General features: G+C 36.6%; 1 protein-coding gene and 2 non-coding genes across 5 annotated transcripts; 2 read left to right on the top strand and 1 right to left on the bottom strand.

Annotated features, from left to right (window-relative positions):
- Positions 1-11,763: 11,763 nt before the first annotated feature.
- On the bottom strand, positions 11,764-109,271 carry TTC21B (tetratricopeptide repeat domain 21B). 3 transcript variants are annotated; one of them, XM_071216333.1, is made up of 30 exons: positions 109,116-109,257; positions 88,948-89,077; positions 88,747-88,857; positions 87,142-87,331; positions 85,695-85,861; positions 83,608-83,730; positions 80,292-80,449; positions 65,948-66,032; positions 64,777-64,875; positions 63,432-63,624; positions 62,804-62,901; positions 62,285-62,485; positions 60,273-60,402; positions 58,950-59,107; positions 57,722-57,946; positions 56,177-56,415; positions 53,886-53,958; positions 53,120-53,230; positions 52,238-52,376; positions 45,853-45,959; positions 38,179-38,367; positions 36,725-36,835; positions 35,636-35,717; positions 29,527-29,677; positions 29,090-29,251; positions 26,648-26,843; positions 22,044-22,268; positions 20,448-20,568; positions 13,468-13,535; positions 11,764-12,289 (listed from the first exon to the last, which is right to left on the bottom strand). In XM_071216333.1, exons 4-30 carry the CDS (start codon positions 87,203-87,205, stop codon positions 12,212-12,214), a joined length of 3,753 nt encoding a protein of 1,250 aa, XP_071072434.1. In that variant the 5' UTR covers positions 87,206-87,331; positions 88,747-88,857; positions 88,948-89,077; positions 109,116-109,257; the 3' UTR covers positions 11,764-12,211. The 3 variants fall into 3 exon arrangements, with proteins under 3 accessions (XP_071072434.1, XP_058156691.1, XP_071072435.1); XM_058300708.2 differs by lacking the exon at positions 87,142-87,331 and having other exon boundaries at positions 109,116-109,268; XM_071216334.1 differs by lacking the exons at positions 87,142-87,331; positions 88,747-88,857 and having other exon boundaries at positions 89,004-89,077; positions 109,116-109,271.
- On the top strand, positions 15,396-15,502 carry LOC111765582 (U6 spliceosomal RNA). Its single transcript, XR_002797882.1, has one exon. It is a non-coding gene; the product is annotated as a U6 spliceosomal RNA (small nuclear RNA).
- Positions 109,272-116,918: 7,647 nt separating the features above from the next.
- On the top strand, positions 116,919-117,083 carry LOC111765576 (U1 spliceosomal RNA). Its single transcript, XR_002797877.2, has one exon. It is a non-coding gene; the product is annotated as a U1 spliceosomal RNA (small nuclear RNA).
- Positions 117,084-129,795: the final 12,712 nt, after the last annotated feature.

The raw sequence follows: 129,795 nt of genomic DNA, 5'->3' as shown, positions 1-129,795 counted from the left end.
TCAGATTCCCTTCACTGGAAATTGGGAGGCAGGACTAAGTGGCTCAGGCCACAACTGAGACTAAGCCATATCTCTGCATGGGGCTGAACCTGTAACATAGGAGAGGTGAAATGTCTGATGGACGAAGAAGAGCAGATCTGCCCATCTGAGGTCACTCCTCTGCCTTGCACAGTGTCAGGCATAGAACAGGAGTGTGGTGAATACTTGTCGACTGACTTGAATTGGTAAAAGGATGGATAGATGAATGAGGACAGATAGCAAGAAGCAGCGGGTGAAAGTTGTGGAGTCCTGCCCACATTCCAGTCCCTCGTCCCAGTCCCTCCCATTGCTTTGTGTCATTGCTCATCTTAGTCTTTATGAGATCCTTGAAATCTTATCTGTAACCTAGAAATGATACTTGTAGAAAAAAATTTTTAAAAAAAAGAAATGATATTTGCAAATGATAGAGGAATCATTAATAAAAATGACTGCTTTGAGGGAGTTTGGAATTTACTTTGAGACAAGCATGAAAAAATTTATGTATCTGCAGATCTTATTCTCTTGCCCTCTCTGTTTATCCATGTGTGAAAATATATAAGTATCTATTATCACGTATATTTAATGTCTGTGTGTATACATGTATAAATGTGTATAATATATATACACAAATGTGGGGGGGGGGGGTTGGGAAAATTAATCAGTGCCCCTGAACTCCATTTCCTCATCTCTAAGAGGAAAGGGTTAGATAAAATGATCTGAAATTTTAAGAGATATATTATTTTTTCCTGGAATTATGTCAATGATTTATTGGTAAATCACTAGAATGAATGTTGTCCCAAGAAAAGAGAGCCATCCCCTTAAAAAGAGGGACTTTGAGATTCCTACACTTACCATGATTTAGAATTGGTTGCTGAAAACATTTCAGCCGCTCCCGTGGGAAGTGCGTTCAGAGTTGGTTGCACATTATGTGAGCTCCCTCATGGAAGCAGGCCTCCAGTCTGATGAGTGTGGTGACTGATCAAGCTGGTAACACACCACTCACTTGACTGAATCAAGGTGCAGCTTTAAAATTAACTTGAGCCTTTTTCTGGGCACAGCCCTGGAGACAGACCCACAGACTTGGGGATGAATGGAATCTTGGCAAGGATGACATACCAAATCGAAGTGTCAGAAAGACAGGTCACCTGCAGTAGCAGACCCCAAACTTGGCCGGGCTCTTTGTGAGTATGACCAGGTCCTCCACATCAATATCCCTCCTCACATGAAGCACACATGGCAGCTGTTTATTAAGCCCTGGATAATCAGGCAAAATTCATCATAGCAGCTATCAGTGTTTGAACTTTTACTAGAACCAGGTGATTTTCATGTACTTTCTTATTTCTCAGGGTCAACAATCCTCTTTCCAACCCAATTTTAAAGGTTAGGCAACAGACTCAAAGTGGTTAGGAAACTTATCCCAAATCACCCTGCTAATAAGTGGCAGAAGATGTAAACCCAGATTGTCCGACTCTAAAACCCACTCTGTTATACCTCTGTCTTCTCAGGCATCAGTAGAGGCAAGAAGAAGGGTACAGAGCATTTTACCATATGCCTGTTTCACTAGCAATTTTATAAAGACCTTCCATAAAACAATATCAAACTGAACCATAATGTTCTGAAGAGCGTCATTTGCCTAGAAAGTAAGAATGGCTCAAAAACTGTATATATGTCACTTTATATTTTCAAAGATATCTGAAAGGGCACTCTTTTCTACATTTCTTCCTCTCTCCACTGTTCATGTGAGTTTTACTGGCAAGGGTTATCATGTCCCTTCCCCTCTAGGCCTAAATGGGGGATACTTCTGCCTCCCACTGAAGTTCAGTTCTAAAAAAGTAGTAGCTTTGGAGGGGATAGTAGATGATTTAGTTACTTACTTCAAGTTCGGGTAGGACAAAGGAACAGAAGAGGTTCTCCTCGGATGCCTGGTTTCTAGGCAGCATGCTGCTGGAGTCCCTACTGAACACATTTTGGCCATCCTGTGCCTAAGGAGAAAAATACCACTCCTGCCTCATGTTGCTATGGTAACTGATGCTCGGCAGGCAGTTGCAGTTTCATTTAACATAACTGGCTTTTAGAACTTGAGGGGAAAGTATGCTTTCATGTAAGAGAAAAGGAAAGAGGAGCGGTTTAATTAACGTGTCTCAATTTAATATCGGGAAACAGGTCACTTCCTCTCTTTGACCATATTTTGTTTAGCTCCATTTTATACCTGTGTTAGAACTAAGACATCAAAGGGTGGAATGTTTCTCTCATCATGTGTGAAGTGCAGAAAGTGGGCAGAAGAGGAGAAATAGGGACACAGGGATTGTGTTTGACCCTTTGTGAAAGGTTTTTCACATTATAAAACCATCCCTGCTTGAGTGTACAGAAGAATCGCTTTCTCTTCTCTCACCCACAAAGGAGGCCTGAGCGATGGGTTGCTAGGCAACCTCACACCGAGGACTGGGGTGCTTGGAAATTAACATAGCTGACCTCCCCATCATCTCTGCAGCTCTGCTATTCAAAACCATTTTTTTTTTGAGGCAGTAGGACTCAAGAAAATAGATACAAAATGTAAATAAAATAAGGATAGAGGAAATAAATCTAACTTTTTTCAAGCAAAGTCCAGGATTCTCTTCATAAAATGAGGCAGCGGTTTGAGAGAGCAAGATTATGGGAAAAAATGGTGCTAGTCTCTATTGTACCAGAACTTTATATTTTTAATAATAGAGGAATAAAATTTCCCTCACTATGCTTGTAAGGATGGTTTATAACTGCCTTGTAAACTATCACAGCAAAACGTCTGGAAATCCTTACGGTCAAATGAAAAATAAATCAATTTATAATAGATATAGTTCTACATACATATTTTTTATAAAAAGAACTCCCAGTCTTCAGCACATGATGTTTTCTTAAGCTCCAAACCCTCCTACTCCCCTTCCTGCCATCGATTCATTAATATGACACTGTTTGGTGTGGGAAGGGACGGCACTTATTTTGCAAGTAGATGAATATTTGGAAGGAAACTGCAAAGCTGGTCTATGGAGCAGAGCATAAACTCTTGTCAGCAATCAATTATTTTGTTTATATTTAAAAATATCTCATGCCACTGGAAAATAGTTATGGATAACAATTTTAAGAGAGAATGTTGAGTATATCAACATTAAAAATCTATCAAAATTGGTGGTGTTGAGGGAGGAACTGCAAACAAATTCTGATCTCTATTTTTGTAGGGTTGTTTTTCTTAGCTTGGGTGAAGCAATTCTGAAACTATTTTAGATGGATTGTAGGACTGAGGAAAGCAACAATTATGTTGAGGTCACTGGGATGCAGAGTTCTCACTGTGGATGAAGACATCCAAATAAATACTGGGGAAAAGCCAAGAAAGAATCCGGGGATGGATTGGAATTAGAGGTACAAGTGTGATTTTGTGATTTCCAAACTGTATACATATATATGTGTGAACATGAGTGCATACATAACTATATGTATACATATATGTATGCATGAATTGCATGCATATGTATATACACACATATATTTTCTATCTGCTGAAAGGTCCTAGAAGCAGTGATACCCAGTAGCAATAGGATACTTAGGGCCCATATCTTGATCTCTAATATCATTCCCCATTAAAAGGAATCAGGGCTCCTTGGGAAAATGGCTGATTCCAGGGCTGGGTCAGGGTAGTTAAGAGTCAAGATGTGGGAGTGGACATTGCTCAAGTAATTGAGCACCTTCTTCCCATGTATTAGGTCTCAGGTGTGATCCCTGGTACCTCCTAAAAACAAAACAAACAAATGAAAAAAAAATAAAGTCAAGCTGGGAACTTCTGGTTATGCTAAAAAGCAAGGAAATGTTCAAAAAATGAATGATGGGCCATGCCACAAGAGCAAGCCTGAAGGGACTCCTGCTGGCTAAACGGAGACAATTTGAGCACCAAAATAATTAAGAGCAGAAATGAATTATGAACCATTGAAAAAATAGGAAGTCATGAGCTCATATGATAATAGCTTTTAAAAACTAAAAAGTTGGAGGGGAAAAAAAGCCTGAAAAGAAATAGTAAGGGAGGGCTTTTGCTTACAGTGGTGGGCATGCTGGAGTTAGAATCCCATCCCTTTACAACAACACAGTGAAGATTGCATCAGGCAAGAATCATCACTAGATGCTAGTTCCAGGGGAATCTTTTGAAGAGGATGCTTGCACAATCTTAAAGTGTCTCTTCACAGATTGCTTATTAGTTGCAAGGGAAAAAATCAGATGATATAGTAGAGAAATTGGACAACATCTTGACTGAGTAATCAAAATTAATGTCACCAGTGAGGGACAGATGGAAACTGTGTGCTTCCAGATGTGATACCCTGAGAAGGACACAACTTCACCTATGTAGTTGTATGCCCAGGAATGCATAGCTCAAATGGAATTATTAGGAAACATTAGTCAAAATGAGGAGCACCCTATTACAAAAGTGGGGGGGGGGGCGGAGAGGAAGAACTGTATTCTTCAAAAATTTTCAATGTGATAAAAGACAAAGCAAGGCTGTGGAAATGCTCCAGATTAAACAAAACTGAAGTTATGGCAACCAATGCAATACCTGATCCCGACTGGACAGAAAAAAATGCTGTAAAGGACATTATCAGATTCAAATAAGGATGATAGATTAAAGCATTGAATCTACATTAAATTTACTGAATTAGATAACTGTACTGTGATTATGTAGGAGAATGTCCCTATTCTCAGGAAATGCCCACTGAAGTATTTAGGGGTGAAGGGCTATATATGATGTATGCAAATTACTCTCAAATGTTTCAGAAAATAAAACATTTTGTGTTTTTATTGTGTATAATGTATATATAAAATTGTGTGTGTGTATATATAGAGAGAGAGATGGAGAGGGAGAGGGTGAAGAGAGAGAGCACAAATGGCAAAGCAAGTGGGTCAAATAATAGTATTTTAATATGTATCTGGGTAAAGAGTATATGGGTATTCTTTGTACTCTTCTTATTCTTGCAACTTTCCTGCTTAAGTTTGATATTATTTCACAGTGAAAAGTTAAAGAATCAATCCAAAAAATGGAACTTCTCTTTTGTTGGAAACAAAACAGTTTTCATTGGAACTAGAGTAGTGAATAAATGATGTAAAAACAAAATAAAAACACCAGCAAAAACCCAACACACACAAAAAGATACAGCACTTTATAAGAGGAGGTTTATGTATTTAACACAGAGAAGTAACATCAGGATCCAGACACACCTCATTTGTCCCATGTCTTCCCCTTGCTCCTTCGCGTCATAGGTGTTCAATCATTTTCACTTTGCTCTTGGGTTTTCTCAATATCTTGGACTTTCCCATCAAACCATTCCTCTGATATTTGTGACAAAAGGCGAAGTGAAAATTAGCCAAAGATTTTTCAAGGAATTTTATGTCAGGGAGAGGTTTTCATTCATTGACTAGAGAAATTTCAGGTATTACTTAAACTGTATGAAAAGAGTACTTATGTAACTGTTTAGCATTTTAGTTTTTTTTTTCCCTTCAAAGATCTTAAGCTCAGTTTGGTTTTCAGAGAATGTTTAACATCTAATTGTGGAACAGGATCTATTACCCTAACCCTGGCACTACTGGACGCTTCACGGATCTGTTCTTCATGTTTCACGTGTTATTTTTCTTTTCTTTTTTTTTTTTAAGTTTCTTACATCATTCAGTCATTAAACATAAAACTAGCCTGCCTTTGGCAGAAACTGAAATAGTAATTACCTTCTTAAAATACCCTTATGTCGTTTTTTTTTTAAGTCTTTTTTACATTGCCAAAAGAATTTGTTTGAAGAAAGATAAAAATAACATATATACTATTTGAAAACAGTTAAGAATTGCCATAGATTCTAAGGTTATCCCACTTGGAAGGAAGACATTTAGACCTGCTCATTACTCAGCTTTCCTCATTTATAAGATCAAATTGCTTTCATGGGCATTGTGCCATATTCATTTGTGTGTACTGTAAGGCAGATTGTAGCGTGAAGCATTTTTCTAGAAAACATTTGGTTCTTAAGAAGAGTATTAGAAGGTAGGCAGCACTTTTTTGCTCATAATTATTATTTATTATGTTACAATAACCCTCCTCTAATCTGGCAGGCGGAGTTCCAGCAACCATAACCAGGAACCTGGAAATGAGTGAAAAATACTTCAGAACCCAAGGAAAACAGGACAAAATTTCCATGCATAGGAAGGAGTGGTACTGCCCTGAAGTCAAAGTCTATTTATTTATCATAAAACTAGTGGAGCCATTCAGCATAAGGGCTCCTGAGGCCACCTTTATATATAGTACCTCTTTCTGCTGTTTCCCGCCCCCCTCCCTTTATAAAAACCACACATCCCTCCTCCTAGCTCTAAGCCCCCCAAACGTGCCCTGTACTCCACCCGTTTCTGCTCAGGACTTCTTTCATCACTACCTTATCTCCCTCTTATACCTTCAATATCAACTGGCTTTTCCCCATAAGGATTTCAAGATGCTCAGGTAGCTCCTACTTTTAAAAACAGAGAAACTCTGCCCCCAATGAAACAGCTTCCCATATCTCCATTTAATCATTGCTCTATCACTTCCTTACCCTCAGCCTTACTGAAAATGCGTACTATTTCCAGTTCCTTACCTCTCATTCAGTAGATTTCCACTAGTCTACAAGTTCTCAAATTAGGAAAAGGGGCTGTCTTCCTCCAGGGGGATCAGTTCCAGGGTGCAAGACACCGAGAGCTGGGTTTCAGGCTCCATCAGCTCCCCTTAACCTGGCTCTTTGTGCAGCAAACTGCACCCACATGCCTTGTAGACTTTATGATTTCAGCTATTACCACTGGCTTATTAAAATTGCCAGGGTCATTATAAAAATGCGGTCACTAGGACAATGGGCTACAAGGGTAAAGAATTCGCTTTACTTTCAATTCTTTAGTTGCAGAACTGTGCCCTTTACTCATTTGGCAAGAGCCTATGTTCTCCTGCTACGATGCCAGCCATTTTCTAGAGGAGTTTTTCACTCTATCTTCAGCTTTTGAAACTTTTCTTCTGGAAACTCACATAAACCAGATTACATTTTATGAACAATTAGCAAGGAAGTATGGGCATTAAGAGTTGAAAGAATGTCAGATTTTGTCTAGTTTTTCTACTCATCTTTGCGCAACAAAACAGATTTAAGGGGAGTGGATGTGGCTCAAGCAGTTGAAGGCCCAACTCCCACATGGGAGGTTCCAGTGCCTTCTAAAGAAGACAAACAATGAGCAGCCATTGAGCAAAAACAACAAGCAGACAATGTGCAAAACAAATGAGCAGGGAGCAGATGTGGCTCAAGCAGTTGAGCACCTGCCTCCCATATGGGAGGTCCCAGGTTTGGTTCCCAGTGCCTTTTTTTTTTTTAAGATTTATTTAAATCTGTTGTCTGCTTTGCATGTCCATTTGCTGTGTGTTCTGCATCTGCTTGCATTGTCAGGCAGCACTGGGAAACTGCGTCTTTTTTTTTTTGCATCTTCTTGCTGCGTCAGCTCTCCATGTGTGCGGTACCACTCCTGGGCAGGCTGCACTTTTTTCATGTGGGGCAGTTCTCCTTGTGGGGTGCACTCCTTGCTCGTGGGGAACCCCTATGTGGGGGCACACCTGCGTGGCATGGCACTCCTTGTGTGCTGCAGCATTGCTCGTGGGCCAGCTCCACAAAGGTCAGGAGGCCCTGAGTATTAAACCCTGGACCCTCCATATGGCAGGCGGACACTCTATCAGTTGAGCCACGTCTGCTTCCTCCCAGTGCCTCTTAAACTAAAAAATAGACAAGCAGATAACAAACAAACAAAAAATGAGCAAAGAGCACAAACAAGGAGTTAAAAAAAAAAAACTAAGCAAAAACAACAAGCAAAGAAGGAGCCATCTTGGGGGGGAGCAGATTTAAATAGTCAGCAAAAAGCATTATTTTCCTCTAGTTTTGTATATCTACATCTATGTACTCATTTTAGACAATTGAGGCATGATGTATACACTATATTTCCTACTTTTTCATGTATTATTTTGTGAGAAATTAGTAATTAAACATCTTTGAAAAAAGTGAAGGGAAAAAACACAAATGAAAATGAAAAAGTCTTTAGAGTATCTGGCGATACTGGTGTATGCAATGCAGTAAACTGTTTTATATAAACCTTGTATATTTGATCACTCCCTCTTATGTTAGATGTTTAGGGTTATTTCCATTTTTTGGCTGTCACAATTTTTTAAAACTGCAAAATGCTGAGAGCATTTTTGAATATTTCCTATGAAACATTTCCTTCATTGGGATTACTGGGTCAAAGGGCATGTCCGTTTTTGAAGCTCTTAAGTCTTACTGACGATTGCCATTCAGGAAAGCTGCACTAGCTTTCTGCCAGCAATGCATGAATGTGGTGGTTTCCTTGCACCTTTGTTGACCCTGACTTTAAAGAAAAATTGCTAATTTATTGGCACTAGGATTGTCAAATGATCCTGTTTTAAAGCCATTCAGTGATCATCTCGAGTCCCAAAATAAAATAGCTCCTGTCAGATTCCCAACTGTTTTTTTTCTTTTCCACAGTGAGTCCATTATCTACTTGCACTCTAGGGCAAGGATCAACCTAGCTTCCTCAGCTGTCCCCTGCATAGAATGCTCCCAGGAATTGCTCTGAGTTGTTGACTCCTAAGGGAAGGTGGCTATGTCCCCTTGGGATCCAGATCACATATTTGCTAGTTTAAAGTCAGAAGTATATTAAACTTATAACACCTCCTTACTATGAGGGGGTTATCAGATTCCTAGGGCTATAGACAATTCTTCTATAAAATTCCTGTTTGTCTCTATCCTCTTCATCCTGAGGGTAGGCCGCAAACTCTCATTTAACATATCCTGGACATCAATTCCTTCTGAGCTGTATGGAATTAGACTACCTAGTTTGAATTCCAGCTTCCCCACCTGACCTTAGACACATCACTTAAACCAAGCTTTATTGTCTACATCTGTAAAGTGGGGATACTAACAGTAGATATAGCAGAAGGCTGTTATGAGTATTCATTAATTCAATATAAACTTATTGAGCATCTATTCTCAGTACCAGGCATTCTTCTAGGTATGGAGAATATAGTAGTTCTTGCCTTTACTGAGTTTACATTCTAGAGTGAGGCAAGCAATAAACAAGTAAGGGTCCACAAAAGACACGAAAGTCATAAATGCTGAGAGAATTTAAAAAATGGTGATATGACACAGAATGTGTACTTTAAATTATCAACTTATGAGGATGTGGTACTAGACTGATGTCTGAAGGAAAAGGAAGAGCAAGCTTAGAGGAGGAAGCGTAGAGACAGGGCAAGTGGGGAAAGGGGAGGAGGGAGAGAATTCCAGGCAGAGGGTGGGTATTCGAGGTGGATGAAATGATACGTATGGAGTATAACATAGCATTTAAGAGTACGAGCAAGTGAGTGTGAGCAAGAGAATGAGGAATGTGAATCTCCTAGGGGGCCTGCCTTTTCTCTTCATGTGTGAAGATTCTTCTCAGTTGTAATACTACTTGGCCTAGCTCACCTTGTTAAAATAAGTAGAGCTAGTATTTATTAAGGGCCAAATGAATCAAGTTCAGTATAGGTTTTATAGGTGTTTATCATTCAATCGTCACAAAAACCTGAGCAAGTATTGTCTAAGTCCTTCCCTATGGATGAGAAAACAGAGGACCAGAGAGCCTATGTAATTTGGCAATGCTGAAATATCAAGACCGTGGTAGAGTCAACCAGGCTAGTCTGGCTTCAGATCAGTTTTTAATTGCTAAACTCCACTGCTACTCACTTAGTCTTTCCTTTGATCGTTTCTACTTCTAAGAACTGTTCAGTCCATTCAGCTCATCTTGTTCTTCACTATTTAGCTATCTCTGTCATAGAATTTCAGGTAAGAGCAGGTATTACTTTCATGTGCTAGCCAGATGTAGACAGGGAAAATCTTTTTCAGACCTATTATCTCAATTATGGAGCACATCCAAATATAGGAAATGGGGCATAGCTTTGGAGTTGGCTGGGCCAGTGTGGAATCCAGTTTCTCACACTCTGTGATCTCGGGCCAATCATTTAGCCTGAGGCTCATTTTCCCCATCTGAAAACTGGGAATGGGTGAGAATTAAAAGATATAATATAAGGAAGGTCCCCATAACAGCATCTAACAAACAGCAAGTATAAAATCAATGGTTGCTCAACCAACAGAACCAAATCTCATTTTACAGATGGGAAAAATGATTTGGAAAGGTTGGCTCATTTTCCCCAAAGTCAGTCTTGCTGGGAGAACAGATGCTATATTTTCTCTATCCAATTTCGATGATTCTAGCATCCCAAGATGAAGGCTCATTGGACCTACCAAAGGCATTCTGCAACATGCTTGTCCTTAAAATATTCATTCAGGTTATAAGATTTTTTCCCCTGAACTAAGGAGAGAGATATGTCACAGTTCCAGATGTGTAAACAGGGATAATATTAATAATATCTATATTATAGGGTTGTACGGAATAAGTGTAATAAGGCATGTGAAAGTGTTTTAAAAGCTATAAAATGTTCCATAAATGCTCTTATTACCTAACATTTTTGTGAAATGCTATATAAAATGTGGGTGAAAAGAAGAATGATGGGAATTCTATATCATGAGTTGGATTTTGGAAAATCAGACAAGTGACCAGTGCAAGAGAATGCAGCTCAGCAGAAATAAAATACAGGTTGCTTTTAAAAAGAAGCAGTGACTTAAAAAATATATGTTTATTGCAAATGAAATTGAAGACTGTTTACATATTTTAAAGAAAAATGAAAAAACAAGCAGAAAAAACCTTAAAATTAAAAATAGGGAAGCGGACTTGGCTCAATGGATAGGGAGTCCACCTACCACATGGGAGGTCCACAGTTCAAATCCCAGGCCTCCTTGACCCATGTGGAGCTGGCCCATGCGCTGTGCTGATGTGCACAAGGAGTGCCGTGCCAAGCAGGGATGTCGCCCGCGTAGGGGAGCCCCACGTGCAAGGAGTGCGCCCTGTAAGGAGAGCCACCCAGCAAGAAAGAAAGTGTAGCCTGCCCAAGAATGGCGCTGCACACATGGAAATCTGATACAACAAGATGAAGCAACAAGAAGAAACAAAGATTACCTGTGCCACTGATAAGGATAGAAGCAGTCACAGAAGAACACATAGCGAATGGACACAGAGAGCAGACAATGGCCGGCGGGCGCGGTGGGGGGAGGAAGGGGAGAGAAATAAATAAATAATAAATCTTAAAAAAAAATAAAAATAATATTAAGTAACTTTAATAAGAATAGGCTAAATTAAGTGTGAAAGGGTGAGAGCTGCTATGGTCAGAGAGAATTATGCTGGGTTAGGTAAGCAGGTTGCTTTCTCATGGTGTGCTTTGTGAGTTCCTGCTGAACAAAAGTATTCTGTCACAGTTCTTTCCATCTAGCAGATGTAGATGTTACAGTGTCTTCTGGGCTAAGGATAAATACTGCTGAAAGGGTTTACCTATTTAAACTGATTTCAGATGCTGATTATTTTCTAAGATGAGTCTTCCAGCATAGAAGCATCAAGGCAGTCTGGTGGTAATGAGCTAAAAAAGGGCAGGAAAACTTACCATCTTTATAATTTTCTAAAAAAATTTTCCTAAGAAAGTTGCATTTTCTGCAGTACTACCTACTAACATTGCAGTTCTTGCACCGGCAGCTTTATGCTGATTTTGTAAAACTTACCATGTTTTTTGGGTTCCAAGAAGAATACAAACGATAAAGTTACAAAATCTTTATTAAAATATACTTTTTCTTTTTCATGTATTATTTACAAGATTTACCCCAACCTTTGAAACAGTAATACAAAAATTTTAACAGAGAACAATAACATTTTAAATATATTTCCTGAAATAGACAACTAATAAAAAGATTCGGGATTACATTTAACTAGATTTTAACAAAATATTCTTTATAGAAATGGGTTATAATCTTTGCAACTGTGGAGCGAGATCAAATCTGTACCTAATCAAAAGTCAAACAGACCAACCATTGTTCAACTTCTCCTCTACCAGAAAATGGGATTTGACAGTTCTTTATATACAACAGCAGCCTCTGCTGGAGAAAGGAAATTATGCTTTTGCTGCAAAGTATTAACTCAAACTTATTTTGAACTGGAAGATCTCAAAAGTCAGATTCCTTCCATGTCCTGATAAACCCACCAATATTCAAGGTCTTAAAGATGTGCGAGCCTTATCAAGTATATCCTTTCTGATTTTTGGATAAGTTGGATGTGCTTCAAGAACCTACAAAATAAAAAATAAAACAAGAACTTGTAACTAATTCTTGAGAACTAGGGAGCAACAAACCTTTTGAGAAATGAGCATTACAGTTGAGATTTCATTGTACTAATATGACAACTGCCATAACACATTTTAAAGGTGACAGCTGAATTATGGTATGATGACTTATTTATATTAATAGTAATTGGATGGGGACACAACAAATATATATATTTAATAGATCAGTTGCAGAAAACAATTAGGTATTAATGACTTAAAATATTTATATAATTTAGCTATTTATGAATAATATTTAGTAAATCCAAAGGAAGTGATTTTTAACCAGTAGTACATCAGATTTACCTGTAGCCATTTTGAAATATACAGATTTCCTGGCCTACTGAATCCAAGGGTGGGGAAAAAAATCACTTAAAAAAAATCCACAAATGACTCTCTAGTGCATAACCTTACATTAATGTAAACATTACCCTTAATGAGAAACTTCTTACAGAGAGACCATTGAATCGCTAGCAATCACTAAGGCATTTACTATAATGACACTGACCACAGCTCTCTAGGATAAGGGACACATTATTCTTTTCTACATTCCTGGAGATCCTCACAGTGTTTAGTATAATGCCTTACGTGGAGTATCAATAAGACAATGTGTATATGAAGATCATCTATAGATTACAAAATTGCAATTTAAATAGCTGTCATTTTAGTAGGGGTATTGAGAAATATAATGGAATGACTTCTAACTTACAGAACAACCTTTAATCTCTAATTTAGTATTCTGGATTCACTAAAAGTCCAGACATAGACACATTTATAAGAGTTTCTATTCAGAACAATGACCTGAAGAATCTATACAATCCTCAAATATTTTTTGACTTAAAGATTAAGTTTTATTTAACATGCTTCTCTCTGATCTTCTTTCTTTAAACCTAAGAATTTTATTATTTAAACCTAAAGTAAAAACACATTTGGTTTAAGTAAACTTTGTTGTTTTCTAAATTTTCAAAACTGATAATCTCTTTGAATGTATTTGATAAATCACTTAACCAAAATACTACATCCTCTATGAATAAATGTTGATGTATTTATGATGTCTAACATAGGCACGATTCATTTTGAGATTAACTGAAAGTAGTATGATGTGCATCTGAAAAATTTTAAGAAATTTAAATTTAAGTATTTACCTGGTGACATACGTCAATTGCATCCACATATCTTTTCCCTTTTAAGTAATTAAATGCCAGTTTGTATCCTGTTAAGACAAAAAAACCGTAATGATACAGTACTATATATAGAGCAAACTGCTTAATAGTACTTTTTTTTTGCTTCCTCCTTAGTTTGAGAATTTATTAGAGGACTCTTAGGAAGCTGGTGACTAAACTACAATAGAGAGACAGTTATGCCAATAAAAGGTGGAGTGGCATGAAAGAAGAACAGGTAGAAAAGAAAACGGAGTTGAGAGTGAATAAACCATTGCGTTAGAAGATTGCCATCCCACAAGTGTGGTTTCTGTAACTTAACAGAAAAACATCATTTTTTTTAGATTATAGTAACATTTTTCATCATAGGGCAATAAATGATAACATGCCTATCCATTTGGATAGTGAAGATTTATTCACTTTTGTCAGGCAAAATGGTTTCTACAGTCATGAGAGTTACATTCTATTAGGAGAGAAACACGTAATTTAAGTGATTACATATATAATTAAATGTACAATTTCAAAACTGAGGTAAACTATGAAAGAAAGATAAAAGCCAAGGGAGCTTAAGAAGGAACCTGAATGGGAGGGGAGGGAGGGATGGATGTCAGGGTATATTTGAGATCTGAAGAATGAGCATAAATTAGGCCAAGGGAGTGAAAAGCAAGAACACTTTTAGGCAGAGGGGAATGCAGGTGAAGCAGGTGGTAGAAGGAAACATAAAGGAACCACAAGAAGTTAGAATAAGGTAAGAGGCAGAGCAGATATGAAAATGGCACAGGAGAGAGTGCATTAGTCATCAGGAATTAAAGAGCTTTTCTTCTGTAAGAATGCTAAGAGAAAGCAAACTGAGGAGACAAGAAAAGGAATAGCAGCCGTGTGCTCCACAAATACCATCTGATATAACACAGCACAAAATAATACACAAGTAATAAAGTAGTTCATATTTCTATGCTTGGAACTTTGAATACTATTCTTGAGCTCTAACCAAAGTACTCAAATGGATTTCAAATAAATATTTGGAAAGAATTACCATCTTTGCAATCAAATGGCTAAGAGTCATAATAAAAAGAAATAGGAATTATCTAAAATTCATATTTGCTTTAAAATATATACATATGCATGTATACATAATATATACGGATGGATGTATCTGCATTAAGAACTGCCAAAGAGCAGAGTTGGCTGGGACAGGCAGAGTAGGAAGAAAATCACCCAGTGTGCCTCCCTGGACAGCCCAACATCTCTTTTGTGAGTGTTGCTTGACTGCAGCAATTCTGGCCTCAGCAGCCTCAGAGCATTGATATGGTAGTGCTGAGTGGTTCAGGGAAGTAGCAGGGATAGTGGTTGTTATTACTGAGACAGGGGTACTCTGGATGAGGCATTTGTGGTGCTAATTACATTAAAAAAAAAAAAAGATTGGGGCAGTGGACTTGGCCCAGTGGTTAAGGCATCTGTCTACCACATGGGAGTCCGCGGTTCAAACCCTGGGCCTCCTTGACCCGTGTGGGGCTGGCCCATGCGCAGTGCTGATGCGTACAAGGAGTGCCCTGCCACGCAGGGGTGTCCCCTGCGTAGGGGAGCCCCACGCACAAGGAGCGCGCCCCGTAAGGAGAGCTGCCCAGGGCGAAAGAAAGTGCAGCCTGCCCAGGAATGGCGCCGCACACACGGAGAACTGACACAACCAGATGACTCAACAAAAAGAGACACAGATTCCCGTGCCACTGACAACAACAGAAGTGGACAAAGATGACACAGCAAATAGACACAGAGAACAGACAACTGGGGTGGGGGTGGGGGGAATGGGAGAGAAATAAATAAATAAATAAATCTCTTAAAAAAAAAAAAAAGATAGGGGCCCAGGAGTTTCACTTTTTTTCACTTGGCTACCTGGACAATGAAAACTTCTTGGAGTGCTCCCTTCAGCAGCACATATACTAAAATTGGAACGATACAGAGAAGATTAGCATGGCTCCTGCACAAGGATGACATGCAATTTCGTGAAGCATTCCATATTTTTAAGAAAAATGATAATACAACATTTATTTCACCTTTTTACCTCCCTTCCTTTTTCTCTGCCCAATAAAGATTTTGAAGTATATTTGGAATAAAGAAAGATGACTTTAAAATGAAAAAAAAGGGAAACGGACTTTGGCCCAGTGGTTAGGGCGTCCGTCTACCATATGGGAGGTCCGCGGTTCAAACCCCGGGCCTCCTTGACCCGTGTGGAACTGGCCATGCGCAGTGCTGATGCGCGCAAGGAGTGCCGTGCCACGCGGGGCCCCGCGTGGGGGAGCCCCCACGCGCAAGGAGTGCGCCCGTGAGGAAAGCCGCCCAGCGTGAAAAGAAAGTGCAGCCTGCCCAGGAATGGCGCCACCCACACTTCCTGTGCCACTGACGACAACAGAAGCGGACAAAGAAACAAAAGCAGACAAAGAAACAAGACGCAACAAATAGACACCAAGAACAGACAACCAGGGGAGGGGGGGAAATTAAATAAATAAAATAAATCTTAAAAAAAAAAAAAAAAAAAAAAAAAAAATGAAAAAAAAAAAAAGAACTGCCAAAGATGAAAACAAGTTTCAGAGAGGTAAACTCCATGTAATCACTAAGCAATTCTAAAATGGACTAATAAGTACAGTGTGCATCATTTAGAAAGGAACACAATTGAGGAAGTCATGCCATATATACTTGACATAGAATTAGAGTTTTAAAAAAAAAGGAAAAAAACACCAGGATTTAAGTTTTGATTTCTGGATTTCTGTCTAGCTTGGGAACCTTAAGCATATCATTAGATCTGTCACTTTGTTTCGTCATCCACAAAATGGGGACAACAACTCCTCCCTCTAACTTGGTATAATTTTTTTTTTTTAGATTTTATTTATTTCTCCCCACCCCTCTTCCTACTTGCTGCACTTGTTTGTTTCTTTTTTTCAGGAGGCACTGGGAGCCACACCAGGAGTGGAGGTACCTAATTGCTTGAGCCACCTCTGCCCCCTGCTTTTGCTGTATCTCTCATTGTTTGTCCTCCCTGCATCTCTCGTTGCTTTATCTTGCATGCCTGCCCATTGTTTCAGCTTGCTATCTTCTTTAAGAGGCACTGGGAACCTCTGCTTCCCGCTTTGTTACATTTCTTGTGTCAGCTTGCCACGCCTGCCGGTCGGGCCAGCTCGCTGTCTTCTTTAGGAGGCACTGGGATCTGAACCAGTAACTCCCACGTGATAGGTGGGAGCTCAGTCACCTGTACCCCATCGATTCCCTACCTTGGTATAATTTTAAAGATCAAATGAAATACCTGTCAAATGATAAACTTGAAAGTACCAAACAAATATTAGCAATTATTTTTCTTCTGTATAAACAAACTCGAAATTAGAATCACAGAATTTTAATGCTGCAAGAAACGTGACAGGTTATCTAGTTAAAGAAATTTTAGAGAAGAAATAAATGGCTAGAAAGGGCAAGAAACTATGTGTAGCACAGCTATATCATACCTGTTCAACTTTACAAATTCAGCTATATGTGTTGTAGATTGAGTTATGCACCCCAATTGAGACATGTTCTCAATCTTAATCCACATTCCTGTGGGTGTGGCTCCAATGAATTAGGGTGGGTTTTAATCCAGATTACGGGAGGATTTATAAAGAGACAGAAGCTGAAAATTGGTGGAAAAGCCAAGGACACCAAGGATTGTTGGAGCCAGCACCAGAATGCTAAGTCTTCAAGAAGAAAGTAAACCTTGCCAATCTAATATCTTGATGTTGGACTTCAGACCTCCAAAATTGGGAGCCAAACAATGCTTGTTGTTTAAGCCAACACACTGCGGTATTTGTGATAGCAGCTCATGGAAACTAAGACTATATGTAATCAGAAAAAAAAAAATGAGTGTATAGGGTGGAGGAGAGGGAGAGACAGAGCAAAACCGTGCTAGAGCAAAATGAGGAAAAAGAGAGAGAGAAAGAAAAATATAAATAGTCTAGCACTTTCTTGAACTGAGAAGGGTTGTGAAGGGAGAAAGAGGAATGTGCTCTCTCATTGGATCTCAGTTCCTGGTACGTTTCACAGTGAAAATAATCAAGGAAGAAACCATTAAGCCTGAATTCTAGGAAAGAACATAGGCATGGTTTTAAGGGTTTTCTGACAATTGAAAATGTCAAATGCATTGTTAATTTGGCCAGGCAGATGGGGGAAGTGGATGTGCTGACAACCTTCAGAAAGAAATTAAACAAGTAACTGAGGGCTTCACAGAAATACCTACGAATGAAACCATGGAGAAACTTTAAAAAATCATCTATAAAAAACATAGATAACACAATGGAAGAGCTAGTGAGTTGGACTCTCTAAATTTGCTTAAGTGTTTCAAAGCTTTAAATAATTTAACTTCTAAATGTAATCCTTCTGTGGAATAAAGTGTCAACATTACATATATTTGAAAAATATTTAGGGAATTTTCAGTTCACAGACTGATTGTAGGACTCAAATTCTATTTAAGATGTATGATATCTGGAAATGAAAAACAGTATCAACAAATATAAGTTCCTGTATTTTATACAAGTCTAGTAAAATAATAGACTCTGAAAAATACAAGATGAGGGAGGACCTGAACTGACAGCAGTTAAATGGGAAGTGGATCTATCTGACAATAAATTACATCTGAGTCCATGCTATGATATGGTTGCTTCAAAGGCTGATACCTTTTAGGCTGAATTAGCAAGGAGAAAATGCCTAATCAAAATAATAAACAATTTAATCACTATTCAACATTTCTAAAACTAGTTGAGTCATATGTGAAAACTGATCATTCCTGATTACAAAAAGTCAGGAATGACATGAACAAATAGACTAACATTTTCCAAACTTATTTGGCTATGGAATCCAATTGCCATACTCAGCTTTTTATTTTTTAAAAAGAAATAACAATGGGAGGAAGAGATGAGATGTGGGGGCGTTTTCGGGACTTGGAGTTGTCCTGGGTGGTGCTGCAGGGAGTTACCAGACATTGTATGTCCTCCCATGGCACACTGGGTGGACTGTGGGAGAGTGTGGGCTATGATGTGGATCATTGACCATGAGGTGCAGTAGTGCTCAGAGATGTATTCACCAAATGCAATGAATGTCTAATGATGATGGAGGGGATGTTATGGGGGGAGGAGTAGGGTAAGGAGCGTGGGAGGTATATGGGGACCTCATATTTTTTGAATGTAATATTAAAAATAAAGACAAAAAAAAGAGAAATAACTATGAATACATCATTAAATATTTCAAAGCACAGCTTGAGAAATAGTGTATTTGTATTTTAGACCTGCCAGGAGATAGCGATTAGCAGAGTGAGAGACTTGGAACCAAGTCTTAGGAAGAAGAGACAAGTAATTGAGCATAGTTTGAAGAAGAGAAGGTTTAGGAGAGACATGACAGAAATTTGCAATTAAAAGATTATTACTGGAGGGAAGCAGATGTGGCTCAAGCAGTTGGGTGCCTGCCTACGACATGGGAGGTCCTGGGTTCAGTTCCTGGTGTCTCTTAAAGAAGACAAGCAAGACAGCAAGCTGGTGTGACAGGCTGGTATGATGAACAGGCACAGCAAGGTGATGAACAAGATGATGCAACAAGAAGACACATAAGGAAACAAAATGAGAGACTCAACAAGCAGGGAGCAGAGGTGGCTCAAGCAATAGGGCGGACAGGGCTCCTCCCTTGCACATGGGAGGTCCTGGGTTCGGTTTCCAGTGCCTCCTTAAAAATAGATGAGCAGACACAGAGATCAGAGAGTGAGCACACACAATGAGGGTCAGGAGAGAAATAAATAAATAAATCTTAAAAAAAAAAAAGATTATTGGAGCAGATGTGGCTCAAGTGGTTGAGCGTCTGCTTCCTACACGGGAGGTCCCAAGTTTAGTTCCTGGTGCCTCCTAAAAACAAAAACAAACAAAAAGCAAACAAACAGGGGGAATGCTGGCTTCCCACTTATGAGGTCCCAGGTTCAATCCTCGGCCCTGGCACCTCACACACACACACACACACACACACACACACACACACACACACACACAGAAGATTATTATCAGTAATAGGGAAAGGAGGAAAGGATATTGTAGTTTGCTCCTACATGGTTTCAATAAAGCCTATCCTGGCTCACTATTAAAGAATAAGCAGAATTTGGGAATATCTTTCTTACAAAGCAGGGTGAGGCTAGTCACTAAGTATATTCTGGATTCCCCATCTGTTAGGGACTATGTAGACTAACATTACACAGTGTACAAAACGTTGGAACTAGAAGATGTTTCTAGATGGTCAGAAGGAAAAAAGTTCCTTCAAAACATTGTGAGAAACATGCCCCCTCTTTGATATCCATTACAATTTATCTTAACATTTAAAGGCTTCCAGAAGTCCTGCAGCAAAGAAACCAGTATAACTTGATTTAACATGATGTTTTCCTAACTTAATTGACAGTGGAACATTTTTTTCCACAGCACATCCAGCTTGGAAATAGTATAAGGCAAAAGGAAAGAAAGGGGCAGAATTAGTCTGGATGTCATCTAAGATGACTGAGTAAAAGTTTGAATTTCAGGAAATTACACTTAGTAACTACTAGCAGTCAAGAATCTATTATGAATATAAAATGCATTCTCGGGGAGCAGATGTGGCTCAGGCAGTTGGGAACCCATCTCCCACACAGGAGGCCCCAGGTTCGGTTTCTGGTACCTCCTAAGAAGAAACAAACAGACAACGAGCAGACAATGAGCAAAAACAATGAGCAAGAATGAACAGATGAGCAAAAACAGTGAGCAAACAGATGAGGGAACCATCTTGGGGGAGGGAAGGGGAATGTATTCTCTTTCTAGAAAAGTTCACAAAGGAAGTTGTCTCTTACTGTATATTTTGTTCTGAATAAAATCAAATACATTTAAATGAGGGTTTACAAATAAACACAAGTTTCCTGTGAAAACCTCAATAGGTGCTAAACTCACCTATTGCTGGATTTGTCTGATTGCCATATTTCCATGCCATCTCATAGTTTAAGGCAGCATCTGTATATGCTTGCTCTTTCTCCATAATGTATCCCATATATTCATAAGCCTTGCAGCAAGACTGAAAAAAAAGTGGAAGATCTATCAATAGATTAAACTCAATACCACTAAGATTTTATGGGATGTTGATGACTACAGAGGTCAATCATATTAACCTATTTAAATGGCATATAAAATAATGTTTTCGACCTTGGCTATGCATTCAAGTCATCTATGGAACTTTAAAAAAGATTGTGATGCCAATCCCCCTCCCCAAATTGACAGAATAAGGATTTTGGGGGGAGAGGCCAGAGCATGTATATTCCACACACAAAGTGTGTATAAGCACATACAAATAAAGATAAAGCAGTGTAATGTACCTCATGAATCTGGAACATAGCTTTAACAATTATTAACTCATGACTAATCCTGTTTCATCTACATACCTCTCACTTTTGTCATTTTGTATGTCAGAAAAAAAATCCTCGGATATTGTATGATTTAATCTATAAATATTTCAGTAAGTATCTCTAAAAGATAAAGATTCTTTAGACATAAGCACTATTTATCACACCTGAAATTCTGTCTGCCTCAAAACATGAATTGTCCATGCAAACTTGCTTAAGTCAAGGCTAGGCATAGTCAAGTCAGTTATTTTTCTGGCAGTTTGGATTTTTCAAAGCCTATTAATGAGTATACTTTGCTTTTCAAGGTCAATTTAACTCAAAATTAGATGTAATTGATCATTTAGAAGTCTATATTGATGAATGGCTTGATGTTTTAGGTTTTAAAAATTCCTACAAAAGTAACTTGATAGTATTACATGATCATAATTCCTCTTTAGAAAAGCAAAAGACCATTTTATAATCTAATTTGCTCAAAGGTAATAAAACATAGATGTACTATGTATGAAGATTTTGAAATAATTAATATGAAATTGTAAAGATGAATATCTTCTAGCGTCCAAGTCAAGTAGAATTATTTTTCAACAAATTACATTCCTAACTTAAAAACTGTTAGAAGACATCCTTTTTGTGATTAAACACCCTTACATTCTAAGATTTTCAATTTTATACCTAAAGGTAAGGAATTTTTATTAATCAAATCATATTAAAAGTTGAAAAGACTTTTCCTCCCTCAAAATATATTATGCATAGTATCTAAGAACATGAAAATGGCATGCAGCTGCAATGAATTCATCAAGAATATTTCTTAATAAGAAGGACAAATGTCCGCAATCAATGTTCTGCGATTTTCATTAGTTCTGGGATGCGATGGATAATCACAGGCAAATACTTGACATTCCAAAAACACCTTCTGTTAAGCAGGGCATCACCACAGCTGAAAACGTGTAACCTGCATCTCTTTTTTCCCCCCTGTACTTTCAAGGGCAAATGTCTTCTTTATTAAACTTTAGTTCTCAGTCATTCTAAGACTAAACATTTTATTTCAAAAAATATATAGGAATCCTTGGAAATGGACCAAAGCTCTATTATAACCTATTATAAAAAGCGTATACAACAAAGATTACAACTGTTTTACTCTTCCATCACCTACTCTATTGTGACGCAGGCATCGTTTTAATAGCTCTTCTGCCATGTCATATTTTGCAGACTGAATATAAATATCAGCAAGTAGCAGCCAACTCTTCTCAAACTCCTCAGCATCAATAGGATTCCAACTCATTTTTGTAATCCGCTTCAGCTGGTTTCTGGCTCTTGGAGTTTGTTTCAAGATCATATAAGCTGTTGCCATTCCCAAAAGTGCTGGAATGTGGTCTTTCTGTAAGAAAACAAAACTTTAGACCCCCAGATACACAAACATAAATGTTCTATATTGAAAAGGAAAACACATGGAAGATATCAAGTGCTAAAGAAGCTAAGAACTGGCCTGGGAATTCCATCTGTGGCTCCATCACATATTACTGTGACCATGGCTGTTATCTCTCACATCAAGTCACCTCAAGCTACCATGAAGAGACTTGGTCAGGCAATGCGTGGTCAAGGCTATTGAACAACTATGCAAATGCTGTAACTGCACAATTCCAGACAATAGTTTGACCCAGTCTGTAATGAGACTGACTGGCTGTAACGGTTTATGTAGAAACAGAAAAAAATAAATAAAATTCTATTTCAGTAGGATTTTAATTGAGCAGATTGTATTTCAGAGTTATTTAACATTTTAGCACCTTAGTTCTCTCACTTGTAAAATAGGAATAATAATAAACCAAATTATTTACCTACAAATGATATTCCTTATCCATATTATCTTTTCTTTTTTTTAAGGTACCAGGGCTCTGGGACTTGCATATGGGGAGCTGGCAATCAACCACTGAGTCACATTAGCTCCCCTGAGTTGGCTCCTTTGCTTGTTTGTTTTTTTGAACCCAGCACCTCCTATGTGAGAAGCAGGCGCTCACCTGCACTCAACAGCATTGAGCCACTTCTACTCCCACATATTGACTTTTATTGTTCTTTTCCCATTAATTAAAAAAAGCCTCTTCTCCCAATAAAGTATTACCAATGAAATGCTGTAAATAAGACATGCAATTAATTAATCATTTGGAAATTACATGAAATAAACTCTTGCTGTAAAAGATGCTTTTGGATTTGAAATCAACAAGCTAATGAGAATTGGTATAAAATGGAGGCCATTAGCTCTCTATACAGAAAACTAACTTAGCAAAGCAGTAAGGTTGATATCCCTGATAGCACCGGAGTGCTTCTTAAATTTCAGCAGAGGGATTATGGTGCTTTTTGAAAGGGGAAGGCCCTAGTTTAAAATATGACTAACGGATGGCAAATTGTGATTTAGAAATTATAATATCACGACTATTATAATAAAAATGTACCGTAAAATGGCAAGTTGGGTTACTAATAAAGAATACTGTGGGAAATGGATGTGGCTCTAGGAGTTGAGTGCCTGCTTCCCACATGGGAGGGCCTGAGTTCAGTTCCTGGTACCTCCTGAAAACAACAATAAAAAAAGCAAACAACAAGCAAACAAATGAAGAAACTAACTCAGTGGAGCCAATGTGGCTCAGTGGTTGAGCGCCGGGTTTCCACATTCGAGCTCCTGGGTTCAGTCTTCGGCCCTCAGTACCTTAAAAAAATTGCAAAAGGAAAGTGGAATGGTCAAATATTCAATGTCCAATATTGACCACGGTTGGAAGTCAGAAATAACACTAGAATACAGAACAACTCATTAAAGCTTGATGAAAACAGCTCTTAGGAATATAAAACTTCCTTGGCTCCAATTCCATGCTTATCAATAATCTTCTAATAGGTAATCTTCTCCCCTAAATAAGGTATGACAAAAAGGTTTTACGTGAATATCAAATCCAGCAATTGCTAATTGTTATCAGGAGCCCTGTGCTGGGGATTTTGGACACATGTGGAATGTTAATTATTGATAAGAGGAAAGAAAATAGAAGCCCACTAAGTATTTGTCAGTCAGGACCTAGCATGGCCTAAGAAGACAAGGGTCCTATAAAAATGTCCCACACCTAATCACACACAACATCCCACATTAAACATTTAAAAATAAGCTAATTTAAAAATCACATACCTTAGGTTTGATTAGAATGAACCAATTCTTCACAGCTAGATCACCCTTGAGTGAACTAAAGAAGAGTTGCTAAAATTGCTAACCAGAGTTCTAACCCCAGCATTAGATCCCTGAGGTTTATTGGAATCTGAAGACCCTCAGTCAGTTGTTCTCTCACTTTCAGGGACCCTAACTGTAACAATTTTAGACCTCAAAGGACAAGCTTAGGTATAGACAATATACCTGTATCATAAACAGTGTGTTTTTATGGTTCAAGGTGATACAATGAAAGCAAGTAGAAACACTTTAGCTTGGGTTTCCTCCCATGACTTCCTGTCACACACCTTTTTTTTTTAAAGATTTACTTTGTCTCCCCTTCCCCCCTCCCCGCCTCAGTTGTCAGTTCTCTGTGTCCATTCGCTGCGTGTTCTTCTTTGTCCACTTCTGTTCTTGTCAGCGGCACGGGAATCTGTGTCTCTTTTTGTTGCGTCATCTTGTGTCAGCTCTCCATGAGTGCGGCGCCATTCCTGGGCAGGCTGCACTTTCTTTCCCGCTGGGCGGCTCTCCTTACGGGGTGCACTCCTTGCACGTGGGGCTCCCCTATGTGGGGACAGCAGTCCTTGCACGCATCAGCACTCACATGGACCACTCCACATGAGTCAAGGAGCCTCGGGGCTTAAACTGAGGACCTCCCATGTGGTAGACGGACGTCCTATCCACTGGGCCAAGTCTACTTCCCTCACACACCTTTTTTAACCAATATGAATGCCTCATAAAGCTTTTCTGCTTTTGCTTATATTTTTCCCTTAGAATGTGCTTTCTCCATCTCTGCTTGTGAAAATGCTATTTATCTTGATTCTTCTTAAATCAAAAGGATTTCCCAACTCTCCTTACAATGTCTCCTACAGGACTGTTCCTTGCAGCTCTAGGACAGCACATAAAGCATTTTGCTTTGCATTACAGTGATTGTCATCAGTATGCTTTTCTGATCATCCCTAGACTATGAGAAACTTGAAGAAAGGGACTAAACATTGTTTATCCTAGTGATTTCCACTATGCTTAGGCCATATTTGCTGCTCAATGAATATTCATTATATTGAATATACTAGCCTATGAGTTTAAAAAAATCAAGATAAAACTCTGAGCATGTGAAACTTCAGTTCATACGCTGGTCTTCAGATGGTGGTTAATATGGTCATTAGAAGACAGATGAGGAGAGTAAATTACTAATCCTGGGTGTAAGAATGATAAAAAATAATGCTGTCTCATGAACACAGAAAAGTAATGTGGTCTTTCGAGGAAATGGCTATAACTTCACTCACTGATTTGCTTTTTCTCTTCTTAAAGTTCACAGTAGAAATACAAATTTGCTCCAAAAAATCCTCTCATTGTTATGTGATAGAATGCCACTTCACAACACTGAGCAGCTAAGACACCTTGCTTGAAACTGTGCTTCATCATTTTCTCACAGACTTTCTTGGACTTGTGTGGTTGTCCTACGCCTGCGCTGTTCCCTTGTCCATCTGCCACACTTCCAGTTCAGCAGAGCGCAGTGCTGAGAACACGACTGCAGCTTCTGCAGAAGGGCTCACTCTAGAGTGTTACTGCTGCTGATGCCACCGGGCTGCTGTGCACCAACGTGGCTCACAGTGACAGTGACAAGGCCTGGACCAAACAGCAACAGGAGGTGGAGGCTGCCAACACCCTCAACATCTGACTCTCCCCCAGGGCCCTGGAGCGGGAGGAAAAGGGGCCACAAGGGGATTTGTGGTAGCTTATTACCATCACTATGACTTCTGGACCACAAGAAAGAAGAGCAAAATTCTGTATATTCTCTGCGAGATACAGAATTATGAGTTTTTAGAGGCATACGATATTGTAGAATGAAAGAAGAAACATGAAATCAATGAGTATGCTTAGATCTAATTATGGCCAACTGCTGATGGAGTGGGTGTCTAGAATTCCTTCCTTAATATCAGGCAATGGAAGAATACAGAACTGGCTGGGGGATGGAAAATGAAGCACCCAGGGAGTCAGAAGGGAGGTGGATCTGAGTAGGGTGGAGAGAGGAGCAAAAATAATAAAAAATAAAATAAAATGATAATAAGGACTAATTTTTATTTTAGAATGCAAGGAGTTACTTTAGTGTTGCTAAATAACAACATCATTATTTGCATGACTGAATAAAAAATTGTCAGGATTGATCTCATTTAGTTCTAGAGTTGGAAACATTCCAAGTTATTTAAGTGAAAATGGACATCAAGACTTAGGTTTCAATTTTCACTTAGTAAATTAACCTAGACTATATTTGTAAGACAGAAATTCCCCTGAAGATAAAGCAGTTCCTCTGAGAATTAACTTATGCCCTTCTGAAGAATTCCCTTTCTCTAGAATCCCACATTCCAAAAGAGGTAACTACATAAAAAGTGTATCAAAACAGTAATATTGTCTCTTATGGAAACAAAGGTACACTGTGTATACTTCCACCAAATGTTACATCTAATTTTTAATAAGTAATGAGGCATGTTTCAGAAAATACACAACAAATCAAAATACATATTTCTCTACCACCAAGAAATGATAACATACTGGGTTGAAAGAAAAAATCTACTAACCTCAGATGTTGCTATTTCAGTGAAGGTACTTAATGCCTGCTCAACACTGGATTTTTGTTTGGTAGCCATTAGGCAATAGTTTTCCATTATGCGAAGCTGGACATGACCCTGAACAGTCTGAGGTTTTAGTTCTTTGAGGAGTTTTTCCGCTGTCCTCACTGCTAATTGCACAGACTCTTGCTTCTCAGTTGAATTACTGCATACAATTGAAAAATAAATACATGTCTATTACCAAGGAAGTAAAATTCACTAAGATTAGAAACAGAGCCTACGGTACATTGCTTTCTTACTTTTTTTTTTAGGAGGTACTGGGGATTGAATTCAGGACCTCGTACATGGGAAGGAGGTGCTCAATCACTGAGCTACATCCACTCCCCAATGAGAGTTGGTTTTTTCATTTGTTTGTTCATTTGTTTTTAGGAGGTACTGGGGATCAAACCCAGGACCTCATACACAGAAAGCAGGTGCTCAGCCACTTGAGCTACATCCTTTCCCCATTCTTTTCTACTTTTATCATTTTAAGTATTCCTTTTAGAAGAATGTCACTCATTATTTGCTAATGCAAAAAGAAGCAAAGTCACAATATTTATGAAAAAAATTACTAGAGCCTCAATAAAACACCAAAAAATTAATTTGTTCTGGAATGAAGACAAAAATAGAACAATATTCTATATGTGGTGAACGTATTTATTCCACTTAATTTAAAAAACTAAAATTGGGATAAGTGGAATTCATAAAATTACCAGATGGTGCATCTATTCAGAAGAGGAAAGGAAGAAAAAGAAGGAGAGACAAAGGAACTAACCTTGCTGGAGCACCTACTGTGTGGCAAGCATGGTTTCCTTTCATTTAATCCCTGCTGAACCTGTTTTACATATGAGTACACTGAGGCTCAAAAAGGTGCAGTAATTTGCCAAAGGTCATGTAGCTAATGGAAAGTAAACCTAAGGAGTGAACCTAAGTTTGTCAGACACATGAAGCCTAGTCTCTTTTCCTTGTTATTGCTTCTTGGAAAAGAAATCACTTATCTGTCAAAAGGTTGTAAATTTAACATATAATAGTTTTTTTTTCAAGTATTTAAGAGCAATTTCCTTATTTATTAGATATGTGTGTATATCTCTACCTTTTTTTTTTTTTTCCTTACTAAATTAAATGAAGAACTCTTAAAGCCCGATCACTAACGCTGCTGGTCTTTTTCTCAGCCCTCAGGCTTTTTACCCTCTTTAAAGCATTTCACACTGCAGGCTACCTACCTCAAAGTTCCCCTCCTTTGGCTTCTGCAACATTGTACAGTTTTGGTTCTTTTTCCATCACACTGATTGTGCCTTTCTGACCCCCTTCCTTTTCCTGCCCCCTTAAATGTTATCATGCCCCAAATTTAGCTGGGGCTCCCAATTCTCCACTCTGTGCCAATGTCTTCCAAATCTGTAACTCTAGCTGTGACTTCCTTTTTGAGTTCTAGTTTGTATTTAACTGCTTGCTAATCATCTGGAGAGGCTATCGTTCCATGACAGTATGTTCAGCTTAACCTTCATAAAACAAACATAGAGTAAACATGCTACTCACCTGCTTTAGAACTTTCAATGGTGCCTAGAATCCAAGCCTTAACATGTCACTGAAACCAACCAGCAATCTAGTTCTAATTTTCTCCCACTCCTCCATGCATCTTTCCCCAACTACCATACTCTGTTAAGATTTCTATGAACTCTTGCAACATTTAATAGCTACTTAACCCATTTCTGTTTTGTTGCAGCCTGAATAGTTTCAGGTATGAGTCTTGCCTCTTAGGCAAATTACATGTTCCTCAAAGGCAGAAATTGCCTCATACTTCCTCTCCATGCCTTACACAGTTTTAGGGTGATAAGGCTCAACAAATACAGGCTAACACAAATGTAATCATTTATGAGCAGTGTACCACAGTGGCTATGAGAAGAAGCTCCAAGGCCAGGCAGAACTCAGTTCAAATCTTGGCTCCACCATTCACTAATTATTCCTTTAGACAAATAAACTCTCTCAGCACTGTAACAAGGGATTAATGTCTTAATATATATTTCATAGTACTGCTGTAGATAATAAATGAGATGATGCTTATACAATATATGGGCATAGGGCTTGGCATATAACTATCGTTTGTTAAGGAGTTACTATTTTTATGTGTACACTTTTTGACAAAGTAATCAAATTCTACAGTTTACCATCTTTCCTACAGATTAGGGAGATGTTTTCATAAAACGTCTATTCTGATTTTAAAAACCTTCTAAAAGCATGATTTATGTCTCTGCTTCAGTTATTTCAGTTATAATTAATTTGAAATTTCATTAGTGCTTTCCTAGAAGTTAGTTCTCTTTTGTGAAGTACCCCACCTTGTTATCTCCAACAATTTAAAACAACAACAACAAAAAACACAAAACACAGCATGAAAATGCATTGAACAGTACTCACCCTAGGTCTCCATCAAGATTTTCAAATACTTCACCTCCAATAGTTTCATTATCTGGATTCAAACAGATCTCTATCATGTTATAAAGAGCATTTTGGCCCCAGTCACTATCTTTCCGAGCTTTGTTAAAATGTCGAAGGGCATCGTTTGGATCTCCAGTATACCTTGTTAGATGTTTAAAAAAAAAAAGGAGCACTTATTTCAATCATTGACTATAATTTTGAGTAGCTTATTATCTGTATAGTAATAAAACTATTAAAATATTAAAAGTGCAGATATTTTTTATTTTATTTTTTTCTTATCTTTTTTTAATTTTAATTTTAATTTTATTTTTCAGATATTTCTTAAAACAAAGAAAAGTTTACTCTGCTATATCCACAATGAGGAAAAAAAAACAAGTACAAAATATGATGTAGGATTTTTTTGTCAATAGATTTACCAAAGATAGAGTCCTTTACAGTAGAGAAACCCTGGCTCAAATTTTGCTCTGGAGTTACGTTTTTCAGCCATTAAGAAAAATCTTGGAACATCTTCAAGTTTTCCGCCTCTTCTTAAGAGATCAATTAAACGGGATAATGTCATATAATTATCTAGAAAAAAAGAAAATTTCAGCTATGGACAACATTTTTGATATCTTTTGATGGTTATAATCCTACATTATTAAACTATAATTTATTTCAAGTGATGTACAATTTAAGTATAAGCAAAGGAGTCATAGGGGCTACAAGCTCCTAAAGAGACTGTATGGCCAACTGGATGATCTGTCAAATGATGTGTTTGGCTGGGCTAATCAGCAGGAAGAAGGTCTCAATAGGCAAATCTATAAAAACATATGTTTGTTGTAACTTATTTTTCAATCACTCCTGGGACAAAAATCTAGAAGTAATCTCTGCTTCAGTAAGCCTGACTCCCTAACTTCAAAATTCAGGAAGGATTGATTGGGTTGCACATGACAAATCACTGTCTACCTCTGAGATCCCGCTCCCATTTACTGTTGATTAGGAGGAGGAGAGAACAGCACAGTCTGACAATAATGTTTAGGGAGGGCAATTAGAAATTTTACTCCAACTTTTCTTCCATATGCATATTATGCAACAAGCCACAAACTAGCTTATCATAGTATAATCCTAAATATCAGTCCTAGTATTTTAATCCTATTTTACCATCTTCTAAGAAAAACAGATTAATTCAGTTCTTTGGTCTCAGGTATAAAATCCCTGGCAGGTTCCTTGAAAGCTGTTTCTTCCCAACTCTATCCAGGTCTTCCTCATCACTGATATACTGACTGATGTTTGAGATTAATTTAATAAAACACCTTCAGGATCGTAAAGGTAATGCCTGTATATTGCAGAAAATTTGGAAAAATGCAAGAAAAAGAGTAAAAAAGAGAACAAAACAAAAATCACTCATACTCTCATCAGCTAGAGAGTAACTCAATTGATGCACTATCCTTATTGATTTTTTTTTAAAGGAAGTACCAGGGATTGAACCCAGGGCCTTGTATATGGGGCGGAGGTACGCAACCCCTGGTCTATATCCGCTCCGCAATGAGAGCTGGTTTTTTCGTTTGTTTTAGGAGATATCGTGGATTGAACCCAGGACTTCGTACATGGGAAGCAGGTACTCAACCACTTGAACTAAATCTGCTGTCCTCTTTATTGATTTTTAGAATTAATATGATAGTTCTATGATGGCTGAGAGCAGCAAGAACCTAGAGGCCAGTAGATTAGCCAAGAAACTGTACTACTCCAGGTAAGATTAAGAGTCTTACTTAAAGCATTAGGCTAGGAGAAGACGGAATGGATGTAACAATAAGTTATTCAGCAGATAAAGTTGACAGGACTTGTGAACCAGTTCATCACTGTCGCAGTTTCATATAGTTCATCAATTCCAATAATAGATACTGGATTAAGTTTGTAAACTGGTCTGTCTGATGTTTCACTTTTACTTAATTAAATTACGATTAGGGCTTTGACTGGGCCATGTCGTAGGGCAATGAGTCCCCACCCCTTGGTGGGTGAGAACCACAGATAAAAGGCATGGGCAAAAGACAGAATTGGGAGTTTTGAGCTGGAGCCCAGGAAGTAGCACACAGAGGAGCAGAGCAGCTAAGCCCAGAGAGAATTGAGTCCCAGGGAGAGAGAGAAAGACCCAGTCGCCTGATAGTCTAGAGCTGTCCTTGTGGAGAAAACAGAGGAGCTGAGCTGGAGAGAAATGAGGCCTGGGAATATAGGAACCCAGAAGCCTGAACCTTTGCAGCTATCTTGCTCCAAAACGTGAAAATAGACTTTGGTGAGGGAAGTAACCTATGCCTTATAGCCTGGTATCTGTGGGCTCTTATCCCAAATAAATACCCTTTATAAAAACCAACTGATTTCTGGTATTTAGCATCAGCACCCCATGGCTGACTAATACTGTTACATAGGAGGTGAAAGGAAATAACTGAAGGTGATTCAGACATTTTGAGAGAGGAAGTGTATAATCTGTCAAGAGAATAGTCATTAAATCTGTAGGGAATTTTGAAATTAGCTGGGTTAAGTTAAATTGGACAGTGCATCTCTGAAATAAAACAGAATCTTAATCTGAAGTCTAATATATGCTACTGAGAATGAATATAGAGTATATGAGTATAGATTCTTATGTTTTGGAATAATTCTGACAAAACAGATCAGTGGATAAGTCTGTAAAGTCCTATTTGGGATAAAGCATAAAACACAAGATTAAATACATAAAATATCACACAGATGATAAAAGTTTACTTGAAATTTTGCATTTTTAAATGAACTTGGTATTATATTTCACAATCACCCATTGATCCGGCAAACCAATAAATACCTATTTTGTGCCATCTATGTGCCTGGAATTGTGTCTGATGCCCAGGACATGAGATGAATAAAATTTGTGAGAAGTTTGCAGTCTACTGGAAAAGGTAAATATGTACAGTATTTTGTCATTTTCAGCAAAATACTTTAAGTGACAAAGAGTTACGCATGAAATGATCCAGAATTAGGTTGATCAACTCATGCCAGTTTGTCTGGGACCTTCTCTCTTAGCCCTGAAACCTTCTCCTAGGAAATCCTTTAGGAAGTCCCATATTACAGGGAATCCTGAATTCTTGGGAAAATCTGGACACTCGGTCATCCTACCAACGATCACATAAGGTAGCTTATAATGTAGGTAGTGGCAGTGGGGTAGCAGGGATTTTTGGAGGGAGGGGTTATTTTGGAAGATGTGTTGGCAAAGACTGGGCGAAAGGAGAAGGATAGGAAAATGCATTATAAGCTAAAGGAAAAGGGAAACATGAAGACTGGAAGGTGCTATAAGTAATTTGGTATTGCTGGAGTAGAGGCTCTTACATAAATGAATTTATTTTATTTTATTTTATAAACAAGCAATCTGAAGTAGTCTACTAAGTCAATTTTATTAATATTTATTTGAAAATAATGCTAGCGCCAAGTCACAGAAATCTGGATGAGACAAAATTGACCAGAGTTTTTTCAAATCTTATTAACGTATAATGTGTGAAGGCAATATCACTGCCAAGAGCTTATTCACAAGGGAAGAGTCTGTTATTTTAAAGAAACAAGGTTGGATTATTTACTCAGAAGGAAAAGCTGTGAAACAGGAGTGGTTTGAGATGGAACGAGGGAAAATATGACATGTATCACCTTTAAATGGGAGCTCAGAGAAAGGGGAAAGAACAAAACAGAGTCTAGAACTCAAGGTAGAAATTGCAGAAAAAAATCAGTTAGGTCTGAAAAATATAAAAGTAAGTTTGGGCAAGGTGGGGTGGGGAGATGGATCCACATTTTGGACTCAAGAGTGAACAGAAGCCATAAGATAATAAAGTAATTAAGAGCATTCTTTTAAATAATGAGTGACTATAAATTGGAAGAGACTAGGTAAAGTAACAATGAAATGGCCTGAGGCAGTCCAAAGGTGGGAGAAAATCTAAAAAGGCAATAAAAATAAAGAGAAATTGAAACGCTGATATTACTACTAAAAACAGATGGATTGCTTCCTTTCAATCTCTACTGGAGTATTTTATAAGTGGAAAGTGCTATTCTCTAAAATTCAAACATACTTTTTATTAATAACATTAGTGAATATCAGAGAGTCCTTTGAGCTGCCCTTCTAGAAGTAAAGCTACCTGTGTCCACACTGCCTTAAAGAGGCAGGTCTGACTGCCTGTGGCATCATTCTGAGATGAAGGCATTAAGATTTAGAAAAACTGAAACATAGCTCTTGTGGTCCCCCTGCAACTTCAAAACCATTTTAGTGACACATAAGTGACAAACATTCATCTGAAGTTTGAATGAAAACCTCCTTCCTTCCCTCCTCTTTCCCCTTTCCTCTCCTTCTCTCCTTTTGTCTCCCATCCTTCTTCCCACCCAGTATTTACTGAGCATCAACTAGTCCAGATACTGCTCCAGGTCCTGGGCACACAGCAATAGATAAATGAAGTCCCTGACCACTTGATGCTTGAGTTCTATTAGAGTTTTGTTTAATAAGGGTTATACTACCTCTCCTCCCAAAGAAAACAAAACAAAACATTAACAACCCTAAAATACAGGGTAAAAGTGTGGAGAACAATGAGGAATTATTTTACATAGGAAGGTCAGGAAAGCAGTGGAGCAGAGACCTGAATAAAAGAAAGTATTCAGCATATGACCAGATGGGAGGAATATAGTCTAGGAAGAGAGAACAAAAAAATTAAAGCTCACAAGGCAGTAACCTGTTTGGGTTGTTGGCCACCTAATATGTTTTCCCTTTCTTCTTTACTATTACAAATTTAATTTTATTCTAGGTGGCATTGTGTTCAGTTAAAAGATATTTCCCATCCACATCTGCAGCCACAGAAGAGCTTCTAGGAAGGTTTTTTTTAATTAGAAAAAAAAAAGAAAAAGAAGTGCTTCACCTGGAAGGTATGCACTTTAGCTCACCTCTACTTTCACCTTCACCTTCAATCTCCTGGAATATAGATTCAGTGCCAGAGCTTCAGTGGTCATCTTGGACCATGAGGTGATATTGAGAGTAGAAGCTGGGCAATGATTATGGAGCAAAGTGAAAAAGGACTTCAGTGCAATCACTGTGTCATTCCCTGGATAGTCCACCTTTGGATTTCTTTCACATAAGAAAAAATAGAAGTCCTAATTTTCTAAGCCGCTAGGATTCTGGGGGGTCTCTGCTACTTTCAGTTGAAAAGATTTCTAAACTATTAGGAGGCAAGAAATGGAAACAGATATCTCTGAATTATGAAGGTGTTATAATAATCTAGATGAAAGATGATGGCTTAGGCTACAGTGGTAAGTAGCACTGGAGATGGCAAAAAGCAGTGGGATTCTGGGATTTGCTGATGAACTGGATGTGGTCTATGAGAAAAAGACAAGATAGACTTTGGGTCTGAATATGTGAGTGAATGGGACACACTTTACTGAGATGAAGAACAGAGGAGCAGATTTGGCAGGACACATTTTATTTTGGACATGTTCAGTTTGAGATCCCCTAGACATCTGACTAGAATGCAAGCAGGCAATGGTGTGTATGTCAGGACTGGAGGCCTACATTTGGGAGACATCAGCATATATGTGGGATATAAAGTCCTAGTCTTGGATGACATATAACTATTTATATACATAAATATATAAAAAGAAAAGAAGTGTGGAAACTGAGGCTTGGAGTGTTTCAATATTTACAGGTCATAAAGGGGAGACAGATCCAGCAAAGGAGACAGAAACACTGGCCAACTGGGGAGAAGAAAAACCAGTTGAGTCTGCATCACAGAAGCCAAGTGAAGAAAGTCTTTCATGATGGAGGGGTGGAAACTGTGTCAAATAATGATGACAGGTCACATAAGCAGAGGACTGAGAATTAAACGTTGGATTTGGCAATATGGAGGACACCAGTTATATTGCAGAAGCAGCTTCTCGGGAGTGCAGGGGTATAGCGCATATCTGAAGTAGAAATTTCTGTAAAGGAGAACAGAGGAATGAAGGAGTATCTAGAAAGGGATGGAGAATTAAGAGTTCGTTTTTCATTGACTGATTTTATTTAAAGCAGGGAAATATGCAGAGAATAACTGCAGGATTTAAGTCATTTTGCAGATATGGTATACAGTAGACACAGGGAGAAGCTGGTTGCAGATGAGTCCTTCAGAAGACAAAGACTAGAGAGGAGGTTGCTTATACTATCTCAGTAAAGTAAGAGGCAAGGTTTTTAGTGGAGAATAAGGAAAGAAGAAAGGGTGATGGAGGTTTAATGAGAGAGGAGAAAGTGTAAAAAGTAGCCTGAATGAGAGTTCCTAAGAGAAACCTAGGATTGCCAAGAAGCTCCTGAAAACCTGCCTGAGGTTTGTGGTCATAATTTAAGGTAAGACTAGTAAATAGCATGGCGTTTTCCTTAGGGCCATTTCAGCAGCTCAAGTGTAGATGTGGAATAAGCAGAGTGTTGGAGCCACCCAGGCTGAGGGCTTTTCCAAGGAGTATAATAACCAAAAAGAGGAGAAAGGCACTTGATTACATTAGAATAAATATAATCAGAACAGTTACCTGGTTTGCGTTCTAAAAGCTGTTGTAAATGAAACACTGCTTGTTCATAGTCCTGCTTTCTGAACATGAGATCAGCCATCATCTATAAAGGTAAAAGTTGGTTCTAAATATATTGCCATGTGTTCTTTAAAGCAAATTTTTATCAGGATTGAGCACTATGAACGTACATATGAAAAATGTGAGATGGGCAAAGTTTTATATCCAGGAACCACTGCAAGTTCAAGTACACCTTGGGAAGATTAACTCTAAGATCACTGTAATGGAAGATAAAGATATGAAACAGCACTGCTCATGAAACTGTATTTTTAGCAAAAAATAGGTTTCAAATGGTTATTTTAAAAATGAGAATTTGAAGTGAATTGCATACTGTGTTATTCTAGAAAAGATGCCTTACTGGACTTGACTGAAATGACAATGAGAAGATTAAAAAAAAAACCCGAAAAAACAACACTCTTAAGTCCTAAAAATTTCAAAGGAATTTAAAATAAGCAAGGCCTACTGGGACTTTCCTATTAACAGTGAGACTGCTTATAATTCTTTTTAGCTAGGATAATAACCTTTAATGCATCTCATAAAATGTCATGCATGTAGATGTTTAAAAAGCTAACAAATACGTCAACCCAAGTAAAAATGAGAATGAAAAGCTAGAACACAATTAATTAAAAACATGCTGTCTTAGAATGACCCATGAAAGTTTGTCTGTACCGCCTAGATTCCCACTGAAACTCTTAATATGGTCCAGCATGTCTGAGTAAGTACTTAAAAGTTACTCATTAGCAAATTACAGCTTTACCCCCATGAACTCCACCTGACCAAGCATCCCTTAAGGCATAAAGAAAAATCAATGAGACCCAAAAGGGCAAGTAAACGCTTGAGCTGAGTTTGTTTCATTCTTATAAATAAAATGCTAACGATTCTTGGTCTTTACTGGTAAAATGTGCTAATAAAGTTAGAAATGTTATTTTTTCCACAAGCCAACACGAGCCAGGCCTCTCTGTCTAGTCTGAGTTGTGCCATGTAACGTTTGAAATGTCCACGTGGACTATGAAAGAAAACTGCATACACAGCCCTGAAGTCTCTGGGACTCACCATGGCAGCAGCTTCGTTGTCCTGGTCATTCTGGAGAAGGAGCGTGCAGTGCCACAGGCAGGCTTCAGGATCATCCTGTGCCAGGTATAATCGTGCCAGCTCCAGCATTATCTGGAGAGTAAAAGGCAAGATTAGACAGAAACCATTTGGAATAAAAAGTGAATCAGGTACACGTCTGGAAACAGATTAAACTTTAGCTGACTAAAAGTTATTGAGCTAAAAATGTCAAGCAAAATAGGCAGGAAAAGTATATATACCCATCTCTATTTTCTCATATTGAAAAAAAAAAGATAAATAGGTGGTGACTAGCTAGAAAAGTGAAGAGATACAAGGCACTGCAAAGAAAACACTGGTCATAAAATCAGGAGACTGGATTCTAGTCCCAGCTTTATCACGGGGCTGAGTCATTGATACCTCTTTGTACTTTTGTTTCATTATAAAATAAAAGGCCTGAAGCAAATTTAAAACTAGGATTCCAACTTTTCTGGCCACCACTGGAAGAGGTACCTGTTTGTTGTGCTTGACTAAAGATTATCTTTGACCTATATCTAAAAGAGGTATATTAATTTTAAAATGCTTGATCAATTAAACTTGAAGTTCTAAGATATGGGTGTCTTTTATTCTGTTCCTTCAATATCACTTATTTAAGTATCTATCCACTTATTAGATTATTTTTAAAAATTCATCCGCTTTCAAGAAGATCTGAGAGAATAATGACATTTTGGTTCTTTGAGCCAGCATATAACATAGATCACACAAATGTTACATTAAAAAATATAAGAGGTTCCAGGAAGTGGCTGTGGCTCAATCAGTTGGACTCCTGTCTACCATATGGGAGGCCCTGGGTTCGCATCCTGGGACCTCCTTGTGAAGGCAGGCTGGCCTGCGCGCCATGGAGAGCTGCAGGCCTATGCGCTGCAGAGAGCTGCAGCAAGATGAACCAACAAAGGGAGACAAGCAAAAACACAGAAAGAACCCACAGCAAATGGACACAGAGAGCAGAAAGCAAGCAAGCTGTGGCGGGGGAGGGAGGGTTGGTGGAGAATAAATTTAAAAAAAAATTAATGGGTAATTAAAAAAAAAATAAGAGGTTCCCATATACCCCACTGCCCCTCCCCCCGCCCTGCCCCACTCCTCCCACATTAAAAACCTCTTTCATCAGTGTGGCACATTCATTTCATTTGATGAATACATTTTTTAACACTGCTACACAGCATGGACTATAGTTTACATTGTAGCTTACACTCTCTCCCAGTCCATTCAGTGGGTTATGGCAGGATATATCATGTCCTTCATGCAAGTATTTTAAGAAACAGTATTAATTGCTTTAATTTTTATTTTTGTTCAATTTCTTTTCAAATCTCCTTTATGATAAGCTGGTAAGAATTTTACTTTTGCAGAAATTAGATGACATCTGGCATAAAAGGTGCTTAAAATTTTATAAAGGTACTGACCTTATTATCTGTTTCACAATGAACAAGAGCTTCTTTATAAAACATAATTGCTTTTTCATAGTCTCGCTGAGTAACTGAATGTTTTGCAATCTCTGCACAAATTTCAGCTGCTAAGTGTTTCTGTGCAGGGACGGCATCTGGTTGTTCCATCTGAACACGTTTTAGTACTCGAGCTTGTAATTCTCGAGCCTAGAAAAAATAAGGATAAAAAGGAATAAGAAAAAAAAAGAAATTAAACAATCTCGATAACTCACACATAGTATAAATTTAATGATTTATTTAAGCATTATTGGCCCTTAATCTAATATAGCCTGATCCAAAGAGAATGTCTTCTTGAGATTTCAAACATGCATCTGTTTGCAAAGGAGCCAGTATCCACATATCTTCCCAACAAAAGTAGTATAAAATTACTGAGACTTTTTCCACTGTTAAAAGGACATGTACAGGAAGCTCATTAAATATGAAATACAACCATGAAATAAATAGCAGAAAATGTTTAGATGTTATAATGAAATGCATTAAAATAAAAAATGTTCATTAAGTTAATAAAATAAGTACATAAAAGTTACTAAATACAATATTAGTACATTTCAAGGAATAAGTGCATTCACAGACTACTGAAGGTATATGAATTAGCCTAATATTTCTAGGGTTCACATACTAACACTGTAAAACTAAGCAGGCTCTTAAACTTAGTTGTTCACTCTTAAGAAAGTATTAAGGAAATAACTTGGAAGAAATAAACGAAACAAACATATTGTCTAAGGTAAAGAAAAAACAATCTATATTATTTATAATTGTAAAAACAAATAAATAATAGCAACCAAACAAAAAACGTGGTAGCAACCCAAATGTCTAGTAACAGAAAATGGCTAATCAAGCTAATAGTGTATTTATATACAAATGTATGGTCCTATGCAGAGACACTGTATAAGGAGGTGGGGGCTTTCCTTAGGGTGAGAATGCAGAGCAGGGTGCTAATTTGGAAGAATATCAGTGTTTCCACCCACATATCTGGTTTCGGGAATCCAGAATCTCCCTTTAATAAGTGACACAGAACTCCTACGCTTTAGGTCTTCATAATAAAACTTAACTTTGAAGTAAAGATTTAACTTGAATACAGAGATTTTAAATGTTAAAATTTTTAAAGTTAAAATTTAACTTTGAATAGAGTTCACTCATGCATTCATTTAACAAACAGCAAATGCCTACCATGTACCATGTATTATACTACAATACAGGGCACCCTTCTGGGGATTGTTGCCAAAATGCTGGTTGGCAATGGCACTTTGAGGAAGATGGTCTAAAGCAGTGTTTTTAAAACCATATGTCATGATAATAGTTTGGGGTAGTGGTGGTCAGAATAAGTACTCAATTGGAAATGAAAGTGAAAGGACTAAAAAATATCAGTGTACATAGCATATGATAAAGGTAAATAATGTTTCATGAAGTTTTTTTTACATAAATGTGTGTGTACAAGTACAGCTATTTGTGTACATTTGTGCATTATGGGATATATATATAACAGCATGCATGGTAACAAACACATACATGCGTAGAGTTCACAGTCAAAAACTTCTGAAACAGTGGTCCTAAATAGGGTGATCAAATGTCTTGCTTTGGCCAAGACAATACTTGTATATATACCTGTTGTCTCAGTCTAATCATTAATACTGTCCACTTTCCCTCTTAAAAGTGTTCTGGTTTGGATGACAGATTATATGGTCACCCTAGGTAGGTCTAAAAGATATGTAATTCATTCTCTAAGTATTCTGTTTTATCCCGGTAAAAAGTAAATCTCTAGAAATAATCAGCTTAGTTCTCTAGAGAAACCTATTTATGAGTTAGATTTTCATGTGATGCTTTGTCATTTTCTTAAAGGTTAAAGACGGAAAATTTTGAGAAAAAGCATTTTGCATTTTCTATTAAGGACATTTTATAAAAGAAGGCTTAATTTCTGTTAAGAGTATATAAAATGATCACTGAAGAACACTTTCACATAGAATTCAGTTAGGAATAAAATTTCTTTGAAGAATGGCTATGACTCTCTTTATCCAATAAGAATTATATTAAAACATGGGTGTTTACCTTGGTTTCCAGAGAAACAGGGGCTAAATTTAATTATCCATTACAGTGACTATATTGGCCCTGATTTCCTTCCCCTTTCTATATTATTATATATACTTTTTTAAGTTTCCTCAAATCCTTGGATAGAATGAAGTATAGGTATAACAAACATTAAATTTTATAGACTTTTAAATTTCCCCTTTCTATATGAGTAGCTTTATTGTATGTATTTCTTATCAAAGACCACCTCAAAATAAAATATCCCAATTAAATCACAATATCACACTAATTTTTATGAATATGGAACTATACAGACATGTTAGAAAAACCTAGACAAATGAATGTTAACTAAAAGAAGCAAAAGTAAATATAACAAAAAAAAAGTAAATATAACTTGTATATATTGATTACAACTATGTAAAATTATGTTTGCACAATGGTAAGAATAAAAATGGATCAAAAGATCTTAAAGTTGTTGTTGTTTTATGGCATAAAGGTCTTTTTATTTCTGATTTATTTAGATTTTATTCTCACCAAAAAGATAGTGATTTTCCTATATTTATTCCTTCAATTAAAGAGTTACAAAAATCTATGATTTTATCTCAGATTTTTAACAAAAATTTTGAGCACCTCTTCTGGTGGACAGACTTTAAGATGGCTTCCATGATCCCCACCTCTTGGTGTTCACCTACTTGCATAATCTGCTCCTCTCCCCTTTGGTGTGCAGCAGGAACTGTGGATTGCTTATAAGCAACAGAAGATGGAAAACGTGATGGGACATTAACCCTGTGATTACTTTACAGTATAGTCTAAGACTGGGTCTCGCTAGGAGACTCGCTCTGGACTTTTTCTCCTTTGATGGCTTTGGATAACTAAAAGGCTATGTCAGCATGCCTACAAACCAAAGCAAGGAAATAAGGATCCTCTAGGAATTGAGGGTGACCTCCAGTCCCAGCAACCAAGAAGCTGGGGCCCTCAGTCTTACAGCCTCAAGAAAGCGAGGTCCGCTAATAACCTGTGTGAGTTTACAAGTGTTTTCTTTCTAAAATCTAAAATTTAAATCTAAAATCTAAAATCTAAAATCTCCATATTAGAACCCAGTCCTGGCTGACACCTTAATTACTACCTTGCAGTGGACCCAGCTAATCCCTCCCTAGACTTCGGACCCACAGAATTCATGGGATGATAAATGTGTGTATCGTCTTATATCACTAAATCTGTGGTCTTTTGTTACATAGCTTAAAAAATTAATATAATCTATTATAGGGCAAACATTTGCTGGGGTGACAAACACAGGCCTGGCAGAGAAGACAAATAATGAATAACTGTAGCAAATTATGATAGTTTTATGGCTGGGAAATACTGATTGCCATGGGAGTACACAGTAGGGGACCTAACCAACTCTCAGAAGTCAGGTAAGACTGAAGAATGAGTTATGGTTACCCTGGTACGTTGGGAGATAGAAAGGAGTGAGAGGATGGGATGGGGTGTGGGCATTAGGAATTACATGTAAAATTAAGAAGGTATGTGATACTACTGCTTGATCCAAGAAGCAGAGGAATTATATGGCTGGAAAGACACAGAGAATTTACAACAGGCAAGCCTGTGCAAAGTAGAGCTAGTACAACATGTACATTACAATAGAGGGACAGGATGAAGTTTGCCATTTAGAAAGATCACCATAGTACTGTTGTGAAGTATCGGCTGGAGTGGAATAAGATTGGAGGAGGGTGGGGATCAGTTAGAAGGCTAATATAACAGTCTGGGCAAAAAACGATGGATAGAGCTAAAAGACGGAAGAGAGGATGAAGAAATGTAGTTATTTCAGAAGTCTGAAATTTTTAGAAAAGTAGAATTGGTAAGACTTGGGGCTTTCCTAATCTACCAGTCTTGCCACTTTCTAAAATGTTTAGCAACTATGCAAAACACTATAATGGCACTCCTAAATTACGTAATAATGTGGGTATTTAAACTCAGTAAATGATTGATGAACAAGAGAATTAAAAATGTCGAAAACTTTGATTCCACTTATAAGTTTCTGTTTGAACTGTACCTTAAGATTTGTGTTTTTAGAGATCACAAAACATAGAACATTAGAGCTGGTAAGAATCTTATCGCTCTTGACATATTATCAAAGACGGGTAATCCTTGTGCAATAACATATACACTTGAAAGTTATAAGATTTTAGTCATAGTATGTTGGTTGCTCTTTGGTTTTAGTGCTGTTTGATATATCTGCTCATGAGTATACCCCTTGGGCTTCTGCAACCAAGGTTGCTGGGACTAATGATACCCATAAAGTGGTGAAAATAAGCCAAATTCACCTCCAAAAGTTTAAAAAGTCTAAGTTTATCAAGACTGCACTTCCCTTGTAGCTATTCATCATGTAGGATTAGATGCAATTCTCCATTATGTGATTCAGAAAGCAGGGATAAAACACACCAATGGGTTACTAAATATTGGTCCACTTTCTCAAAGTTGAGGATTACATTTTAATGAAATTGTAGGGTGTTACAGATGTCAAATAACCGAAGCCAATTCATTCACAACTAGAAGACAAACATTTTTTGGACATTGCCACTGAAAGGCAAAATCATTCTATATTAACCATTATTAGTAAAAATTCAAAATCAAACATTTAATAAATTATTTGTAGAATAGAGAATTCTGGGTAGCATGAAAATCAGTTCAAAAAGTAAATAGTGTGGTATCATGGAAAGCATACAGGGTTAGTGGTGAAGTGCTTTTTGTCAGCTAGTGGAAGGTACATGTGACAGTTTGAAGTTTTGTGAATCCCAGAAAAGATCATGTTCTTTGAATAATCCATTCTTGTGGGTATGCATTTGGTTGCATTAGATTCAGCTAAGGGACCTTTTGATTAGATCACTTGATTGGATTGTTTTAGGACCTTCAATTGGACAACATCGGTGAGGCATGACCCAGGTTGGGTTTCTGCCCTCTTGCTGGAGAGGCTTATATAAGCAGAGAACTGAAAGTAGAAACACACACACAGAGAAAGACTGCTGCTGTTTTCATCTTGCCATGTGAAAGAGAACTCTAGGATCAGCTAAGCTGGGAGAGAGGCAGAAGGAAACCCCAAAAGCCTGAGAGAAAGATCTAAGGCAGGAATCAGCGAAGCACAGTGTACAGAAGAAGGGCCTCCCATCCCCCCAGAGGCCAGGCTCACAGAGTAGCTACAGCTGAAGAGACAAGCCCTGCCATGTGCTTCACTGCCCACAGCTGAGCTAGGAGAGAAGGCAGAACAGCCAAAGCTGAAGAGAGGAAGCCAGAAAGAGACGAGTCATATGTCTGATTGCCTATAGCAGAGCTAGAGGAGAAGGTGAGCCTGGAGGGGAAGGCAAGGACCTTCTCCCAGATTGGCTACCAGTTTGCCTCACCATGTTACAGGTGTCCATGAGAAAACATCTCTGATGATGCCTTGATTTGGACATTTTTGCAGCTTCAGAACTGTGAGCTTTTACCCTAATAAATCCCCATTATAAAAGCCAACACATTTCTGATATTTTGCATCAGCAGTCTTAGCAAACTAAAATAGTACAATAAGCTCTTCAACTAACTAGCTGTGAGATTGTAGGTACATACTCTTCATGGGTTGCTTCATTTAGAAAGATGAGGACAGTAATACATGCCCTTACCACAGAGACCTATTGTTTCTAACATATTACAGGGACTCGCATACAGAGAATGAATAAGAATGATAAAAAAAACAAACAAACAACAGAAGTCTTTTCAGAAATATAAAGTATTTAAAAGGTAAACAAATGTCATTTTACTTTTACATCTGGAAACTAGACAACTGCAAAGCAAATTAGATCCTACTGGGGGACATCAATGTGCTTCCAAGGAACTCGGGAAGTAAGATTGTCATCCAAGTTACGCAATGAACACACAAAATGAACTGAAACAGAGATAGGGAAAAGTACTTTAATGAGATGGCATACCTACTAGTCCTATAAGCTCTGAAAATATGGCAGGATTAACATCTCAAGAAGAAATGATCTATTCATAAGGAGAACTGGTGGTAATAGTTTTCTGGAAGTATAGAAATGTAGAAATGGAAAGATATTAAAGACTATAAGCATCAATGCAAGAAATGTCTAGGGGTGAAGTATATCCTATTGTTTCTTTGGAATGATGTAATAGGAAGAAAGGTATCTGAGTCATATAAATGCTATTATTCTTGACGCCATGTTTACACAGTAACCTTTTAAAACATTTGATTTCACATGTAGTAAGCTTTTAGAGAGAGAATGTGCATCAGGACAATGAGAATTCGATGTTTCAGTGGTTATTTTTCTCACTGTTACATTATAAATCACTATGGTTTCTGCAGAGCTTTGCTATGATGAATTCAATCAACTGTGTCAATGACCAAATCAAGGTTTTGAGGATCCACAGATAAGAAGTCAAGTAACCACAGTTAGTGTCACATCATGGTGACCTGAGTAAAAGCTAGCATTCCCCAGGTGATATTAGTTTTTTTGAGTTGTTTTGTTTTTGTTTTTTCTTTTAGGAGGTACTGGGAATCGAATCCTCATACATGGGAAGCAGGCACTCAGCCATTTGAGTTACAATTGTTCCCTGTTTTCCTGGTTTGTTCTTACACAGCCAAAGAAAATGTATGCCAGCAACAATCTTTTTTTCCCCAAAAATATCTACCCATGACACTTTTACAGAACTTGCAGGCATTCAAAATACAGTAAGATATGATGAATAAATCTGTTAATAAATTGGGCAATTTAATGGCAAGAACAAATCTGAAAAATACAATTATCCAAACTGACATAAGAAATTTTAAAATGCTCAGTGAAATTTATTAAAGATGTTAAATCCATTAATAAAAACCTTCCGCCTAAGAACCCATGAGGACATAATAGTTTTAATAGTGAATTGGACAAAACATTAAAGAAATAGCATCAGTCTTACAGCACAATCTGCCTCATGAACACAGATGTACAAATCCTGAACAAAATATTAGTGAATCTAATTTAACAATACCTTTTTTAAAAAGCCACAATCAACTGACATTTATTCTAGGAATATAAGGGTGGTTTAATGTTTGAAAATTAAATTTACTACAAAAGGAGAAAATCACATGAACATCTAATAAATTCAGAAATCACATTCAATAAAATTTAAGTCATTTATGAAAAAAATTATTTGCAAACTAGGAATTGAAAAATCATGACCAAACATCAATCACTTACGAATAAATCTAGTGAAATGTATGCAAGACTTCTATTTTGAAGCCACAAAATCTTAAGAGAAATAAGAAAAGATCTCAATAAATGGAGGAAGAAAGATATGAGATCAAATTTGGACTATGTCTTTAATCATGTGACCTCATACAAATTACTAACCCAAGTTTCTGCTTCTGCAGAATAGGATTAAAACTTGCTTCATGTCTACAATAATTAGCAATAAGATATTTAAACTGTATAATCCATAGGCATCTCATTATCATTTCTATTTGGCATGTTTTCTGTGACTGTTGAGACAAAGAGACACTTTTCCTCTTACATGAGGCATATTCTCTTCTTGCCCATCTCCCACTCCACAAGCATGTTCACAAACAAGTGCATTTACCTTTTGTAATGACGTAACTGCATCACCAGGTCTTTCCATTTTACTATAAACTTTTGCTAGGAGAACTTGAGAACGTCCATCTTCCATGAGAGCTGACAGTTCATTTACTATGAAAGAATGGTGTATACATTGAAAATAAATGCTCATTTTAAATAAATGTTTACATTTGTCTATAATTTTAAACTGTTCATTTGAGAAAAGGATTTTGAAAAATAGTTAATAAAGTTGAAATTTTTCAGTTAACTGAATAATGGCCAAATGAAGAAACATGGGTCTCCAGTAAGAGTAACAACATAGTAAATACAAATGCCAGTACCACTGTATCTTTGGTTTGTAACTCCATTTGTTACTTCCTACTGGATCTAAAAGGCAAATTATCAGTGGTGTTGAACTCATAATGTATAAACATGTAAGTGTGATAAGAACTACTAAACGTGAGCAGAGGAAGATATATAGGACCATAGTTTGTACATACTACTGAAGTTAAGTTGGTATCAAAGCACACAAGATTGCTACAGGTTTAGGATATTAAGTTTAAGCCCCATGGTAACCATAAATAAAATATTGGAGAATATGCAAGCTCACAGAGACAGAAATTAGGGTACAGGTTGCCAGAGGTGAGGAATGGGGAGAATGGGAAGTTAATGCAAAATAAGTATAGAGTTTCTCTCTGGGGAAAAGGGAGACTTTAAAAATGGAAGGTGGTGAGGGTACTGTAACACTGTGAATGCGATTAATCCCACTGAATGGGGGTAAGCTTGGAAGTGGCTAAGATGAGAAAGGCTATGTTAAATAAATGTTCCCACAATTTAAAACAAAGAATAAAGAGATGGTGGCAATTAAATTCAATACATGATCCTAGACAGGATCTAATCGGGAAGTAGAAGAGGCCCAGAAGGACATTATTGAGACATATGAAAAAACTGGAATAGACTAAGCTTTCTATCAATGCTAAATTTACTGGATAACTGCACTTAAGGTGGTTATATAAATGAGTATCTCAGGCCTTAGGAAAGGAACACAGCTGTCTTAAGTGTTGATGGAGCATGATGTATACAACCTATACTCAAGAATTCAGCAAATGACTGACAGGTAGATAGAGACGGATTGATAGATGGATAGAAAGAACGACAGGACAAATGTGGCAATGTTAAAATTTGTAATTATGCATATCTGTATGTGTGAGTAGGGATGTGTTGGAATTCTCTGTATGGGGTTTGTATTATTTTTGCTATTCTCCCATAAATTTGAAAGTATTTCAAAAAAAAATTTTTTTTTAATAAGATTTACGATAAAAATTGGCTGGAAGAAAAATGAACAAACTGGATAAAATTAGAGGTTTTCCTTAGGCACATATTAAGAGATAACAATATAACAACACAAATAAGAATTTCAATTTGCATTCTGAAATGTATAAAGATTTGCATTTACTGAAGGTGTTTAAGGACAAGATAGACCAGTTGGAAATGCAATTAAGAAGATAACTGCTATTTTTAAAATAATAGATACTGAGAAGCAATATAGTGCAGCCATTAAGAGCAATTAATTTGATGCCAACCAGTCAGGTTTCAAAACTAGGCTTCAGCACTTAGTAGCAATTTAATCCTCATCAAGGTCCTTAACTTCTCTCTGCCTGTCTTTCATTGGTAAAATAGGGGGAACAACAGTGCCCATCTCATAAGGGTGTTGCAAGATTTTAAAAAGTTAATAAGGTAACGTGTGAAGAACTTAAAGTCTGCTACATGGTAAATGCTATTTAAGTATTGATCTAGGAGCAATAAAAGAACACTAGATAATTAACAAAGATAACTTTCTTCCACCATTTATTCAATGTGTAGTTTACACCACACTATTTAAAGTGGTGAATATACATTATTTCCTTAAAATCACAGTCTGAGAGGCCAGTTTTGTTATTGATAGTTTACAGATAAGAAAAGTTGTAAAGTACGAAGAAGGAGGCTGTAAGAGAGTGGGGGAAAGGAGAGTATAAGGAAAGGTCAGAGAAGCAAGAGTGCAGGGCCATGTAAGCCAGGGTTAAGGATTTTGGTTGAACTCTGAAGGCAACAGGGCACTGCAGTAAGCTTGGGCTAAGTGGCCTCACGACCTAACTTAGTTTTTTTTTTAAGGCTCAATATTGCTGCTTTGTTGAGAAGGGCTGTGGCAGGGGTGTGGAGGGTGAAGATGGGAGTAGGGAGATGGGAAAGGAGGCTACTGCTCTAACCAGTTAAGACAGGAGCTTAACTGGTTAACTGGGGGTTAGCTTTGTAACTGACAGTTAAGAATTAACTAATGACTATGATTATGGAATCATTACATAGATGCCTTTTTACTTCCTATTATATCGTAGAAAAGCCAAAAGTACATACCTGAAATTACTGAAACTTGCTACACTGGAACCCAGGTACCTTGATCTCTGATGACTGTAAAACTATATATTCTTTATCTTGTGACTATAAAAACCTTGTGACAGGCCCCACTTGTACCTTCCTCACCCAATCTTAAAGTTGTAAAAGACTTTACAACTTTGAAGTCTTATGATCACAAGACAGTCCCGAAGGTTTATTAATGAAGGAAATGGAATCAGCCCAGAACTAACCCACCCAATTCCTAAACCATCTTACTAGAGGACCTTAGATCTAACCAAAATGGCCCCACTTGACACAGTAGCTTCATGTACTCAACCTGTGCATGCTCAATAATGAGATAATCTCTAACTGCATCATCTGGGGACACTATATCATTAGCATAAAGATGCCTGTCTCTGTCTTTCAATACTATAAAACTATCAGAATGACTGCAGTTCAGGGAGACAGATTTTTAGGTCAATAGGTCATGTGATCTCCTGCTTCATGCTTAGCAATAAACTGTCCTTTTGAAACACCAGTGTCTCAGGAATTGGTCATTCCAGCACGTTGTGCAGAGGAACCCCCACTTTTGCTCAGTAACGGCTTGGATGAGGGTGATAGTAAAAGAAAAGGTAAGAGGTGGTAGGATTCTGAATATACTCTGAAAGTGGGCAAGAGTGAGGGAGGATTTTGGCTCTTAGCAACTAAAAGAAAGATGAAATCATTATTGAGATGAAGAAGGCTACATGTGGAAAAGATTTGGGAAAGAAGACTAGGAATTCAGTTTTAGATATGTTAAGTGTAAGATGTTTATTTGAGGTCAGGTGCTATTTATCAGCTATCAACCTGGATACATCAAGAAAACAGGTCTCAGACTGCTAATTTAAAAATGGGAATATCTGTATTTGCCCCAAAGGTTAATGTCTTAACAAAATGATATATAATGAATATATATATGAAGGAATCTAAGTACATCATTGGATGTGCTCTGCAAATATTATAGTAAATGAATTAAGTCCAATGTAATGAATTATGTCCAATTCCCCCTCTGTATACTCCATGAAATGCATATCCACATTTCAGGCTTCTGTAATGTTTCAAAGCAAGGTCTTATAGAAATTATGCATATATTTTTATGGAATTAATCACACATACATTAAATGCATTCATAATTAGGAGAATTTAAGCAGCAATCATATGAGCTCTTAAATTTGCAACTACCAAATTCATCAAAGCTAAATTAAGAGACCATTTTAGAAATATTAAAAATCTAAGAGCAGGCATGCCCCAACATGTATCAAACATATTTTAAAGTTACAGTAAACATTGTATTGCCAAAAGAAAAGAAAAATAACTCAGTGGAACAAAACAAAGATTCCCCAAATCAGAAGCACATGTCTGGAGCAGTTTATTATATGATAAAGTCAGCATTTCAACAAATAGCACTGGAATAAAACTGGCTATCCATTTGAGAAGCAATATGATTAAAAATGCACGTGGGGGGAAACGGACTTTGGCCCAGTGGTTAGGGCGTCCGTCTACCACATGGGAGGTCCGCGGTTCAAGCCCCGGGCCTCCTTGACCCGTGTGGAGCTGGCCCATGCGCAGTGCTGATGCGCGCAAGGAGTGCCGTGCCACACAGGGGTGTCCCCCGCGTAGGGGAGCCCCACGTGCAAGGAGTGCACCCATAAGGAGAGCCGCTGAGCGCGAAGGAGGGAGCAGCCTGCCGAGGAATGGCGCCGCCCACACTTCCTGTGCCGCTGACGACAACAGAAGCGGACAAAGAAATAAGACGCAGCAAAAAGACACAGAAAACAGACAACTGGGGGAGGGGAGGGGAATTAAATAAAATAAAAATAAATCTTTTAAAAAAAAAATGCACGTGGGGAAGTGGATGTGGCTCAGGCAATTGGGCTCCTGTCTATCACACGGGAAGTCCCTGGTTTGGATCCTGGTACCTTCTAAAGTGGGCTGGGTGTGACAGGCAGGTGCAGCAAGCTGACACAACAAGAGACATTAGAAGAAGGAACATAATGACAGACACAACAAAGCTGGGAGCAGAGGTTCCCGGTGCCTCCTAAAGAGGACAGCAAGCTGATGTGATGGGTAGGTGTGGCAAGCTGACAGGACAAGATGATGTAAGCAGAGACATGGAGAGGAAAAGCAATGAGAGATACAATAAAGCAGGGAACAGAGGTGGCTCAAGCAATTAGGCACCTCCCTCCCACATCAGAGGGTTCCAGGTTTGGCTTCTGGTGCATCCTAAAAAGAAGCAAGGAAGATGAATAGACACAGCAAGTGCAAACAAGAGGGATGGGGAGAAATAAATAAAATAAATTTTTAAAAATGTACTAAAGTACTCAATATAAAAAATCAAGCTACAGAAATACCAGAAAAATGGGAATATGTTGATATTATAGTAAATGTTTTCTGAGCATAACAAGAAATTCAGAAGCTAAAAGGAAAAAAATTAGCAGGTATGACTCTATGATCATTAAATATTCTATTTAACCAAAGGATAGCCTGGGAGAAAACATCTGTAAAATCAGTAGCAGATAAAGGATTACAGACAGACTGAATGAACAACTCCGAAAAGAAAAGAGGATCTATAAACAAAAAATGATGCCTAACCTTAATTGTCAAAGAGATGTATATTAAAATAACAAGGAGATATCAAATTTCCTTTTCCCTATGATTACTACTACTTAATATTAGGATATTTCTAGCTAAGGAAGAACAACTGGGCAAGATTTCATTCCAACAAGTACACAGAGATATAAAAACAAGGGTGTTTATCTCAGTATTGTTTCCAATTTTCCCCAATCTAAAAGTCCACCAATAGGGGATTCATCAAATAAATTATATCAACATACAGTGATAGTCTACATATGCTAAAAAGAATAAAGAAGAGCTTTATTTGCCAGCATGAAGTGAATTTATTAAATGAAAAATACATATTGCAGAACTATATACAGTTCTATATATAGGGTTATATATATTTTGGTAGAAAAAATTGTGCACCTGAGGGAAATACAGATGGCATATGGAGACTGATGGGGATGATACATAAACTGTCAAATATGATTTTCTCTGGAGTGGCAGAGTTCACAAAACTTTCATTCACTTCTATCATCTTTAAATTCTGGCAAGGAGCAAGTAATAGACTTTATTAAAAAATAAAGGATCTTTTAAAAGTAAATTTGCACAAAATTATAAGAAGGCAATTTTGTAATATCCAATTAAATTTTAATTGTACATACCCTTTTATTGAGCATCTTTTAAGAAATAAACGCAAGTGTACACCAAAGAATAAAATACAAGAATATTCATTATAGCATGGTTTATAGTATCAAAATAATGGAAACAAACCAAATGTATAACAGTTGGGGGGAAGTTCTATAACTTAGGTAGTTATGGGGTATTTTGATGCATTTAGATAGAAATCTTTCATCAAACTACATCTGGGACATATTGTATGTGGAAAATGTAGAATAGGAAGAATAGTCCAATTTTAAAAAGGAAAAGTATGCATATTACATTTACTACATTGACATACACACACATACAGAGCATAACAATAAAACACAAAAATGATAACCTCTAGGGGAGTAGTCTGAGAACAGGGCAGGTGGAATTCACATGAGAACAGGAGACTCACACATTACATTTTTTTGTAGTGTTGAATTTTTAGAAAGGACTATGTATTAAAAAAATGCAAAGATTATAAAAATGTTTACAAATTTAAAAATCAGGGGTAGTTTCACTATAAAGGAAATTTCCTTTATATCAGTTTGGAAAGTAAAGTATCTTTCTATAACACAATTTCATGAATCTATTAGATTCTAAAATACCATAATTTGGTAGAGTGGCATTCTGATAAGTAAAACAAGAATTATGTTTATGAGTATTTCTCAATCCCTCATGCATGATATGGACATAAAAAATACTTAGAACACAAATATATACTTATATAATATAAAGATAAGACAGATCATAAATATCAGGCATACTTTTTTCCCAAATCAGAAAGATTTTCATACCAGGTTCATGAGCTAAAGCATGTTGAAGAACTTTTTCTGCTTTGTCATACCATTTCAATTTTAGTAAAAGCTCAGCCAGGTCATAGCAAAGGCAATTCTGTTGTCCACTTTTCAGAGCAGCTTCATAATAAGTGATTGCCTAAAGAAAACCCATTCAAATTAAGGAAAAAAAGGCAAAGAAAATGGTATTCAAGTAAAGGTATTTTACCATTACAGACTTAAAGCACATACATAATTGGAAATAACTCAGGACATTCTTAGGCATGTCCTAAGAATATAACTGCACTATAGTGAAGTATCCCATTTTTCTTGGAGAATCAAACATCACACCAGACAACGAACATTTCTTATGATAAATATTTAAAGAGTAGAGCTTGGTGAATCAAGTTTACAGATTTTATTCAAGGCCAATGAGCCTTCCTGAATACAAATATTTTGCTAACTGTTGTACATATATTCAGTAATTATCAGGAATAGGGCAAGTTTTAACAGTTAAAGGAAAATCCATTATCTTTACTAGAAAAATACAATTGGAAGCAAACAGCTACCCAAACTTGATTCAACATAAAGGACATTTATCATGCTTTGTCATGTAATTAAAGAGATAAAAAAATAGCAACTTGATTGTAAGTGCTTTAGTGCCAAGGGTTTTAGGTGCAAGATAAAGCCTGAAGTAAATTCTAGGACCAAATAGTCTTTGAAAAATGCAGCAATGAAGAATCAAAGACCCTGGAAAAGCCTTTAACACAAATTCAATGTGAATATAAATTTGGAGTTTAGACAACTATCAATGACACAAATGGTGCTTGATGAAGATTTCTCATAGAGCAGGGTATGATAAATTTGATCCAAGAGATATATTTTAAATAACAAAATACTTACCTTTGAATAGTTGTGAGTTTTGACAAGAGCTTTCCCAATTTTGCTTGCTAAAGTTCCATCTTTTGGGTTCTGATTTAATGCTTGCTCATATGCTACTATCGCTTCTTCAGGCTGATATTGGCAGACACAAAGATAAACAATAAATAAATACCTTAACTGGATTTGATTAAATGGCAACATTTCTATGATTAAGAGCTACATTTGGAATACATAATAAGACTGAGTAAATATATATTTGAGTCTAGAACTTTTAATGATTTCGGAGATGACAACTAGGGTAACTGTAACTCAGTATAATCCTCATCCATGAAAACTATGCCTTAAACCTCGTAAATGATAACAGGAGACATTTCTTGACTTTCAATTTCTAGTAGTCATTATAAAAGCCATTAGTGTCTGAGGATTGCTTTCTTCTGACGAAAACACCCTATTAGTCTGTAGCTCTCTTAGTCCTCCTTTTTTTCCTCCTCCCTAATCCAAACCCTAAACCTAACCCTCTTAGTTCTTCTGTTTAAAGGAGACTCCTAACATGCTTTGGTATTTGGTATGATCTCTATTTTGGATAATGATAAGGTTGAATTACTGGATCTCAATTTGAAAAAGAAAATGAATCTTTTATTGCAATGGCTGCCTACCTTTTATTGTAATGACTTGATTCTCAAATATTAAATAAGCAGTATAAAAACAAATTCTTAATAGAATGTTAAATCATTAAATGAGGAGTTGTTTTAAAAAATTAAAAGTTTAGTTGCATTAGCAAATTTACCTCTTGAATATTCATGTATGCATCACCAAGGAGAAGAAAAGAACGAGGGTTGGGCATTCTTTCAGCAATTTCTCTGGAAATAGACCAACTTTATTTAGTAAACTGAATACAAATATCTTCTAAACTAATAAAAATAAAAGGCAAGTTCTTTTATTTCAATTAATCAATACCCTTCAGAGTATCTTGTTCGTAATCTATCAGTGTAATATTACAAAAAATTTCACCCATACCTATACCCATAGGTTGTTTAGGCAATTTTTTTTCATGAAATCTTTCCATTTTCTGAAAGTAATAGAGCACATGTAGATGAAAAACATATAAAATCCAATCATCCAGAAATACAAGTTTTGCTATCTTTAATTTTGAAATTGGGGTTACCAAAAAATGTTAGGAGGGATAAACATACCCTTCTATGCATCTAGAGCTCTGATAGTCAAGGCCTGGATCATTCCCCAAAATGAATTACCATAAAAAATAAAAAATCTTTTACTTCAACATTTATCGCTTCTTTTTTATCTGCAAATTTAGCCTTCTAAAGCTGTTCCTCAATTCAACAATACAAAGTTACTCAAATAATACAGTGCTAAGTCTTTAACATTCAGTATCTCATTTAATTGGACCAAAAACAATGAGAAAGATAATTATTCCAATTTTACAGCTAAGGTGAAGAGTTAAAATCTATAGCTAAAGTGTCAGATCGGCCTGAAAAACAAAACAACACAAAACAAAACAAAAAATGCATGCCTTTAACTATTATCCAAATAGCATCCAAAACAAATCAACCCTACTATCCTATTGTTAGAAGAGAGTTAGTGGTGATTTTTTGGAAATATGACAAAAAATATGTTGTAGAAACTATATAGGTTTATCTATCTATACATGGGATGCTACTTAGTTGCAATGAATCACTCAGCACCTACAGAGAACACAAGCAATTTTCAGATCTTTGATATTTATATAATATACATGAACCAAGAGTGAACTAACTCATCAACATTTTATTATGTTCCAGACAAAAATGTTAATTTTCTCTTAAATGGAGTGTGTGTTCGCATGTTCATCCTTTTGTTTGGGGAGAAGACTAAGAGCAACACATGTACGTGTGCAGGTGTGTGTGAGTATGTGTGGGAGGAGGGGCACCCGGCTTGCCTCAGTGGCAAACAGTGCGGCAAGAGGTGACACCGCCTCTGCCCACTGGTCCTAGACAAGGTGACCACGCCTGACTAGGCCTTTGCTGCTAACGGCTAGCCGGCACCGCCCTCCCCCTTCCTATCTCCCGCCTAGCCCAGCTCTCACTTCCCCTCCCCCCTCCCTTAAACCTAATCTCTTAGTACGCTGTTTGCCCAGCAACAGCTTACAACCACCTATCAGCTTAGTAACAGTGTCAGCCTATCAAGAGTTAGCACATACTCTACTGGCCAATCACTAGCCCAATGCCAGAACATTGCCTTATATGGAAACAGCATTTGCCCTAGCCAATCAGAACCCGCCACACCACTCCCCAATCCTATAAATCTGCATCCCCTCCCGCAATAAACCAGACTTGTGCCATCAGCCTGTCTCCACGACTCCTTCCTGGGTCCTGCGCCCTCTACGCCTTCGGAGCCCCCGAGGGAAGCCTCAGTGGCCGTACGAGGCTTTCTTCCCCACGCCAGGGACCCCTCTCGTCCCACAACGGGACCCCACTCGTCCCGCAACAGGGACCCCGCTCGTCCCATAACAGGGACCCCGTTTCGTCCCTCAAGTATGCATATGTGTGTGTTCTGTATCCCAGCAATCTCTAAGGCCATTATAATATGACACAACTTTTAGAGCTCCTGTACTTTCACCAAGGAAAATCTGCAATCCATACCTAGCATGGTACATACTATGCCATAACTTTCTTTTGCTGCCACTACTACACTAAGTGACAAAATTCTATCCCCTGAATTACTGGTACATTACAGAATGACTTTAAGCTACTGGAACATAGGTGGCTGCTTCTCTTTCTCTTCCTAAACAGGAAGATGAAAGAAAGACATTCAGGACCTAGAAATAACGATTACTGTGGTGAGCTGAGAGACTCTCAGCTCCAGTAAGCTATAGGTCAAAATAAACACAATTACATGTTTTAAGGAAAGTGAGTAACTTCTTTAGAGTGACTGAGGTTGATAGTAGAAGGAAGTAAGAACACTCTTAAGAATCTAAAAGTATCTGTAAAGCACCTGAGAGAAAATGAAAAATAAATGTGGGAATTAATTTTAAAAGGTAAATGTGTCAAAAAAAAAAAAAGGGTTGAAATAACCATTTACCTATAACAAGTGATATATAACATTTTCTCTTTTCTGTACTTGAGATAAATGTCTGCCATTTTTTCCTTGGCTTCTATAAAATACGGCTGTTCAGTCGTCACATTCCGAAGCATGTTTAAAGCTCGCTCAACATCTCCTTGGGCCAGAGCTAGGTCTGCATTAGCAATCGTGACACGCAATTCTTCAGATGTTCCAGAAAATTCGTGGATGGCATCTTGTAAAACTTTTGCTGCCTCATGCTGTAAAGATGAAGTTGAAACATGATTCTTTCAAAATTTTCAACAAATTACACTAAAGAAGAAGATATTATAGAATTAACAATAAGTACAAAATATATATTTAGGAAACAAATTAATATATTTTTGAAAAGTACAAAAATGGAAAACTAGAATCAGGGACTAAATTCAGAAGAAACTATAATATCTGTTAGCTAGAAAAAGTATTTACATAATTAGGTCAACAATTTGCTGAGCTTTACTTTACACCCAGCATTGTATTAGCTCCTTTAATTCTCACTATAATCCTTTTAGGTGGTTACTATTATTACATCCTTCTTGCAGTGAGGACACTGAGATTTAGACAGTCAAAAAATTAACAAATGACTGAACTAGAATTCAAACTGAGGTCACCGGACTCCAAAGCCTAAATTCCTAACTACGTTCATTACCACCGCCTTGGTGGGATCGAGGCCACAGTACCTGCTGGCTCATCATTAAGTAGCAGATGACTCTATTCCCTCCCACAAACCATCATTTTTGTTAGACCTCAAGTAAATATACCAACTTATTTCCAAATCTGTACACCAGTGACTATAAAATGCCATTCATTTTAAGATTTATCTCAACTTTAGAGATATTTTGATTTCAGAAATGTTAAAATGTAAAAAGAGTGCATCTCAGAGCCAAAAATATATGGTAATAGTAATCCTACTTATTAAATGTATTTCATATTAATTTATTAGTGCAATGGAAATTTATTATTTGCAAATATCTAGAAATATGACCTTGTACATTTCCATTAAATATTAAAATAACTGATTAGCAACTGCTGCAACCTAAAAAAAATCTGATATAAATGCCTTTAAATTCCTCATTTTCCACAAGGCTCTTAATTCTTCTCTCAGAATTACTATTTATCTATGTGTGTTATTATTATTTTTAAACTGACTGTATGATACAGAGCTGTATTTATTAAATGTTTGTTTTCTCAACTATTAGAGTTTCAGGTTGGTGCTTTCATTTTATTCCAGTAGTACAGGTGTATGTGTGCAAATTAATCCTTTTCGGAATTCAAAGATTTGTAACTACACTATATTATTTCATTTCAAGGTAGCCAAGGTAAATTGCACTGCATCCAGGGCACAAATTGTGTTTAGCTTTCAGGGACTTGTAGAAAGTACATCGTTTAGTTCAAAGTCACGAGACATAAATCCTCTAAACTTTTCCACTTGGACAAGGGAATAACTTTGCTTTTTCATTTTCTATTATAACCTATATGTAAAGAGCAAACTTTGGATGTGAGTCACTGAAGTAAAACTTGACCTACCTGTTCTCCATTTAAGCAGTGAACCTCAACCAACTCAAGAAAGATTGATAAACGATGACTTGCATCAACTTCGGCTTTTCTGTATTTTGATTTTGAGGTGGCTCCACTTCTCCTCATTCCTGGTAAACTCATTGCCATATGCAGAGTTTTAATTGCTTCTGCTATTTCTCCCATTTTCTTTTGTGACTGAGCTTTTATCAAATGATATAAAGGGTATTCTCTCACCTGAAAGAAAGAAGCATTTAGAAATATTTCTTTGGAGTGCCCTCAACATCAATATATAATTTACAATCTAATCAAACATTAAAAGGAATAGGATCTCTGAGGGTTGTCTATCTATAAGTATAGGTCTGCTTCTGTATTCTTATTAACTTTCCTATCATTTATCATATTAAATAAGATTCAGGGAAACTGCCACTACGATGACTCCCTCTAGATGGCAAACAGGTTAATGTTCTTCTGCAACAACATAAGAGAAAATATAAATAAAGTTCTGGAGGCTAGTAAATAGAATCTCCGAAATTAACTGCGTTTCTAAGAAAGGAATTTCTTCATCTGGGACTTACAGCATTGAAATGAAATTAGTGGTTTTTATAGAAACAGGTGTTTCCTCTTTTCCCCTGATTTTTAAATTTTAAGATTAAAATTTTAGGACACTAATCAATTATTGGGATACTGGATATACCAGGCAAAATACCTTAGATAAAAATCTAGTGTTTTTATATCCTTTAACCACCTTAATGACTTTTAAAGCGACTGGATGTTTTTTGGCAATGACTGTAAAAAGAAGATATCAAAAACTAAGGTCCAAGAAAGAAGCAATAAAATCTATTAACCTCAAACATAAAAATACGTGATATAATGTGTTACAGTCTCCATTCACACAAAAAAATTATTATATACATTTATTCTTGCATTTAACCCTCACAATAACTGTACTGTGTGAATTTTTTAGAAAAGAAAGCAGGCTTAAAAAGAGATGAGTGGAAAGACCCAGTATTGAACCCAAGTCTTTTGTCTCTAAGTCTATATAGTTTTTTAATTATATACCACAATTGCCTCCATATTTTCCTCCTACTGCTTATGAGTACAAAACTTCCCCCCCCCATTAAGAATACCTTTATTTGCAAAACATTCAGGCTAAAATTCAGAATGATTGACTATGTAAACACTTGCTATATAAGTTTAAGGACGATATGTCTTATCCACTGGAGACTAGAGTACTCACCTTAAAATTATAGCTCAGACACAGTTCAAGAGATTGAGAACACAATTTGAATTTTTCTTGAGACAAATAAACCTGAGCCATCAGGAGATGAGCATCTGCATAAGAAGGATTGTGTTCTAGACAATGCTGCAGGTTATTATAAGCTGCTTCAATGTCACCTAATGAGGAAAACAAAGCACTATTGAAAGTTGGAGATCTAAGAGAGGGAGATGCTTCAGCTCCTATTTTTTGTATGTTTCTGGCATTTAAATATAAAGTCTCTTGTTCATAAGGCCATGGCTTAATGTCTACCTGCACAAGTTAACTTCACTCTAGTCCTGCATGAAAGAACGTACCTGTAACTCAGGCCAGCCTTTGGTCCTAGGAGCAAACGCGGGAAAGTGTGGGGAAGGATTAGTCAATTACCACTGGTACTGAGAGGCCTGCCAATGCATTTTTACTTATTTTCCTTATCAAAACAAAATTTTAATTTAAAATTCATGAAAACAAGTTACCTAAAACACAGATATCTAAATAACTAGAATTATGAAGTGTCATTTATAATAACAAAGAAGATAGACTGATAATCATTCTTTGCCAGAAATTTTATCAATATACAAAAAATAACAAAAAAGGCAGAAGGGGAAAACAGATGTGGCTCAAGCAGTTGAGCACCTGGCTCACACAAGGAGGTCCGGGGTTCAATTCCTGGTGCCTCCTAAAGAAAAAACAGACAGACAACGAGCAAAAAAAAAAACCCAATGAGCACACAACGAGCGCAAACAACAAGCAAACAGACAAGGGAGCCATCTAGGGAAGGTTGGAGGCAGAAGGATAAATTGCAAATTATAAAGGCATAAGTGTGTATTCCAGAAAATAAGAAATATGAATTATGAAATTAGAATTCCTTTAAGCACAAATTAGGAGAATATTAAATATTTTGGAAAACATCTGCTATACATCTGCTATATATCAGGGCTTGAAACCTGGCAACCATTACAGTTGGTGATACCAATAAGCCAACAACTATGTATTAATGAGCATAAGTTCTTGTTGTCAGTCCCAGTACCATCTAAGAATTACCTAATTTTTTAAAAAAGTGATTAACTGACTTTTCCCAGAGACTCATTTTGAACCACAAATGTTTACAGTAATAATTTAAAAATGAAGCAGTAATTAAGCTTTACAATTTTATTTTGGATTAAAATGGAAAGTCTATATATATCTAAAATATGTATTTTGTATAAGTATTTTCCATATATATGGAGTGCATAGTTGATTTATACCCTTTTTTATCAACATCAGAACAGAAAGGTTATTTTAAGTTTTTAAGGTATACTATACCTGACAAGTATTTCACTTTTGCTATTAGGAAGACAGCTTGCAAAAGACCTGGTACAGTTCTTACTATTGTCTCCAGGACTGAGGTACAACGTCTCAGAAGTGGAGAAAGAGGCTGCCCAAGACTTGAAGGCTAAACAAAACAAATTAGTAAATCATCTTATGATAAATTTGTTTCTGGCATTTAAACTTAAAGTCTCCTGTTTATAAGACAGTGGCTAATGCCTACCTGCACTATTTAGCTTTTCTCTAGTCTAGCTAAATATAAATGCATATTAATTTTACTGTATCTAGCAAAACTATGTCTTTTCCTAAAATTTCTCATATTCTATTTATTGCTCAATACCTTTATGATGACTGAAACAATACTAATTTATCTCCCATGTTTTATGTACAGATTATATAAATGGCTTTTGTTCCACAATATCAATTATTGTCCAATTGATTGGATAACATATGAAAGCAGTGTTATCTGCTCACTTTATTAAGAAAGCATATCTGTTCAAAGGAAAGACAACTGGGAGGTAGAGTTTCTTGCTAGTACTGAATAAAAATGAACAAAATTTGAGTTCTGATTCTAGACCTTATTTGTGATTCACTCAATTCAGTAACTTTCACTACTACTTACAGGACCGTAAGGTCAGTTTTCAAAGATTCAGATTTTTAGTAGATTTATGAAGGAAGAACACACAAACATGTATTACACCAATGCCTCAAACCTTCACATTCCTCATCTTTATGCCTGGCAAGTTGAGGGCACTTAAAGTTATTTCTTCCTCATTAACAGTAAATATGACAACTGAAGCAGTACTAGAGCATTTGTTTACTCTTTTGGATTTGTATTATTCTTGTAATGGCTGTGTAAATAACCTACTTTTCATCCTCCAACTTTCATCCAAGCACAACTTAGAGATGTGGTATCAGAATTTAAATATCAAATGTCTACTCCCACTGCTTTACTAATGACATTTTCTTTATCTGTAGGATGATTCTTCCTACTTCCTCACTCCCAAAACAAACAGACTTTATACTGGAATGTGGCCTCTTATTGACAATCAATTCTATCATGAGCCCATGATACTGACAAGGACATGCTGCATCTCCTCACTCATGCTGAGGCAGAAAAATAAGTTACTGAAACTATATATGAAGGACAATACCAACAACTTCCTTTGCAGCAATGAGATATTTGATAGAGGTACAATAAAGTTAGGGGGTTATAACAGGTGGGTATAATAAAGTTAGGTGGTTCATATCTTTTTACTGGCTGTAATGAGAGTGCTGATTTATGGATCTGTATCAATTTGGGAAGAATTCTCTGGTAGTACAGCACAGGGTTCCATCCTCAATTCTATTTAAAACTCTTAAGGCTTGGATGAGACCATGATGTTTGTCTCAGAGCTAGACAAGGCAGATAAGAGGTTACCAGAAGTCAACTGGACAGGTGACAACCAGGATCCAAAAGGAAACCTGGAACATAAATGTGAACTTCCAAAATCTGCATGTCTATTTATGAATGAGGAATGATCCATGCTTTAACAAAGTGAACTGAACTTGCTGCATGTCACTCCAGAGAGCAAAAAGAGGATCAGTAAGTGGGTGATTTTTTTAAACACAAAGTATACTTTGACTTAACATAGAAAATGCAGTCTATTACTTGTAGTTATACAGTAAGAATTCCATATTTTAGTATATCCAGATTGCATGGGCACTAGGTAGAGATGCTATACAGTGGATTCAAATATAAGGTGGACATCTGAATTAGCTGTCCTCTAATGGTTCTTGTAAACTGAAGATTTTAAGATTTTTGAATTACACATGAACATACGTAATATAATACATTTATAAGTTGATAGCAGTCATTACTATAAATATTCTGATTAAAAATGTTACAAATAAAATAAACAAATACTACGGCTTTAAAATGCCAATACAGTAATAATGCAAGAAAGATCACTTATTAATACCTACAAAACATCAATGTAAATGAATTTCTAAAAATAATAATTATTTACCTGCATTGGACAGAAATTCAGATATTCTGTAATAATTTCCAGTAAGAAATCAGGATTTAACTTTTCAAAATACTCTATGCCAAGTGGTAAATCTTCCAACTGTGAAAAATGAGTGTCCAAAACATCATTTAAGAGATGTATAACTTCTTCTTTTCGTTTATTTTTCTTCATAGCTAGAACTGCATGTAAATATATTAATTCCTGAAAAATAAGTAGTTTTCATAAATTATTCCACTCAATTATAAACTATTTTTTTCTATTTAGATTGCAAAGGTATAAGAAATGCTATTCATGAGGAATTATTTGTTCAAACTTATATATTAAACTGGACTTCTAGAATTAGTTAAAAAATATTTAAAATCTAATTTTGCATGGAGGAAAATTACATGGAATTTAATATTAAAATTAATGTGTATTAGTCCCTTTTAAGTTATTGCTAAATAACTTAAATAACTGATTTAATATTTCATATTTCATAAATAGTAGCTATGAATATTCTGCTAAAACAAAATACTATACCGCAGATTTGCCAATGGACTGCTGAATTTCACTAAGGAATTCTAGCTGCTGATCTGCATCCTGTAATTGCCCTTCTATTAACTGACATCTGATAAATCCTAAAATAAAACAGAACAGAAACAGTTAAAGCCCACATCAATTCAAGGATGTACACTTCAAGCTAACACAAGAAACATGAATAAAACAGGGTTTTTTCCCCATCACAATAAATTAAAGTTTGAGATTTGAAAAAAAAAAAAAACACAGAAAGAAGAAAAAGAAAAGGGTGAAAAAAAGTAAAATTGACTGACTTGGATCCCGACAAAGTCATTCATTAAAGAATTCATAATTTATAGGAATTATCTGGTAAAAATCTATTTTTTAAGAAGTAGAACTTTTATTTAAGATATAGAACTTTTATTTCCAAAGAAAAATGACTTTTTCTACTTTGAATAGTTAAGAACAGTTTGATTTATTTAAAACATGTAGTCATGATATATGTAGTATGTTCTTGTAAGATTTAAAAGTCTATTTTACTTGAAATTCCCTATAAAACGACAAAGTACAATTCTCTCCTTTACTGTGATATAATAAAAGCAATTACTACTTAATTCTATATTAGGAATATTTACAGAAATAAATGTCATACCAATTAGTGCAGAAACACTTGTCTCATCAAGCGTCATTGCAGTCTTATACCATTTCAATGCCTCTTTAACTTTTCCTTGTAAAATCATTTGGTATCCAAGTTCTGTAGCAAATTCTGAATGATGAGGGGTTAAACTAAAAGCTCTTTCTAATAACATTTGAATTTTCTGAAGAATAACTTGATTACGCCCACACTGGAAGAAAAAAATAAGAATAGAAGTCAAACACTTCTACTAAGACTAAAGGATTATTTCTACAGTTTTTCTAAACTAATGATGCTGATACTATGGCACTTTTTTTTTTTTAGAAACTGCCTCTATCCAACTGTCTCATGGTTGTTTTAAAAATTAGACAAGAAAATCATAGTCAAAGTTATATATATGCTATACCAACAATGAGAATATTTTAAAAGATCAAACCTTGAAGATTTTTCAAAAATATTTAAAGAAATGGGTGTGTTATTAAGTATATAACTTTTAAGTACAACAACATTTAAGAGTAAAACACTTATTTGGACATTTGAATTTTGTAAGCTTATCATAAAACCTAATTAAAATAGTGTGCTTGGCAAAAAAAAAAAAGGGAAATGAAAAGGGGTAAATATCCTCCACAACTCAAAATATTTTTAATAAATGGGAATTTTTTCTCCAAGTTTCACACAATCTGACAATATTTGTTTTATAAATAGAAGAATAATTTTTATTCTTGTCATTTAACAACTAATATCCTTGAATTTTTCTTTCAAACTTATGTTTACTAATTATTTCCTTAGTTATATGTATTTTTTTCTTTGGTTTCTGATAGTTTAATTAAGTAACTTCTCGATCCTTTCATTCTCTTCACTGATTTCAATAGTCTACTGAATTTTTCTATCCCAATCCTGACTACCTTCCTTTATTGGGTGCTTACAATAAAACATACCTTTACTATTATAACAAATAAGATTCCATTTCCCCCACTAAAATAGTCAATTACCCACCTTAAATTTTTTCAAACAGTTAAAAAATAAACAACAAAAAGACAACAACAACAAAAACAGGGCCACCATAAAACAGCACAATCATAGTCACATGACCTGTGCTCTGATTAAAGTAAACCACTTCCTATTTCTTTGTCTGGAATGCACTTCCCTTTCTTTACAGGGTCAGCAGGTGCCCCTCCTTTCCTGAGCCTCCAGGAAATCATCTCTTCTCCAAAATGTGTTTCACAGGAATGTATCATATATTTATGTACGTGCTGTTTATGTACTTTAGGCCACATACTCTTTGAGGCTTCAACCCTTTTGACGTATTTTATATTCCCTACTATAGATAACAGAGTCTGGTACATATAGTAGGCACTCTTACAGTTCTGCTGAAGGCTACTGTGATCTTATAAAAAAGTTGAGCATTCTGTGGTTCCATGGCATCCAATGTGTTTCCTAAGTTTTCTAGCTTGGTGGAAGCCTAAAACAAAAGTAATCAGTTTAATTTTTAATTATGCTAAGAAAAAAAGAGAGCACAATATGTGAACATATGCACTAATAAAAATACATGGGTAGACACGATTTCTGTTAAAAAGACCTTTGCTTTTATAAATTTCCCCTCTTCCAATGAAATCTTATATGTTGCAAGATATATTAAAGTGCTTTTAAAAAGCTAAATAATTAAATAACTATTTAGTTTTAGTATTTCTTTAATATTTATTATTGAATGGAAAACTTTGGGAGGATAGAGATGATAGTTATAATACCCAATTAACAGTACATGCCAAGCTCCCTCTCCAATAATTAATTCATAACACATCTGAATATGCATGATAACATTCTTACAAAATTCTTATTAAATGATATCAGCCCCCCTTTTTAAAACTATTTGGCCTGGTTTATATTTAAAGTATTTTTCTAGCATAGAGAAATCACTATAGTTCTTAGCATTAGTAATTTCAATGCCTAGGAAATTTACTGAAAACTTGCCCCTATGAAATTCTTCTAGTATTTACTGAAGTATTTATTAGCCTTTGTCAAATTAACCACTTTAATCACACTACACACAATCTAAATCCACTACTTGTTATCATACTACTTGCTACAGATTAGTATTTTGGTACTCCATAATCCAGTATACAGTAATATGCTTCACTACTGAAGAAACATATATCTTATTATAAGGTACACTGGGATTTAGTCCTAAGCCTATTTAATTAGCCAAGTTCGGTTAAATTGTAATAATAATATAATAATTTTGCATATGTAGTCTATGCATTACTGATTACATTAATTATATATATTATTGCATAAGAGTTTTATATGGAAAACTGCATATATTATAATTAATGATTTATATAGAATTTTCAGGAGTAATTTTAATTAGATAATATTTTAGCTTTACTAAGAATTTCACGACTTTGTTTCCTTTCTACTAGTCAACTAAAAACTACTTTGATAAACATTCTAAAAGAGCACTTCAAGGCTTTATTGTGTGTAACTAAATATATTTTTTTTAATACAGAAAATTTAAGCAATACAACACAACTTACCTTCTCTATATTCCCCTCCCTGCACAAATAGTACAGAGCAAGAATTCTCAGGGCTTCCACATTTTGATTATCTTGCAGCATTAACCTACAGGAAAACATTTCAGTTAGTATTAAAGTAAACATATACTTGCGGGCTTAAAAAGTTGATTCGTTGGTCTGACTACAATTCCACTGTCCATATCATTAATTTTAAATTAGTACAATGACATCTGCTTTGTGAAAATTATTAACCTTAACATTTAAACTAAAAATCTCTGGATGTTAATTTTTAATATATATTTTTTCATTTTATTTAAAAAAATGTTTGGAAGATACTTAGATTACACAAATGTCACATAAAAAATATAGAGGATTCCCATCTGCCCTGCACCTCTCACCTCCAACATTTTCCTACATTAACAACATTCTTCCTTAGTGAGGTACATTCATTGCAATTGATGAACACATTCTGGAGCACTGTCACTAAGCAAGGATTAAAGTTTACATTGTAGTTTACACTCTCTCCCACACAATTCTGTAGGTTATAACAAGATTTATAATGGCTTGTATCTGTCGTTGCAATGTCATTCGGGACAATTCCCAAGTCCCAAAAATGCCTCCATATTATTCCTGTTTTGCCCCCTCCCTGCCCTGAGAACCTCTACTGGCCCTGACTCCACAGCAATGATATGATTTCTTCCTCTAGAATCACAGTAAGTCTACAGTAGAATACTAGTAAGTCTACTTTAGTCCCTAGTTCATTCCCCAATCCTGAGGATTCTGGGATGGTGATGTCGACTCCACCTCTAATTGAGAGGGCGCTGTGCTCCCATAGGGCTGATGGATGGGACTCTCTCGCTTGCAGTTGCAGACTCTCTTGGCTCCTTGGTATGGTAGTTTTCCTGGATGAGACCAATGAACTGCAGAGTAGGTGTTGCAGCTCCAGTGAGATTCTGGGCCCAGTTGGCACATGGACAGCCTGAAGATTTAAGTCTCTTGGATGTACACCTACCAACTCTGGTACTAATTATAGGTTCAAACAGAAGGACAGAAGAGCCATGTGTAGGGAAATCACAACTGATATTTTTTAAAAGATATGAATAGGTTGTACCAACATCTCATTAAATCCTATGGCATCCCTAAATAAAATATTAGTTAGCTATATACAACAATATATTAGAAGAATTCACCTAGACTAGGCAAATTTATTACAGGAATTGCAGGAATACAAAGATAGCTGAACATTAAGAAGAACTATTAATGTAATTAACAACATTAAAAACTACATAATCACCTTGAGGGACTAAGAAATTTGATAAAGTTCAATATCAAATCATGATAAACATAATAGGTATCTTGATAAAGGGTATCAGAAATCTTAAAGTAATGTTATACTTAAAAGATGAAACATTACAATTATTCCCACTGCAGTCACCAATGGGAAAAAAAGATTCCTATTATTCTCACTACTACTCAACACTATAAAAGAGATCTTAGCCAGTTAGAATGAAGAAGAAAAATAAACATTAATAAGGAAGGGATCCAGAAAATTCTAGAGAATACATTTTTAAAATGGAGTAAGGTGTTCTGATTTAAAGATGTGTGTGTATATATACATACATAGACAGATACAAATATCAATATATTGTTCTATGTGATAAAAAATTACAAAATACTATGAAAAAATATCCTATTAACAAGAACAAAAATATTCAGGTGTAAATTAAGAAATATGCAAAAGATATATTAAAAAAACTACAAAATTTTCTCAAAGACATTTAAAAAAGAACTGAACCAATGAGCTAACACACTGGGTTCTTATGGATGATGTGGTATATTCAATTATTGGCTCTAGTTGTTCAACACTCCCTGAATCCATGCCTTCTGCCATGTAACATGAAGTTTCTCCAACAAAAGTCTGGCTGTCCTTTATTGAGCCTTGGCTATGGACTTGGACATTATTCTCATATTGGCCAATAAATGTAGGCAGAAGGAAGTGTATGCCAAGTCTAAGTTTTCAGAGGCACTGCATACTTCTGTTGATCCTCTTGTACCTCTGCCATTACCATGAGAAGCATTTTCCCTGGGCAGCTGCTGCTCTTTGGCTTGAATCTAAGGAAGAAACAGTTGGAGCTGACCAGAGCCCAAACTGCAGTGAAGTGCCCACCGACCTGGCTAGACCTGAAGCTTAAGGCACAGGCCCAGCCAAAGCTGATCTAGGTCAACAAACCTGAAACCTGTGCAAATGGGAGAAATAAATGCTTATTATTATATGTCTTGATATTTGTGGTTGTGTTTTTAAGCACCTATAGCAAGTTGATAAAGATGATAATGATCATATTTGATTAAAAAACTTAAACTAAAACTCTTTCGGAAATAATCTATAGATTTAATGTAAAATCAAACCAAAATCTTTTTTTTTTTAAAGATTTATTTATTTATTTCTCTCCCCTTCCCCCCCGCACCCCGGTTGTCTGTTCTGTGTCTATTTGCTGCTTCTTCTTTGTCCACTTCTGTTGTTGTCAGTGGCACGGGAATCTTTGTTTCTCTTTGCTGCATCATCTTGTTGTGTCATTTCTGTGTGTGGGTGGCGCCATTCTTAGGCAGGCTGCACCTTCTTTCGCGCTGGGCGGCTCTCCTTACAGGGTGGCACTCCTTGCGTGTGGGGCTCCCCTACGCGGAAGACACCCCCGCGTGGCAGGGCACCCCTTGCGTGCATCAGCACTGTGCATGGGCCAGCTCCACATGGGTCAAGGAGGCCCGGGGTTTGAACCGCGGACCTCCCATGTGGTAGACAGACGCCCTAACCACTGGGCCAAGTCCGCCACCCCAAACCGAAATCTTAAAATTAAGGCATCTTTTCACAATTTGATAAGTTAATTCTAACAGTATACTGCAAAACAAGAGCCAAGATAACTATCAAAAAAGAAACAACATGATGTTGAATTTGCCCTAAAAGGTAAAAGGTCCATTAGAAATATAATAGGCTCAAAAGAAGTTTTTGTTTTAAAAAAAAGAACAAACGATATGCAGAAAAACAATTGCTTTTAATGTATGAAGAGATGCTCAATCTCATAATCAATGAAATTAAAACTGAAATAAGGTACTACTCTTCTATTAGATTGTTAAAAAAAAAAAAAACAGTGATAATAGCCAGTATCGGTGACTGGTGAGGATGGATGAGGTGGGGTGGTATTTAGTAGACTATTCACGGGAGTGTAAATTAGCACAACTTTTTAGGAGAGCAATTTGGCCTGAATATCACAATTTTAAACATGTTCACAGAGGCAGTGATTGTAATCTATCCCTCGAATCCATTTTCACCCTATTTGCTTGGGCACATAGTTAAACAACACTTGACAGAAGTCTTTGCAATTACATGTGACCAATGAGAGATGAAGTAATGTATACCATTTCTGGGTTTTTAAGAGAAGTGGAAACCCTGCTCCATACTCTCTTCCCACTTCCATCAGCTGAAAACAATGATTTGAGGTCCTAGGAGATGGGAGAGCAGCAGAATGGAAAAAGTCTGGATCTTCCATTGTTGAAAGAAAGCTGTCTGAGCAATGGTGAGGCCTACCTCTCCCCAAAAAGAAAGTTACATAGGCAAAAGAGAAAACCCCAAAACTATTTTATTGACCATTATATGTTGAGATCTACTTTTTAATAGCAGCTAAGTTTACTCTAATAAATAAATTATCCTTTGACTCATGAGTCCTTCATTTGGGATCAGTCTTTCATCCTACAGAAATTTTCCTTAAGTGTAAAAAGATTGTGCATGTGTGTGTTCACTGTATTATATAGAATAGTCAAAAGTTGAAACAACCTAAATGCCCATCAGTGGGGAAAGATTAATATACTATTTTCACGTCAACTTTATAGAATGATATTCAGTTGCTAAAAAATCATTAAGAGACACACATCTATGGCCAAGTGATTTTTGACAAGGCTGTAAGTACACCCAGCTGGGTTAGAATAGTCTATTCAACAAATGCTGCTGGGAGAACTAGATATCAATATCCACGAAAGGAAGAGGACCTCTATCTCACATCTTAAATAAAAAATTAACTCAAAATGGATGAAAGACCTAAATATAAAAGGTATAACCATAAAAATGTAAGGAAACTTAGAATTTTTGTGGTAAGTGGCAGTCTCTTAAACTTTTTCCCCATAGCATGAGTAACGATAGAAAAAATGAATAAATGGGACCCTCTCAAAATTAAACACTTCCATGCTTCAAGTGACTTTGTCAAGAAGGTAAAAAGGCAGCCTACTCAATGGGAGAAAATATTTGGAAACCACTTATCAGATAAGTGTTTGATTTCCATGTTATATAAAGAGATCATTCAACTCAATGATAAAAAGACAAGCAATGCAATTAAAAAATAGGCAAAAGACTTAGACATTTTTCCAAAGAGGAAATACAAATGATGAAAAAGCAGAATGTTCAACATCACTAACTGTTAGGGAAATGGAGAAATCAAAACTGCAACGAGATATCATTTCACACTGTAGAGAACAGCTATTTTTTAATTAAAAAATCAGAAAACAACAAGTCCTGGAGAGAATGTGGAGAAATAAAAACACTCCTTCACTGTTGGTGGGAACAGAACAGTGCAGCCTCTGTGGAACAGTTTGGTGGTTCCTCAGGAAGCTAAATAAATGCCATATGATTTGGAATTCTGCTACTAGGAATATATTCAGAATAACTGAAAGCAAGGACACAAACAGATATTTGCACACTGATATTCACAGCAGCCTTATTCACAACTACCATAGATAGAAACAACCCAAGTGTCTATTAACTGATGAAAGGATAAACAAAATGTGATATATACATATGATGGAATACTGTTCAGCTTTAAGAAATGAAATTGGGATGCATATGAAAACATGGAGGAACCTTGAGGACACGATGTTGAATGAAATAAACCAGACACAAAAGACAAATATTGTATGGTGTCATTAATACATACTAAATACAATGAGTAAACTCATGGAGTTAAAATCTAGACTATAGATTAGTAGGTTATAAAATGAGGGTTTGAGAAGGGGGAGCCGATGCTTAACGTATATAGAATTTTTAATAAGACTGATGGTAAATTTCAGGAAATAGAGTTGATTTAACACATTATAGTGAGTATAACTAACACCACTGACTTTAAACATGAATATGGCTGAAGGGGGTAGTCTAGGGACATAAATGCCAATACAAAGAAAGCTAGAGGATAATCTTGGGATTGCAAAACATAGTGAGCTTGGTGGTTGATGAGGTTTGTGGATAACAGTACAAATATAAGAATGATCTATGAATTAGAACAAATGTATGTCATTATTGCAAGGAGTTAAGAATATGGTGATACATGGGAAAAACACAACTGACATAACTTATTGACTATAGTTAACAGCAGTGTAGTATTTTGCATCAATGGCAATGAAGGTACTGTATCAATGCTAAGAGTCTACAATAGGAGGATATAATACGGTAAGGGATTTTTCCTTCTGGAGTAAGAAAAATATTCTAAAATTGACTGAGGTGATGACAGTACAACTCTGTGATGAGACTGAGAGTCACTGTGTATATACCTTAGATGGACTATACAAGGCATGGGATTGTATCACAAGTGAACCCATGGTGGTGGATGATGGTTAACAGTACAAATATGAGAACATTTTTACATGAGTTGTAACAAATGTACAATACTGATACATGGTGTTAATAATAGGGTGGTTTATGGTAAAAATACACCTAATATAAGCTTTAGACAATAATATTTGCATTTTCTTTTATTAATTACAACAGGTGTTATAGAATAATGCAAGGTGATAGTGGTGAGGTGTGTATGATTGTTTTGTAAACTCACAACTTCTTTAATAAAATTTTAAAAAAATTAGAATACTGGTGTGAATAAATATAAAAGGATATCCAGGAAATACAAGGTTAAAGAAAAAAACAAGTTTAAAAACAATGAGTCTCTTTTATATCTTAAAAACAGCCCCACAAAATATATACATATATATAAACATACTACACACACAGAAACTAGATAAAAGTATGTAAATATTTAAAATTTTTAAATTACTAGTGCCCAAATTACCATTTCCCACTAAGAGGGATCAGCTCATTTTGTACAAATGGCTAATACTTACTTGGGGCAGTGAATTCATAAAACGAGCTTGGTATCAAATTTTTTTTTAACAAATCAATTTTATCAATACATATTAATAAAGCATACAATTCATCCAAAATATACAGTCAATGGTATTTGGTATAATCACTCAGCTGAGCATTCATCACCTCAGTCATCATTACAGCATTCTTATTTTTCAATAATAATAATAAACAAATAAACAAGAAAATTGTTCACCTCTCAATTTCTTTTGATTCCCCTCCTGTACATAGCTGCTATTTCTGGTTATTCTTACATAATTACTTATTAATTTATTAGGCAGTTTTACTGAGATATGTTCACATACCATATGATCAAAGTGTATAATCAATGGTTTGTAGTATAATCACAATGTTACGCATTCATCACCACAAAAATTTTAGAACCATTTCATTACTCCAAAAAGAAAACTCCACACACCTTAGCAGTCCTTCCTCAGCTCTGTATAGCCACTAGACTTACTTCATTTTTATAAATTGATTTATATTTGCATTTTATATACATGGAGTCATACAATATGTAGTACTCAGTGTCGTAGTGTAGTACTTAGTGTAGTACTTTCACTTAGCATAATTTTTTGTCTGATATTAACTTCTTGCAGTATTTACATTTGTTCAATTTCAAAGAAAAAATTATATATGCAATTTTACCTATAATCATATTTCACATGTGGTTTTATAATGTTGTAGTTGCATGTTACATTCTTTAGCTATTCTTTTAGTAATATACATGACCTCAGACATTTCCTTTAAACCCCTTTCATACTCACATAATAGTACTGCTAGCTACAGATATGTCAGGCTTTCACCTATACTATTCATTTCTGAAGATTAACACATCTTTTTTACCAATTCTGCATAAGTTAACCCTCAACTTTCCATTCTGTAACCTCATTCTATTTTCTGGTGACCCATATTCAAGTTATTAACTCCACAATATATTTAGTTCATAGGAGTACAATCATACAATATTTGTCCTTTTGTGTCTGGCTTGCTTTGCTCAACGTAATGTTCCCAAGTGCCATCCATGTTGTCATGTTTTACGATTTCATTTCTTCTTACAGCTGCATAATATTCCATCATGCAAAAGCACCAGTTTATCCATTCATTTGTTGATGGACACCTGGGTTGTTTCCAACTTTTGGCAATTATGTGTAACAGTGCTATGAGTAACAGTGTGCAGATGTCTGTTCATGGCACTGCTCTCAGTTCTTCTGGGTATATACCCAGTAGTGGTATTGCCACGTAATGTGGCAAATCTATATTAAACTTCTTTAGGAACTCCTAATTAGACCTCCACAGTGGCTATACCAGTCTACATTCCTATCAACAATGAATAAGTGTTCTTTTCTCTGCATGCTCTCCAACAGTTGTTCTATATTTTTAATAGTGGCCAATCTAATAGGTGTGAAATGGTATCTCACTGTAGTTTTGATAAGCAATTCCCTAATCTCTAGTGATATTGAACATTTTTTCATGTGTTTTTATGATATTTGTATTTCTTTTTGGACATTTTGCCCATTTTTTAATAGGGTCATTTGTCTTTTTATTGTCGAGTTGTAGCATCTCCTTATATATCATGGATATTAAACTCTTATCAGATACATCATTTCCAAATATTTTCTCATTGAGTCAGCTGCCTTTTCACCCTTTTGACCAAGTCCTTTGTGGTGCAAAAGTGTTTAATTTTGAAGAGGTTCTATTCATCTAGTTTTTCTTTTGTTGTTCGTGCTTTGGGTGTAAGGTCCAAGAAACCACGACCTACCACAAAGTCTTTAAGGTATTTCCCTACATTTTCTTCTAGTAGTTTTATGGTCCTGGCTTTATATTTAGGTCTTTCAACCATTTTTAATTGATTCTTGTACAAGAAGTGAGATAGGGGCCCTCTTTCATTCTTTCGGTTTTGGATATCCAGTTCTCCCAGCACCATATGTTGAAGAGACTGTTTTGTCTCAATAACATGGTTTTGGTAGGTTTGCTGAAAACCAGTTGGCATTGAGGTAGGGTTTACTTCTAGACTCTCAATTCTATTCCATGGATTGATGCACCTATCTTTATGTCAATACCATGCTGTTTTGACCACTGTAGTTTTGTAATATGTTTCAAGGTCAGGCAGTGAAATTCCTCCCACATCACTCTTATTGTTTTGGCTATTCTGGTGCAGCTTTTCTTTCAAATGATTTTGGTAACTGCCTTTTCTATTTCTGTAAAGTAGGCTGTTGGAATTTTGATTGGTACTGAATTGAAGGTATAAATCAGTTTGGGCAGGACTGACATCTTCCTGATGTTTAGTCTTTAATCCAAAACATGGGATATCTTTCCATTTGTTTAGGTCTTTATTGATTTCTTTTAGTATTGTTCTGTAGTTTTCTGCATATAGGGCCCATACTTCTTTGGTTAAATTGATTCCAAGGTAACTTAATTTTTGTTGCTATTATAGATGGAATTTTTCCCCTTAAATCTTGCTCATATTTTTCAATACTCATGTACAGAACCATTACTGATTTTTGAGGGTTGATCTTGTATCCTGCCACTTCGTTGAACTCCTTTATTAGCTCAAGTAACTTTGTTGTAGATATTTCAGAATTTTCTAAATACAAGATAATGTCATCCACAAATAGCGAGAGTTTTACTTTCTCTTTTCCTATTTGGATGCCTTTATTTTTTTCCTTGTCTAAATGCTCTAGCTAGAACTTATAGCACAATATTGAATAACAATGGTGACCGTGGGCATCCCTGTCTTGTTCCTGATCTTAGAGGGAAAACTTTCAATTTTCCCCAGAGTATGAGGTTGTCTCTGGGTTTTTCATTTGTTTTTTTCGCATTGAGGAATTTTCCTTCTATTCCTATCTTTCTAAGTGTTTTTATCAAGAAAGCATGCTTGATTTTGTAGAATGCCTTTTTCTGCACCGATCAAGATGATCATATGTTTTTATTTTCCTTCAATTTGTTAATGTGGTATATTATGTTACTATATTTTCTTATGCTGAACCAGCCTTGCACACCAGGAATAAATCCCACTTGGCTGTGATGTAAAAGTCTTTTGATATGCTGTTGGATTTGATTTGCAAGTATTTTGTTCAGAATTTTTGCAGCTATGTTCATTAGAAAGATTGGTCTGCAATTTTCCTTTCTTGTAGTATCTTTATGTGGTTTTGGCATTAGGGTGATGTTGGCTTCATAAAACACGCTGGATTAATTTTCCTTCCTCTTCAACTTTTTGGAAAGTTTAAATAGGACTGATGTCAATTTTACTGAAATGCATGTGAAGCCATCTGGTCCTGAACTTTTCTTCATTGGGAGATTTTTGATGACACATTTAATTTCTTTATATGTGATTGGTTTGCTAAGTTCTTGTAGGTTATTTGTGCATTTGTAGGAATTTGTCCATTTCAACTAGGATGTCTAGTTTGACGGCATACAGTTTCTCATGATATCCTTTTATGAACCTTTTCGTTTTTCTAGGGTCAGTCATAACCTCACCCCTTTCAACTCTGATTTTATTTATTTGCATCTTCTCTTGTTTTTTTGTTAGTCTAGCTAGGGGTTTGTCAATCTTACTGATCTTCTCAAAGAACCAGGTTTTGGTTTTATTGATTTTCTCTATTGTGTTTTTGTTTACAATTTCATTTATTTCTGCTCTAATTTTTATTTCTTTCCTTTTGCTTTGCTTTGGGAATAGTTTGCTGGTTTTTTTTGTTTTGTTTTGTTTTTAGTTTCTCCAGTGTTCAGTTAGATCTTTGATTTTAGCTCTTCTTTTTTAATACAGGTGTTTAGGGCTATAAATTTTCCTCAGGACTGCCTTCACTATATCTAAGTTTTGGTAAGTTTTTTCTCAAAAATTTTCATTCGTCTCAATATATTTACTAATATCACTTACAATTTTTTCATTGATGAACTAATTATTAGTGTGTTTTTGAGCCTACATATATTTGTGAATTTACCTCTTTTCAATTTTGATTTCATTTTATTCCACTACGATCTGAGAAGGTGCTTTGTATAATTTCAATCTTTATATATTTTTTGGACTTGCATTGTACCTAACATGTGGTCTACCCTGAGGAAAGATCTATGAGCACTTGAGAGGAATGCATAATCCACTGAGTTTGGGTGCAACATTCTGTGTATGTCTGTCATTCATCATATTTTTCAAGTTCTTTCCCGGGCTTTGGAAATTTTCAGCCATTATTTCCTCAAATACTTTTTCTGCCCATTTTTCCTTCTCTTCTCCTTCTGGAACTCCCATGACACATACTTTGCTGCATTTTGTGTAATTTTTCAGCTCCAAACCTCTGCTCAATTTTTTAATCTCTTTTTCCTTCAATTTTAGCTGTTCTGTCTTCAGCATCACTTATTCTTTCTTATTTAAATTCTGTTGTTGTTTGTCTATAATGTATTTTTGATCTCTGTCGTGTCTCTCATTCTCACAAGCTCTGTTATTCTTCTATTCAGGTTTTCAAACTCTTGTGCATGTTCAATATCTTCTTGATACTATTTATCTCTTTAGCCATATTGTCTTTCAAGTCATTAATTTGATTTTGGAAATTCATGTGCATCTTGTTGATTAGTTGTTCCAAAGCCCGCATCTCTTCTGGGGCTTTGATATATTCCTTTTCTTGGGTCATTTCTTCCATTTTTTCAGTATGCTATTATTTAGGCATCTGATTAGGATGGTGAGTTTACTCAGATGCTCAACTTTTATTTCTTTTGCAGGGATTTAGTGGCGGGAGGCTGTGTTACTGCTGTTCTTTGAGTCTTAGTTCAACCTGATCTGAGCTTTAGCATTATTCCTGTTCATTGTTCAAATCTGGGCCCAGGACCCAGTAGTTGTAGATCACTTCCTAGGGCCTTGGTGAGGGAGGAGTTTTGGGTTTCAATTCTTTTCCTTTCTCCCTCTCTTTTCTGGGTGGTGTCCAGCCTTCCCCTGGTGTCCTACACCCTAGAAGAATTTTTTTCCAGGCCATTTCTGCCTGTCCTCTAGGTATTTTTCTGGAAGAAAAGAGTTCTGTGTCTTTCTAGTCCACCATCTTCCAGGAAGTTCGACAAGGAAACTTTTAAAGAATCCTAGGATCATATTAAAAAGACTTAAGAGGTGACTTTAAGAGGCGTCTAATGGCCAAAGACGAGGCTATTTGAAGAATTATAATAACTAAAATGGCTTGAAATACTTAAATTTAAGTCCATGTCATGTAAACAAGCAGACAAACAAAGCCAAACTACTAGTCAATTGATCTACACTGGAGGATGCTAGGGAAATTTCTTTTGAAACTTGGAAAAAAAAAGTACTCAAGCATTTATCCTTTTACTTCTTTCTTTCTTTCTTTTCTTTTAGGTACCAAGAGTTGGGGATTGAACCTGGGATGTTGTATGTGGGAAACCAGCACTCACCACTGAACCACATTGGCTTCCCTGAATTGGCTTTATCATTTGTTTTGCTTATTGTTTTTGTTTTTTCAGAAGGCACTGAACTGGGGATCTCCCGTGTGGGAGGTGGGTGCTCAACTCCTTGAACCACGTCTGCTCCCCTATTCTACTTTTTTAAAATGAACTCTTCCTCTAGGTAACAAACTACAAGATGAGAAGATCTTTTTTATAGAAGTGTTCCAATTAAGAAATGAAGAAAGATGGATAAATTCAAATATAGCCACATTGTAATCACTCATGAACCAAATATTTGGGCATGAAACATGGATGGGTGCTAACACCACAGAAAGAGAGACAAGAAGGTATTATGTATGTATGAAACTCTTGATGGAAGAATACATCACCACTTAAAAATTGCTAAAAAAAAAAAGAGTGTGAATTTAATTAAGCCTCTAGCTCCAGTTGCCAACTCACAAGAAAGAGCTACATGTTTAACTACACCATGGTGGACAATCAGCAAAATCCAGATCATGGAAAAGCTATAGGACAAAAATACTGGTTTCATTAACTGAAAACACAACACAAAGAAAGAGTGGTAGAGGGAGAGAAAGAAATGAGAGAAAGATAAATAGGAACCTATAGACTTAAAAGACATATCAATTAAAATTTGATTGGATATTCGAAACTATTTTTAATGTTTTAGATGTAATAATTACATTGTTGTTATATTTTTAAAAATCTATTTTTTAAAAAAATTACTCTATTATTTTTTTTTAAGATTTATTTATTTACTTTATTTCTCTCCCCTTCTCCCCTCCCCTCCCCCCACCCTGGTTGTCAGTTCTCTGTGTTTTTTTGCTGTGTCTTCTTTCTGTCCGCTTTCTGTTGTCAGCGGCATGGGAATCTGTGTTTCTTTTTATTGCGTCATCTTGTTGTGTCAGCTCTCCATGTGAGCAGCACCATTCTTAGGCAGGCTGCACTTTCTTTCACGCTGGGCGGCTCTCCTTATGGGGTGCACTCCTTGCATGTGGGGCTCCCCTATGCGGGAAACACCCCTGCGTGGTACGGCACTCCTTGCGTGCATCAGCACTGCGCATGGGCCAGCTCCACACGGGTCAAGGAGGCCCAGGGTTTGAACCGCGGACCTCCCATGTGGTAGACGGACGCCCTAACCACTGGGCCAAGTCCGCTTCCCAAAAATCTAATTTTTTGTAATACATACTGCTGTATTTACAAATGAAATGATACAGTGTTTTGAATTTGCATCAAAATAAATTTAAGGGAGAAAGTGAATGAGATTGACCATATGGTGATGGTAGTGGGGAGCAGGAGAAAAGGGCTTTGTGATGCTATTCTGTCTACTTTTATGTATGTTTGAAAGTCTCCATAATAAAAATGTTAAAAAAATATTATCTTGAGATGCTGGAAGGGGAAGGGGAAGGGGAAGAAACTCATTTTTTTCTTTTATACACATATAAACCAAAAATTAACAGTTGTTATTGGAGAACCTTAACAGGAACGATAGAAAATTGTTTTCAAAGGCGTTGCCAAGAGGTTAAATAAGCCCCAAGGCAGTCACTTATATTTTGTCTGACATGGATTAGAAACAGGGAATGTTTGCAAATCATTTACTCTGAAGATTCTAAAACTATAAATCTTAATCGATACTGAAGTAAAGCTGACGTTCTACGCAATTTATGCTTCATCTTTATCTTGAAAGATTACTGTCCAGTGTTGCATGAGAAGTTCTACTGTGACATCCTGATTTTAAGAGCTAGTTGTTACCACTTGTAAAACTGACTCCTGTAAATTCAGTATTTAGGTTATTTGAATTCATTCTTAGGGTTGTCATCAGGATAAAAAGTGCTATTATTGTTCTTAGCACTACAACAGTTTATCATCAACATCATTGTCATCACTGCTGTTATTCTAGCTGTTAAGCCAAAAGCCTTGGAATTATCCCAAACCCATCATCTCCTGGCCAAAACATATCCAGATTCCAACCACTTCACACTTCTGCCACAACCACTGTCTTCCCTACCGCCACTTCTCATTTAGATTATTTCAACGGTGTCCAAAACGGTTTCCTTGCTTCTGTCCTTGCTGTCTTCCCCTTAGCCTGTTCTCAACCCAGCATGGTGATTCTTTTAAGTTGAATCATGTCATTTCTATCTCCAAGACCCTGCAATGATGTCCCACTTGAGAAGAAAAACCAAAATCCATATAAAGGCTGACAAAATCTTTCAAGACCTGTCACTCTCTCTCCCTCCCATCCTTCCTCTCTGACCTCACTGCTTAATCATCTCACCCTTACCTCCTCCCCAGTACTCCTTGAACATATGACACATATTCCTGCTCGAGGTCTTTGCCCTTGTTTTTCCTTCGTCCTGCAGTCTTCTCTCAGATATCCGCACGGCTTTTTACTCAAATGCCATCTACTAAGTGAGGCCTTCCCTGACCATCCCATAAAACCAAACCCTGTACACTCACTATTTTATTTTTCTGCGTATCTTTCCTCCACAGCACTTGTGATTTTCTAACATATTATATAATTTACTTTTTTTTTCTATTTATGATATGGTTCCTCTCACTTCCATATAAGCTTAATGAGTGTCTTGCCTAAAAGAGTGTATGATTTACAAGTAGTACTCAGATAATTAAATAAATTCAATCATTTTTTTAAAAAAGCAATGCAATGTTAAGTTTTTCCTCAATTCTGTATTGTTTTGAAAAAATTTAAAAAATTAAGATAATAAAAGATACAGATGTTTCTTCTCAAAACTATAACCAGATTAAAAGATGTTTGTCATCTTTTTTCTTTTTTTACTTAACCTTTGTGCTGTTTCAACTGTCTGGTCCCAATCCTGCAAGGCTAGTTGTAATTTCATTTTCTTTACAAATGCAGGAAGAAAGCTTGGAAAGTTCACAATTATCTGGTTCACAGTCTCCAAAGCACCTGAATAATTTTGACGAATCTCAAGGCAATGTGCCTGGTGAAAGGGAAAAGAAAGTGACATCAAAACTGTGGTCATACACACAAAGGTTCTCACAACTGTTATCCCAAATAAGCATATAGTTTATTATCTTCTATATTCTTGTCTTACCAGTTTTTTATAAGGAATAGTTGTCAATTTTATAAGAAAGACAAAAGTTTAAAACATCACACAACAGTAAAAATATATTGCATAAACAATTTCATTTTAAGATCTGCATTTAAGTAACTGAGAAATATCAATATAGGATAAAAATTTTTTAAATATGATTTTAGAAATACCACACAACAAAAAAATTTTCTACTCTTACCCTTTTAGAATAAATTATTTCCAGGGCATTTGCAAGTAGCAGCTGACATTAAAGGACTTTTTAATCTATTTTTAAAATTACTTCCATCTGAGCCTCCTCTTGACATACAGGTGCAATGGACACAACCAATCCAATATCCACATAGAAGAGGTGGCATTGGATTGGGAAAAGTGGACATGGTGGCTGATGGGTATGGGGAAAGGCAGGAAGAGATGAGAGGTGAAGGCGTCTTTGGGACATGGAGCTGCCCTGGATGGTGCTTCAGGGGCAATCATCGGACATTGTAAATCCTCCCAGGGCCCACTGGATGGAATGGAGGAGAGTATGGGCCATGATGTGGACCATTGACCATGAGGTGCAGAGGTGCCCAAAGATGTACTTACCAAATGCAATGGATGTGTCATGATGATGGGAACGAGTGTTGCTGGGGGGAGGGGGGAGAGGTGGGGTGGGGGGGTGGGGTTGAATGGGACCTCATATATATATTTTTAATGTAATATTATTACAAAGTCAATAAAAAATTAAAAAAAAATTAAAAAAAAAAAAAAGAAAAGGAAAAAAAAAAATTACTTCCAGATCAAAGAAGGTATGACTTTAATGAACAAAGAAACAACTCCCTCTACCTCAACAATTTCACTTCTAGGAATTTATCTTAAGGTTATAATTGGACAAGACTACAAAAAAGCATACAGAAAATATTTATGGCAAAACTATTTATAATAGAAATAATAAAAATAATATCAAATGTCCACAAAGAATTTAATTACGGCATATGTATTTAATAAAATGATTATGTAGATTTATAGATCTATATTTACTGAAAAGAAATAAAGAATACTGTAACTGGTTATCTCTAGGTGATGATATTTATTTTCTCACTAAATGCTTTTTTTTTTAATATCCATGTGTTACTTTTATAATCAGGAAAATAAAGCTATAAATACTATAGGTAATGTTTTAAAAACAAATAAGGAAGCACATTTATCACATCAGATTTTTCAGATGTACCTCTAAATTTCCTTTAATAAAAATTTGGTTCTAGTATATCTCAGTGAAAATGAGCATTTAGTCTCAATGGATTTGTGACAGAAATGCAATATATTCCTGAAATCAATTGTAGATTATAATTCCATAGATTAAAGGAAATATATGAAAACCACCCAAAGATGCCACGAATAAGTCAAAATAAATGGCTATCATTTAAGTTTCTAACCAGTTGATGATAATAGGAAAGAAATTAATGTTGGCAATTTTTAAAAATTGCATTTGCTGTTAGACTCTACCTAGACAGTTGGTACGACAAATTAGCTAAACCATGTTGCAAAGACCTTATGCATGTGTCCATATGCTCAGTTTGTGACTTCCTGTATAAACACAGAGTAGCAGATTAAACTAACAAAATTTGCTGTGTATTTGGTTCCTAATCCCTGGTTGAAATGAATTTGATGCAACCTTATTTTTGAATTAACTGAAAAATAAATAAGAATACACTATTGAAATGGGCTATATCAGAAAAAGAATTAAAGTCAATCTTTACTATTGGAGGAAAAATTGAATTCCTTCCCAAATTGCTTATATTAACACCTGAAATAGCCCTGCCCTAAAAGATTAACAACTAGCTTTTCCTTAAGGAATAGAGAAAAAGAAGGGAAAGAAAGCTTTAAAAAAAAAATCAAAACTTGCCAAATGCCCAATTCCTAGAGCAGTGCCACTGGGTAAAAATTGAGCCTAGTTTGTCTGAATACTAGTTGCCCTGTATCAAAACCCTGAATAAGCTCACCATCCTATCAACAGACTTGAACAAGAAAAGCAATGTGGGAATATTAACAAGAGCTAAGGCACTCTTCCCCTCCTCTATTTCTCTTTATCCCCCCAATTATTGCTTATCTATTCTATCCTATATAAATTTTCTTACTTTTTGCCAAATTAAAATAAAATAAATTGTAGGCATTCCTGAAGGCAGCAATGTGGATTGAAGAGAGAACTGAATTAAATATTTCCACCTACCAGTGATTTCTAATGAGTCTGTCAATGGCTCATCCTTCACCATATAAGTCAAATCACTTTACTTCTCTGCTCAACACTTTCCAGTGGCTTCTGTATCACTGGAAGGAAAAGCTAAAGGCCTTACAGAACTCACTCAGCCTTTCTTCACTTCCCCGTGCCCATACACGTCCATGCCTGCCTTCTTTCCCTCCAATCTCCATTTTTACTCTTGTCCTCACTTATCCATTAGCCTCCCGGCCTCTCTTCTATCCCCTGAACATGCCTTAGGCATTTACACTATTTCCTCTACCTGGAATGCTTTTCCACAGATGTCCACAGATCTTTGTTCCTTACTTCCAATAAGTCACTGTCTTTGACCACCTCATTTAAAATTGCAAGTCACAAACTGGCTTTCCTTCTTTCCCTACTTCATTTTTCCACTGCACTTATCTCTTTCTAATATACTATATAATTTATTTTTCTTATTGTTTGTCTCTACCACAGGAATATAAGCTCCACACAAAAGCAGGTTTTGTTCTGTTCAGGGTGTATACCTAGTAGCTAGAATGATGCCTTGCACAGATGTGACAAACAATAAATTTTTGTTGAGGAAAGAATAAATGAAGCAACAAAAGAAAAAACAAATAAAACTGACCCAGGACTCAGGAACTTTTGTAGGGAATACATTTCTTTTTTTTTTTTATACATTTTTTTTGGTTATTACTCATTGTCCTACACAAATGGACTTGAGAACTGACAACAGTAACATGAAAATTATCTTTTGAACTAGTTTTGTTGAATAAATTTAAACACTATGAATAAATTTAAACACGACTTATTTACATTAAGTCCAACTCACCTTACCCAGCAGAGCAAAAATATCATTACCATCTTGCAATCCTTCTTCAAAATACCTTAGTGCTTTTTTAGTATAAGGTTCTTTTCCTCTTGTAATATCAAGCCATGCTCTCAAAATCTGTCCCTGTAAAATGAAAATTCTACTATTAGGTCTATTTTTTGTAAATGAAAGAAATAAGTACTGATGAAAGAGCCAAACCTAGTAACATTTTTTTGTAACTAGTAATAGAAGGTACCAAATAAGGTTATAAACAATAAAATTTTGTGCAGTAAAACAGCTTTTGAACCCTGGCCAGCCAGCATAGTCTTGGAAACTATATTTTATTATGAACTTCAGCCTTAAAGATTACTACTTTGCTCAATATTAGAAATAAATGTCAAATATTTCATTAATATTAAAATCAATGTTCTTATCTAGTACTAAGCCAGGAAAATAGGATTAATAATTATTAAACATGCAAGTAAATATATCAAAAGAATTTTGCCACCTCTTTTTGGTCAAGCTGACCAAACAAACTGAGATGGAAAAACAGATGTCTTACTTTCACATATAGTAAAGATTAAGGTAATCTGGCAATTATTCTCTTGACCTCTGTGACCACTCCAGTGAGTTTCAAATGAAAGGATAAATGGCCTCGGAAATAAAAAATTTATAAACCTTTAGCTAAGATTATATTTATCTCCCATATTTCACATGAAAAGACAGATATGAATGCTAAAAAAATATTAATTCCATTCACTAGATCAGTGTCCTTAATTGAATGGTGTCAACTACTGTATTTGTGTAGATGAGTCTAACCTACATTTCTAGCCCAATGCCTTTTCTAAATTTTTCTTCTCTTTTTCTAAAAGTTCATTTACTATCTCCATGTCACTGTTTTGCCAGTGTCTGAAGTATAACATGTCTTACATCAAATATGTCACCTTCCTCCAAGCCTCGCTCTTCAACCCAATGTATTTTCTCTTTGTGTTAACTGGTCTCAGTACTATTCAGGCTTAATACCTCAGAGACATACTTGATATCTAACACCTCACTACCTTTGCCCTACTACTTATCATCAGTTGATAAGTCCCATGGGTATTAATTAATTCTCAAATTTATAAGCACTCTACAATATTGAAGTGTACAATCTCGAAATCTGCCAGAAAGCACTACTTTTTTTTTTTTACCCTATTCTAGTTTCTCTCCAGACCAGTTTATTCTACATACCATTGTTGAAACCAATGTACTCTAAATGCATCACTCTCATAATTAAAAACCTTCAAAGGTTTCTCAGTATTATCAGATTAGATACAAACTTTTATATCTAGCAGTCAAGATCCTTAAATTTGCTCCAACCCACCTCTCCAAGCTTTTCTCCCACTAACTTTATCTATGTACTCTATGACCAGTCAAGTCAGGTTTTTTACTGTACCTGGAACTGAAATATCTCCTTGTTTTTCTCATTCCCATCTATCTTTTCTCACTTTGGGGGTATCTATTTTCCTTTTCCATATCACTGCCTGTTGAAACTGTGTCTATCTTTCAGGTTTTAGCTCAAGTACTATTTCCTTTGACAAACTTTCATTTCATTTAAGTATTTAAAATAGTACCTAGCACAAAGTCAGCAAGCAATAAATGTTAGCTATTATTCTCTTGAGCACTTTAAAAACACCTCTCTCAAACCATTTGTAATTTTTCTCACATTATTAGCTATGTTCTCTATGCCACTACTAGATTAATCATTCATGAAAGTAAAACCTGTCTTTCTTATCTTTGTATTAATAGTATGAATAATGGTGCCTTTATACCTAGAGCTGTTAAATAAGGAGAGAGGAATGGAAGGAAAGAGAGAAGGAAGAAAGACATGGGAGAAGAGGAGGGCAGCATGGAGTGAGGTATGGGCAGATGAACAGATGGATCTTTTCAAGGGTTAATATACACAGCATAAGAGAATCACAATTTTACATAGAATGAAATATTAAAATACAGCTGCTATTTTATGAGAATAGAGTGGGTGATAACAAAGAACTGAAGAGCAGATACTAATAAACATATAAATAATATAAGTAAATAAGTTACTATTTCAAATTAAGAAAACTAGCTACCTCTTTACTACCATTTGACATTTTGATCATTCTGTCAATATATTCTCTCGCCTTATCATGACGACCAATGTGCCATAAAAATAAGCCAGCATGGTACAAAGCCTTCTGTCCAGCTACTTTACGTTGCTCCTTCACTCTGGCGTCTGATTCCAGAATAGCTTCTCTATCTGAGGGAATAAAAAGCATTAAATGAAAACTAAATTATAGATCAGTGTTGATCTAGTGATCAAGTGCTTACTTATAATAAGATGAGATGATCACAAGGTCAGAGAATTTATTCCTTTTCTCTATAGCAGCACTATTAGAAAAAATAATGCAAGCCACATACATAATTTTAAATTTTCTAAGAACCAAATTAAAAAAAATAAAGAGCACCAGTGAAATTAATTTGAATAACAAATTTTATTTAGCCTGATATAATAAATATTATGACTTCAACACGTAATTGATATAAAAATTGAGATATTTTGCATTCTTTTCTCCTTATTAAGTCTTTGAAATCTGGTGTGCATTTTATACTTACAGCATATCTCAATTCAGATGTGAAATTTTCTTCATAAACACTTGATCTATACTGAGATTTCATAAAATTTATTGGTGAAAAAGCAAATTCACAACTCATACTGTTCCAGATCTACTTGAAAGTTTTCTAATAACTATCAGTTTTAAATTAAAAAATAAATTATGCAGAATTAAAAATTCAGTCCCTCAGTCACACCAGCCACATTTCAAGTACTCAGTATGGTTAATAGCAGTACTGGAAAGTGCAGCTGTACAATTCATGTCTTTCCCAAAACATAAAGGCTATATATGCAAACATTTATTAAAAATAAGACTTGAAAAAATTTGTAATGATTCTAAAATGATGCAATTATTAGGGGCAGACCCAGGGCTAGTAGTCAAATTATATGACTCTCAAATCCAATTTAAAACTATATATATAACATATATTTCTGTTTTAGGGTTATGTCGCAGCTCTATGAAAGGGTAATGTAATTACTGTTTACTTACACGGTTTAACTGACTACTCAATTGCTCAATATCCTTCTAACAACTCTAATCACTTTGATTAAATTTACTATAATGAAAGCTTCTGAGGACACAATTATATCAAAATCTTGGATCAAATCAGAATCAGGATTAGCTATGCAATATGGAAGAAGAAATGCAAAGTTTAGAGCTTTGATTTTAATGGCTCTCCCTTTTAGAAAATGGCACCCAAAGACAGGTTTGTGGCTCTTAAGTCCAAGGAATATGTAAGGTATAGTTTCATGGCCTTAGAAAACATAATTGGCAGGAAGACCTCTTTCCCCCATTCCCACATATTCATAAGTTTTAATTAAACAGCCAGGATATAGAAAATAGAAAAAAACTCATCAGGGCAGGAGCAGGCATTATACTTCTCATCCCAGATTTCCATCTGTGTCCCTGATGGGGTCTGAGTTACCTGTGACACGGTCTGCACAAAGTTGGCTCTTGCCAGATCTCAGCTCAAGTTCTTCCTTTTTCATAGCCTGTTTACAATCAGGGCTTACTTGAGCATTCAAGAAGAACCTTCACTAATAATCTATGACTTTACCAGGCAATATTTACAGACCTCTGGGCCTCAAATGAAGTTCAAGTCCATTCAGCATCATCTATAGTGGAAAGCAAAATCAGTACTCAGCTGTCCCTAAACAATATTTTGGGCTTCATCTTTTTAGTGTCCTGGAAATCACATTTCTCAACAGAATCAATGCTGCATTCTTAAAAATTAATTGAACACTTGATTCCAGGAAGAAAATAGTTTGTACTAATTTCTTTTCCTAGACCTACTTACTACTGCTCTTCTATATAAATTCTCTGTTCCAGGTACACACTCTCCCTGGAGCACAGAGAAAAGGGATTCATGAGAGCCTAATCCTGAACCACCTTCAATCGCCCCTGTCATTTTCCTGTCTGGCAAATATTCTTCATATTCAAATCCTCTAAGTCCTTCAAAGAGCAGATTAAATCCCATCTCTCACAAAGCCTTTCAGCTTCGTCTTGTGGATGAACAATACGCATCATTTTCAAATAATTATTGAATTACTTGTTCCATTTCTTACAGCTTTATTTAACAGTAATGTTGGAATTTAATATTTGCAGGTTTTATATGTTTTTTCTCAACTCAATTAGAAGCTGAGGTCACAGATCATTTCTTACAATTCTTTTATAGCTTCTAACTGCACTTGGTACAGGCTCCTTCAGAAAGTAAACACCTAATTGTTACATGTATTTACTTACTAAATATATTAATGTTTTAAATAACTTTTAATGGATTTGTGCATATCAATGTGGGTGAAGAAAAAACTGTTTCTTATTTGGTTATTATTTAATCTTTTGAAAAGGTATCTATATTAACAATCTTATTAACTATTACTGCATATATATGGAAGAATACAACTCTATTTCTTCATTATTATCTATAACTTTGATATTCTTTTGCTTCAGCCAATAACGTTACACTATCCACTAAGACAGTTCATGCAACTTTAATTGCTAATTTATGAGTAAGGTTCCTTCTCTAATCTCATCTTATTTCCTAATCTACTATTGGCTAAAAATCTGCTGAAATTTTTCCACGAGCTAGCCCCTATGGAGGGGAGCAAAGGCCATTAAGATACAGCATCTTTAAAAAATAAAAAACAAAGGAAAAAAAAAAAGAGTACAAGAAATAAGCTGTACACAGCTATATATTTGCAAATAACCACTTGTGAAATTGGCTGCTGTAGAGCAATTAATGGACTTGCTTTTACACTGGCCTTTTTTTTTTTAATGACAATTTATAAAATACACTCATCTTAAGTTAACTCCACCCGACAGGATATAAGCAATATGAAAGCAATATAAGATACATATTCCTTATGCACAATGAACTTATAACCTTGTCAGAAAGATAAAACATATATGGTATTAATAGTACCTATAGGCAATATATAGTACAGTACAATGATACTGAATATGATAATTATGAAAACTCAAAATGAGGTGAGTAGGACAAAGGCCTAAGCAGTGTACTTAAATACTATACCTGGATTAGGACTCATTTTATGGGCGTATATTAGTGCAATTAGAGAACAAAGTGATACATCTTGTTTATTTTTAATAGCTTCAAATTCTCGAAGAGCTTCTTGAACTTTACCTGAAAATCAAGATTATGATGTGAAAAGATGTCCTTAGTGCAAGGCAAGAATTTAAAACTGACAGCACATGTTTATTAATCAGCACATACCTTCCATCAATGTACCATAGGCATAATAAAACCTGAAGATTGGATCACTGCCATACCTCTTAATTCCTTCACTGGCAACAATTATCACATGATGAAAATATCTCTCTTGACAATAGTAATTAATCAAAATCTAAAAGAAAATAAGAACTAAAAGTCAAAAAAAGGGGGGGGTGGGTTTGGTGGTCTGATTTACTCAGAAGCAGGCATCAATCTAAAATCTTAAATAATCTAAAACTTAGGATAATATTATTTTTCTTCCAAGTTCCTTAAAATTAAGGAGTAGCACTCAATAGTCAGTATTTTCAAACAGAATTAATACAAAATTATTGAAATAATTTAGTTTTTCCCAACAATTTTAATCTTTTTCCAAATTTTTTTTACTGAAATCAAGCTACTTTTCATGTCTGTCCATATTTTCACAATTTAGAAAACAGAAAAATCAAACAAAAAGCTGTATTAAAAACAAGGACAGCAGGAGTTGCTGAAGGCGGGGAAAGGAAGAAGAGATGTGATATGGGGGCATTTTTGGGACTTTGAGTTGTCTTGAATGATACTGCAGGGGCGATGCAGGCCATTATATATCCTGTCATAACCCACTGAATGGACTGGGAGAGAGGGTAAACTACAACGTAAACCATAATCCATGCTGTGTAGCAGTGTGCCATAATGTATTCATCAAATGCAATGAATGTGCCACACTGATGAAAGAGGTTGTTGATGTGGGAGGAGTGGCGAGAGTAGGGAGTGGGGTATATGGGAACCTCATATATTTTTTAATGTAACATTTTGTGTGATCTATGTATCTTTTAAAAATATATATATAATAAAAGATAAAAAAAAAGATGAGACTTCCATTACTAGACTGTAGGTTTCTTTAAAAAACCAAAAAACTGTGCTTCTCCTTTTAGTAATAGTAATTTGTAATGACAAATTAAACACATAGCAATTTACTGTCAATTGCTATCTTAGTTACTTTATATCTGAATTCTGCAACAAATGATTGCCTGTAAAGAATAAATGATTGGGGGGAGGCAAGATGGCGGCGGAGTGAACTTCCCGGTTACTAGCTCCTGGGGGGAATCGGCTGGGAGGCGTCGGAGACTCTTTGGGACCGGCTGTTTCGGGATTTTTCCTGGTCCGGAGGTGTCTGGACATCGATTTGGAGGGAAGGTAAGAGAGAGGATCCATCTGTGAAATATACACGGAGATCCCAGCTACGTGTGGAGGATTCCCTCCTTGGGTAGGTGGAGCCGAGGCAGCTAGCACCGCGCGGAGCCCCAGCGGGCGGCGGCCAGGGTAGCCGAGTCCGGCCGAGCCCGGCTGAGCCGCGGCGGGCGGAGGGGTGGAGCCCGGCTGAGCTCGGCCGAGCCCAGCCACGCCACACCGGGCCGTGGTGGGCGGCGGGCGGGGGACCGGAGCCCAGCTGAGCCCAGCCGAGCCTGGCGGCGGGGTTTCTGTTCTTTGGTTTTTTGTTTGTTTGTTTTTTTATTTTTTATTTTTTAATTTTTTGTTGTTGTTGTTGTTGTTGTTGTTCTTTTTTTTTTTTTTTTTTAATCCTCTCTTTCTTGTCCCCAATATTCTTCTTATACTATTTTACCTTAACAATACAATAGGTCCTACAGGAAATACCTCACATTTGCTGGGTGTCCTCACCCTCCACTGCCTCATTTCTCTGTGAATAGATTTAGCCTATCTACACTATCCTCTTTCCCCTACAACTTGATATCCTCCACCATCTGCTATCTCTCCTATATTCCATCTCCCTTTCTTTGATCCACAAAGTGTCTAACTCTTAATTTCTAATACCTTTGTTTAGTTTTCCATCTGGTATTCGTCCCTGAAACTATTACCTTTCTTTTCTCTTTCCCTCTCTCACGAAAACAATAGCCTCTTAGTACGTACCACATTCCTCCCATATTCAGTCGTCTACCTCATTATAGGTACTTTCCTACTACTATAACTCTACACAATTTACATGATCTAACCTCCATCCTCCCAGAACTCATATTGTTGCTTTGTAAACATATATCACCAATACTACTTCACACTTTCTCCTTCCTTACACAATTGACTTTCCCCAGCACTAATACTTTCCTTTAAAGTGAGCTTAACTAGCAATAAGAAATTGGAAAAAGAAGAACAAAGTGACAAAGAGAAGATATAACACTTACGCAAAAACAACAGCTAATTAATCTCCAAGACTAGACAAAGAAGCTAAGGAACTGATTAAACCCGTCAAAGAAAAAATGTTGACAAGACAGCAACAAAAATCTACAAACCAAACCAGTAATCAGGAAAACATGGCTGAATCCAATCAACAAACTGAAAATCAGGAAGGGGGGCAGGACTTCGCACAAGCAATGAAAGATCTCAGAACATTTATCACTGACAAATTTGATGAAGTAATGAAAGAGGTTAACAGCGTGAAGACAACACTTGGAGGGGAAATTGCAGACATGCGCAAAAAAATAACAGATATGATGGAAATGAACACCACAAATCAAGAAATCAAAAATACACTTGCAGCAAATATCAGCAGACTAGAAGAGGCAGAGCAGAGAATTAGTGATGTGGAAGACAGTGCATTGGAAATCAAACAGATAGTAGAAGTGGTCAATAAAAAGGTAGAAAAAATCCAGATAGGACTTAGGGACCTGAATGATAAAGCAAAACGCTCAAACATACGTATTATAGGCATTCCAGAAGGAGAAGAGAAGGGAAAGGGGTCAGAAGGAGTGTTGCAGGAAATAATGAATGAAAACTTCCCAAATCTACTGAAAGAGACAGATGTACATATCCAAGAAGCACAGCGCACTCCACTGGTCATAAATCCCAACAGGCCCACCCCAAGACATATACTTGTCAAATTATCCAATGCTCAAGACAAAGAAAAAATTCTAAAAGCAGCAAGAGAAAAGAAAACCATCACATACAAGGGAAACTCCATAAGATTAAGTGCTGATTTCTCATCTGGAACGATGGAGGCAAGAAGGCAGTGGTATGATATAGTCAAGGTACTAAAGGAAAAAAATTTCCAACCAAGAATACTCTATCCAGCTAAACTAGCATTCAAAAATGATGGAGAGTTCAAAATATTCACAGATAAACAGAAACTGAAAGAGTATATCAACAAGAAACCTCCCCTTCAAGAAATTCTTAAGGGAATTCTGCAGGAAGAAAGGAAAAAACAGGACAGTCAGAGATGGAGAAGAGTGTAAAAGCAACAAGAAAGACAAAAATAGAAGGGGAAAATAAAATAATACAAACAAAATATAACAAACACAAATCCAACCAAAATATGGCTACCATAAATAACTCTCTAAACGTAATAACACTGAATGTCAATGGATTAAACTCACCTATCAAAAGATTCAGACTGGGACACTGGATAAGGAAATACGACCCATCTATATGCTGCCTACAAGAGACACATCTTAGACCCAGAGACTCATGGCGGTTGAAAGTGAATGGCTGGAAAACAATCATACAAGCAAACAACAACCAAAAAAAGGCAGGAGTAGCTATATTAATATCAGACAAAATAGACTTTAAATGCGAAACAATTGTGAGAGACAAAGAAGGATACTATATTTTAGTGAAAGGGACAATTTGTCAAGAAGATCGAACAATCATAAATATTTATGCTCCTAACAAGGGCGCCTCTAAATATGTGAGGCAAACGCTGGAAAAACTAAGTGAAAGAATAGATGCATCTACAATTATAGTGGGGGATTTTAATACACCACTATCAACTCTGGACAGAACATCTCAAAAGAGAATCACTAAAGAAACAAAACATTTGAACAGTATATTAGAAGAGCTGGATCTAATAGACATATATAGATCATTACACCCAAACACAGCAGGATATACATTTTTCTCAAGCGCACATGGAACATTCTCCAAGATTGACCATATGCTAGGCCACAAAGAAAGGCTTAATGAATTCAGAAAGATCGAAATCATACAAAACAATATCTCTGACCACAGTGGAGTCAAGCTGGAAATTTGCAAGGGACAGAGACCCAGACTTCACACGACAATTTGGAAATTAAACAGCACACTCTTAGAAAAACAGTGGGTCAAAGAGGAAATCTCAAAAGAAATCAATGACTACCTTGAAACAAATGATAATGATAACACAACATACCAAAATTTATGGGATGCAGCAAAAGCGGTACTGAGAGGGAAATTTATAGCCATAAATTCATATATCAAAAAAGAAGAAAGAGCAAAAATTGAAGAACTAACTGCACATTTGAAGGAATTAGAAAAACAACAACAAAGTAACCCAACAGGAAGAAGAAGGAAAGAAATAACAAAGATAAGAGCAGAACTAAATGAAATAGAAAATAAGAAAGCACTTGAAAAAATAAACAAGACCAAGAGCTGGTTTTTTGAGAAGATCAACAAAATTGACAAACCTTTAGTGAGACTAACAAAGAAAAAAAGAGAAAAGATGCAAATACACAAAATAAGAAATGAGAAAGGTGATATCACCACTGACCCCACAGAAATAAAGACTATCATAAGAGGATACTTTGAAAAACTATATTCCAACAAAAATGACAATTTAGAGGAAATGGACAAATTCCTAGAAATACATAAGCAGCCCATACTGACGAAAGAAGAAATTGATGATCTTAACAAACCAATCACAAGCAAAGAGATAGAATCAGTCATTAAAAATCTCCCAACTAAGAAGAGCCCAGGGCCAGACGGCTTCACAGGGGAATTCTACAAAACATTCCGGAAAGAACTAACACCAATCCTGTTGAAACTATTCCAAAAAATCGAAACAGAAGGAGCACTGCCTAATTCCTTCTATGATGCCAACATTACCCTAGTACCAAAGCCAAACAAAGACACCACAAGAAAGGAAAATTACAGACCAATTTCTCTAATGAACCTAGACGCAAAAATACTTAACAAAATACTTGCTAATCGTATTCAACAACACATTAAACGAATTATACACCATGACCAAGTGGGATTTATTCCAGGTATGCAAGGATGGTTCAACATAAGAAAATCAATCAATGTAATACACCATATAAACAGATTGAGAGAAAAAAACCACATGATTATATCTATAGATGCAGAAAAGGCATTTGACAAAATACAGCACCCCTTCCTGATAAAAACACTCCAAAAGATCGGAATACAAGGAAACTTTTTGAACATGATAAAGAGTATATATGAGAAACCTAAAGCCAACATTGTTTACAATGGCGAAATCATGAAATCCTTCCCTCTAAAATCAGGAACAAGACAAGGATGCCCATTGTCTCCGCTCCTATTTAACATTGTCTTGGAAGTACTGGCTCGAGCACTGAGACAAGAACCAGATATAAAAGGCATTCAAATTGGAAGGGAAGAAGTCAAAATTTCATTATTTGCAGATGACATGATCCTATATATAGAAAACCCTGAGAGATCTACAACAAAGCTCCTAGAACTCATAAATGAGTTTAGCAAAGTCGCAGGTTATAAGATCAATGCGCAAAAATCAGTAGCATTTCTATACACCAATAATGAGCAAGATCAGGAGGAAATCAAGAAACAAATACCATTCACAATAGTAAATAAAAAAATCAAATACTTAGGAATAAATTTAACTAAAGAGGTAAAAAACTTATACATCGAGAACTATACAAGATTGTTCAAGGAAATCAAAGAAGACCTAAATAAATGGAAGAATATTCCCTGTTCATGGATAGGAAGACTGAATATTATTAAGATGTCTATCCTACCAAAACTGATCTACACATTCAATGCAATCCCAATAAAAATCAACACAGCCTTCTTTAAGGAACTAGAAAAACTAACTATGAAATTTATTTGGAATAAAAAGAGGCCCCGAATAGCCAAAGACATATTGAAAAAGAAAAACGAAATAGGAGGAATCACACTTCCTGACTTCAAAACATACTACAAAGCTACAGTAGTGAAAACAGCATGGTGCTGGCATAAGGAGAGACACACAGACCAATGGAATCGAATTGAAAGTTCAGATATAGAACCTCATGTATATAGCCATATAATATTCGATAAAGCCACCAAACCCTCACAACTGGGAGAGAATGGCCTATTCAACAAATGGTGCCTGGAGAACTGGATAGCTATATGTAGAAGAATGAAAGAGGATTACCATCTCACACCTTATACAAAGATCAACTCAAGATGGATCAAAGACCTAAATATAAGAGCCAAGACCATAAAGACCTTAGAAAGCAGTGTAGGGAAACATCTACAGGACCTTGTAATAGGAAATGGCTTCATGAATATCACACCAAAAGCACGAGCAGCAAAAGAACAAATAGATAAATGGGACTACCTCAAAATTAAAGCCTTCTGCACCTCAAAGGAGTTTGTCAAGAAAGTAAAAAGGGAGCCTACACAATGGGAGAAAATATTTGGCAACCATATATCTGATAAGAGACTTATAACTTGCATATATAAAGAACTCATAGATCTCGAAAACAAAAAGATAAACAACCCATTTAAAAAATGGGAAAAAGATTTAAATAGACACTTCTCCAAAGAAGAAATACAAATGGCTAAAAAGCACATGAAAAAATGCTCCAAATCCCTAGCTATCAGGGAAATGCAAATCAAAACTACAATGAGATACCATCTTACTCCCATAAGATTGGCAGCCATGAAAAAAACAGTAGAATACAAATGCTGGAGAGGATGTGAAGAAAGGGGAACACTCATCCATTGCTGGTGGGAATGCAGAAGGATCCAACCATTCTGGAGGACAGTTTGGCAGTTTCTCAAAAAATTATCCATAGATTTGCCATATGACCCAGCAATACCACTGCTGGGTATATACCCATCAGATCTGAAAACAAGGACACAAACCGATATATGTACACCAATGTTCATAGCAGCATTGTTCACCATCACCAAAAGTTGGAATCAATCCAAAAGTCCATCAACAGATGAGTGGATCAATAAAATGTGGTATATACACACAATGGAATACTACTCAGCTGTAAGAACCAATACACTACAATCGCACGTGATAACATGGATGAACCTTGAGAATCTTATGTTGAGTGAAGCAACCCAGGCATTGAAGGACAAATACTATATGACCTCAATGATATGAAATAAGTAACTGCCTCAGAGAGCTAGAGTCTGGAAAAGTGGCTTACTGGAAATCGGGGGGTGGAGGAAGGCTGTGAGTTAATGTCTGTAGGGGTGGAATCTGTGATGAGCTGGGGGTAAGTATGAGCACAAAGAAGGGACAAAATGGGGGCAAGGGGTTACCTTCGGGTGGGGTTTTCTGGGTTTGAGGGGGGCTGGGGATGGGAAGAGGGGTAATATGGTCCAAGAAAAAGGTGGGAGGGAGGGGAAACATACAAACATGGGAGAGTGCCAGAAGTTCATTGAGAACTAAATGTTGAGTAAAACGTATCAAAGTATAAGTAGGAGGGTTACCTGGTTAGGACGCTCAGGGGGTATGGTCTGATGCGGGATGGACTCCGGAGGGAACAGCTGAAGGCTCATTTTGCCAAGGTGGGTTCTACCATTGGGTGGGGTGGACCCATATCCTGGGGAAGACTAATGCCGTCGAATAGAGAGAACTGTATCTCTCGTGAGAAAGGACGGCTCCCAGGGCATTAGATTGGCAGGCGTTGTGGGCCCTAAGGGGAGGGGAAAATGGACGTGCAATGGATGGAACAAAGGTAAATAAGGGGGCAAAAGAGGAGTTATGTGAGAGTACACGAGGATGAATATAAAACAGCTAATATTACACCAAAAACATATAGGGGACGACAGACTAATAATGAAAACCATAAGACAAAACATAGGATAACTAAAAAATTTAGAAAACTGTACAACCTAAAGTATGGACCACATAGTAAGCACAAATGTTACCTTGTTTGAAAACTATAGTTTCGGAATCTGTACATCAGTTTCAGGAAATATGATATGAATAAGTTAAAAGATTATTGCTGTGGAAGGGAAAAGGTTTTATGGTGGATCTGGGGAAATACTGTATATTGTATATATGAATTTTGGTGATCTAAGACTCTTCTGAAGCTGACATTATGTTGGGATTCACTTTACGGGAAGTTTTGGATCACAGAGTGGTTCAACAATGGCAGCGGAGGAATACTGATATGGGATGTTATTGACAGGATATATATGGTTGACAGGGAGTTATACAGGGCATATGCCCAGGGTATATGGTAATGTCTATATATACTCATAGTGGAAACAATTAAAAACAACAGCTGGGGGGGTACTGGGCTCCTGGCCGGGGGGTCACTGTTGTGGGCCCTGGGAGAGCAGCGGCAATCCTCCAGGTGCAACGGCAAGAACCAGGAAGGAAGGAGGGCCCAACAGTGGGCTCTTGATACTAATGGCTACACTTTTGAGCCTATGCACCTGCAATAAGAACAAGGCCTAGAGTAGCATTGTGCCTGGGGGTTTCCTCCTGACAGCCTTCATGTTACTCAAATGTGGCCACTCTCACAGCCAAACTCAGCATGTAGATGTGATGCATTCCCCCCAGCGTGGGACACGACACCCGGGGATGAGCCTCCCTGGCACCGAGGGATCACTACCACATACCAGCTGAAGAAGCAACTAGAAAATGACCTTGAATCAAAGATTCAATGCGGAACAGCAGAATATACCTGTCTACATATAATAACATGACTTCGGGAAGCGGTTTGACCTAATGTAAGGGGGAAATGGAAAGGAGAAATGAGATTATAAGGCTGTGAGTCTCTAAAAAAGAGTCTGGAGGTTGTCAGAAGGAATACCCCTATGTACAACTGAACAGAGTCTAAGAGACAGATAAGGTAGATACAACCCCAGGTATTGGTTCTTTTGAGGGATAAAGAGACCCACGGGTTCTATGGTCATGGCAGAAGGGGTTCACTGCCATGACAGATGGCCCTTCTTTGGAGCTGGTGTTTCTGCGTGATGGAAATGGACTCAGAGGGGATCTCTTTTCACAAGACTTGCATGCTACTTTATTGGAATTGTAGTTGGTGCTGGGTTTAAGATATATGTAGGGGATTTGAATCTCTGGACTGATAATATGACACCCAGGCCCAGAGCCTCAACAGACTTCAGCTCCTACACTTTGACTTATTGGACTTACTCCACTCAGCTAACATGGAGTTGAAGAAGGTCAACCACCACAACATGGAGCCTAGAGTGTCTACAACTAGAAGCGGGAAGAGTGCATCCAGTACCCATGTGCAATCTAAGCCCTCACTTGACATAGGTGTGCAATGGACACAACCAATCCAATGTCCACAGAGAAAATGTGGAATGGGTGTGGGAACGGTAGCCATGGGGGCTGCTGGGTGTGGGGAACGGGAGGAAAAGATGAGATGTGGAGGCGTTTTCGGGATGTGGAGTTGTCCTGGATAGTGCTTCACGGACAATTACGGGACACTGTAGATCCCCCCAGGGCCCACTGGATGGAACGTGAGAGAGTCTGGGCTATGATGTGAACCATTGACTATGGGGTGCAGTGATGCTCAGAGATGAACTTACCAGGTGCAATGGATGTATCACGATGATGGGAGAGAGTGTTGCTGTGGGGGGAGTGGGGGGCGGGGGCGGTGGGGTTGAATGGGACCTCATATATTTTTTTTAATGTAATTTAAAAAAATAATAATAAATAAATATTTAAAAAAAAAAAAAAGAATAAATGATCTAGGATACTGTGGGTAAACGGTGGAGCAGGGAGCTCTAGGAATCAGTCCCTCCACCAAAACAATTATTGAATTAGCAGGAAGTGTCTGAATCAACTATTTTGAAACTCCAGAGTCTAGTGGGACACTGTGCAGTATCCAAGGAAGAACTAGAGGAAGAGGCTGATAAAACACAGTACACACCAATGAATTTCACCCTTCCTGCAATGGCTACTGTACCCCGGCCTGGTGCAGCTTGCTGGTGCCTTGGTGATATAAAAGCACCTAGCTAGTCCTCCAAACTCTGGAGGGTGTGATCACTGCTTTTAATGAGTAACTTCATATGGCTAGGGGCCAGCTCTAGAGGTGGCCATTGATCCAACCTTCCTCAGGCAAAAGCAGCAGAGGAATCTTAAAGACAGTACCCATCCTCCACATGGAAAACAGTTTAAGGCCACAGAAACAGGGTGTGTGCAAATCAAGAAAATACAGCTTCAAAAGTCCTAAGAGTTAACACAAATATTAAAATGTACAGTGTATAGCAAAAAATTAAAAGGCAAGCAAAGAGACAGAAAATGATGGCCCATCCTAAGATAAAAATCCAGAAACCAAGCAATAAGAGGACCATAAAAGAAGTAGACTTACTAGACAAAGACTTAAAAAAAAATGATCCTCAATATGTTCAAGGAGATAAAAGAACACGGAGAAAGAACTAAGCCAACAGTCTAGTAATGCAAGCCTCTTGTCTTGTTTTTCTTAATACTGCTTTTTGTTTGTGTTCTAAAATATTAAAGAAAATATGGGCAAAGAAAAGGACAGAAGTGTAAAGTAGCCTAATTTCAGTAACAGAATTGAAGGACTAAAAGGCGTAAGATTCACAAAGACTAAATAGCAAAATGGCAGAGAAAAGCCCTGCATAGTCAGTAGCGATTTTTAAGTGAAAATGGATTAAACCCTCCAATCAAAAGGCAGAAATTGGCAAAATGGATACAAAAGCATGACCTAACTATATACTGTTTACAAGAGACTCTCCTTCAATTCAAAGACATAAGTAGCTTGAAGTGAAAGCATCGAAAAAAAAATATTATGTAAATAGTAATCAAAAGAGAGCTTGAGACACTGTACTGATACCAGGTAAAACTGAAGTTAAAACCGGTTATGAAGGACAAAAATGTAATTATATTTTGATAAAGGGGTCAATTCAACAGGAAGATACAGCAATTATAAATACATATAGACCTAATGGTAATGCCCCAAAATGTATGAAGCAAATGATGACAGATCTGAAGGGAGAAACAGATGGCTCTACATTAATAGCAGGAGAAATATAGATCACTTTCAATAATTGATAGAATACCCAGACAGAAGGTCAATAAGGAAATAAAAGACTTGAATGATATTCTAAACCAACTAGACATAATGGACATATATAGAACACTTCACAGTAGCAAAATATACATTCTGCCATGGTACACATGGCTCATTCTCCAAAGTTCACAAAACAAGTCTCACTGAGTTAAAAGACACTGATATCATATAATATATCTTCTTTAACCACAATGGAATGAAGCTGGAAATCAATAACAAGGGAAGAAATGGAAAATTCACTAATATGTGGAAATTAATACACACTTAAACAACCAATGGGTCACAGAAGAAAATTTAGGAAATAACTTGAGGCAAATAAAAACTAAATACAGCATACCAAAACTTGTGGGATGCAGCAAAAGTGTGCCAGAGGGAAATTTATAGTTCTACATGTTTATATTTAAAACAAAGAAAGATCTCAAAACAGAGTCCTAACCTTACAGCTAGAATATCTAGAAAAAGAAGAACAAACTAAATCCAAAGCAAGCAGAATGAAGGAAACAATGAAGATTAGAGCAGAGATAAATGAAATAGAGATTAAAAATAATTCAGAGAAACAACAGAAGCAAAAGTGGTTTCTTTGAAAAGATCAAATAACTTGACAAACCTTTAGCTAAACTGACACAAACACACACACACACACACAAAGGGAGAACACGAATGACTGAAATCAGAAATAAAAAGGACATTACTACCTACACCATTGAAATAAAAGGGCCATAAGAGGACAGCATGAACAAATGTACACCAACAAATTAGATAACCTAGATGAAAGGGACAAATTCCTAGAAAAATAAACTACCTACACCGACTTAAGAAGAAACAGAAGACCTCCACATAGCAGTGACTAGCAAAGGGATTGAAACAGTAATGAAAAATCTTCCAACAAAAGAAAAGCCCTGGACCAGATGGCTTCACTGGTGAATTTACCAAACAATCCAAGAAAAATTAACACCAATCTTGCTCAAATTCTTCCCCAAAATATGAAGAGGAGGAAACACTCCCTAACTTATTCTACAAGGCCAACATCACCCTCATACCAAAGCTAGGTAAAGATACCACAGGAAGAGAAAATTACAGACCAAATGCCTTATGAACATAGGAAGGGAAATTCTCAACAAAATATTAGGGCAAACTAATTGCAAGAGCACATTAAAAGAATTATACACCAAGATCAAATGAGATTTATCCTAGGTAGGCAAGGGGGATTCAACGTAAGAAAATAAATTAATGTAATACACTAAATTAACAGAAGGAAGGGGAAAAAACCCCACATGATCATCTCAAATTGATACTGAAAAGGCATTTGACAAAATCCAGCACTGCTTCTTGATAAAAACACTTAGAAAACCAGGAATATAAGGAAACTTCCTCAATATGCTAAAGGGCCTATATGAAAAACTCACACTAAAATCATACTCAATGGTGAAAGACTAAATGCTTTCCCCCTAAGGTCAGAAAGAAGATAAGGATGCCCACTGTCACAACTGGTTTTCAACATTGTACTGGAAGATCTAAGAAAACCATTTAGGCAAAAGAAATAAATAAAAGGCAACCAAATTGTAAAGGAAGAAGAGAAAAATTTCCTATTTGCAGATGACATATCCCTATGTTCAGAAAACCCTGAAAAATCCACAATAAAGCTATTAGAATAAACGAATTTGGCAGAGAACAACAAATAACCTGCAGGAATCAGTATATTTTTATGCACTAGTAATGAACAATCAGAAGAAGAAAATAAGAAAAAACTCCATTCACAAGAGCAACTAAAAGAATCAAATATCAAGGAATATATTTAATCAGAGATGTAAAAGATTTATACACAGAAAACTACAAAATTTTGCTAAAAGAAATCAAAGAAGACCCAGCTAAATGGAAAAACTTCCAAATGCATGGATTGGGAACTAAATATTGTTAACATGTTGATTCTACCCATAACAATATACAGATTAAACACAATTCCAATAAAAATTTCAATAGTCTTCTTTGAAGAAAGGGAAGTTAGTTATCAAATTTATATGGAAGGGTAACGAGCTCTAAATAACTAAAGCCATTCTGAAAAAGAAAAGGGTGGAAGTCTCACACTTCCTGAACAGCACGATACTGGCAAAAAGACAGACATAAGACCAATGGAGAGGAGTAGATATGGCTCAAGTGGTTGAACACGTGCTTTCCCATATGGGAGGTCCCAGGTTCAATCCAGCCCAATAACTCAAAGACAAAAAAACCAAACGAACAACAGCAACAACAAAAAGCCCAAACAAACCAATGGAATTTGGCCCAGTGGTTAGGACATCCGTCTACCACATGGAAGGTCCGTGGTTCAAACCCCAGCCCTCCTTGACCCATGTGGAGCTGGCCCATGTGCAGTGCTGATGCGTGCAAGGAGTGCTGTGCCACGCAGGGGTGTCCTCTGCGTAGGGGAGCCCCATGCGCAAGGTGTGCACCCTGTAAGGAGAGCCACCCAGCACGAAAGAAAGAGCAGCCAAATGGCGCCACCCACACGGAGAGTTGACACAAGATGATGCAACAAAAAGAGACACAGATTCCCGTGCCGCTGACAACAACAGAAGTGTACAAAGAAGACGCAGCAAATAGACACAGAGAACAGACAACCGGGGTGGGGGGGGGGAGAAAAATAAATAAATAAATCTTATTAAAAAAATCAACTTCACATTTACAGCCAACTGATTTTTGACAAGGGTGCCAAGTCCACTCAATTGCGAAGGAATAGTTTATTCACCAAATGGTGCTGGAAAAATTGGATATACATATTCAAAAGAGAAGTGGACTTCTACCTTACTCCATACACAAAAATCAACTCAAAATGGACTGAAGACCTAAATAGTTTTATAAAAACTATAAAACTCTGTGAAGAAACATAGGGAAGTATCTTCAGAACCTTGTTTTATTTTTTTATTTTTTTTTTAAATAACCTTGAGCTTTTTTTTTTTTTTTTTTAAAGATTTATTTATTTATTTAATTTCCCCCCCTCCCTTGGTTGTCTGTTCTTGGTGTCTATTTGCTGCGTCTTGTTTCTTTGTCCGCTTCTGTTGTCGTCAGCGGCACGGGAAGTGTGGGCGGCGCCATTCCTGGGCAAGCTGCTCTTTCTTTTCACGCTGGGCGGCTCTCCTTACGGGGCGCACTCCTTGCGCGTGGGGCTCCCTTACGCGGGGGACACCCTTGCGTGGCAAGGCACTCCTTGCGCGCATCAGCGCTGCACATGGCCAGCTCCACACGGGTCAAGGAGGCCCAGGGTTTGAACCGCGGACCTCCCATATGGTAGACGGACGCCCTAACCACTGGGCCAAAGTCCGTTTCCCTTCAGAACCTTGTTTTAAGCAATAGATTCTTAGACTTTACACTTTACTTAGACTAAAGCACAAGCAACAAAAGGGCAAATAGATAAATGGGACCTCATCAAAATTACAAACTCGTGTGTATCAAAGGGTTTTATCATGAAAATAAAAAGACAACTTTCAGAATGGGAGAAAATATTTGGAAACCACATATCTGGTTAAGGTTTAATATCCAGACTATATATTCATCTGGGATGTTCCTAAAGGCATGTGAATGGTTCAAGTGTTCATGGGGCACTGTCACAGTGGGTGGATATTCACACAATAACCAAAGGAATGTTGAATTCCCATCCTCAGGAGCTCTGCCACATTCTCTAATGGGACAACAAGAATCCCTTGAGTACAGGGGCAGTGACTAATGAAGGAGAATGGACCATTGATGGGCCCTTGATAGTGATGACTCTACTTATGAACCTTTACTTTTGAAATTGAAACTTAACCTAGTATTATAGGGAGCCTAAACGTTACCTCCCAAAAGCCACCTTGTTGTCCAAATATGGCCTCTCCCTAAGCCAAACTCAGCATATAAATGTATTACCTTCCCCCCAGCATGGGACATGACTCCAGGGGATAAGCCTCCCTGGCACTGAGGGATTACTACCAAGCACCCACTAGTAATACAACTGGAAAAAAACCTTGACCACAAGGGGGAGAGGGTAAAGACAAATAAGTTTATATGGCTAAGAGACTTCAAAGTGAGTCAGGTCATTCCAGACATTACGCTTATGTACATCTCAGCAAGAACTCACTGACTGCTAAAATAAATATAACCCCAAATAGCAGGGCTTTTGAGGGCTCTGGAGACATTCAGACACTAAAGGCAGGGCAGACACCTCAGGTGTTTGGAATGTATGCTCCCTAATGAGACAGAGTTGGATTCAGTTGTGGTTTCCCTACACATGGCTCTTTTGCCCCTTCTTTCTGAATCTAGAGTCAGTACTTGAGTTCATAGGTGTACATACAAGAGTCTTAAATCTTTGGGCTGTCCATGTACCAATTGGGCCCTGAATTTCAACAGACTTGCAACACCTACTCTGCAGTTCATTGAACTCACCCTGACAACTAACAAGGAGTTGATGACTACAACAACCATCTCAAGGAACAGAAAGAACCTGTAAATGCAAGATAGTCCTATCCATCGGCCCCATGGGATCTAAGCCCCTCTCAATTAGAGATGGAGTGGGCATCGCCATCCCAGAATCCTCAGGACTGGGGAATGAATGATGGACTAGAGGAGATTTACTATTATTCTACTAGAGACTTATTTTGATTCTAGAAATAGAAGAACTTTTATCATGGATGTGGAGGTAGTGGACACTGAAGGTTCCGAAGGGAGGGAGAGGGAAAAATAGGTATAATTTGAGGGCATTTTTGGGATTTGCGAATTGCCCTGAATGACAGTGATGACAGATAGATACAGGCTATTGTATATCTTGTAATAACTTATAAAAATGTGCATGGGGAGAGTGTGAACTACAGTGTTAATCTGTGCTTAGTGGCAATGCTCCAAGATGTGTTCAGTTGTGGCAAATGTACCAGGTTAATGAAAGATGTTGTTGATGTGGGAAAAGGTGGGAGGGTTAGGGAGTGGGGCACAAGGGAATCCCCTATATTTTTTTATGTAGCATTTACATAATCTAAGTTTCTTTTTAAAAAATTAAAAAGTATATTAAAAAACTAAAAAAAAAAAAGCAGACTATATAAAGGAATCCTTCAACTTAATAACAAAAAGATGAAGAACCTGATTTAAAAATGGACAAAAGACTTCAATAGTCAATTCTCCAAAGAAGATATACATATGGCCAAAAAGCATATGAAAAGATGCTCAGTATCATTAGTCATTAGGGAAATACAAATCAAAGCAAAGTACCATTTCACACCCAGCAAAATGGCCACTGTTCAAAAAACAGAAAATTACCATTGCTGGAGAGGATGTGAAGAAATACGGACACTCATTCATTTATCTAAATTATTTTTCAATGGAAATGACTGTTTTTAATCTTTTAAAAACTTATTCTGATTTACAATACACAAAACTACTATCAAATATACCAAGTTTAATTACTTGGGCCTCTGCCTGACACCATTTTTCCCAAGATCATATCTAAGGTGTGCAGGCTAACCTATCTTAGGGAAGACACACTATCACTGTGAGATGCCTGACTCATCTCCATAAAGCAATCTGTGTCATCCTACACCTATCTACTCCGATTATACCGATAGAGTGAGAAATAGGAATGAGGCACTGATTGAGAGGATTAGTTAGGAGCACATCTTCTCTAAATCAGGGTACAGCATTTTTTTTTCCTGAAAAGTGCTATATAGTTGTACTATATAGGCTATTTACTATTTTAGGCTTTGTGGACCATAGGGTCTCTGTTGTAACTATTGAACTCTGCCACTGCAGCCCCAAAACCAGTCATAGACAATGTTTAAGCAAATGAGCACAGTGGCTATTTTCCAATAAAAATTTTTTAATAGACACCTGAATTCCAGATAATTTCCATGTATCATGAAAAATTATTCTTCTTTTGACTTTTTCAATCATATAAAAATGTAAAAACTATTCTTGATTTGCAGGTCATACAGAAACAGACAGACGGCTGGATTTGGTCCACAGTTTTGCAGATTTCAGCTCTAGATCTTTGTTCTACCAGTTATGACCTAGTTTCAGTTTGAATGCCCTACACTCTATCTGTTTCCCTCCTCACCCCAGTGGTTACTAATCTCTATTGCTCTTCTTAGCCTCACTTCTCAAAAGCAAGGACCATACCCCATCTTCACAATCTTTAACATACATTCAGTACATTGCAATTTTTCTCCAGTTCCCCACTCCAAGGTCACAAATGACCTCTTAGTTTGTAATGACCTCTTAGTTTGCCACATTTAAGGACACATTTATATTTTACTTGACTTCTGTACAGCACTTAATATCACTAAGTAACTCTAACTATCCTGAAAGGCAACATGTAATACCATAAAACAAAACAAAACAAAAATAAACAAACATGGATTTAAAGGTGAAAAGACCTGGTTTCAAATCTCTGGTTCATCTTTCAGAACTCTCTTTCACTCTTTGTCCCCCTTTCCTTTCCCTCCCTCCCATACACTATTTTTCTTTCATGAACTAGAAGAAGGTTTTGGAGTTAGCCAGCCAGAGGAGCAAGTTAGGTAGAGGAACTGCAACAGCACAGAGATGGAAAAAAAACAGCAACAGTAGTGCACAGCAATGGGGATGGAAAGAAACAAAAACCAGTCCTTATTTTAGCACAGGGGTCAGCAAACTACAGCCAGTGGGTCATATCTGTTTTTGTGTGGCCAAAGGGCTAAGGAAGTTGTGTTTTTCTTCCCCATTTTTAAATGGTTGAAAAGGTAAAAAGTAAAAGAAAATAATTAATGGCATGAAATTATATGAATTTAAATTTCAGTGTCCATAATTCGAGAACACAGCCACGATGCTCATTCGCTTAAGTATTATTCATGGCTGCTCTGGGGATACAACAGCAGAGTTGAGTAGTTGTGACAGAGACCCTTTGGCCCGCAAAGCCTAAAATATTTTACATAAAAAGTTTGCCATGCTCTTTTCTAGAGCTGTAATTGACACAGGGAATACTGGATGATGTGGTTGAAGAGAAAGGTAGGATCAAGAAGTGCTGCACATCAAGGTTATGGACTTGATCCTCTAGGAGTGATGAGAAGCCACAGAACAGTTTAAACATTTTAAGGATTGAAGTGTTTTTATTAAAGAGTTCACTTGGATAAGAGTGTAAAGGACATATTTAACGGAGTGGAAAAAATTTAAGGGATGGTAGGAGGTTTGGCAAGAGGCTAATGTAGAATCCAGGCAAATAAAATAGTTCCAGCCCTCCTTAACCTCCTTCACTGCAGTACTATCCTATATCCACTCAACATCAGCTATCGAGTTCCCTATTTTATTTACATACTTACTGTCTAACTTACCCTATTCCAATGTAAGCTCCAAGATTGGAAGGGTTTTTCCTTAGTTTTATTATTGCAGTATCTTGGATACCTAGCATAGAGCTAGATATATGGTAGGCATATGACGTTTGTAGAATGAATTTAATTAAGGTTTCTCTCTAGCATTAGACAATATCTGTGTCCATCTTTGTCCCTTAAAAGAGTTTTGCTTTTAAAGTCTATTTTGTCTGCTATTAGTATAGCTATTCCCGCCCTTTCTTGGTTATTGTTTGCTTGTAAGATTGTAGTCCAGCCATTCACTTTCTTTTTTTTTTTTTTTATTGACTTTGTAATAATATTACATTAAAAAAATATATATATGAGGTCCCATTCAACCCCACCACCCCCACCCCACCTCTCCCCCCCCAGCAACACTCATTCCCATCATCATGACACATCCATTGCATTTGGTAAGTACATCTTTGGGCACTTCTGCACCTCATGGTCAATGGTCCACATCATGGCCCATACTCTCCCCCATTCCATCCAGTGGGCCCTGTGAGGATTTACAATGTCCGGTGATTGCCCCTGAAGCACCATCCAGGGCAGCTCCATGTCCCAAAGACGCCTCCACCTCTCATCTCTTCCTGCCTTTCCCCATACCCATCAGCCACCATGTCCACTTTTCCCAATCCAATGCCACCTTCTCTATGTGGACATTGGATTGGTTGTGTCCATTGCACCTCTATGTCAAGAGGACAGCCATTCACTTTCAACCTCCTTGAATCCCTGGGTCTAAGGTGGGTTTCCTGTAGACAGCATATAGGTGGATCATACTTCCTTATCCATTCTGCCAGTCTATGTCTCTTGATGGGTGAGTGTAATCCAGTAACATTCAGAGTTATTACTCTCAAGGAATTATTCACATCAGCCATATTTTCTTTGGGTTTATGTATGCCATATGTTGTTTTTATTTTTTTGTCTTTTTAGTTGTTCTTACACTCTCCTCCAACTCTCTCCTGTTTTTTCCTTTCAACCCCTAGAACTCTCTTTAGTATTTCTTGAAAGGCAGATTTCTTATTGGCCTACCCTCTTAGTTTCCGTTTATCTGTGACTATTTTGAACTCTTCATCATTTTTGCATGCCTAGACAATATCTGTGCAGGCAGGAGTTGTTTGGTTCTGTTTAACATTGTATCTCTCGCTTCTAGTGGACACACAGTGAGTCCTCAATAAATATTTGCCAAATGGGTGGATCAGCGAACAAATGAGTAGAGATGACCATTATCCTAAAAGGAAACCTTTAAGTCTTATGACTTTGGTTTTATATCATTTATCAAATGGACCTTCTTAAATATTTGCTAAATGGATCAATCAGTGACAAACAGAGAAGGCCACCAACCTAAAATACTCCATTTTCAAGTTTCATGCCTTTGTTTTCATATATTCTTTCCAAGTTCCCTCTACAGTCCAAAAGAAAGCTGATACTAGTTTGCTATCCTTAAAAATCGTACCTGTAAGTGCAGTGTTATATGTCAATCAAGCTTTTCTAGCAAACATAAAAGTAAACACAACAAACCGGGTGGGAGCAAGCACACTAACGGCGGTGAGAACGCTGCGCGCCGAGAAAGCCGGCCTCGACCCCAGCATTCCAAAGCAGGGCCCGCCGAGGTGGACCGGGTAATGAAGGCGACAGGCCCGCACAGCGCGGCTGGGGGGTCACCAGGAGGGCTGGGCAGCAAAGGCTCCAACAGGGTGATAAAGGCCTCGCGATTTCCACCCGAGCTCACTCCACGCCCCCCACCAATCGCCACCCCCCAAGCAAACTTCGTCCAGTCCCCCGCCCGCCCTCTCACCTTCAGCCCCTGCGAGTCCATGGATCCCCGAGACTGGGCCGCACCACCCGCAGGAGTGCGCTGGCCACAGCCCAGGGGAAAAGCCAGGGGTCCCGCGCCGGGCCGCAGAGGCGCAAACCCCGCGGGCGCGCCAGGCCGCGGCGGGAGAGGCGGGACTGCGCCGCCATTGGCTGCCGGCGCGAGGGGGCGGGCCTCTTTTGCAGGGATTGCGGGAGGCGAGGCCGAGAAGCGGGCTGGGACTCGGGGGCAGGCTGCAAAGACAGACGGTAGAGGAGCCAGGTTGGGAAAAGGGGCGCTACCCGGTGGTGGAGATAGCGCAGGGATACCGCTGTAGGAGACTGAGTGAGAGGACATGAAGATATGAAATTACGGAATCTAGGAAATGGGGGAGGAAGTGAATAAGAGGACGGTCTGTCTCCCCTCCGTGACCGAAAGGAAAGACACCATTTTCTGCACGTTTGTTTAGAGGCAAGATCCCCTCAATTAGAATATCCGAAAGCTTAACCAAGGCGTAGAAAAAAGCGTTTTAACTTTCACTTGTAATTGTAATAGGGCCACAGGGTGGCGCAGAAAAGTCACAAATTCTTAACAGGAATGGGATGAGCATTTTTGGGTATTGCTGCAATCCGTATTTGCTGTTAGAATGCGTATTATTAAATTAGCCCGTTTTCCTCAGCCGAATAATGAGAGGGACAAATGGCGTCAATATGTTCTTCATGGTTTGTTTTGTTTGGCCTGTGGCTTTTTTTTTTTAATACTGATTATATCAAAATCATATATTTTGATTTATTAATATATCGCTGGTTAATAAACTATAAAATCAACTCCTTTGCAAACTTTCATGTTTGTACCCATCAGGCAATTATCAGCTACACAGAGATTTCTTCAGTTATTCAGAAATAAATTAAAATAAGATGGGCCAAGAGATTTCCTGTTTCTGCGAAGAGATTTGAAAATTAATGGATAAGTTTTGAGGTTTAAATAACCTCTGTAGAATCTTTTACATGGAATCAAAATTTCCATCCTAGAATATCTTATCTTTCTTAGTTGACTTGATAAAACAAGTTTTTTAAGAAATCGATAACATTAACTTTCCATACCAGTAGGTTATGGAATGGCAGTCTTAAAGAACAGGGTGGCTACTACCCCAAGCTTCAGGGTAATTCTTATTTGTTTCCCTTTAAAGTGCATTCCATAGAAAGAGGCATGTACTGTTTTCATGAAGGCTATTTCTTTGTTTCCAACATTGAGTCAAGCCCAAAGTTTGTGGAGTGGATTACAGGTAATACCTGATGGTCTGATTTTCAAAGCATGTAAATTAATCTGGATTCAGCAGAGAATTTCAACAGTCCAAGATGCTCATCAGAGTGTCCATCTTGAATTGTATGCTTTTAGTTCCATTGAAAAGTTCATCTGAAAATGTATAATCAACCTATCTCCATAAGTTATTTAAAGTAAACTTGGGCTAAGTCAAACTGTTGAAAAGGCTGTATGCCTGGACATATTAACTTAACCCTTTATAGAATTTCCTTCACTGAATTTAGTTCTGAGTTTAAATTATTTAGCACAAAACATAATGTCTGGCATAATTATAATATTATTATTTCATCAGTTGTAGCAAAAGTACCGTACTAATGCAAAGCGTTGTTAACAGGTGTAATGGGGGTGGGATGAGACCGGGTTATTGGGACTGTGTACTTACTGCATAATTTTTCTGTAAATCTACAACTTTTCTAATGAAAAAAAACAAAGAAACAACAGAAAGTTGCTTTGGGATTTGCTTTGTCACACACAGTGACTTAGTGTTCCAGTATAAAGCCTCAAGTAATAAGTTTCGTTTGGATCTCAGTCCAGTAAAACTGTTTTCCCTGAGAACTGATGTTTCACTTGAACATTTTAATTAGCTCACTTTTGACCAAAACCTTAGAGTCCAGCATTCAAGACCTTTCTCTCGCTGTCTTTTCTCTTGCTGTCTTTTCAAGACTTATCCACTTCATAAAACCTTTGTTCTAGGCAAATGGGGCAGCCATTCATTCTGGGAATGCTTTCCATGATTTGCCTCAAACTTTTTCTTCACCTGAGAAAATCGACTCTTCAGAGGTCACCTTGAATTCCCCTTCTCTATGAAGCCTTTCCGGATCCTCCTAACTGGATGGATGTGAGATATTGTAAGGTGTGGTGGTAAGAATACGTCTTTCAACCCGGAGATGGCACTCTTGTTACACTATTTACCTTCGTGATTTAGGAAAGTAAATTTTCTGAGTCTCATTCTCTTCATTTGTCAGAGAACTTAAATGCCTAGTAGGCATAATTTATGAAAAGTGTCTGGCACATCAAAGGCATCCAATAACCAATAATTCCCATAAACATATAGTGTCTTTCTGGCACTCTATATTCCTTGTATTTTAGTTATGGTGTATTTCTTTGTTTAATCTTTTTTACAAAATGGTGAACACTAAAAGCCAGTCTATGTAGTATACAGGTGAAGGGCTTGGACACTGGAGACACATCATTTGCATCAGCCATAATACCATTTACTAGTTGCTCCTTTGTAAAAGTTACTTAATCAGTCTCCATGGTTCAGCTGTAAAGAAAGACGAACAGCTCTGAGAGTTGTTAAGAAGATTAAATGAGGCACAGAACAGTATTTGGTATATGAAATGGACTGAAGACTCTTACGTATAATTATTTGTACTCCCGACTACTTCAAACACATGGTACAGCAGTAATTCCATAAGCATTTAGTGTATTTTATAGCACTGATGGGTACTTTTAATCATGCCTCTGTATGATTTTCTTCTCCCCAATTCTGACTCTGTTCCACCCATATCTGAATTATTTCATCATATATCTAATATCATCAAGAATCTAAGGGAAATCACCTAGAAAAATTAAGTGGTTTTGGCAAAGACAAAAAAAAAATAGACTAAAAATAAGAGCAATAAATATGTACCATCAATAAATTTTGGATCTGGCAAGAACTTTAGAGAATGTTCTCCCTTCTTTTTTTTTCCAAAGGAGGAAACAGAAGCCCAAAAGATATAAAATGATCTACACAAGGTCCCACAGTAGCCCCATTAGACTAGGTTTCTACTCCACGAACCTAGATGTTCAAGCAGTTGTGAAAATGATAACATGAAAAGTGTCTGAGTACCTGTCTGTGTTGTTTATTTGTTGGGTTTTTTGTTTTTTTTTGAGAAGTATTTGTCTTGTCTTCTTGTTAAGGCTATTACTATACATTTGAAACAGGAGACATGTAAGTTTAAAAGATGTAAAATCTGAATGAACCAGCACTATATTTCAGTCTCAGAGGAGAGAGCATGAAAAAGTTAGAAGGGTAATTGAAATCAGAATTGATGAGTTTGAGTTAAGGCCATGACATTTATTAACTTTGGACATGTTAACTTTTCTCTGCTTTAGTTTATACTTTTGTAATGAGTAATTATAAATAGGAATTGCAATATTTGCATTGTCAATGCAGACTAAATTTTATAAAAACTCATTAAAAGTTTAAGCACTGTGTAAAAGTACCTAGCACAGTGTCTAGTTTCCTAGTGCTGCCATAACAAAGTACCACAAACAATGACTTAAAGCAACCCAGATTTATTATCTCACAGTTCTGGAGGCTAGAAGTCCAAATTAAAGGTGTCAGTGGAGCGGTGCTTCCTTTTATGTGTGGAGGAAAAAATCTCTTCCATGCTCTCTCCCGGCTTCTGTAGAGGCCAGCAATCCATAGTATTCTCTGCCTCAGTCGTCGCATGGTATTTCCTCACTGCCTGACTATCCAGATTTCCTCTTATGAGGACACCAGTTATATCGATTAAGGGCCCACCTTTCTCCAGTATGACCCATTTTAACTTCCCTTATTATAGTTGTAATGATCCTATTTCCAAATAAATTCACATTCTGAAAAGGTGGGGATTAGGATTGCAATATATTTTGGGGGGACACAATTCAATCCATCACCCACAGTTATAGGAAAATACTTCCTTACCTAAAGAATTCATTTGATGATGGGAAAGCCATTTTACCTTTCTAAGATTAGGATCCAGCCTACTATTTGCTGTCTAATACTCTTTTCTTCTCTAAATAACAAAGTAGAAAAGGACCAGACTTTTGAATAGTGTGTATTTGATCCAAGAATAAAAAAAGATCCTTAATTCTGTTATTAAATACAAGATTATGAAGCATGGATGGTTATTGATTAAAAAATAAGAGGGTTGTTTTGGTGGTTTGAAACCGTATGTATCCTAGAAAAGCATGCTCTTAAAGTGAATCCTTTCCTGTGAGTGTAAACCCATTGCTAAGTAGGATATTTTGATGAGGTTGTTTCACTTAGGGTGTGACCCATCTCATTCAGGTTCTTAATCCTCTTATGGGAGTCTTTCATAAGATGGATGAATACAGAGATAGAAAGCCACAGAAGAGGCTGAATGCAAGGAAACCTGGAAGAGAAGGCAGAGACCAGCAGATGCCACCATGTGGCAGAGGACCCAAGGATTGCTGGCAGCCAGTCTTCAGAAAGAAAGCATTGTCTTGATGATGCCTTGATTCAGACATTTTTCTCAGCCTCAAAACTGAATTGCTATTGGTAAAGTCAACACATTTCATGGTAACTGCTTTCAGCAGCCTAAGATACTGAAACAGTTGTCATAACTCTTCCCTTTAAAATACTTTTTATTCACTTAATTTAGGGAGAAAAGAATACTGGCCAGTTACTTGCCTTTCACATTTCCTTCTATAAATGACACTATGGAGAAAGTTGAGAAAGTGATCTAAGTTCTAATAACAATATGTTGTTTAATCATTTGTTCATTCATTCAGCAACATTTAAGAAGTGCCAACAGCAGAGAACAAAATTCTTGTCCCTGTCCTCCTGGAGTTTAAAATTCTAGTGAAAATAGATAGACTGAACAAATATTCACCAAAGGAAATGAATAAATTACAATGAATTATAAGTTGTACAGCTATCATAGCTGTTTTAGGACATGCAATTGACCAAGAAAATAAATTGAGTAGTCTTTGCCCATTTTTAGGGATTAATGTATCAAGCATGATGTGAAATTCACTTCACTTTATGTAATTCAGAGAATTATTTAGCAATTCCTACAATTGGCTTCTTTGAAACCACTTTATGATACTTTTATTTAAAAATATGTCAGCTCAGGTATCTCATGACTAAGAACTACTGATAACAGCAGGTTTACTTCCTGCTCACCTGAACTATTGTACGTAGTGAATGTTTTTGTTGAGATACTATGACAGAAACCAAGAGTTATTCTTCTTGGTTTTCTTTACATTTCATCTATGAACAATTAGGAGAGAGAAGACACAGAAAAATACTTTTTAAGAGTTTGGTATTTTGAAATAGAAAATGAATTATTTAACGTTTACAACTGTGACATACAGAATATCTTTAGGTAAGATGCCTTCTGTCTTTCTACTTCTTTAAAGAATCCTTTGTTGGTTGATAGAATAAGATCAAAGAAAGCAATTACTCCTCTTCTGCCTGGTGTGACATTAAGATAACATATTATTTTTAGATTTTACTCACCTAGGTCTAAATTCATATCTGAAAAATATTACCAACCTCAAATTCACACTGCACATCTTCCTAGACACTGTAATATTCTGGATGTGAGGTAACCCTACCTCTACTCTATTTTTTTCTTAAGGTTGAGAAGAATCATGTGATTCTTGATAACTTTGTGTATAGCAGGTCTATCAAGTAATCCCCAGCATTCCTTAGGGGCAATACACTCCAATGTAGAATGTTGAGTCTGCAAAAATTAAAGAATAGGCAGCAACTTTGCACCCAGTAGACCTGCAATTCTGCAGACTGTTATGCTCCAGTGTGGTCTACTCTGTGTGTGCCATGTCTAATTTTCTCACCTATTTTCCTTTCTCTGCCTTTTTAATTGGTTTCTTCCTCCCTGCATCCACTTAATAATCTATATACCAACAGTCACTTGTATGAAGCTTTTGCACCACCGAAGTGCTTCATCTCAGTTTGTCTTTCTGATGTTCCTTAAATACATCTCATTTCATGAGTTTCACTTCTAAAAGGGAATTAGAAGCTCATCAGTGTGCCAGCTCACAATGATGCACATAGCATCCCCTCTAACGAGGTGAGGACACTAGACTCCATCTCACTTCAGGAGGAGAACCTTTCCCATCCAGAGTAATGCCTCAGGACAGAGATTTTGTTTCCCCCTAACAGTGGGGGAAAGTGTCCAGGTTTTTTCTCTTCACATGCAACTCTTGGTTTTTCATGCTCTCGTCTGCCCTAGCCAGCCCTGCCACTTGACTGAATTAGCAGAACGAAAATAGCAGGGGCTCACACCCTGAGATCTCTGTTCATAAATCCATTTATAACTGGGCTTTATTATGTGGCAGTGTATGTTTTTTCCTCAAATTTTTATTTTGAAATTTTTCAAATATACCAAAATGTTGAAGAACAGTTCAGTAAACTCCCCTATCCTTGAGACCAAAGAACTTTTTAAATAAACTGTTTTGTCTTGCTTTTTGTATTTTTCATTTTCTTTTTTCAAAAGATACTATTGAAAGAAACACTTTTCTCGCAATTTAGGACCTCATGGCTTTTGAATTGCACAGCATCCAGTTCAGAAAGTAGAAGGAAGTTCCCCAACAGGAGTGGAAAGGTGAGGGAATGTTCTGATTGGCTGACATTAAGTTTCCAGTTTTGCATAGTTGGGAGAGGTGTTTTACAGAGGAGAAAGCAGATATGCTTTGGTTGGTATAGTATGTCCAATCTGATGAGCTGTCTCTCCTGGAAGGAAACTGGTTATTACCAGGTGTTGCTTCTCTGCAGTTCCCTAGGGTGTCTTCCACTGTTCCATTTTCTTGGAAGGTCCCTGCAGGTCAATTATTTTTTTTCTCCCGGAAAATCCTTTCTTGCAAGTTCCCTTCTTTTGGCAATGCTCAAAGCATGCAGCCATATGAGGCTTATTTTAATTTACATTAATATTTAAATAAAATTAAATAAAATTAGAAATTAAATCCATCAGTTTCATTAGCCATATTTCAAATGCTCAGTAGCTACATGTGCCTAGTGGGTACAATTTTGGACAGCACAGATATAGAACATGTCTGTCATTGCAGGTAGTTCTATTGGACAGTGCTTTAAAAGCCTTTTGAGCTGTTTATAAAAGACTGTGTTTATTAAAGGAATGAGCCTGGGCTTCTAGTAACTGCAGAAATGTCTCAAAGAGAGGAGCAGTTCTCAGGAACTGGGGCAGTGGCCTAAAAACCAATGGGGTCCTGTAATTTTTAAGGACCAAGTTATTGTTGTGTGATGTGCACAGAAGAGCTCAGACTAGGCTATAGATCACAAGAAAATTTGGACAATGAAGGTATCATCAGAGGCTTTCTTGGACTGGAGTCTCATGAAACATCTGTGTTCTGATCACTGTATAAACCTCTTGGATTTTGCTTGCGTACTGGGAAGGAAGGGTGCTGTAATACTGAGTAAGATTAAATTTCCTGATGATCCAGTGGGACTTAGTCTTAGCTTCATTTAAATTAAAAAGAAAAGGGAGTTGAAATTTCTCGCATATCTGAATTTGGAGATTGAGTTTCATACCACTTTAAAAATGTGAAAAACATCTTTGGGGATTATTTTAAATACTGTGTAGAAACATTTACTTAAATAGTATACATGTTTTTAGCCACTGGGGGACATTGTTGCCCTAAACATAAAACAAGGAATGCTTTAGGACAGTGGTTCTCAAACTTGAGCATACACTAGAATCAGCTGGAGGACTTGCTAAAGAGCAGATTATTATAGTTACCCGGCAGGGGAGATACCATGATCACTAAGGTGGCTTTCCCAGGATGAGACCGATCCACTATACTCAGAATCTGCTGATCCTTGTGGGTTTCCCCACACACGAGATACTTGACAGCATAACTTGTGTTGATGGGGGGTTGTGTGCACACTTGCCCTGAATGGGGGACGGGGGTGGGGGGAGGGAGAAAAACAAAAAACAGATCATTGGGCCCCCATTTTGCAGAGGTTCTGATCGAGTAGGCCTGAGGCAGGGCCTGAGGGAATGAACTTCTAACAAGTTCCCTATTGATGCCAATGCTGCAGGTCTGGGGACCATACTTTGAGAGCCACAACTTTAGTAAAAATGTTAAATGTGGTATTGATGTGGGCTATGGGTGGCAGGTTCTTTGTCTCTTCAGAGATAATCTAAACTATCTGTGACTTGTGGGTGTGGGATGATGAAAGGCTGCAGTCCTGCCCTTGGGGAGCAGGAAACAGTTTAACAATGCAAGGTCTATAAACTTTAAGTATTCAGGGGAAATGCAAACCAAATATGCTAAAGGCTTATTTAGAATGTTTGGAGTCCATGCTAAAAGCTTACTTAAGATGTGGAAGATATATATGCTAATTGAAGTCTATTGAGAACTGAAACAAAGGGACCATTTGGCCTTTCTTTCCTCATGGTATAAAAGACATTTGAAAATCTTGTTCAGGGCTTGGGATTCAAACTGAAAGCTCCCGAGTCCGGCTGGCTGTCAATAAACCATTTTTCCTTCTCAAAATCATTCCTGAGTCCTGGCCTCTCTATACACAAATAATTGAGCCTCTCTCAAATTCTACAACATTTTTGGCGACTCCGCCGGGACAACAAACGAAGGCCAGAGACGGTAGCACTTTGCTGCCCCTTCCAAATCCCCGAGGAAGCTGGGAGGACTCGGGTGAACCCCAAATCTGGGCGCCCCTGGATTAAATTTAATCCAGAAAAGATGTGGGCTCCACCAGAATCTTCCCGACAAAAATCGAGGGCAATGGAAGGTCTGAAGAGAAAGATTCTGGGAACGAAAAAGAACTCCAAACATGGAAGAAGGTAAGACTCCCTGGGTGAGCACAGTCTGGAAGGCCCTAGTTTTAATTGCTAGGAAGGGGAGGCTGATCACCTCCCGAGAGAACCCTAGTAGCCCCAGAAAATTGGGGGGAAGCCGTTCTCTCTAGGCTTGGGAAAAGGAGAAAAACCGGGGAAAAGCCCTGGTGTTTTGGGTTTGTCTAACTGCATGTTAGAATCTGGTACTAGTCTTATATCCACTAAAGGAGTGGAGTCTTGATTTTAATAGGAAGGGCTTTTATAGGTTTGAGTCCTAATGTCCTGGAGAAAAACCGGGAAAAAGCCCTGGTGTTTTGGGTTTGTCTAGTCTTATATCCACTAAAGGAGTGGAGTCTTGATTTTAGTAAAAAGGGCTATTTATAGGTTCAAGTCCTAATGTCCTGGAAATTAGTCTAGATTAAGAAAAACAAAACTTGGTTACAGGAAAATGGATTGGCTTTTCTGGTGGAGCTTGGTCTGGGTGTAAAGTTTAAACAGTGGAAAAAGTCTAGCTGAAATCTTTTGTTATGGTGCTAAATTGTGAATGAATTCGCTTTATACCAAATGTTAAGTGTTCTGAGGTTTGTGATGGCTGTGGGGGCAGCCATAGTGAAAATATATATAAACTTGTGGGTCAGATTAGTGACCTTTGTGCTTCTGTCTGTGTCAGCTCATTGCTAGTGTTGGAGTTGTGTCCTTATGTAAAGTAGAATTACAGCTGAGCTGGAGCCCTCCCTTGCCATTGGCAAGGGAGTGAAATGATTATGGGGCAAAACTGAAGAGTCTGGATGTTTGCGGAGTCTAGATGTTTGTGCATGCTCTGCTGTCTTGTCTCTGGTCTGGCCCTTTGCCGGGGCTTGGAGGCCATCTGTGTCCGTGCCATGCACCCAAGTTTGTTGGGGCTGCCCCAGTCAGGGTGCCTGGGTCCCCTGGAGAGTTGATGAATTTGAGTAGGTTCTGTCTGCCCATTTTGGCCTGAAAGCTGGGAAGGGGGGAGCGGCTTGCTCCTTTCCAGTGAGTCCACACCTTCTATTCATAAGCTGCATTCCTGTTTGATTGTTGTGCACCTGACTGCCGTGAAGGGGGTAAAAAGCAGAATCAGAATAAAATGCAGTAAAGTTCCCTCCCTAGGGTGTCAAAGCCAAAATACCTTTGCATTCTGCCCAGGTTCTTAGAGGGTATTGTAGTAACTTTAAGTAAGAGAATGTGTTCTGTGAAGGTAAAATTTGTCTTAAGGGTATAAATAATTATAAAAGTTTTACAAAGCATTGTTTAAATTAAAGTATTTAAATGGCTAATTGCAAAAGGTCATTATTTAACAAAACTGAATTGATAATAATAATAATAAAAAGCAATTTTATAACAAACTTATTCGGCAGCCAGTCTCCCCTGCCAACTTGCTTCCAAAAAACTGTTTCTGGTATTACATGCTACTAAGTATTTAAAGTGAAAAAAAGTTCATTATTTTAACAAACTTGTTTAGTATTAATAGCAATTATATGTTGTAAGAAGTTTGCCTAGTAACTTAGTATGTGGGATATATGGAGTGTGTTTTTATTGTTAAAGAAACAGAAAATGATTTTGTCCTAAAATAAAATGATTGATTATTAAAGAGTAGAGTGTGAGACAGAACCTGAATGAATACTGAAAGTGTAAAAGGTTTGTGGAAGGAAAATTTTTATGATTAAAATTGAGTAAGATCAATATACAAAGAAAATCTTTACAAAATAGCTTCTTGTGCTTTAACCTCATCATTTCCTCAGTGTTTGAAGAAGAAGAGTCTTACCTCTTTTAAAAAAACATTTATGTTCTAAAAATCAAATCCTAAAAAATAGCTTTTTATTTCAAACTAACTGCAAGAGATTTATTCTTTTACTTTAAAGGAAAAATTAAAGTAATGGTTAAGTTCATTTAATATGTTATAAGTCGAATGAAAGGTATTTAAAGGTGTTATAAAATAATAGATTTTTAAAAAATTAATAAAAACTGTAACTAAGAGTTAAAATCATTTATAAATGCATTTATGTTATAAAACAGTGGAAAGGTAATAACTGAAATTATAGCTGGGTGAATTTAGCTTGAAATTATTAAGTGTAAACTCTAAACTTTACCTTTCCTTAGTTTATGGTTACTTCAAGTCTAACCTCACCCCTTGCCTTTGCCTATGGTTATTTCATAATAGCTTCTGCCCCTATAGGCCAGAAAAGAGCTGGGACGTCACTGTCTCCTCTCCTGGTATTAGTAACCCTTTCTCTCATGAATTCAAGTGTAAACCAAATAAATTGCTGCCTAATAGAATAAGGTTAAATAACCACTGGAGTTTTATTATCTCCAAAATCAAAAAGGGGGGTGAAGGGGGAGAAGTCTCCTGCCTTGACAGTCAGTGTTCCTAAGAGTGGCAATTCATGAGAGAAAGCAGTCTGTCTCCCTGAGGCTTCAAATAGCCTCAGTAAATATATATAAAATTAATCTTGTTGCTTATCCAAAATTCTGCTAAATTCAAAGTAAAATATAAAGTTCTGAAACAAAAAAAATAGTGCTAAAGCATTGAGAACATTTTGGTTACAATCCATTAAGAAAGAAAATTCTTATGTAAAACTGCATAGTCAGTATAAAACTGCACAGTCATAGTGCAAATTAAGAGTTTCAAAAGTCTTTGAAATGTTTTGCAGTCACACTTGTTTTGTAAGAATTAGAAGTTTAAAGTAACTAAAGTTATGTTGTTGTGTCAAACTATTCATGTCTGCCTATTTGCTCAAATTGTTGAAGTTAAATATGCAGTTATAAGTAATATATATTTCAGGACTCCAAATTAAGCTAAACAGTATATAAAATAATGCAAATTATAAATAATATCAATGAGTTTTGTTTCTGTGTCTAACTCTTTGTATCTGCCCATTTGCTCAGTGTATGTCTTCATACATCAGGATAATAATATCAAATTAACAAATGAAAATTCTTAAAAGAGCTCTATTAAAATTGTTAATTAAATATGCAGTTATATATGTAAATAAATATTCTTAAAGCCCAAATTAAACTAAGCAGGATGAAAAAGTCATAGAAATCTAATTATAGAAACAATTGGGAAAGGGCCTCCTCTTTGCAAGAGCTTTAAAGGCAAGACTAGGTGTAGCAGATTAAACCTATCTACTAGGCTAGGGAATTAAGAATCAGTTTGCCTGGTAATTTCCCAGTTTAAACCTTTTGTCAGCCATAAAATGCAAAAAAACAAAGATTAGGTTAATTTTCACATAAGAAAAATGTTGATATAACCTGGCAGCCTGCTGCCTCAGTCTCCCACTCCCGGGTTGGACAGCAGTGGAGGAAACCAGTTTAGGCCAGTCCTATGGGCAGTGGAAGGATGCCCAAGAAGGAGCTAAGTCGGTGCCATTTCAGCACTAAATTCTATTCCTTATTTGACAAAGGGGGGAGCAGGTAAAAACTAAAATGGTTGGAATGTGATAGAGGAAGCAGTTAAATCAAACTTTTGCGTGGGAAAGTTAAATCTCAGATAAGCTGTAACTTCTGAAGTATCCAATCTATGGAAAAACAGAGGAAGAGCTTGCATGCTAGGCTTAGGGGTATAAATTGTGTCATTTTTCTTTGTTCGGGGCACCAGCCATATCTGGCTCTGCGCCCCTTCTTGCAAGATTGAAAATAAATTATTTTCTTCTCCACAATCTGGTGAGCCTTATTTTCTTCCAGAAGATTTCTTTCCAACAAAATAAAGGTAATTAGTGGCTCTATTAACAAATTTCAGTAAGTAAAGAAAAGTCCATAAAAACTATGGAGAGATCTTTCCTGGGTTATGATTTAAAAAAATTAAGTAATTGTGTAATGTGTTTTAAAACCTGGTAGTCAGTATGCATGTGTTTTAAAACCTGGTAGTCAGTATGCTTTTAAATTAATAATTTTCATAACTTAAAGAAAAAAAGTTTTTAGCTTCCTGTAAGGGAAAAAGAGAACTCCTAAGATGGATACCTGAATATGACAGGCCCTAAAACCCAATAATTCATTTCCAAATTGTAATTGAGACAATATCAAAGAGACTAGATTTCCAAGATGTAATTTAGTGTTTGGTTCTGTTTCAGAGTTGGATTAGCAACAGTTACGTAAGTTCCCTAATGAAATCAAATCTCGAGTAGAGCAGAGCAAAGCAGAGAGAAAATCATCTTCCCCAGGTTGCTAAGAACTGGGTGAGTGTCTATTCTGCTGTTATCTTTTTTTTTTCCCCTGGAGAGCTATTATATAGCTGGATCAATGTGCACAAAGCAGCCATTCCTTCTTGGGAGAAAACCTTTGTATATTACCTTAAAAGCCTATAAAACTAACATGAAATTTACTTGATATACCATGTTAATTATGATAGCTTATTGTTTTATGACACTAGAAATTGGTATAAGTTGTTATCCTGAGAAAAATAATGTTTTGCAACTAGAATGGGCTTTACAAATTCATTTCTTCCATTCCTTTCCTTTGGAAATAAAAATCCAATGTTCAGGAAAGTTAAGTGATTAGCTCAAGATGGTATCAATTGCATAAAAGAATAATATTTCCAAGGTTCTAGAGGAGTAGTTGTGAAACAGTACCTTTGGAAATTTGAAATGTTAAGTAAATGTTTTTGATCTAGTGTTTACTTGTAGCATCAACTGTGAAAAAATATGAACCAAGTTTTAACAGGTCTATTTTGGGGTCACGGGATTCTCATTTTCTACTTTGTACATTTCCTTTTTAAAATTTTGTTCCAATAATCATGTTTTGCTACTGTAATGAAAAATAGAGATAATTTCTATTTTAGAAATATCCATGACAATGTTTTAAAATAAAAACTATCATTGAATGAGATTAGCCTCTTTCAAGTATAATTATTATAGGTAATTAATTTCTTTATTTATCCATTCATAGGATATATAGGAATTAAGTACATATCTTATGTGCTAATAGTATGTTCCATACCTCTTCCACTAAACTTTTTCATTTTTATTCTCTTGTGAGCCATTTTTTTAGGCTAACGATGTGATGTTCATGCATATTCCCACCATCTGAAAGATGTCAGTGTCGTGCTTGCTGCTTTGTGTTGGGTTCACTGCAATAAACTGCATTATTGGCTTTATGCTTTGGTGTCCTAAATTTCAAGATATTGTGAAGGATACTTGCAGAGCAGTCTGTGATTTCTATTCCAGTTGTTGGGTTGTTCATCCATTCAAGCTTTTAAAAAGTACAACACCAGGCATTGTTCAAGACCATGGGATATAATGAAGCACAAGACAGATATGGTTCCTAATCTTACAGACCTTATTATTGTCACCGAATAATTTGTTTTAGAGATAATGTTGAGAGATAAGAAAGTAAAGATAATTCTACTATGACTCCTGCTCTGAAGAAGTACCTATACCAAATTCAACTGTCTGATATCAAAACAGAAATTATGAATATCCTTTGACCTAGAAAATTCAATTTCAGGGATTTATCCAACAGAAATACTCATAAATGAACAAAAATAAAGGAGCAAAGGCATTCATTACAGTCATGCTAGCTATAGAGCAAATTTGGAAATAAACTAAAAATCCATCAATAAGTAACTAGTTAATTAAATATTCATAATGGAGCAGGATGCACTATCTAAAACGAATGAAGTAGGTACATGTTACATGGTTATACATCCAAGATACGTTAATTGAAAAGGCAAGTTGCAGAAGAACATGCAAAACATTATAGTGCTTATAATAACAAAGAATACCGTAGCTCACATATAAAAATTCTTGGAGTTATTCAAGAATCTGTTCTAAGTGTGACTGTAATAATAATAATTTATACCTTTCCATGCTATTTTCATTTTCTAAAAATTATAGACATTATTTTTACAGCTCAACCAAAAAATAATAGCAAACTTCAATAAAGTTTACAGACCTCAATCAACTATCTATGTGTTCTAAGTCCATTCCCTTAATAACTAATAATAACTTCCTAATTTATTTCCCTTTCCCACCCCTCCCCCCATTGTTGCTCTTGCTCTCTGCTTGTCTTCTCTTTAGGAGGCAATGGGAACCGAACCTGGGACCTCCCATGTGGAAGAGAGGTGCTTAAGCGTTGGAGCCACCTCCACTCCTGCTTTGTTGTCTCTCTTGTGTTTCCTCTTTGTGTCTCCTTGTTGTGTCATCTCACTGCACCAGCCTGTCATGCCAGCTTGCCATCTTGCTTGTCTCCTACAGGAGGCACTGGGAACCAAACCTGAGACCTCTCAAGGGGTAGGCGGGAGCTCAATTTCTTTAGCCACATCTGTTTCCCTGTTTATTCTTAAGATATTATTGGGGATGAAGAGTTCCATGTCCTTAATAGATTATAAGAATTGTTGGCCTAGAACTTAATCTTTCCCCTTTGATTTTTCATGGTATTAGTAGTTGATATTGTTGATTGAACACCAGCTACTAGGGACAAATGTCCACATTGTCCTGCACAAGCACACCAGCTGATATTTAGCTGTGCTCCGTTTGCTGAACTGTTTATCCTGATGCAGAGCTCTTTCCCCCAAAAGAGAAAAGAGGGCCTTTCCTTAATTTTCACAAAGCTCTGTTTGCGCTAGTTGTGGTCTTGTTATTAGGACGTGTATTCTTTTAACTAATTTGAATCATAAACCAAAGACTAAATTGTCTTGTTCTGTTTATTCAAACTATAGGCTTAAAGTCTTTGGGCATATAACAATATCTTACTGAATCAAAAGCTGTAACTTACGGTTGGTGCTTGGTCAGCACATTCTGACTTTTGAGTATTATATTGATAAATACTATAATCAACTAATGGTGAATCCCTGGAGGCTTTGAAGTTTACCATTGCCACCTACCACTCAGTCAGGGTTTCTTAAAATTACTTATCTGAAGGCTCTCCTGGGGACTTAGGTATAACTTTCTCCTATATTATTTTAACAGTCAGTATAAATCAATAGATATTTTCAGGTGCTTTTCCTGGAAATTCTGATTCACTTTGGGGTGAAGCTTAGAAATGTATTTTTTTTCCAAGGTAGGCAAGGGGGTAAAGAGTTTATTAAAAAACAAGAGGGGAGCAGATGTGATTCAAGTGGTTGAGTGCCTACCTCCCATATGGGAGGTCATGGATTCAGTTCCTGGTTCCTCCTGAATAAACAAAAATAAGCAACAAGCAAAACAAATGAAAAGACAAACTTGGGAAGCAGATATGGCTCAGTGGTTGAGTGCCTGTGGCTTCCCACATACCAGGTCCCAATACCTAAAAAAAAAAAAAAAAAAACAAGAAAAGAAAAAAAGAGAAAAGAGGAGACATGGATTGTGGGTGTGTTACAGGACAAGTTGCCTTGGAACTGTATTTTTAACATTTGCCTGGGTAGATTTTTAGAATTAGGTGAATTTTTAAAAAACTGTTCTGAGAGTTATTGTAACTCAGTGGTTGAGTGCCTGTTTCCCATGTACAAGATCCTGGGTTCACTCCCCAGTACTCCTAAAACAAACAAACAAACACAAAAACTGCTCTAAGATTATTGAAAAATAAGAAGGGTCATATATTAGGCTCAGAGACTTAGAGCCCAAAATATTGGAGTTAAATTTGGATTGATTTGTGCATTTAAGGCATTATGTCCTACATGCATGCCATGGAAATATCTAGGTGTTGGTATAGGGAGAAGGGAATTTGTCATAAAGTTCTAAGACTCACGGGCTAGTTTCACATCAAAATACATGTAATTAATTTCCTAATTTTTTTAATTTTTAATTTTAACAAATCACAACATATGACAAATATGGAAACATACCTATGCTTTTTAAAATTGTCATTATACTCTTTTTCTCTAGTAATTTTACCATTCCTCATAAATCCTATTAGCCACATCCTTATACATTTATAGCTTCAGTCTTATACTTACTGTACTTTGCACCAGGCTTTCAGTCAGTATAACTCAATAGACATTCTCCCTAAGATAGGGTAAGTAGCTGCACTTAGCATGGAGGATGATCACAATTCTGTTTGCCTTTAGAAGAAATTTGCATTTTCTATGACTGCAAAAATACCGCTGAATAGAACATTTCTTCACCATCCTTGATGAAAGATGAACATTAATAATGCAGATAAGAATCAGGCCAAGAAATGTTGAAGAGAAAACAAGTTCCAGAAGTCTTAATTCCTTCTAGAAGAATAAATTTAAAATGGCAAGCTCAATAGTTCCACCATAGCAAAAAACAAGGGGAGTATTAAGTTCTAAAGAGTTAAAAATCTACTTATGTACCTTATAGCTTGTATTAATAAATATTTATCTATATCCATATCTATACCTGTACTTAAACATATCTATTTCTTTTTAATGTAATTTTTATTCTATTACTATATATACAGTATATCCCCTTTTAAACACATTAAGATATATGTCAATAGTGTTAATTATGTTCACAAAGTTGTTACCATCACACCACCCACTACCAAAACATTTCTATCATTCTAAATAGAAACTCTGTACATTTCACGTCTAAACTCCCTACTCCCTAACCCTGTCCCCATCCTCTAGTAATCTATGTTGATTATGATTCTATGAGTTTGTTTATTTTGATTATTTTGTATCAATGAAAGCATACAGTATTTGTCTTTTTGTGTCTTATTTCACTCAACATGATGTCTTCAAGGTTCATTCATGTTGCTGCATTTATTAGAATGTCATTCATTTTTATGGTTTCATTCATCAGTTTTCCTTTTTTCCCCTATCACATTGTATATATATATATACACCACATTTTGTTTATCCATTCACCCGTAAATGGACACTTGAGTTGCTTCAATCTTTTGGTAATTGTAAATAATACCACTATGAACATCAGTGTGTAGATATCTGTTCAAGTATCTGCTTTCAATGCTTTAGGTTATATACCTAGTAGTGGGAATGCCAGGTCATATGGTAACTCTACACTTTGAGGAACAAATTCCAAAGCAGATGCATCTTTACATGCTGCCAACAGTGAATGGGTGTTCCCATTTCTTTGCATCCTCTCCAAAACTTGTCATTTTCTATATATATATTTTTAAAAAGTAGTAACCATTCTAATGGGTGTGAAATGGTATCTCATTGTGGTATTGCTTTACATTTCCCTAATGGCTAATGATATTGAGCATCTTTTCATCTGCTCTGCTTTTTGGCCATTTTTTATATCTTCTTTGGAGAGATGGCTATTCAAGTTATTTGCCCATTTTTAAATTGGGTTGTTTGATTTTTGTTGTTAAGTTAGAGGATTTCTTTATATATTCTGGACATTAAACCATAATTGGATATGTCATTTCCAAATATTTTCTGTCATGTAGGTTATCATTTTACTTCCATGAAAAAGTTCTTTGAGGCACAAAAGTTTAAGTTTGGTGAGATCCCATTTATCTATTTTTTCTTTTGTTGCTTGTGCTTTGGGTGCAAAGTCTAATAAATCTTTCCCTAACACAGGATCCTGGAGATGCTTTGCTACATCAAGGAGTTTGAGAGTTCTGGCTCTTACGTTAGGTATTTGATCCATTCTGAATTGATTTTTGTATAAATCAACTCTATAAATTTTAACTCTAAACTCCTTTCTTTTGCAAATGAAAATCCAGTTTTCCTAGCACCATTTATTGAAAAGATTATTATTTCCCCATTGAGTTTTCACTCCTCTTCAATTTTTTGGAAGAGTTTGAACAGAATTGGTGATTGGTAAAATTCTCTTTTGAAGCAATCAGTTCCTAGATTCTTCTTTGTTGGGAGATTTTGATTACTGCTTCAATCTCTTGCCTAGTTATTGGTTTGTTGAGATCTTCTGTTTCTTCTTGAGTCAGCATAGATAGCTTGTGTGTTTCTAAGAATTTATCCGTTTCATCAATGTTATCTAATTTGTTGGTGTACTGTTGTTCATAATATACTTTTATAGTTCTTTTTATTTCAGTGGGGTCAGTAGTAATGCCCACCTTTTCATTTCTGATTTTCATTAAATGTGTCCTCTCTCCTTTTTTTCTTCATCATTCTAGTTAAATGTTTGGCAATTTTTTTAATGTTTTCAGAGAACCAAGTTTTGTTTTGTTGATTTTCTCTATTATTTTTTCAGTTCTCTATTTCAATTTATCTTCACTGTATTCTTCATTATTTCTTTCCTTCTACTTGCTTTGGGTTTAGTTTGTTCTTCTTTTTCTAGTTCTTCCAGATTTGAGGTTAGGTCTCATTGGAAGTCTTTTTTCTCTTTAAATTGTAGGCATTCAGATATTTCATTGTCAGCACTGGCTTCGCTGCACCCCATAAGTTTTGGTATGTTGTATTTTCCATGTTCATTTGCTTCAAGATATTTCCTAATTTCCTTTGTGATTTCCTGGATTACATTGGTTATTTAAGATTATATTGTTTAATTACCACATATTATGAATTTTCTGATATTCCCTCCACTATTGATTTCTAGCTTCATTCTGTTGTGGTAGGAGAAGACAAATTGTACAATTTCAATATTTTTGAATTTACTGAGACTTGTTTTCTGATGCAACAGGTGGTCTATCTTGGAGAATGATCCATGTACACTTGAGAAGACTGTGTATTCTGATGGTACTTGAAGTGTTCTATATACATATGTTAGGTCTGTTTGGTTTAGAGACTCATTCAAGTCTTCTTTCCCTTATTGAGCTTCTCTCTAGATGTTCTATCCATTATTGAAAGTGGTGTGTTGAAGTCTCCAACTATGAATGTAAAACCATCAATTTCTCCCTTTAAATCTGTCAGTATTTGCTTCATATATTTTGGAGCTTTCCTGTTAGGTGCAAATATATTTTTATAATTGTTACATCTTCTTGTTGAATTGACTCCTTTATTCATATATATATAATGGCCATTTATGTCCCTTGTAACAGTTTTATACTTAAAATCTATTTTATCTGATATTAGTATAGCCACCCCGGCTCTCTTTTGGTTATTACTTGCATGCTATATTTTTCCATCCTTTCACTTTTAACCTACATATCTGTGAATTTAAGGTCAATCTCTTGCAGACAGCATATAGTTGAGCCCTGCTTTTTTATCCATTCTACCAAATTCTACCTTTTGACTGGAGAGTTTAATGCATTAACATTTAAAGTACTACTGATAATACAGGACTTTTTCTGACATTTTGTTATTTAGTCTTTGTAAGTTTTATGCCTTTTAAGTCCTTCAAGTCTTCTGTTTATATTTATTTGATTTTTTTGTGTTGGGCCATTTTAGTGCCTTCTCTTTTCTATCTGGATATATTTTTGAGTGTTTTCCTTGTGGTTACAATGTGATTAAAATTTGACATCCTAAATATGAAACTATTATATTTATTTTGATACCAAATTTACTTCAACAGCATAAAATACACTTTTCCTTTAGCCTCTGTCCCCCACCTTTTTAAAATCAATTATATCTTTGCCCATTGTATGTTCAAAAACATAGATTTATCATTATTTTTATTCATTTTTATTTTACAACCTGTAGTAGAAGTGGAGTTACATATCAAAACACACAATACAATGATACTGGCATTTATAATTACCCAAATGGTTACCTGTTCTGGTAACCACTATTTTATGCTTTATTTCTTTATGCTGCTTTGAACCACTGTATACTGTCCTTTCCTTTCAGTCTGAAGAACTTCCTTTAGCATTGTTTGTAGGATAGGTTGAGTGGTGGTGAGCTTTTGTTTATCTGGGAATGTCTTAATCTTTTCCTCATTTTTGAAAAACAGTCACACCAGTTATTTAATTCTTGGTTGGCAGTTGCTTTCTTTCAGCTCTGTAAGTTTTCCAAACCTCTGCCTTCTTGCCAGCATGGTTTCTGAAGA

The sequence above is a fragment of the Dasypus novemcinctus genome, chromosome 7, assembly GCF_030445035.2.
Source record: "Dasypus novemcinctus isolate mDasNov1 chromosome 7, mDasNov1.1.hap2, whole genome shotgun sequence".
NCBI classification, from domain to species: domain Eukaryota; kingdom Metazoa; phylum Chordata; class Mammalia; order Cingulata; family Dasypodidae; genus Dasypus; species Dasypus novemcinctus.
The sequence above is the reverse complement of the archived record's forward strand: the minus strand, read 5'-3'. Positions and strand labels throughout refer to the sequence as shown.

Excerpts from the sequence above, each read along its gene's own strand:
- TTC21B (XM_058300708.2), bottom strand. The coding sequence starts at position 109,136 with ATGGACTCGCAGGGGCTGAAG. Across the intron at positions 66,033-80,291 it reads ACAGTTGAAACAGCACAAAG|GTTAATGCTGCAAGATAATC; the intron begins GTTAAGTAAAAA and ends GTTTTCCTGTAG. Across the intron at positions 57,947-58,949 it reads GTCTGAGCTATAATTTTAAG|GTGAGAGAATACCCTTTATA; the intron begins GTGAGTACTCTA and ends TCTTTCTTTCAG.